Source organism: Thunnus thynnus, chromosome 22, assembly GCF_963924715.1.
Source record: "Thunnus thynnus chromosome 22, fThuThy2.1, whole genome shotgun sequence".
In the NCBI taxonomy this organism is placed as follows: Eukaryota; Metazoa; Chordata; class Actinopteri; order Scombriformes; family Scombridae; genus Thunnus; species Thunnus thynnus.
Genome location: NC_089538.1, coordinates 111,070 through 235,505, shown reverse-complemented (window position 1 = coordinate 235,505; position 124,436 = coordinate 111,070). Strand labels below are relative to the sequence as shown.

The window sequence follows — 124,436 nt, the reverse complement described above, 5'->3', positions numbered from 1 at the left end:
GGGACACCACTATACTGCTCAGAGCTGTTTTATAGTATTCTTCCTCAGTAAGGTAAATGCCCCAATAAGCCCTCAGGAATCTAAAATAAATGGTAAAGATTCTCCTTTTAACAACTGATGACAGTGAAGCTTCATGTTTCATATCAAATATCAAACAAATGTTAATAAATGCATCGATTGGCCCATGATGATTAAATAATTATTATGTACTGAATCCATTGAAAAATGCATATGCACCGTATATATGCAAGTATCCACTTGGGTACAGGGGGTAAATAGAGGTGTTTACACCTTGAGTAAAATTTTAAGGAGTAAGCTATAGGCTTACGCTGCTGATTTTTCATTTGCAATATCAGCAAATTTATTAATTTAAAAAATGCTTTTGCTGTACAGACATTATGACTCTTGTCTCTTATCAGTCTTAAGCTATACTTTTTTTTTTTAGTGTAACCTACTCTTTAAAGTTTTTGCTATTCGATGTTCAGTTCTATGAAGTTTTTTTGATGTTCCATTTTGGTGTTGTTTTTGTTGCCTTTTATCCTTTTCTATTTCCAGAAAAATCTGAGGCACTTCAATCATGAAATGTGTGGGTATCATATGAAGTTGATGTGTTTAAGAAGTTCATCCAGCAACATACGTGTCTCATCATCAGTATGTTAAAATATTCAATTCAATTGAGTTAAAACATTGTAGGTGTTATGAAGAAACTGGGTCAAACTTGCCTAATGATTCCTGTTTTATTTCTACCTTAAGGTACCAAATATGTGACACTCAAATTCAAATTCAAATTCAAATAAGCTTTATTGGCATGGCAGATCAGAAATCTACATTGCCAAAGCAGTGAAGTGCGTCATGACAACTTGTCGTCTCCTCAAAATGACGCTGGAGTGTGCGAGGACGTCCCGTTTGATAAATTCAATTCCTCCGTCCTCGCATCTCTCTGTCTCATCCTTGCTGGGATGAGCTAAGACGCGAGGAAGAGACGCGGGTGAGGGAAACGAGGAGACACGTTAGCGTAATGAAAAGCACCCATGGACTTAGGAAAAGACAACTGTGGTGTTGAGAGAGTCCGAATCCACTTACACTGTGCTACGTAATTATGCGACGGCGGATGTTATTGACGTGGTCTGCTGTGGTGAAACTACAAAGTTCTGAAGATGGACTACAAAAAGCGCATCTTAGATACTTCGCCCCGGTCGTTCTTACCGTGTTGTTTCATGCAGGCTATATAAACGTGCACAACACGGTGAAAAATATTACTTACCAAGGTCAGAATTTAAGTTTAAAAAGGACTATAAGCTACCAGCCTCAAAACAGAAACAAAATTATCACACTGAGAATGCTTGCTCACACTCACCCTCCTGAATCCCAATTATTGTATGAAAATAAAAGTTAAATGTATGAAAGATAGGCAGAACATGTTACTACTGTACATATCATCATTCTTAAGTTTCAAACATGATGAATTAAAAACATCATCTAACAAAAAACGTCTCATATCCCTTTTTCTTGAAAGACAGACTTCTGTGTTATGGTTAATATGCCGATTATGATCTGTTATTAGCCTGTGCATATAACAGCTTAAGAACCACCATACAACTCAGTAAACACCTTCACACGAAAAACGAAATGCATTGAATATTTGTTTATCCTGTATCAAACAAGCTGAACACAGCTTTCGACGGAGGATACACGGACCGCTGTGGATGTGTAATGTGGGTTTAATCGTGAGTTTGTGAATGGTGCGTCGCTTGCTGCCGCAAGGAATTGTGGGACGGAATTATCTTCTTTCCCGTCATAAAGGATGGTCAAGTGTACCCCTATGTTCAGGGAGATTAGAAGGGAAACATTGACGCATCTTTCCTTAGAATTTAGAGAATTCGACCAGCTCTTATCATGGCTGCCACTTAGATACTTCCGGGTCATTTCACGCAATTGGGAACCTTCCTAAGCAAAATGCACTATTCGACTGCAGCCATGGTATAAATGAACAGCCAAATTATGGGACGCCCAATGCCACTCTACCGAAACAAGGAAGCACCCGTTACCATCGCAACGGATAGACGCCGTGCTTGCACGGCTGTTATACTGTTTCACAGTTTATGAGAATGAGATATGAGGTAAATTTGACATTTTTTAATTCATTTTTATGTAGGCGATGCATGCATAGAGGCATTTGTGGGTTTTCTACAAATCAAGCGACCTTCGGGAAAAAGTGATATTCTCATTTTTGTTTTATTTTTTCACACTACATTCTGAGATTTTGTTTGAGACTCTAATGTTAGCGTGAGGGAAACAAAGATACGTGTGCTTGATCTAAATGCGTGACAAAGTAGAAAGATGGAACACTCATATGTGTATATGTTGTTTCCTCCATTCTCCTGTTGCACGTACACTTCCTGTTAGGATTATCGTAAACCTGCACCGATGCAGAGTTGCTATTTAATGGTTTCACAGTCCATTTATACTCCGCGCTAATTTCATTGGGACGGCCCTTAATATGGCAAACCTCCACATGAACGCGCAAATGGAGGGATAGTGGATAGGGCAGGGAGATATTGGCTAGTTTGGGATTGGGCCAAAGTCTGCAGAAATACGGATTTACAGAAACTCTGCATAAAGGGCTCAAAAAGTCTGCGAGGGAACCCTCACGTACTTGACGATTTGACAGTGGGACAACCCTAAGCCCTCGCGGATCTCGCGGGAACGCGCCTCAAAGTCCGTTAGTGTGGACATTTGGATTGGGCCGAAGTGTGAGTTAAGTGTAGTGTGTTGGTATATTTTAGACTCAGGACACACATGCTTACTACCTGGTGCTGCATGAATGTGGACTGAAGTGCTCAAGACTGCAAGTGTGGGTATTTAGACGGATCCATAATTACTCCTTCACCTAGACGATGATACTGTGTGGGATAAGTAAAAATTTGAATTACTACACCTGCGATGGTAGTTGTTCGTCTGTCCACGCCGGCAGTTGGACCAAACTGCAGTGTTGCGGTTTCGGAAGAGCTCTGCCATCTGCAGGAGCCTATCGCCGCTCCCCTTGTAGGTTGTGTAAATCAATTTAATACACAGGATTTGGCCATAAAAACTTTCATGATACTCAACAATGCAGAGGCCAGATTACAGTTAAAGGAGCAACCTTTATTTTTTAAGACCATTAAAATAAATACTATACAGAATCCAATGTAGAAAACTTGATACACGGTTTCTGTCTCAAAAAGGTTAACAATTCCATAAATTCATTTTAAAAAATAGCACTGACCATACACCCCAAAACATGACTGTTCTCCTAAACCAGACACCACACCCCATGATGACAAGCATTTAAAGAGTCAGACAGAGAGATGAAGAGAGATTTGGGGGCAGGTGGTTGGGGAGGGGATATAACCTCTATATACGTAATTATCTGTAGTTTGGTCCTTTTATGTCAGACGCCCCCCTCCCCCAACATTTTGACGAGGTAGGTTACAAAAAGTTACCACCACCTTATCAAAAATCCAATATTTCATTTAAAAATAAAATCTAAAAGAATGTCAGAGATGAAGATCCAACCAGGTCGTCGGGGTCGAGAGGCAAAGTTTCTTTAGAACTCACCGTTGTTTGCCTCCAAACGTCTGCGGCCACCAGTCAGTCTTCAACTGAATGCTAATGAGCAACTGATGGTACAAGTCAAGCAGTATGTACAATAGCATTAAAAAAAAAAAAAGAAACAGAAGGATCAAAATGGTAAACAACTCATTCATGATGGATTTTACTATACAGGTCTTTTTATTGAATATGCCCTGTGTACTCTAACCCCCAAAATCTGTTCTTAACATGATCATGGATGTGTGTTATAGGCTGTGTAAGTACACTGAAAATTGTTTTAACACTGGTTGGTCAAATGCAGCACTTCCTATTTCATTTAGATCATTGTTGACTTGAGTCCAAAACTGCGGTCTTAAGTACTCACATCTATCAGTCACCAGAACTGCAGCAGCTGGTGACATTGCACAGGTGCAAATCACACCCACATTTCACAAAAGCCTCAGTCATCTATGTGTTTGCATCGTTCATGTTACTCATTGAGCCAAGTTATTGATTTAATGTTAAGCATTTGCCAACAGATCAAGCCAGTGCTAGTATCTTTTTTTGCCCCCCCCCCCCTTCCATTATCAACTTTAATGGCTTTTAAATGTGCTTTTGGAAACAAGGTTATGTTTTGCACTCGTGGGAACCAGTTAAAAACTTATTTTATGGTTAAGTCCTTAGTTTGCAAAACATCGATGTGGAAATATCCAAATGAATGCTTCAAATTTTGAAGGCAAGGGATTAGCTGCAGGAGGAATTTAGGTGCCGATATGAAGTAATGAGACTATGGCGAGCAAATAAAGCAGATCAGCAATTCATTCTTCCAATCGAGACGACCAAAAAACTATTTCAGAGGTTAGGAAGGAATGATGGCTGCAGTCTTCCTTTCCTTACAATGTAGAGGGTTAAGTCAGGGTGGAATTTAGCCAAAGGAAGTTCTTAAAATTCAGATCACATAAGAAACAAGGTTTGACTTCTAAAATGTGGGGGGCGGGGGTGGACGAAGGGCGTGTGGATTCTTCTAGATAAGATCGGCCACATTCATGGGCATCTCCTCGATCGTGGTGTTGTAGAACGTCTCAATGTCCCTCAGGGTTCGCTTGTCATCCTCAGTCACCATGTTGATGGCTACTCCCTTTCGGCCAAAACGACCACCCCGACCAATCCTGACAGGACAAAGAATTCAGTTTCACTGGGCAAAGAACATTTAGTGGCTCCAAACAGCAGCAAGAGTAATTGGGAAAACTCGTGTTCAGGTGTCATACAGGATGGGAGATAAAGATGTGAAAGCTTCTTATATTTCCTGTCAAACAACTGAGGACAGGTGTATGTGTACATGTCAACATCAAAATTGTAATAATGACATCAACAATGTTTACAAACTTGCATGAACACTAGCATGAAAAACTATTTGAAATGACAGGAATAGGTATTTGAGTAGTTAAGTGGAAGCAGTGTTGCATCTGACAAACCAAACACTGAATTTCAGTCACTGTATTTGATGGATTAGTTTGTCATCCAAGTGCTACAGTGTTTTCTTTTAAAAATAATTCCATACAACAGTTTTATTGCTCAAAATAATTTGTAACTTGATTCTTGGCACTCCTCAGTTGTGTTTTTACCTGTGGATGTAGTTTTCCCTGTTGGTCGGCAGGTCGTAGTTGATGACTAGGGACACCTGCTGGACATCAATACCTCTGGCCTGAGGAGGGGATCCCAGCAGCCATTAGTTACACAGCATTAAGTAATTTGACTAATCTCAGTCACCATTTCAGTTCAGTGCACTAGAGCTCAGAAGTAAAGCAATTAAAGATGCAACAGTCCATACACTCCGATAGTATTGTTTGTTGGTCAACATGGGCAAAAGTGATTGTGAACTAATAGACTCAGTGTCTATAGAAATGTGTACATCTTCTTTAAACCTTTTTATAGTAGACTACATGTAGGGGATTTCTGCAAAAGATACGTGCAAAAATATCATCCAGTCAACAGTAAGCCCCCTCTAAAATGTTAATAAAATCATAACATGAAAGGACTAGACTAAGTGTAATCTGCCATTTAGTTGTGAGTCAAGACTTACACCCAGCCACAGTGGAGGGCAGATAAATTTCTCTACCAAGGAACTTTCAGTCCTTCACCAACACTACAGATGGGAGGAGAGGGAACCTTGGACACAGCTGAATCTATAGATGTACATATAAATACTGTACATGATGTGCCTGTGACACTGTCAGCAGCTCGTATGTTCCAGCATACTCATTAGTCCGCACTCTGTTGATCATCTTGGATCTAGCCAAAAGTTGGTGTAAAAAGCAGTTCCTGTACATACCAGCAGATCAGTGGTGATGAGAACTCGACTGGAGCCAGAGCGGAACTCCCTCATGATCAAGTCTCTCTCCTTCTGGTCCATGTCACCATGCTGAAATATAAAGCAGGACTTAAGTGAAGATAACAGACTGATTTGACTGTTTAGAAGTCAGCGCTACCATGAATCAAATTTGTGCTCACAAGAACAGAGCTGAGTGAGATACTTTGGTTATCCCTGCCAGATTAGGACCCTGTGCCATGGGAAAAAAACAAAAAAAAAAAACCCCACTAAGAAGACAAAGGATTAATTTACTCACGTTGTACTTGCCACAAGTACAACGCAAGTTAATCCCTGAAATCTTTGCTAAAACAAAACCCATTATTACAGTTTGTAATTGTTATCCTACTAGTCCACATTGTCTGAGCTGACTTTACTGTACATCCTTCCACTAGTGCAACGCCTTAGTCAGGTATGACAGTGAGTAAAGGATCTTACCAGAGCAGAGACAGTGAAGTCTCTGCCTTGCATCTTCTCAGTGAGCCAGTCCACTTTCCTCCTCGTGTTAATGAAGATGACAGCTTGTGTGATAGTCAGGGTTTCATACAGGTCACACAGCGTGTCCAGCTTCCACTCCTAAGGGAAAATCACCAGGTCAGACACAGCCAGCTCAAGAAAGTTATTATCTGTACACTGCATGTCCTTGCCCTCTACTTTTTCCCCACAAGTAGCTAATTTACATTGATCATCCTGTATTCAAACTTGTAAAAATTCATCCTCTTGTCTAGTTTGCTGAATCCACTACACTGGAAAATGTTTCTCCACCTCTTTCTCCACATTGATGTAGAACTGGCGAATGCCCTCAAGGGTCAGTTCCTCCTTCTTCACCAGGATTCGGATAGGTTCACGCATGAACTTCTTCGTGACCTCCAAAACATCAGCTGGCATTGTGGCTGAGAGTAGGACAACCTAAAACAGACAAGGGCTGGTTAAAATCTGATCACTCATTTTCAGTTCTTGCATCCCTACATTCATGAGGCATTTTCAAATCACTTAGTGTTGTTAGCTTGATGTTTGCAGCTCATTTGAAATACAAATAAAGCTGCCCCCCGTATACATCCCGTTACAGACAGCACAAAGTGAACCATCTGAAGCTAATTAAAAGTCAGTTTCAAAATCTGTTGAGGTTCCCGTGCTGTCAGAAGGCCCCAAACTGGTGCAGTGAATCAACTCCTACCTGTGTGCTGCTTAACAGTTTCTGGAAGATCTCGTAGATCTGGTCCTTGAACCCCCGACTAAGCATCTCGTCAGCCTCGTCCAGCACAAACATTTTGATGTACTTAGAAGCTGCAAAAAAACAAAAACAAAAAAAACGTGTTTGTTTTATGTACCCATACTTGTGTTATTTTAAAAAGGCTGGATATGAGAATACAAGGGATGCTAACCAATTAATTGCCATCATCAAAAAAAAAAAATACATTCTGAGTAACAGTGTTCTGCAATTTGTTTTGTGATGTAGTTCCAGTTTGCATCACTGGTGGTGACACTTCAGTTAAGAGGTGAGGGTGTGCTGCCTTGCACTGTTCACCGTGCCAGTCTCCAGAGCTGATTAAAGAAAGATTTAGGTCTTTATGAAAACAATGTAGAAGCCTGCAGCTTGGATATGGTATGAATCAAAGTGCTACACATTAAATCACACTGGAAATTTCAAGCAAGTGGTTGCTGTAGCTCAGGAGGTAGAGCAGGCTGTCCACTAATCGGAAGATCGGCAGTTCGACCATGCATGGTAGCTTGCCGCCATTGGTGTGTGTGTGTGAGAGAATGGGTGAATGTGACTTGCAGTTTAAGAGTGCTTTGAGTGGTGGGAAGATTAGAAAAGGCATCATATAAGTGAAAAGCAAATGGTAAATGGACTGCAAATTAGCTACACAGCTCATGCTAATGTCAAAACTAGCAAATGACACCCTTTCAGAGGTGTGATGGTGCTGTATTCAGAAGTAGTGATGTATGATCATGCCTCTGCATCCCTGCTGTCCTGAGGACTCCAGCCAGCAGAACGCCAACCAGAGCAACAAAAACACCAGGGTTTACAGAGTCAGCTGACACGCATGGGTTTCATCATTATACAGCAGTTCTTTCTGAATGTTTGTAGCTCACAATCTGAAGTGCACCAAGCTGGAAGGCTGGATATCATGTTCAGTTGAGTAAAATTGCAGCAAGCAACTGCCTAAATTTGGACAAAATCCTCTAGAGATATGCAATTCTATATTGCAACTTTAATTTATATTGTGACAGTCAATATTGTGGAAATTCAATTATAGAGAATTGGAATTATAATAACCTAATTTGTATACACTAATCATTTCTGCTCTCAAATATTTGTTTTGCATGACACACCTGCTTTCAGGCTGTCTCTTACTCCCATGCCAGCCAAACAAATCTCACACCAAATAAGACGTGTTCTGTTTGTTGCCCACAACCACCTGTATGTAGGACTCTATTAGGGACAGAATCCAAACAAACAGTTGCAGGCAACAAATAGATCAGTACTGACGTTTTTCCAAAACATCAGAATTAGCCGACATGTGAACACAACATACATGGTGTTGTGTTTTTGCAATTAGAAAAATCTGTATGCCCTGCAACAAAGTAAAACACACCCCACCCAGTGGTATTTACACTGGGTGGGGGGGGCCTGACGTTTGTCGAGTGTGCAGAGGCAAACTATAACCTTGATACAGGTACTGTGCATTTTTCAGTAAGAAGTGACAGTGATTTTAAATCTGAAGCAGGAATTGTTAAAAATTGTGCAAGTTATTATTCCCCTAAACCCTCCATATTCAATTGAGAAACTTTCAGTAACATAAAGCAACTCAGATTTGTCACAATTCTGCAGGATGACTTACAGAGGTTTTTGCGAGTTAACATGTCAAAGACACGGCCGGGGGTTCCCACCACAATGTGAGGGGCTTCAGCCTGCAGCTTCTGGACTTCACTGCGGATGCTGGTCCCTCCAATACAGGCATAGCAACTGGCTCCCATGTAGTCACCCAGGGCCAGTATCACCTTCTGGATCTGGAGAAGAAAAAAAAAAGGCAAAGAAACAATATCACTTGTTGATTCATGTGTTAGGCCATGAAAGCAGTAAACATTCATCAATGCATGTCATAGGTTGTTGGAATGCCGTTTAGCCAACTCACAAATTCAGAAACAACATTTACACAACTTTCTCTACTGTACAGCTGCTAGCTCAGACTGGCTTCCTACCGCAGTTTCTTGTAGCTTCTAGGAACGCTCATTTTGTTTTCCGTTTGAACACTGTATCCCTGTATGAGACACAGACGGCTGTTACTGTTAACAAGGACCAAAAAACCCACCACTGGCTCCTGCTCCCGTTTATGTTTAAAAAAAAACAACAAAAAAAAAACAACCCCTCTGTGCTGAAGCTAGCATGCAGACTGGAGCTGCTTTCATGAGACAGACAAATGAATCAGAGCTCAGAGGATCACATATGGCATTAACTGACATGTGCAGCATCAAACAACAATGGTCAGACTTAAGACAAAGTAAGAAGCTAAAAAAAGCTTTTCAGTGAAGCTTAAGTTTGTTAAACTGACATAATTTTAACTGTCCAGTTTATCTGCTACTGCTGCTTTACCTTATGGTAATGTAGCTTGATAGTTTGGATAGCTTGACTGCTGATATATTCCCACTGTGTGTTTGTCCACAATTACTGTAATTATCATAAAGCTTAAGTTCTGTTTCATGCTCACTCAGACTTTAAAGGACGGCTTTTTTACATCTTCAGAGTGAGTAAAGGAATCGGGAGAGAACAAACAGAAGCAAGGAAGAATCGCAGGATGTAACGTTAATGGTGTTGAAAGAACAACAAGGAGAAAGTAAAGAACTGATTCAAAAAGAAGGTGCAACTGATTCAAGATTTAAATAAACAGTTTAAGGATGAAAGAGAAACACAAAGGCAGCCCAGGTGTCAGGTGATGGAGAGACATGCACAAATTCAAAGCAGGAGGCAGAAAAACTGGCAAGGTCTGACTTACACCTGTATCTAGATGAATTACTGTTCTGTAAATATTTTTAAAAGCACAATCTGTTATCCAAATGTAAACTAAAGGGCATCCTAACAAGTCAAAGTACAAGATTAAACCCTGCTATAAAAGCACAGATCTTTGAACACAAGTACTAAAACTACAAAACAATTCTATTAACATGTTTTCTTCAGCTGTTAAAAACGTTAGCCTCAGTAACCATTGTAAACAGCACTATGAGATAGTTTCAGTTAATAGGAAACAAAATGCTGATTCATCATCCATCTGACTGATTCAATCTCTGATTGCAATCATACCAGGAATGAAAAACTTCACATAATGAGTGAAGCTGCAATAAGTGCGGTAAAACGATCCCTCCATTTGTTAGAAGCTCTGGTTTAAAACCAGAGTGGAAATGGAAGCCTGAAACCAAAGTTATTCTACTGACCAGGGCTGTTGCGGTGAAGGAATTTCCCCTGTAGTGGTTCAGGGTGGTACAACAGCGTGGTATCTGGTCTATGCGATATTAGCGCCTTTTGAGATCAATCAAGGTATGTTCGTCAGGTACTGATGCTCCATTAGGCTGACACATAATCAGACTAACACGGAAAACAACTTTAAATTTGTGGTGTGGCAGATCGTATGCAGGGTTTCCACCAGTGTATTGACCCCCCTGCTGGGCCTAAGCATTGGGGATTTAAAAAAGATAAAATTAAGATGTTTTCTAAAAACATGTTATACAAGTAGTGTAAGGAATGTGTACGCTCAGTGCGTAGGGAGTGTGCAATCGAGAGAGCAAGCGTGCGTACAGTGACAGTGAGGCTGCACCTACCAGAGAAACCCCGCCTACCATCCAAGAGCAGGCTGAGCAGGCAGAGAGCGAGTGAGTTTCTGCCGAAAACAAGCACCGAGACCGAGGAAGACATGAGAGCAGCTGCTCACCAATAGCTAGCATTATGTGTAATTACAACACAAAGCAGGACTCTGCTGCAGCAGACGGCTACAGAGCAGACACTTGCTATGATTGTAGCATCCGTCATCCGACTAAGTATTGATAACATGCTTTATTATTTTACAAATGAGTTTGTTTTTTGATGAACGTGGGAGCTGATATGCGAAATTAAATGGATTTTAGTTCTATAAAAACAAGCAAAACAACGGTGGGGGCATTTAGCGAGTAATCAGTATATGCTCAAACACAGTGTAATACTGGGAACACCTTTACACACGGCAACATGCTTTGCTCAGCACCAACCCCGTTAGCTCACCCCGAGCCTGGCTCTGTTATGGGGGCTGGGCGTCAGGTTAGCTGGCACTCAGTGTGCAGCGGGCAGGATCCTCTGGAGCCACCAGACTGGACGAGCTGCTGAACATTCAATACACACACATTTAAGTGTAAACCATGAAGGCCTAGCCTCAAAAAAAAAAAAAAAAAAAAAAACCCCATGAAAATTGGGTTAGGGCAGTTGCTTGTCACCCACCGTGGATGGCTTGTCTACAGCACAGTATTGCAATGTTGCAATTATTGCGATGGCCCTACTACTGTCCAAAAATTTTTTTTTTTTTTTTTTTTTACTTGTCACTTTATTGAAAAGTCAGGATCCTGTAGGAATGATGACTGAATTCCAGTGATCCAATTGGTCAGTGGTCAGGCTGTTGATAGATTTTGATCCAATCCTCCAAAATTCACTTACTCCAGAGCAGACAGCATGAAGTGGGAGACTTACATACATTGTATTGTGTGTAAAAATTGCTTTGTCTGCTCAAGATTAGCTTATTTCTGTCTGCTGTTCTCTAGCCTCAGCCCCCCCCCCCCCCCCCAGGCAAGTATCAAAACTAGCTAATGATTCCCTTTCAGAGGTGTGATGGGTGCTGTATTCAGAAGTAGTGATGTATGATCATGCCTCTGCATCCCTGCTGTCCTGAGGACTCCAGCCAGCAGAACGCCAACCAGAGCAACAAAAACACCAGGGTTTACAGAATCAGCTGACACGCATGGGTTTCATCATTATACAGCAGTTCTTTCTGATTGTCTGTAGCTGGCACCATAAGTTAGTATTACGTGTTCAGATGTTAGTCTGTTCCTGCTGCTGTGAAACATGCTGACCATCTGAAGTGCACCAAACTGGAAGGCTGGTTTGATTCATGGTGACAAACTTCACATTTTACAAGTTGGTCTTTCCACCTCCACACACACACACACACACACACACGTTTGGTCAAATACATTAAAGCAGTTTTGCCTAAGGCAAAAAAAAAAAGAAGAAAAAAAACGAACATATGCATTGGAATACTGCAGATACTTGATGGACAAAAGTCTGAGGTATACATCTTAATTTTGTAACTGCAGCCTACAGTGTCAAATTACTACATTTGAAATTTGTTGGGCTGAAACAGTGTTTTCGTCTGTACATAGAAGTCCAACAGATTGATCAGATCACTGGTTAAGCCTGAGGTGCAGCAAACACTAAAAACCAACTGGACCAGGGCACTGTTTCCCACAAGCATAATGAGTGAAGACAAGCTTACAAATGATTGTAGATTAGTGAGCAACTCCTACCCAGCCGTAGGAGGCCCAGGGCATCTTAGAAGCTCTGCATATTGCAGAAGGAACCAAAAACAGTTTAACTGTTTTGTTTCTGTTTCTCTTTTCATGAACACTGATATTTAAGTGAGATTTGAAGTAAAATTAGTGACAATGTTTAAATTACAAAGAAAAAAACAAATTAATCTATGGCCTTATCCATCCATCTTGTCTTTCTACTACTACTGTATTTGTATATGCATATCGTTACTGTTTTGTTACCTGCCTTGAGACTACGGATATAAATTAGCCTCCAACTCCGGCATCTTGTATTTTATACTTCTGTTCATTAATGTGCTCTGTACCTATCAAATAAAATAAATTAACTGATCATGTTCTATGAAAAATCCAGTTATGTGATTGGCTGTACCAACATGAGTTAAAGCAGGGAAGAGACTTGGCCTCTTACTTGCCATGTTTGTAACCATGATCTACAGAACTATAGAACTACTGAGAGTGTTACATGATAACCCAGCTCTAAAATTGATTACCAGCTACCTAAAGCATTAACCTGCTAGAACACTGAGTGCAATACTTATGTTTTTAAAATGTGTTTTGATTTAAAAAAAAAAAAAAAAAAAAAGAAAAAGAAAAGAAGAAATATGGTTTCCGTGCAAGAGAGTCTACCTGCTGAGCCAGCTCCCTGGTGGGGGCCAGAACCAGAGCCTGGGTGCCTTTCAACTCCACATCAATCTGCTGGAGGATGGAAATGGCAAAGGTGGCAGTCTTCCCAGTGCCAGACTGGGCCTGAGCAATCACATCATAACCTAAAGAACAAAACACAGAATAACTTACTGGAAATATTTTGTCAGAGAGATCAGTGTCTTGGTCTGATACCCGACTTGATCCAATTGCTAGGGTGGTGATGCTTCAGTGATTTCCTCAGATCAGAATATTTTTAAAACAAGTAGCTGACAGCACCAGTTGGCCCTGATAAGTTTTTTTTTTTTTTTTTTTTTTAAATGGCTAGTAGAATAAATTGTACCAGTAACAAAGTAGACACTGACAAGTATGTGCATACTAACTACAATAATTTTAAGGTATGACAGCAGATCACAATGAGTAAGGAGGTTTGGCAATGGATTTAATTAAAACAGCAGTGTAATTAAATTGTCAAGATTAAGTTACTAAAAGTAACAAGGATAGCTCATTCACTTCAAGTATTTGCTGTAAGTATCCGTGCATCTCAAGTTTTGGTTTGTGTGGATTTATTGTTTGGCCACATACAATAATATGAGCGCCCCATGAAATAAGTTACACCAATTGCAGGTGTGATGTTTTAATTTATCCAGTAGGAGGCAGTAATACACCTTAAAGCTGGTTTGCCAACCACAAACTCCATTTAAAGTCCCATTCAAACAGCTCAAAATTACTTTTTAACAAGTAATTTCCTTGTCAACACTTGCTGCTTATTTTCTCAGCCATAATGAGACTTACAGCTCAGGTGACATATTTCATTGCTACTTGCTTGATTGTTTTGTATGTTTGAAGGGGCCATTTTATAATCATTTGTCAAGATGCAACTGACTGGCACCCCCCCCTTCATTTAAAAAGGGTCAAACCCACTACAAAGTGACATGAAGATGTGATTTGATGGCACGGATTGCAAAATGGAGGGAGTAAATAGCAAGGGGAGAAGAGGCAGGCCAGAGGACACAACACAAAGTGTCCAAGCTGAAACAAAGCAGAAACTCTGTACAGTGTATGTAAAACCGAACTAGCCTACCACAATAGCACCATGTCAAATGCTTAATCATCTCAGCAGAAAGTATCCAGTCCACAGTGTGGACACTACACAAGGCATTAGCATCACAACGACGACTATTGGTAGAATACTTCACATAATATAAAATAATCAATGGCTGCAGCCCTATACACATGTACCCCACTGTTTTCAGTGAGGAAAACAGCTACAATGATTGAGTCTCTAGGCATGTGTAGAGGCATATGCACACACACAAAGAAAGCTGTCAGAGTGCTTTACTGAAGGTGCACCTTACTTACCCTTGATACAAGGGATAATGGCTCTCTGCTGTATAGCGGAAGGCTTCTCAAAACCATAGGCGTAAATTCCCCTGAGCAGAGCCTCGCGCAGGTTCATCTCATCAAAACTGTCCACGATCTGGTTCCAGTTGCTCTGTAGGAGGTGGGCCCAAATGAGGAGCAACATGGCAGAAGAAATTAAGACACTCATGGCATATTGCCTCACCACATTAGACTGGCTAAATGGCCTATTAATTTAAATACATTTTTATTTTTCCCTTAATATCAGTTCCATGGCTAGCACCAGTGTGTCAGCATCAAATTTGAGTCTGAGCTAAGCATTCATTTCTCTAAAGAAAGGTACTCTGCTATGTTTGAAGCGTTTCCACAAGCTTACAATAAACAATAAAGTATTCCATCCTCTACACAATAATAAAGAATTGATTGAAATTCACTATACTGTAAAGGTTTTCTATGTGAATTACTGCAGCAAGTTGGGACTCACCTCAATGATCCCATCTGGCTCCATGCCCTCTGGGCCATTGTCTCTGAGAATGACAAAACAAGGCATTGGTATTATTCCTTGGAGATTTCCTCCGCACCATTTGACACAGTTTAAAATTCATAGCCAAAAAAAATAATTCAAAAGCCATTTTGCGTCAACTTTTGCAGCTTTGCTTGGAGGGATATTCCTTTTCCAGCCCCTTTGTGTCTTCACTCTTCTTGTCAATATCTTTCTTATCAGACGCCTGCATTTTTTAATTAGCAATTTTCGATTTTATGCCACCTCCTAAACACGACGAACAGTAATTGTTGGCCTCCTCTATACACTTTAGAAAAATCAATTCGTCTTTTTACCCTGGTACTTCTAGGCAAACGCCTTTTCGGAAGTCCGCCATTTCTACATCTTAGATTCAAGATGGTCGTTTCTCCAGTCAGGGCTGAAACAATCTAAAGTGAGTCTGTGGAAATAGTGCCCACAACTAATCACATCGATTTAAGTCGAACAGTCTACAAAATGCTACTTATTTTTTTAGTCTAACTTATCAAATTAAGAATGGGGTTTAAGACGTTACTCCGATGCAAATGCGAGATAGTAAGAATAAAGAAAAAGCTTAGCTAGTTGAAGCCGCGGCCCGCTACAGTCACTGCCAACAGGCCTCGGTCGTCTTTATGCGGCCTTTTATCACACTTGTCAAGTCAGCGAAACCTATTAACTCCTTTATACCGACACTAACCAGGCGTTTGTTTCACGAAGGCAGGGTATGCTTTCACCTACGGCAATGTTAGGGGAAAAGCTTCCAGCAACAGCATTTAGCGGCCTACGCTACCGGCATTGTCCAAACCGCTGGTTAGCACCAGCACGACCATGTGCGCCCATCCTACAAATAGAACAAATACTTTTAAATATGCACCGCAAACTCCAAAGTCCACCCCCATCCACCGTAAGACAAGCCGGAAATGTTACATTTAAATATACTCAGATGTAATATTACACTACAAACGACAGAATCACTTGAAACAAATAGAATTTAGGAAGGCCTAGTCCAGGCTCATTCACGTGCTACCCAAGGCGCCGGTTGCCATCTACTTTGTTTCAGCTATGTTCAGGACCTACGGCGATCGGCATCGTTCCTATTTCCTACAAACACGTTTGTGTACTATAATTTCAGGAGGCAAAATACACGTTTATAACTTAAAATAACAAAACCTTACATCTGAGCTCAACGTAATGGTTTACAAAACCGGTAAGGTTTGTGTGAGACCGGGTATCGGTGGGCCTTCACGTTACTCGAGCACAGAAACACCAGGATGCTCCGCTCAATGTCTACATTGCCAGGAGTAATCAATAACCAAGACAAACATACCGACGTTAACTTGTAAATCCATTTTTTAACACAGAAAATGATCATATCAGCATTAATGTTCTCCTTACCTATTATCATATTCAGCCGACATTATTACAAAGAAAGAAACTGCGGCAGAAATGTCTTATATACGTTGACACACACAAAGAGGCTTTCTCATTGCAACAGAACGCCGTCATTTAGCTGTAATCCCGCCCAACGTTACTTGTGATTGGTCAATCTGTACGTCGTATAAAAGTAGGTGGACCGTAGCGTCTGTGGTAGTGCACGATTGCATCACTGTTAGCGTTTCAGAGGGGCGGAGTTTACACTTTAACATTAAGCTGACTGAAAGGTAACTGTGTTCATATCCTCCGGGCCACCCCGGGTATCATTTTAGGGCCCCCAATTTGTCAACGCAGACAAAAGCCTGGACATTAGGGAAAAAATTCCCCATGCCTCATTCTGAACCATATTTCCCTGTTCGTAGCAAATCAAAAAATGGAAAATTACAACAGTGACATATTTTATGTGTAGTAATCTTCACAACATGAGACTGTTTGGATGAGTCATAGTGTAGCAATCTTTACACAGGTCATGGGTTCCGTGCATGAACTATAATTCATTTGCAGTTGTTCACGTTGTATAATGTAAAATCCCATTTTGGGGAGTATTTTTTCATTGTCCTAAGACGTGCAATGCAATTCAGTGCGCTAAAGTGTACGCTTGTTCCATCATCCAAATTAGTACAATGAGAATTGAAACAGGAAGTCGAGAGCCGGAAACAGGGACAACTCGCCTTCAAAGTAAAAGTTGCGCGTTTTGAAGCGTGTCGGCTGCAGCGGTCCATCTAAGTAGAGCTCTACTAAATAAATACATAAATAAATAAATAAGCAAAAAGCTTAAATGGCATAATTCCTAACTTCTTTTATACACTTTGGAGATGAAACTATGTCAAAGGAAAAAAGAGGCGGCGGGACCAACCCAGGAATTTTCAAAGTAAACGCACCGAGACGCACTTGAGCCGCTGCAGTCATTTAACGTTAAGTGCAACTTTATGTGTTTGTGGTCTTGTTGTGTGCATGACTTTAGGGAGTTAACCGTCTCTAAACATGGTTTAAACTATTTACCTGCCCACCAGTGTAGTTAACTGTTAGCTTCAGAAGATAACCAACGCTACCAATGTTAATTGTTTTGTAGGTAAACTAGCTAGTAGCTAGTAATAAGCTAGTAAACTAACTAGCTAGCAAACTGTTGTATGCTAACGTTACTCCTTTATTATTATCAGCTGTTTTGTACTTAATATGGATATTTGCTGTGTGAAATGTTTACATTCATGGTAGAAGTGAGTCAACTGGACCCTCTGCAGTCAGATATGTAAAGATTATGGCTGTTTTGAAATGCATTTTAGATTTATTAAGCTCACAAATGTGTACATTACCAGCGATGTGTTTGTGCATGCAGACTACAAAGTAAAGAAATGTTGTAAATAATATAATACATGCCATGTGCCCCTATTTGACAGCTGTGTGACCTCCACCGGTAGTCTGATGCATAAACTCAACCTATGACTACAACAGGATAACCTGGAAACAGCGCGGGGAAACACGCAGCTGGTAAGTAGAGAGCAGAGTCCACCGTTTAGACAGTGACACATTTAGGTCGTTTTGGCTCTGGCATATTTGATTTGAAATTAAACAATGACTCAAAAGGCATTGTCATTTATCTGACCTCAGTCCAGCTGAGCAGGTGTGTCACTTATCAAAAATCAGACCAAAAGCAAAAGTCCAGGTTGTAGTTCAGATCTGGCATAGAATCACCAGGGGAGATAGAGTCCTCTGGGATCACAGACTTCAGATAATGACTGAAAACAGTTTGACACCAAATATTATATATTATGACTAAAGTTTGTTTTAATTGGTCAAATGATCCCTGGTCCACTAAAGTTGGAGAGCTTTAGTTAAAAGTAAAAATTAAAGCTACAATTCCTACACTGTTCATCTGTGGATGTAAAAACCATCAAAGTAAAGACAAAATATGTCTCATAGTTATTTATTTTCTTAATGCAGTCTTTATTTAAGACATCTATTTTAAACTTAACAAAACATTTTCTTTAGTTACAGAGTTTCCAGAGGACCAGAGTAGAGAGCTTGTGAGACACCAGGGAAGACAGCTGTGGATGGTGTGTCATTCACCTCGGATTTTTGCTGGGGCTTCACGTCTGCTTTCCGAGTCTCTAACTGTACCTACCGAGACTGGCTTTCACAGCAAAACATATACTCACAAAGCACTTTATTAGGAACACCTGTGCAATCTAATGCAATCCTGTAGACCACCTCTGCCATAAATTCTACTTCTACGAAGCACTGTATTTTAAATTACTGGATTATTGCCAGAGATGGTTAGTCATTGTACAGTTTATGTACAAATTAATTCTTCATCTTGTCTGTTCATATGACCTCTGTCTTCTTCAAAATAAATAAAAGGTATACTCTCACTTTGTTGTTGAAATTTTCATAATTTTTGTCCAGCTAACAGGCTTCAGTGGCTCATTTAACAGTCACTACTTTAGTGTTTTGTGACTTCAACATCCTATAGATAGTGAGAAAGGGAATGTGATATAGTTTTATGAAATTTGAGGAATTTAAAAAAGTGAATATAATCTGCACGCTTTGATTGGATGTAAGGCTTAATGTTGTTTCTAAAACTGCTTTGTTTTGCATAATCCTGAATCAGTATGTCACTAAGTGTGAATACTTGCTGCATTCTTGCAGGGTTAATCATTCAGGTGAAAGATGTATTTATTGATAATGTCAGATGGCCTCCACATATGAAGTCAACCTGTTTCCACTAATCTCAGGCATGAAAGCAGATTTTCAATGCTGGAGTAGTTTCACACTATCTCTGACTGGCAGGCTTCAATGTGTGAAAATAAATGTTTTCCCCAAATTTTTTTTACGTTTCACTGTCATTTTTATTCCAAAATCATTTTTCAGAGTATACAGTAGTCAGTATCTTTTATTTGGGTTGGTAAAGTTCCACGTGTAACTACATCTGTGACCAAGATGCGTTGGTGGACTGATTTTACCCAATTTTATATGCTACTATTGGTCCACCAATATTTAAAAAAAAATATTTTGGAATCCTGCTCATGCCACTCCTCACCACACCCTGCTCTGGTGTGTTCCTCCCTTTTTCTGTCTCCCTCTGTACATTCTTCCAATGTGGCCTCAGTTTTGCCGCCACTTTAAGTTTCGTTCAGTTTCTACTCTGGGGGCTTTAAGTAGCAATCATTTGTTCATTCCCTCCTAATTACACTCAATGGTCAATGGGCCAGATCATTAACACATTCAAAGATCTTTATGATGATGACATTTTGTAGCATTACCCAATTATGTTCTAAATACAGCCTACCCAGCTCCAATCTCTTAAATTACTTTCAGATTTGGCATTTTGTACAATATCATTTTGTTTCCTTCCCACATTGTCCTCCTGAATAAGTTTGGGAGGAAGTTCTAAATTTGTCCCATACTAGTTGGTAATGATTGGTCTCCAATATTTATTGTAGTATCATGCCATACAATAACTAATATCCAATAAGGGAGCATGCCGGCCAGTGAAAGACGTCCGTGTAGGCTGGTCTTGTGTTTCCTTGCTCATAGCTCCTCAGAGATCCCTCCTCGCTCCTCACTCCTCTGAGCATGAATAAAAGACTTGGGACAGCCTTCAAAATGGCGAACCAGAACAACTTCTTCAAGCAAGGAGTGAGGAAATATCAAATAAGAGACTTGGGATGTACCCAGAGAGACAGACAGGGGAACACAAGGTAACATTAGGGTAACTAGAGGCACGGCTAAAGCCATGACACACTTGTATGCTTTTGTTTGGGTACTGACTTCTTCTCTCTGTTTTAATACTTGTTTTATTTATTTATTTTGTAGGATTGTCATGCAGGTGGTGTCAGGGGGAGGGGGGTGTTCCTGTTGTATGTGAGTAAGGGAAATTAGGTCCATTAAAGTTGCTTTTAGGGTGATGGTGGGAAGCCAGACTGTTTCTGAGGAGGTTTTACACACAGTGCTAGTTGAGATAGAAGGAATCCTTAATTCCAAACCAATAGGATATGCATCTTCTGACATAACAGGTCCTGACCCTATTACCCAAAGTCTCCATCTTAGTGAACAACCAACTTGCTTGGACAGAGGCAATGGAGGAACAGTCAAGTACTAGCTGATCGGCTTTGGTCCTCCTTCGTGAAAAAATCTTCCCAACATGGAATAAATGGCAAAAGGACAGTCAGAATGTGGAGAAACAGTACTCCTATTAATGGACCCACCTGGAGGACTATGGCCTGTAGGAAAGGTGTCATGTATTGCACCCAGTCACAATAGAGGGACACGCACTGTGGAAGTCACATCTAGAGGGAAAAAGTATATTAGACCTGTGGACCAAGTAGTCATTCTTTTACTAACTCACTGCAAAGACTGCCACTCCTGATTAGACACCGACAAAGTTATAAAATGCATAAGGCCTGTGAGTCCCTTTTCCCTCCAAACCATTGTACTATATGTGCAGAACAAAGACAGAACCTCCATAAGTTTAAACATGACTGTTTCACCCTCATAATATTCTATTTGGTTGATATTTCATGGATTTGTTTGAATGTTCAACTAATTGTTTGTATTGCATTATATTAGATTCCTGTGTTTAATAAGGCCTGTAGATTACTGAAATGCCAGAGATTGTGGATGCATTAATGCAAGTGAAAATGATTTAATAGTTTACTTAATGTATTTAGTTCTTTGTTTACTGCTAATTATCAGATGTGTAATATTTTCTCTGCAATATTTATGTTTTAATCTATCCATCCACTTATCCATTCTTGACTGCAATTATGATGGAATGGCTCTCTTGCATGCTGTGTTTAAATGTGCACCCCACATCAGATGTCCTGTGAGCCAACCTCATCACTACCACTTTAGTTTTTTCAGTCATGCTATAAATAGGCCTACTCTGCACTGTTTGAATTACTGGTACTGTAATTCAAACTATATGTACATTTGTATAGTTGCTAAATTTATTGCAAAATAGAAATTAAGGAGCCTTTACTGCATAATTTGGATTTGTTGACGCATCTCAGGAAAAACCTAATACCCCTGCAAAATCAGCAGCACATAGTGTTTCATCCGTTTGCCTACTCTGGTAAAGAAAAAAACGAAGTAAATGGTTAAAACAATATATGGTTAGAAAGGAAAGATGTTGTACTTAACTTTTACACCGTTAAGTTAATTGCAAAAATTCACAATAATTCTTATTAGTAGTTTGTAATGGCAAAATTGTGTTGTTATAATGAGAAATATTTTTTCTTGTTATAAAGAGATATTGAGCAAATGTTTTTAATCTCATGGTAGCAGCACTATGCTGTTGTATGCTGCTGTATATTGCTTCCACCATGACAAAAAATTGCTCAGTTTCTTGTTACCTCATTAAAACAAGAAAGTTTTCTCAAAAATTGTCTCATTATACTGAGATACTGAGCAATTTTGTTTTTTCTCGTGGCAGTAATTGGCTGATGTAATTTAATAATAATAGGCCAACTTAGTTCATTACTTCCACAGTATAAATATAAAAAGGTCCACAACCTAGACTATTCCTTGAGCTCAATAATGTTTTTATTTGACAATCAAGTTTTTCTTTATTGGTTTATTTCTTCATCTTTACTATTTGTACTCTTAAGAGAAAGGTGTTTCTTTCACAGCTCCAATATGGCCTCCTCTGGTGTTGCAAAGTTCATTTTATCGTCACTCTCTTGAACTTGCAGGACTGCCGTACTACTAAGCTTGGTTTTAATATCCAGTTTGTGAAACTGTTGTCTCAGAGGCCAGAATGCCGTCTCGCTTTTTGGAGCCAAAAGCAAGAACGGACATTTACAATAGGCTACTGTAAGATTTGACGGTAAAATGCTGTATTTTCTTTTTCACCGTCACAGTAATGGAAGGACAGAAGCCACATGTAACAATCAACATTGTATAATCATTGCTCATCCTCCTTTGTGGACTCTAACCATAATGTCAGTAAATAGAATAACATTTGTGCATCTGGTTATCCAAATAGTGACTGCATGTAATTTTTGCTGATATTAAACTGGTAGGCTATAATCCAAGCAAGCTCCTGGCAGGCACAAGAGAGCAGTTTCAGGTAGTGTCTAGTTTTAAGTTTATTTTCGGGTGAATGTTTTCTCTGTACTTAAGTTGGTGAATGCTTACATTAACCGGCCTGATCTATGCCTACACCTTATTTATCCCACTTGCAGTTCATCATTAATAACGAGCCTACTATTTAAAACACGTAACAACTGAAGTTGATTAAAATAAGTAACCAAGTTGGAAGATAAGTTGGCTGCTGAGCCCCAAAAGACCGAGTCGTTATATAGCATCACAAGGTTATTTGGTTATCTTAGCTCAACCCAGGTGCATTTCTAAGCCGTAGCTAGGTTTCTGCAAAGATATTGTAGTTTGTTGCCAAGCTGTACTAAAACCTGGGACATAATAGGTGATTTCTATGCAATATTTTGTACTCGCTCACACAAGTGTTAAGGTACTTCATTGTAATTAACTCCGAGAGGGGAACAGAGGCCAGCCAGGTAAAAGTAGTGTCTAAGTAGTAGTAATGCCTAAGAAGCAAGCTCAAAGTGAATCCTCCTCACCATTCTTTTGAAGAACTTGATGTCACTCCATAAGTGGTATGTGGTACTGGTAAGTTAGGTGTCCTTCTAAAATGTTTCTCTCACCCATCCAATTGATTCATTTCTTTCGCTCTCACTTTGTGCTTGATTTTCATTTTCACTCTTGTTTCTTTCTAACTCAGTGAACTGTCAGCCCTGTCACAGGGCGTGAACCTCAAGAATTAAGTGTTCAAACCAAAAGTATGTCATATTTGAATACTTTTAAATTACTGTTCAGTTCCATAAAGCTGCCACTTCTCCCATCCTCTTTTATGCTATATAGTAAATGTTATGTGTTTTAAAATGTAAAACTGAGCTGATCTAATTACTTATTCTCATTAGATCTCACTACTGGACCATTAACATTGAAGACACATTAAGGTTATTTACAGTATATGTCTGCAATTTACATTTGTTTTTATTATACAAATAAGAAGAAAACTTTTCAGTTTACTGTTACATTCACAGTTAGAAACTAAATGTAGATTACAATAGCAACACTAAAATACACTGTGAAAAAGTAATTAACTGTTGAAGTACATTAGTGACACTGTACAGTATAATACTGGCAACCGCAGCTGCCGGTAATTTACTATAATTTCACAGAGAAATTTGTTAGTGTATAGCTGTGTCAAATGTCTGGGATGATGCTGTTCTTAGGGATTTTGCTCATTTGTCCTTGTTCCTTAAAAGCTTTAAGAATCAATATTTTCTTAAGGTTATGCAGTTTAAATATAATGGTGCAGGGGAAACACAGTCTAATTAAAAGGGTGAAGGCCGTGCTCACTCTCAAAGTGGTATTCCTTCAGATTTACTTTCCACTTTTTATTTTCAAGAATTTAACCAGGAAGGCAACCATCCCCATTTTATCTCCCTGCAAAGATAACAATGCACATGTTATAAGCCCATCATGTTTTTGATGTAAAATGTTAATTTGTATTGTAGTTATTTATCAGGGCAGTGTACAATTTTAACATAAATGATGCACTGTACCAGATTTAGCTTCAAGAAGCTATAGCTGTTAGATAAATGTAGGGGAGTAAAAAATACAATATTTCCCTCTCAATGTAGTGGAGTAGAAGCATAATGTTGCATGAAATGGAAATAGTCATGTTAAGTACAAGTCTGTCAAATGTGAACTTTGTACAGTATTTGAATAAATGTACTTATTTACATTCCACCACCGGACCCAGGATTACATGTGGATTGTGTCATTATACAAAGCTGATATCCATGCAGTAGCATTAATAAAAAGCACAACCACTTGTTTGCCACGTATTTTTATTTTTAGCAACCATAATGCATTGTAGAAGATATATAAAACTGTCAACTCTGTTGCATCAACTCCTGTTTGAAAAAAAAAAAAAAAAAAACTAGAAAAAAAACAACATACACACACACAGCTCTCAACAAAGTTGTCTTTTGTTATAAAAAGAAGAGTAGAGGAGGGTACTGTAACTCTACTGTTGGACACACTGGATCTGTTGTGTAGCTGTCATGGTCCTCACCAAAATGGATCTCAAGCTTTTAAAGAAATACTAACCAGAGGATCTTTTTTGTACTTACTCCAAAAATAACAAATTAGTAGTCCTCCTTTTAAAACAGTTTGTTTAAAGCAATAAGCATAGCAACACATTTACTGACAGAGATAAACACTCAGGAAAAGATAAATGCAATGTAAAGATACCCTCTCTTTGGGCCAATTTGTCATTCTGGCTTGTATTTGGGTGGCGATCCACAGAGGCTGATCCAGTCTCAATTTGAAGATGTTCCATTTCTAAAAGTGGGAAAGTGGAGGCAGAGGACGTTTACAGCCTGGGGGTAAATATGTGGTGTGTTCCACAGATGTTGTGTATAAGCTGATTTCCCTCAAAGAAAAAACTCATTATTATGGCTATTCACATCAGAACCCAAAGCTGGAATGGTCAACATGGCAGCATCATCTGTGCATTGTAAGTTCCATTTTCAGCATCACCTTAAATCTATCTAAACATCTTTGAGGAAATTGTTAAATAGTACATATCTGAAATGTCACGTCGCACTACATGGCAAATACGTGCTGACTAGATAGATAGCATTGTCAACATAAAACTGGATTTAGTGTGGGGGAGTGTATTTTATGTTGGGTGATCAATGTTTTTCCTTGTTTTGATGTCGGCCGAGAGTTTCAAACTTTTGACATATAAAATGGAGCACAACATATTGTGTTGACTGGATGGATGGATGGAAGGCATGAAAATCCACTGGTACTACTTAATTAAAAGCTTACACAGACTGGTTCAAATTATTCTGCCATCCACCGCTGCTACCTCATACACTCACTGTTCAGCCATCTGACAGGAAAGTAGTAGTCAAGGTTGGACTAACTGTGGTCCAACCTTAAATCTGGACTGGATTCTTTAGATATCTACATGATCATCTTCATGCTCCCATTCAGACTGAAAAATGCAAGTGGACTATGAAAGGATGGAAGATTAGTACATTCCCAAAACGGAAGCTATTCTTGGCCTCTGTCAACCACAAAGGAATAACCATGACATGGAAATTAAATCAGAGTTGGCAAAGGGTGAAGAGAGGGAAGCAAAGGGAAACAAAGTGAAACAGTGACATCACCTACAGGGGAACACCAGTAGAAGAAGTAATTTCTCTGGATATTGGCAGAGAAAAATATAAGTTTTTTGGAAAGTTCCTCTTTTCTAGTCAATCATTTGCTCCCCTTGTTCTCTTCTTGTTATATCTTTGTCCCTCCATCTTGATAGAGTCAGGGGTGGGAGCAGGTGTAGATGGTGGGATGGGGTCGGGATGGTGGGTCACAGGGTGAGCTTGCAGTGACACAGTTCTTTGTACATTTGCCTCCTCAGCCGGGGCATATCCTGCTGGCCAAAGTTGAATGGCTGCCCTAATGCCAGACACTTGCAGTACTGCAGGATAGTATGGTGAAAATGAGAAAAGTTATTGACCTGCAGGGACAACAGATTCACGACAAAACTTTTGTAATAGTACATTTACTCTGGATGCAACATAAGTCAGTGGCTGTGTGTTCCTACTGAGATGGGCAACCAGCTTCATAGATGCTCTGGCTGACAATTTTAATGCAAGGCAGCCATTTATCACTGGAGTAGGGTTGGCCAATATAAACGACAAACACTGAGCATAGTTGAAAAATTAGAAACTTTGATATACTGTAGATAAGTTACAACTGCTTGACAACATAGTAATGACCACTCTCAAATAAATTATGCTATTTCTGACTAAACATATGGCAGCCCTTTGCGAACAGCATACTTACCCAAATAGGCACATCAGGGTTCATTAAGTTAGCTAAACACACCATATGCGCTTACAGTCTCAAACATCTGCAATTAAACCAATCCCCTGGTACATATAGCAAGGCACTCAAACACCCAGCGAACAAACTGTAACATTACATTAACACATAACACATACAAGACATGTTGCCAATATACAGTACATACATATACACTGACCGAGCACTTTATTAGGAATACCTGTGCAATCTAATGCAATCCAGTCCAACAGCTCTAAATTCTATTTTTATGACGCTTATACATTTGTTGACATTGTCAGACAATTGATAATTTTACTTTGTTTATTATTGAGGTTGTAGTGGGTGGTGGTGGTGTACTGGAGTGCATTAAACTGAAAAGTGTTCTTAATATTTTGTTCACCCCATTGACATACATGGGGGGACAAAATATTAGGAACACTTTGCAATATAATGACAATCAATAGAAACTGAAAATGTATAATTTTAAAATTTTTGTTTGTGCATTATGTTAAAAAGTGCTCCTAATATCTTTTCAAACCCCCAATCTTCTGATTAGTGGACGACCCACTCTACCTCTGAGCCACAGTGGGTTCATGGATTCATGCTATTGACGCCTAACTCTGACCCTACCATCTGCATGCCACAGCAGAAATGGAGATGCATCAAACCAGGTTACAATTTTTCAGTCTTTAATTGTCCAGTTTTGGTGAGCATGTGCCCACTGCAGCCTCAGATTGCTGTTCTTGGCTGACAGGAGTGGAACCTGTCATGGTCTTCTGCTGGTGTAGCCCATCTGCCTCAAAATTCCAAGCGTTATCTAAGTTACCTTAGCCTTTCTATCAGCTCCAACCAGTCTGGCCATTCTCCTTTGATATCTCTCATCAACAAGGCATTTCCATCTGCAGAACTGCCATTCACTGGATGTTTTTATTGTTTTTTGCACGATTCTGAGTCAACTCTAGAGACTGTGTGTGAAAATCCAAGGAGATCAGCAGTTTCACAAATACCCAGACCAGTCCGTCTGGCACCAACAATCATGCCACGGTCAAAGTCACTAAGAGCCAGAGTAGGGGTTTCTGGCACAACTTAACCTACTTCCAAGGTGCATGGAGAAGGGAAAAAGCCCAAAGAGGTCAAACCTCCAGCAACACTTGTAATATATAGAACAACTTTATTGTGAGACCAACGTGTTTTGACTCGTGGCCGTCATCAGGGATGACCCTGACAAAATCACTAAGATCAAATTTTTTTCCCTATTCTGATGTTTGATGTGAACATTAACTCTAGCTCCTGACTGATATATTCTGTTTTCTGCTAATATAATTCTTTGGATTTTTCTGGTTCTGAATCTAGTAATATGGAGTTTTAATATTAAGGTTCATTAAGCTCAAAAGAAATTGACTTGTATATAATCGATACTTGTCATATGAAAAAAATACTGTGCTACAATGTCTTGCCATGTTACTCAGCCCTACACCAGAGACCAATTCAGGTCCTTAGTATTTAATATGTATATTTTATACATATACAGTACATTGTCAGCTGGAATTCAGGACTAAATTTGGTTGTAGTTGTGTTGTTGGTGTTGTCATTAACTCCAACAAATGTCAATAAATATCAATATTTTAACTGTTTCCCTGCAGTTTCCTAACTTTAATCATTTCTTCTTTGCAATGGATGAAAGCCTTTCTTAAATGAACTACCACTCTTTCTATCATTCTTTTTTTTTGCATTTCTGCCTTGATTGTTGCTCAACAGTTAGTGTGTAACAGTAAAGCATGTTGCACAACATGAACAACAATTGCAGAAGACACTGAGTAGTATTTGTCTAAAAGCATTAATCTCATTTTGCAGTGGTGACAGGATCTTCAGCTTACTTGGGAGGAATGTTTTCCTGGTCTTGATAGCCTATTGATTTTTTTGGCAACATTTCAGAAGTTTGTTCTCCAAATTTGTTTGTTTGTTGTTTGTTCTTTTTAATTTAAAAGCTTGCAGAGTGATGTATATGCTTTTGACAGTCGTCATCTTTTAATCTGGTTCCACAGTTTTTACAGTACAGCAACAGTGTTTTTGTTGAGGTTGATGAATACATATGTTCTTCCTCACATTCACTGGGCTTCCAGTATTCTGACATATTTTTATTGTTTCGATGAAGCTTTTCTCTTCACCATATTGTACTCCAGTGTCTCTCCCTTGTTAGTTATATTTACATTGATGTCCTGCCCCCCTTTTCCTGTGAAAAGTTTATCACCTGGAGTAATTGACACTTGTCATTTGTTAATGCAGCTTAGGGAGAAATTGGGAGTTCTTAGTTTGATGTAAAAGGTGTGATGCAATTCAGAATCATAGTCATATAAAAATTAGCTCATAAAGGCCTGAATCAAGATTGAGATATTAATACTATTAATTGTGTGGCCATATTAATATCAATGTATGGCAAAAATGATAAGACAAGATTTCACATTTGTTTCACATTCTCAACACATGAGAAACTCACCTGTAGCACAAAGGCCCCACAGTCACTGTCGTTGTTTTGACGACCCACATTCTGCAACACACAATCCACAATCTATTAGCAATAGTAGTACAACTGTTGAAATGCACATCATAGACAAAGTTATGCATGTGTGACTTGCAGAATCAACAACCCATTTTCCCCCCAGTGATCGTTAAAGTTTTATTTTAACCTTTAGAAGGCTTTGTGAAATTAGTAACCTGAATCTGTGTCAAAGTTGAAAAAACAAAACAAAAAACAAAGCATCTCACCATTTTGAAAAAGCCTTTCCATCCCGTCAAAAAGTCTTGTTGGTCTTTTTTGATGGCCTCCGCTTGCAGATACTTAAAAATGTGCTGGAAGCAAAAACAACACAAGATTCAATGAAAGAATACAGAGATAAAGCAAAACAACACAAGTCACAGCCTCCTCAGTTTACACCTGGCATTAAAATGTATCCTGGGTGATCTGATCACAAGTTGACAGATAGAGGTGTGAATGCACCCAAGACACATTGAGATCCGATCGCTCAGACCACATTTGAAGGTGGTCTGCGCTGCACGTGGCCAAATTCATTTAGCAGTGTGAATGCAATGTGTCCTGGGCCACATTGAAGGACAGCCTATTCAACTGATGTCCTCTGTTTTCTGGCAGACTACGCACGAAAATTGCATTGCTGCCTCCTGGTCCATGCACCCTCTGTCCAAAGCTGTGTTCAACTAGTTTGATAACAAGATAAAGACATGCATTACTTAGTTTTTCCGTTTTTCATGTGAATTCACCCCCCCTCCCCCAAAAAAAACCCCAAAGCCAATTCACATTTTTTCCTGTTCCCCTAACCTGTTTTCGTCATAATGGAGCTCAGGATTTATCAGGAGGCTGCTTTACTCCAAACAATTTCACTGTATGAACCTCAAATGTGTGTGTACAGCTGACTTTTTGGAACACAAACAAGCGCATTAATTACAATTAGATCCTGACCGATCCTGTCAGCGTTTCAGGAGACTTAAATAATCAATGAAGTTACACTGCTGTGCCTAACGCGTAAATGCGCACAGCATCTCTCTCTCTCTCTCTCTTAATGGGGAGACACAGCTGCAAGGAGATCGCTGCACTTAACTCTATATTTATTATGGTCAGACCCGGCACTAGAGCAAATCAAGGACGGGCATTTGATTTTCATGAGGGGGCACACAATGCATTGTATATTTGTTTATCCTGTTATCAAACAAGTTGAACACAGCTTAGGACGGAGGGTACAAGGACCCCCGGTCCTCCCGCCGAATAAAAACAACAACGCATTTGGTCTTTGCAAATGGAAATGATGTATGTGTTTATTTGTATATAGAGTGGGGATGTGAGATCCAATCACAACTGGTCACTCAAGACTCATGTGGAGACACATGTTAATGCCAGGTGAACAGACATACTTAGAGCTGTCCACTTGTGATCGGATCACCCAAGATGCATGTTAATACCAGGTGTAAACAGGGCCAGTGATTTGTTCTACTACATTATTCTTTGTTTCCACGCACATTAGTTAGTTATATATAAGTTAGATTTATTAAGATTTCACGTTCTCATGGACCCACTTTGAGGAGAAATAATGATTAAATATTTATGAAATATGTGAACATTTTCCCATACCGTTTTTTTTTTTTTTTTTTTTTTTACCACTGACGTGTTTAACGCAAAATCAGAGTACATTATTTGGAATTTAAAGAACAGATTAAGTGAACACCAAGCCTTGAATTATAAATGAAATGACACAAAATAATGACTTAATTTAAAACTGCAGAGCTACCACTCCCATCTTTCATCCAAGGATTAGCCCCACAAAAATCCAAACAACAAATAATACTGTACAACTTCTAGGCTTCATTAAAGGACATACATTAGATAAGATGTGTTGGCCATCTAACAAACCAATGTGACTCTTTTTTCCTTAATCAAAAGTGCTGTAGCCTTCAACAGTAAATAATCCTTTAGCATCTGCATGAGCCTCAGATAGCTAAACTAAACCAGACAGCTGCCAGACGAATTTTCACAATTTTATGCTGCTGTTCATCAGAGAAGGGTCCAACTGCAGACCTCATGTCTAGGGACTCCAGGTCTGCGAGCCAATTGGAAAAGAGCAGGGTCCCCATATGTGAGGTTATTCACTTCCTTGTCTGCCACAAAATGATATAACCAAATAGGCTACAAAATCAGATTGTCGTATGTGGTTATTGTATGTTTGTTACATTTTTCTCCTGAGTGAGAAGGAGTTAGAAAATACAGAAAAATAATGTTTTCTAATTTCTATATTGTGTACAGGTTTTGAAGGCAGTATGAGTTTAGGCACACATAAGTCACTGAAATCAAATACTGTCGCTAACAACATTTGTGTCGATATATTATACTGACAATCTGTTTCACATGATTTTATAGGGCTAATATAAATGTTAGCTTTCCCAACAGACTAACATCACCTGCACAGTCAACCAGGTTATATTTTTAGTATTTTGTTTAAATTTACCATAGTGTTTCTTTCACACCTAACACACTACAAGAACAAATATTTAGCTATTTTTTTACATGACAAAAATATTACAAGAACTCTCAAGCACAGAAATGTGACCATGCAAATCTAGAAAAAAAACAAAACTTTAAAAAACAGAATGCTAACAGAAGTGATGGACCTCAGGTATGGGGACCATGGGGAGGTTAATGGAGGTTTAATGGGCTGACGCTCAGAGCACCGTGCTGTCTCGCCATTACAAAGACATTTCCGGCTTTGTTTATACACAGGTCCATGTACATAAAAACAAATCGCCTGCATGCAAAAAAAACAGAGTTTAAGATGAGAATGTGTGGGACACACAGCTTTCTCCCTCTTTTTGATCATTCACCAACAGTAGTTAAAGGGATTCATTTTTAGGGATTTAAAATGGGACACTGAATATGGTCTATATTTATGACATTGAAACCGGCCATCCCAATTTTGAGTGTTGAACTAAGCGGGCAATAATACCTAATGACCTTAAAATTGCTTAAGTAGTTCCTGTGTTTGAATCTGGAGACCAAAGTTCATTTAACAATCACCACGCTATTTGGATCCAAAATGGATTTAGGGAAAAAAAATATTCTACAGAAATGGCTGTGCTTCAACTGGTTGACAAAATTCATACTGCTTTGAATAACAATGAATATGCTTTAGGAATATTTGACTTATCTGTTTTTGACAGTTAATCATGACATTTTACTCCAAAAACTGTTACACTATGGTTTTACTGGAATCACTTATAAATGGCTTTACAATTATATTCATAACAGTTTGTTATCATTAATGGATAGTCATCAGCCATTTTAACATGTGGGGTCACACAGGGATCTATTCAGGATCACTCTTATTTATTATTTATATTAATGACCTGGCTGCAGCATTGTCCTTCTTGCTCCCAGTACTTTTTGGCAATTTATTTCTCTCACATATTAATTTCTCTGTACTAATGGCTAGAGCTAATTCGGATCTAGGAAATATTTCCAAATGGTTCAAATTAAACAAATTATCTATCAATGTCAAAAAATCAAATTTAATCATATTCAAATCAAAAATTTGTAAATATAACTCATGTCTCTCCATTGGAAATTAAAAAAAAAAAAAAAACCCAATTACCCAGGTCTCATCCACAAGTTTCCTTGGAGTCCTGAATGATGAAACTCGAAGCTGGAAGATTCATATTTGTTTTGTTTGGTGTTTGGTGTTTATTAACTCTTCATTATAACCTAATTTATCTGTACGTCATATATTGCAATATCATTTGGGGATCTACTTATCCCACATACCTTCATAAGCTTTATATTTTGCAAAAAAAGTTTTGCAGAATTGCCACATTTAGCAGAAGTACTGACTACTCAGCCGCTCTCTTCAATCAGCTCAAGATCCTATCAATTTTTAACATAAACAAATACAAGACTTGTTTTTGTTTTCAAGATTTTGCCTGATTCAGCCTGCGTCGCTTCCCTTGCCTTGTAAAGCATTTTTACAGCCCAATGGTGATGTACACAACTATAATATGAGACATGCCAAATGGTTACACCTCTCAATGTTCCATACTGGGCTCTGTCAATTCTCTATTAGATAGGGGGGCAGCTATGGAACAGTTATATTCAAATCGCATTTCAGTCTACTTCATACTACTCTAAAGAATTTCAAATATAAGCTTAGGACCTGTCTGATGAATTAAACTTAACTATTCAAACTGATCATATCTGACTATAATTGGCCTTTCTCTCTCTCTCTTTCATGAGGAGTTGACTCAACATACGTGTGCTTCAGTATGCGTGTGCACACATTCGCATGCATGCTCACACACATGCCAAAACACACACATTAGAAGTCGTTGTTTTATTTATGCTAACTATTTTATGTTTGCTTTTTCATCCTATGGTTGGTTGTTTGCTTATTTTTGTGGATTACATGACTTTTGTATTTGCTTATAATGCGTACTGAGGTAAGATTCCTTCTATAAGCCTCTGGGGGTTTTCTAAATCTCACCTGCACAATTTGCTTCCTCTCATTTGTTGTTGTGTTTCTGCTATTTTGTTTTAAAAACAAAATAAATAAAATAAAAAATAAAAATAAAAAAACAATCTTGATTTTTTGCATGTAGCCTAGACATTTTAACAGCTTGTGGTTTTACTTTTGTGATAAACTGGTGGTCCAACTCATTCTGGAAAAAGACATGGCTGTCTCTCCCTCTCTTCAATCTTGCAGTAGTACAGTATATTTTTTGCTGGACTGCAACAACAGTTATAAACGCAATTGTCTACCACTTACTGACTGACTGAGTGACTCCCTTACTGGGTGATGAAGCTACACCATTGGTTGGCCCAAGCTAAGTATCCCAAAATGCATTTCACACCAACCAACAGCAGTGGCGGAGATTAAGGGACAGCTTGGTTGTAATTCATATTTCAATTGTCCAATCACTGAGAGTCTCTAAGGGCTTTCCAATATTTTTTCAAAAATAATCTACTAGTATAAGGACTTAATGTTACTGTCCAGTCTTACCTTTGGGCAGCGTCTGTTGAGGGTCCGCTGGGAGTCAAAGTATGTAATGGCTCGGCGAGGAATGTCAACACTGACCAGCGACCAGTGGACCTCCAGATGGATGGGGATCAACAACAGATCCTTCTGAAAGATGTCAACCTGATAGAAGTATGACAAGAAGAGAGGAGGGGACAAAGTAGTAAAAGGAAATAATAATATGAGATAATAGAGTGAGTGAAGGCAGCAATGTTCCACCTAGCAGTTTTAATAGATGTAATTCAAGTTCAAGTTACACTTTATTTGTTGTTTGCACAAAATACGCAGTCATCTGTACTATGAAATACTTAGGATAGAGACTCAGGGACAGTACTGCAGGCAAAAGTAATTATACACAACAATAAGTTAAAGAAAGACAGAAAAACTACTATAGACAAGGAATTTACAATAGAACCAGTGTATATATAAAAAGTGGGTGTTTGAGCAGAGTTATTAAATGCTTTGCTATGAGTATGGAGTATATATAAATTAAAGCAGTAATACAAATAATGCAAAGATGAGTGATGGAATGTGTAATAGATGTAAGCAGTTATCACAATAGTGCAGGGCATGAGTGCAAGGGCAAGAGATCTTAGTTTCTCTAGTAGCAGCATGAACATTAAGTAACATGTGCAGTGGGCTGCATATTTCAGGTTTTTACAGTTAAGTAGCCTGATAGCCTGGTGAAAGAAACTGTCATTGAGTCTGCTCCTGTACTGCTTGCCAGAAGGTAGCATGGTGTGTTGGGTGGCTATGGTCCTTGGTGATCTTACGTGTCTTGCCAAGGCAATGAAAATTGTGAATATCCTCTATGGCAAGGAAGTTTGCCACCAGTTATGACATCTGCCAACTTTGCAACTTATTGTAGAGCCTGGTGGTCATGGGCGGAGCAGCTAATTAGTGATCATTCATTGATATTGGCATGAGAAGCAACAACAGAACAGTCGAGCTACAACCCTATGACTATCCCTTTGTCTTGATTATATGAATAGAAAAGGACGTATAGACAACATACGAACAATGACATTGACTATAATGCTTGGACTGCAAAAGGCTAACAACTATCAACTGATACCAGACAAATCTAAGAAAGATTTAGAAAATAAGAGGTCTCCGTTGGTAGGGATGGGGCATTCTTCTTTTGTAGCCCCATTTAATGGTATAAAATGAAAAGATTTACATAAAAACCTTATGTAGGGCAGTCTTGAAAATCCTGCTCAACGTGTTCACTGAAAAACAGTTCAAAGAATGGGACACCCACTTACATTTTTCGTCCACCGTTTGACTCCTTCATAGCCTTTTGTCCTTAGCTTATCATAAAAGAAGCTGTTGAAAAAGTGAACCTGAGGAAGAGAGGGAGAAAATTAAAAATAATGGTAGAAGACATAAGAGTTGTCAAAAAGGCTTATGCTGTGAACGTTCTCTTTATAATGTGATAAAACACCTCATGAACTCTTGCACAGCTGACAAACGTCTAATAGTAGGACTTTCGCAATAAAAAAGTAAAAAGGTGAACAATGTTTGAAGAACTGAAACTTGATGTATTACTTTTACCAGAAGCGTTTAACAAAGTATAAGTCACAAACTGTGTTACCGTTTACTGTCTCTTCAAACCTCTCCCCACTGATAAAACACAGCTTGTAATGGTCAGAAAGAAAAAAACAAACAGCTACTTCATAAATAAACAACTGTCTTCAGAGAAGCAGATGAAAGTACAAACACTCTCCAAAACTTAATCAGTGTTAAATCCATCAATAACAACATTCAGAGAGCAGTCCACTAAGAACATAAAATCTTATAATCTTGACCAGATGGCTGAACAATCAGCAACTGTTGAAGTTTTGTGTTATTTTAACACTGTGGTGACCTGACAGTCTTACCTCCACCAAAATATTGGTAGTAAATTCGCAAGTAGGCTAGCAAAATCTTCGAAACTTCAATCTGCACACTTGTTGACATCAAATTTAATACTTCAAAGAAGAAGTAGTAAAGTGAATAAATGCACATTGTCCCTGGGCGATACATTTGACATCAATCATGACATTAATATGAATATTTTTCCAATATTGGATGCAAAAAATTTCATAAAATTATCAAAATATAATCATCAAAATGTTTTATACAATTAACTGTGTTCCACTGTTATGTATTAAAAGCAGCAAAAACCCTTAAACAATACCTTACATAACTTATTATGGTAGCTTTTTTATTAAAGATCCACTCCAGACATGTGTTCATATATATAGCATATAAAGAAAAACTCCGCTTGGAATAATAATGTCTTTGATAGTGGTTTTCCACAAAAAAGTTTACTTAAGTGCTTAAAAATTCTTTAAATTACATCTCTTCCTTCCTCATTAAAAATCCAGAATCTATGAATATGTAAATATTTTTAATTAAAAAAAATTAACTGCTACAAGATGTCTCCTACTTCACTGAAGAAGTCCATTGTGTATGTACACACCTTAGACTAGACTTTTCGGTGAGCACAAAGAAACTTTCCTCTTTTGGCGGATTGATTTGAAAACACTTATCTCGTGTCTGCAATTATGCACAAACGTACAGTAACAGTCAAAAGTTTGGACACACCATCCCATTCTCTCGAACAAGAAGGTGTGTCCAAACTTTTGACTGGTGCTGTACAGCATTCTGCACAGTGAAGGTCAAACATTACAGTCAGGTAACAATAAAAGGAAAACATTCTTGAGTAGTTGTTTAACAGATATTTGTAAAATGATAAAGCAATGTAATCGGTAATCTGAAAAATTAATCAAACAAAGACAATTTACTGTGGTTTAAGGCCATGTATTTATTTACTTTGGGTAATAAAGTTAAATATATATAAAAGGTAAATACTCTCAAGTTTAACCAGTTGTAATAAGCTTATTAATCTTTCAGCCAATGATGGGATATGAAATGCTATCAGGCCGTATCCCTGGGGGCCTGCATAAACAAAGGAGAGAGCAACAGGGAGAGATATGGTAGCATGTACAGAGTAAGTGGTTAGAGAAAAAAAAATACAAAGTTAGGAGTTTGGTTCATTAATGGAGCATAACTGCAAAATTAGTTTGTTACCAGGTGCCTTGCCCCGAGTAGGTTGTTAGCTTGTTTACCATTAGTTACCCTTAGTAGTCTGACCATCATGTTTGCCTTTAGACCCTTTGGTTATCTCTGGGCATCAAGTGGGATTTTTTTGGCATTGGCCTTTGGAACAAATAAATTAAAAAAACGGAACTTGTGATGCATCGGTTGTGGATTTTTGTTCAGAATAGAACTGTCTGGTACTGTAAGTAACTGAACTACAACTCAAAAAGGCTCTGGTTAATGATTGTTGCATGGATTCACTACTTTGGGCTTAATACACTGAAACTGAAATTTGTATTTGGTTGTTGACTGATTTATGGTGACTAGGAAATGTTATTTTTGCATTTAATGATTTCCACCCCTTTGGGAGAAATCTTCAGCTTTTAGGGTTTAATACTAGCGAAATCATAAGTACCTGAGACCTGTTATCTGTGGTTAATGGCCTTTCCATTGTCATTCACTTAAAAGCACATAAAGATTTATTTTTCGGGTACTTTGCCATGCAAGTATTTAACTCACTTCCACCCGGCAATTATGTGGTTATACTAGTTTTATTTCCCTTTACCTTTTTGGTTGTTAATATCAATTTTTCAACCAGTACATAAACTGAAACGCTTGACTGTTTCCTGTAACCATATGACCACTTCTTGTGAATTGTTGTTCATCTCAACTAAACTAAAGCACAGTCTTCAAAATGGAAATAAAAGAGTAGTCCAGCCCCAAACTGCACAAATCCAAGTCACCCAACTGCATCTCACACACATTAGAACTTCAGCTATCTGCTCTACCAACATTAGATTACTCCAGGCACAAGATCAAAAAATAAGATTGTACTATATATGACAAAATATTAAGCTGATCATCATGACAGCGGACACTCCACATCTCCTGTTCTACTGTCTGTGGAGAACCAGGTCAAACATACAGCAGCAATAAAATAATGTAAAAATGGACTGCTCGAGCAATTTAGTATTGCAATTAAATAAAACAAGGGGAACTTACAGTAGAGAGATTTAAAGAAGAATGATCAAAGTCACTGCTGCAGAGGCTGAGATATCCTGATTTTTAGTTGCTAGTATGGGTCAAGCTCCAGAAATGCTGGATCTGCATTTCCAATAACACAGCTCATTCTTTAGACTTTATAACATCAACTTGCACAAGGACTGCAGATGAAAATTAGCCTTTTGGCTAAATCTGACACATTTACATGTTGTAAATTAATTAATGTGAGTTGTCCCTGATATATATTAATTAATTAATTAATTTATTTATTTATTTATTTAATTTAATTAAGCATCCCCTTAAAATTCAAGCTGAGATAAACTAGATGACATCATTAGGGTTATATTACAGCTTGCCTCAGAGCCTCCAAAGACATTTAACAACTGTTCTCACTGAGTAGTACTACATGATGAGTTACCTGAAACACATGTGTAAAAATCAGTGGAAAGCCCCTTAAGTGCGCCATTGTTATTTTGCTTTTATTGCCTTACCTTTTCTGGTACAGAGTCCATGACTAGGTCACCATACATGTTCATAACCTGAATAAAATAGAAACAAAGGAAGATGCCAAATGTAGAGAAACATCTTGAAAAAGGACACAATAACAGATCTGATCAGTGAGCAGTGATCAAACAAGGTGGTATTTAACCCATTTACTCAATTTGTCAAAAGATCATCTCTGCCATCTTAGATTCTTTCCTGAATTTCTCGGGGCTGAATCCATTTTGATAAATTTTGCTGGAACTTGGTAAGAAGTCTTATAATTGCATTCATCTTAGCATGAAAAAAAAGAAACTGCTGCTGAAGCCCATCACTTGTCACTTGGGGGTTTCTTCGCAATTCGCACACACATTTTGGTTCAAGCATGATCTCTTTCATTTATCCTTCCAACTCGAGCCAATATGCCTTGGTATCGAGAGAGAGAGAGCGCGCACACAAGACAAAGAGCGAGCAAAACACCGTACACGAGAAAGAGCGAGACAGCACGCACAGGAGAGAGACCGAGGTGCATGTTGTGCACTACAATACATCATGGTAATAGAGCATCTCTGTGTGAGTTTAATAGAAAAAGGTATGTTTTTGACTGTATTCAAAATCATACATTTGGGTATATCTCAGGAATGACCAAAACCTGGTCCGTGGGCCACTATGGGGCCTCGGAATATTTACTACTGGGTCGCAAGAAAACTTTATGATTCAGCAAAAATAGCAGAATAATATTTTCACAACTTCATTGATTATTATAGGCTATTTTGGTGGTAAATGAAGCTGGGCTGCACTTTTCCTCATCACTTCCTGTCATGTCATGGCTGGAACACAGCTCTCACACTTGTTATCTTCACCTTTTATTGTGTGAATGCTGGAAGCACAACATATGTTATTCTACATTCTTCTACTGATGTGAATGCTGGAAAGCGTTTTTCCGCTCCATTCAAATGAATGGACGGAATGTTAAAATTTACCAATTTTTCATGCATTTTCAACTCTTACTATTCATTCATACTTTACGCTACAAACTTCACTCAACGTCGAGATGTTCCACATCTTTCATACATTCAAGGTATTATTCAGTTTTCGAATCCCATTGAAACTTTTCAAAATATTCAAATTTGTTTGAACCTTAGTTATAATGGAAGTCTATTTGAAAAACATTCAAACCCACTCATCTTCAACATCTTCCAAATCATTTATACATTCATACATTCATGTAGAAACTTCTTTAAATGGGTAACAAGTCTTGGGACTTAATCACATTGATTCAACATTTTCATATCATTCATATTTTTTTACAAAATCACAGTTTAACTTTCATGAAATTTTCAGCCTTTCTCAGATTATTACATTTGTGTGTATTGTGCAGAATGTTCAGACCCAGAGTGAGTGAGTGAGTCACTCATGACATCATGCACTGTAGGCTCAGGCATAAACATTTTATCAAAGATCTTCAAGACATTATGATTTTACTCCCACAGCTTCCACTCTACAAGCACAATTTCTACATCTGGATGTAGACAAATTTGTCCTCTCTCATTCAATGTTACTTCTATTGAAATAGGACTCAGTTTTTGAATAAATCATTCAAAAAGGCAGAGTGCTGTCTAACGGTCTCATAGAGCCCAATGTTATCTGAGCTCATGATGGTGATAGATAAATTGTGACAGCTCCTTTATTTTAAATCATACAGACTAGTTCAATGTACCATCATTCAATGCGACTCCAGATCCCTTTAATATTATTAGAATGTCAGGGCTGCAAGCCTTATTTCCTATGAAAAGAAAAGTCTAAATATGGAAATCTGATCTTGCTTACTGTTTGCTGTGTGACATGTTAGCTCAGTGCAAAGCGTGGCTGTCTTACAAATATGAGGTCTTAGGTAAGATTCCAGGGGGTAATATTACTTTTGTAATATTAGCTTTTCAATACTATTCAGCTATCCCGGTGGATTACTTTGTAACAGGAATGCAGTGTTTCTACTGATTTGTAAAGGCCTGTCTCTGAGTATTATAAAATTATAAACTGAGAACTATGAAATTACAAACATCTGGTAAGCCTTTAAACACATAAATCTATTACTGGACGTCCTGGATTGTATTTCACCTTCTCATCAGTGCTTTAAACAACACACTCTCAACAACAAAGCCCTCTGCTCTGTTTTAATACAGGGTTTTTTTTAAATCTGAATCCCCACTAAGACACTTTTTCAACAGTAGGTGGCAGTATATACATTCTATGCAAATCATCTGCATTATTTAACAATGCAAAGTTCTGCAACCATGGTGGTAATTAGCAGCATTCTTCATCAAAGTGTTAAGCCCACAATATTGAGATTGTGTACTGATGTACCTGATCGTTGAGCCAGTTCTGTCCATACAGAGTGCCCAGGTCATCCATGGTCAGAACATGGCGTTTGTAGTTGACTCTGAATGTTTTAGCCAGAGCTGATCCTGATGAACGCTGAAAGGACTGTATTAGGTGCTGGACCACTGCTTTCCTAATGAAGAACAAAAACACATGAGCCCTTTTCAGACATGGAATACATACCACTGCAGGCTTCATTTATCTGTTAAATGTGATGGCTTTTTGTCATTCAGACACTGATGACTTCATGACTTAATGTTCCTTAAAGATGATTTCAGAAATGACATTTACAGAAAGAGACACTGCTCACGAGATATTTGGCATGGTTTGACTGGTGCATGAGGGTGAGCAAGGAGTAAGAGAGAGTCTGAGCGAGAGAGAGCAAGAAAGAGAGAATCACATCACTGATGGATTTTAAAACTTATTTTGCTGTTGAAGCCTTGATTAGTGATCACGAGGGATGCTCATCCCCTCTTTTCTCCATGAATCTGCAAATGAAAATTGAAAATAGAGCAAGGGTCTGTTGGTCTCATTATTACCATCGTAAGACGTTTTTTTTGTTTTTTGTTTTATACATCTGTATATAACATATACATGTTTTCATACATTTCAGATTTCTACACAGAGAGTACGTCCTAGAATTAGTTTGGTTTTAAAATCCAAGCACAGCACAGTGTCTCTCCTGCCAGCTGCTGAAAATTCAAGCGCTAAACATCAGCTTTGCTGCACTAAACACCGCAGCTGAGAACTGAGAGCTTGGAACAGGAAACACAGTTGCTCTGCATCACGCTGTCCTACCATCATTCCTCTCTGTTTCCATCACAGTTATGTATTTTGGTCATTTAGAGACAAGAATCTGTAAAAGTTTACCACCTGTCATGCTGTCACCCTTCATTACTCTGTGTATAATGATGTGGCTTAAAAAAAAAAAAAGGGCAGCTATTTGACTGACAAAATGCGAGTGGACCTAGGGGCTTATCGAATGATGCGTCGACTCAGCAACTTTTAGGGTGCAGCCTTAATATAGATAGAGAATGCTTTCAGCTTTTCAAATCTGATTTCTACATTTTGAGGAAAGAGCTGCCTTCATCCATAGGTAGCATGTGAGAGGCTGTTTACTCATATTGAATAGCCCCAAGCTGAGCATATTTTCACTGTACTGTAACACATAATAAGTATATCATGAATCTTACAACACTCATTGAACATATTGTACAGATTGAAACATCCACTACAGAAATATAAAAACTGGAAGACATCAAGACTAAGACTGTTGGTAAATTATTTTGTTACTTTCACACTTATTTACTCGCCATTATTACTCTTATTTAAAAAAGAAAAAAAAGGAAAAGACCCAATCGAGTATATACAGATTCAACCTTAAAGATAGATCACTGTTGGAGATGTAACCATGTTGCAAGGAACCTTACACATAAACTATGGGAATGTCCAATAACTTAGAAGTACTGGCACCAGATACATAACTTCATTCAGGAGATAGTAGATGAAAACTTGGACTTGAGTCCAAAGTTATACTATTATAATGATTTGGAGGCTGTTGATTTACAACGTGTTTTGTTTTGAAGAAGTTGATGGCTCAAGGTTATGATAAGGAGCAGATTGAAATGGTAAATGGACTGTACTTATATAGCGCCTTTCTGGTCTTTCTGGAATTTATGTATTTTTCTTTCTCCTCTATTTATGTATGCTGAACATAACATGCAAGGGTATATATACTGAGTACGAGTTAATGTACTTGGGGAGTTGAGGCCTGAGATGGTTGTCTACACAACATCCTAGATAATGGAAAAATAATACAAGTCAAAAACTATAATAAGGCAAGTACGAGTATGAAAGATATGAGCAATTAATTCATTCATTCATTCAATTACGTTTCCTTCCAAGAGATTGAGTTGTGGATATGTTATGATATGTAGTAATATGTATGTATGCAAATGGGCACATATATACTGTATATGTATTGGCATGTATTGTATACGAATATATGCATGATTTATGTATTCCTTTTTATTTACTTCTATTGTTTCTTTGAATGTGGTTTTTGGTTTGCTTGTTTGTTGTTTTTTTAGTCCGTTATAAAAAGGCAAAATCAATAAAATAATATAGCCATAAGGGGCAATGAGCGGGGTCCAAGCAGATCGTGAGCATTTGGATGCTTGTCTCCTATTTAATTGACAAGAAGCAAAACTTTTGATTTTCTTTAAAATAATTCATCATAGTTATCACTATATGCTGATGCTCTGTTGAGGGATATAAATCTACTTTCAGAAACATTTGATGTGCCTCATAACCTTCAGTGAAGACATGTTTCACATGACTGCACTGCTATTTTGATAAAAATTGATTGGCTTGTATAATTGAAATGGATTGACACATCGAAATTTCTTTCACAACTTAAAATCAGTGAAGTCTGTAGATGATCCTAACCAAGTTTTGGGACAACTGGTCAAGCAGTTTCTGGCGAGATGGTGAGAATATGATTTTGAGAAAATTGAGTTAAAAAAAATTTCAGAGAAGAAGACTAGATGCAGGTGATTTGAGAGATTAAAATGATAAAACAATTTTGTCACTAGGTTTTCAAGATAATTGTGAAAAAATAAACTTGATTACTACAGCGTCACCTTGAGTGTCATTATATGTGCCTGAGTAGTGGGTGGAATTTGCAACCCACCTGTCAATTTTGGTTTTTCTAGGTCTTACGGTTTTTGCTGCACAAACACTTTTAGCAGAGAAAAATAATAAGGTTTATTTTTTAAAAGATCAGACCTAGATCTGTCTTATTTTAGTGGCAGCATCATTTAGGACAGATTTTTTGTATCTTCTGTGTTGAAAATTGTTTTTCATTTCACTCATGTTCCTGTCAAAATCATCAGTTTTCTGGCAAATTTGTTTTAATCTGTAAAACTGACTAAATGGAGGACTTTTTTAACAGTAAGTGATGATCAGGCTCTGCCCTTGGTAAAGTATTTCTAGCATTAGGTTGATGTGTTTGTAGTCATAATCCATGGTAAATGACAGGAATTCAGAGCATGAGTTGAGGTATGTAAAAAATTACTCTAGCTGGGTCTTGGATCCTTTAAACAAACAAAACACATCATCCAAATACCTATTTCATAAGAATATATTCTCCTTGAAGCCATGATTTGAGTAAATAAACTTCTCTTCAAATAAGCCCATATACAAGTTAGACAATGAGGGTGAAAAGGAAGAGTGCAGAGCAGTTAAAGGGAATAATAACAAAACATTGGCATATACTTGAATCTGACTGTCAATTCAATGGTATATATATGTACTGAGGTCAAAGCACAACCTCAGTACATAAAAGAAGTAAAAACCTGGTACACTCATTTACGTCCTCAATCAGCACCAGCCCAAGCTCCTATCCACAGCCCACACCTATCCCTGAGGGCAAACGTTGTTGTGGTTGTTGTCATCAGTGTAATTACACTTACCGTTGTAACAGTTTTAAAAATCCTTACACAGGTAAAGAGATCCCTATAAAAGGGATTATTTCATGTCACACTAAGTCGCTCATTTATCTTATCACTTACCACACATGGTAAGTCATATGTTGACTGTGAAAGACCACGTAAACCTTTTAGGTTTACGTGGCCTCAATCGCTCGGTCATGTCGACAACATCAGGAAGATCAGATCCTAACTGTCTGAGCATGCAGCACAACTCCTGGTACAGGCTCTCGTAATATCACGCATTGACTACTGCAACCCCTTAATGGCAGTCCTCCTTGCATGTACGTTCAAACATCTGCAGATGATCCAGAACGCAGCGGCACGGCTGGTCTTCAACCAGCCCAAAACAGCACATGTCACCCTGTTGTTCATATCCCTTCACTGGCTCCCAGTTGCTGCCCACATCAAATTCAAAATCCTGACACTCGTTTACAAAACAGCAACTGAAACGGTTCCCGCCTACCTGAATTCCCTCATTCAGGTTTACACTCCCTCCCACTCACTACGGTCTGCCAATGAAAGGCGCCTCTTACCACCACCACAACAGAGCCATAAGTCACTAGCTAGACTCTTCTCTTCTGTAGCTTCCTGGTGGTGGAACAAGTTACCAAACTCTGTTCAATCTGCAGTCCCTCTCAATCTTAAAGAAAAGACCAAAGACCCAGCTATTTCACAAACACCTCTGCACTTGATGGACTGAAGGAAGAGAAAAAAACAAAACAAACAAAAAAATTAAATAAATAAATACAAATTTAAAAAATCTGCTTCTATACAATCTATGCAGTCTATGCAATGCCTATCGGACTCAAACTTAGCTTTATGGCACTTATGTTGTATCAGCTCTCAGATGTACGTTGCTTTAGATAAAAGTGTCTGCTAAATGAAACTGTAAATTGTAAAGACAAGTAGAGCCCATTTCCTCTATAAGATATACTGGTATTGAAAAAGTCTCTCCAAGAGGAGGTGGATGTTTTACTTTCCAGGAGGGAACACTATTGGATCCACCGTTTGAGAACTCTGTCACTTCATGGATTAAATATACATTACAGTAGTGGACAATGGAGTGTTGCACTGGGCCTTCAATAGTCAGATTGATGACACCGCCACACATACACACACACACACACACTCTCACACACACATAGCGCACTTATCACCAGCAACTAAAATGGAAACAATATGCAAACTACATCATTAATTCCACATTAAAATAAGTCCATTACAAAATTGTCTTCCAACACCTGTTAACTCGCCTGTGCTCAAACCACCAGCTCAATAAGCTGAAACAATGTGTTGTTTTGTGAGCTCACCAAAACCAAATCACCAAACCAAACTCCTATCAGCTATGTTGAAATGGCAATAAAGTACTGAAACTTTGAAACCCAGAAATTAGGCCATATATCTCACAGCAGCAAATTTGAGCATTGCCAACAACAGTCTTAACCAACTCTATAGATAATTAATATAGCAGGACTCACCAGTCACTTAAAAACAAAATCCATCCTTTCTGCAAAAAGCCTGCCTGCCTGCCTGCCTGCCTGCCTGCCTGCGTGCCTGCGTGCGTGAGCTCTGCAAGCCCCACGGCACACAGAAATACCTACGCTTATTGGTTGATATGATGACATCACCTGGGTTCATGGTTATGATAGTAATTGAAATCGAAACAAAATTATTTTTAAAAATAAAAAAAATCATTTTAATAACATTCTATTTTATTATAACAATAACATTATAATTACTCATTTGTAATATTTTATTAACTAAAAATTACACTTCGTAATGGTTGGGCCTGCAGAGAAGGTCCTGAAGGACCCCCTCTGATAGATTACGTCGTGAAGTGCTTTCTGTAATGTACCACTATTTTATTGATTATTTAGATTAAGTTGTTTATGATATTCATCCAGAGCTGAGGTTTAACTTTTTCTATATATCTATTAGAAATGTATTCAAAATAAATGTATTTTTAACATAATTGAATATACTTAACCAAAAAATTGGAATTTAAAATTGAAATCTCTATATGTGGTATGAAACATATTGGTTTTTGTCACCTTATTTGAAGAGAATTGACTGTGTCCTACTATGACTGTTGATCTCGAAGAAGAAAACGTCATCTGAATAAAAGAGAAATGCATACGGAGCCAGAGTGTGCAACACTTTTTTCCTACTCTCAAGTCTACTTCCAGTGATCAGCACCTCACTACAACCCTTGGCATGCGTTACTTTTCCATTATATATAGACTTCTGAATTGACCATGGGTTACAGTGAGGCTTTTTTTAAGTTTGGAATGCGAAACGTCTAGAAATCAAGATTTTTTTGTAATGAGCCATACCGACTTTGATCAATCATTATCAAATTTTATGCATTAATTTTATGTTGAGTCATCAATCTGGATCATGCAAACCTAATTTTGTATGAACCTGTGCAGCCAATTACGAGATAAACTTTTCGCATTTGTGGTACCCGCTAGTGGCAGAATATCCCAAGACTGTGTAGCTAAGCTCGGATCTAGCATTCAAGCACGTGCACCAAGTCTGGCAACTTAAGCCGATTTTAATTTATGAGCATTTATTAGGGGTCCAAGCAGGGAAGCTGCTGAAACCCTATTTATTTGTTGTTGTTGTTGTTGTTATCATTATTATATGTATTAATAACTTTGCTCATTATTAATTTTTCTACCATACATTTTTCAGTCGCTAACTACTTCTGCATACTTTCAGCTACAGAAACCATTCAAATTTCAAAATATTCAGCTCTTTAAGGACATTAATGCTATCATTCAGATTTTTTTTTAATAACTTTTTTAAAGTATTAAAATTTATAATAGAAAATCTATGGGAGAAATGTTTGAAAGTTGATATCTGAAAAACTAAAATTGCTGAAGTATTCATACTTATATAGGCCACACCCATTTGCCCCTGGAAAAAAATTCATTTTGGATTTTTTGTAAACACATTTATATCTTCTGTTGGCACGTTTCATCTAATCTTCACCAAACTTGGTATACCATATTTAGATGATCCTGAATAAAACTTATGAGTTTGTTTTGGGTTATCACTTACCATTTGTCTGTAATCGGTTACCAATATTTGAAGGCATGGACTGATGCATTTAACGGGCCATATCTCTTCAATACTAAATTCGATTGCAAACAAATTTGGGAATGATGTACATACAGCCACACTGCACAAGTGAGTAACATCTGATACAATTCTGCTCACAGGGGGCACTACTATAATACTATAACATGATATTTCTATAATTCTATTGCCTTTAATAAAATGAAACTTGGTACACAGGTTCTCCATGAAAATGTGCACAGCATATGGCCGCCCACCTACAGCCTGGTCCTGCTTGAGGTTTCTTCCCATTAAAGGGGAGTTTTTCCTTGCTGCTCTCGCCAGGTGCTTGATCATAGGGGAATTGCTGGGTCTCTGTAAATTATGGTCTTGACGTGCTGTATGTGAAAAGTGCCCCGAGATAACTTCTGTTATGATTTGGCACTATACAAATAAAATTGAATTGAACTGAATTGAAGCATGGCACCAAAAGCCCCACCCTGTGGCCATTTGTGAAACACAACCACACAACTTATTAACTGACATATTTCTTAAACGTACTATTCCATGGTTTCATACATTTTCTGTAAAAAAAAACATCTAAAAGCAAAAATCTTATCAGATGGGGGCCGTGGTCTAATTTGTGTTCATTTAGGGGTCCTTGATGTAACAAAGTTTGAGAATCACTGCTATAAACTACAGTGTGTATCTGACCTGTGTGGCTGTGAGAAGCTCTCATTGAAGATCTCCTGAAGCTTCTCCACGAGGTCATCAACATGGATGGGGATCAAACTACCATATTGTTGTAGGGACTCTTCAAGAATACCTGGAGACAAGAGAAAGAAATAAGACACTGAATGTAAACCTCATCTTCACAAGCTGAACAAGCATACAATGGTGCCCATTCAAGAGGGCCACATCATTAAACCTGTAGTGCGGATAAATGAACGTCCATTACATTGAAGCCCTTGCCAAACAAATTCACACAATGACGATTAAGCCTATCACCTAAACCTCTCTGTATTTAGCAGTATACAGAGTTTTTAAATCTCATGTCGGGTGTGACATTCCTGCCCTGGCCGTTTGGCCATTAACTGTGCAGCTCTGTTAGACTTTCCAAATGTAATAGGACCGAATGGATCAATTCTGATAGTGAGATGAGTCATTTTACAGGGGATTGTGTGATGCTCAAAACAATTTATCCAACGTTTTAAAGTCGCAACAGTAGGTTACTGCAGGTGGTGTACTGGCCATCAGGCATACTGGGACAAACCCCGCTGGGCCAGTGGACAAACAAAATATAAATTTTTGGGCTGGTGGCCCATCAAAACATATCCATTTTTACCTGCCCTTACTGTGTGCTCGTCATTCTGGATGCGCATGACAGTGTGCTGCATGCCTGTGTCAAGTAATCACAGCCAAGCGCCCCCCTTTACTCTCACTGCCAGATGGGGGAGACAAAAGTCCCCCACTCTAAGTTTAATTGTAACATTTTTAAAGTTTTGCATGTAACTTCAGCAGCTAGCTAAGACAAAAGGCTTCTATGACAGTGGTTCTCACAGTGGGTCCTGTGGCACCCTGGGTTGCCTTAAGGGCAGGCCAAGGTGCAGCAAAATTAATCATATCACTGTTCATTTATTGTGCATTTTTAATAACATTTCATCACATTTAAAAAAGTGGTGACAGTTACATTAACTATGCTTTATGTTACATTTCCAAACATATAAACAAAATTAGAAAAAGCAATAAATATTAATATCATCGTATCAAAAACTGTTTAATAATATGCAGCTATGCAGCATGACAACTCATAGTTGCCGGTTGTCAGTAACTCAACATTCTTTCTAGCTCAGGAGTTTTCTCGGAGCTCAGCAGTCGGAAAATAAAAGTGACCATGAAAGCAAGCAATGGTAAGATTTGAGAAGATAAACAAAGCTCAAAGAAATGCAAACATTTCTCAGCTCTTGACACAGAATCTAAGCTGGCCAACAACTCAAATTTGACTGAACTCTTCTCGGCTAATGGCTTAACAGACAGGTTTTGGCTGCTTGTGGAAGACGGATATCCATGATTGTCCGCATTCACTGTGGTATTGTGCATTCCCAACATCATATGTGTGTGATGTGGCTCATCATTGGTATACATGAAAACAAGGCAAGAAATGGTCTGTCAGTGCTCTCCCTCCCCACATCAACAGCAGGTTCACATCACATTAAAGTGGCTTGTTTGGGTTTTTTTTTTTCCTTGTTTACTTTTGTAGTCTCAGCATTCTTCTTGAAACTCCACCTGACACTTCAGACAGAGATTCCGGTGTGTTATTCTAATAGTAGCCACTACCAACATAACATCACTTGCAAAAAATTATCACACAGCTATATACAATTTTTTCATTTGTGCAGTTATAGCTGCCCCACATTAGTGATTCAAATAACCAGATCACAAGCCACTGAGTTGACTCACATTTTGTCAGTCTCTGTTTGCCACTTTAGCTGTGTCATTGTACACATTTAATAGCATGTTAACTTTAAAAAACAGTCTCAAAATGACTAACAGGACACACATTTTTTATTTCTCTGACTGCGGAAAGGTGATGTTTTCATATCACAGATGATGAACAATGGCATTTACTATAAGTGAACCGGAACTGTAAATAATGAAGAAAAAACATCAGAAAAAATATTGAGTATTTTAAAAAAAAACGAAAAATATCTATAGATAAGAAAAAGCATGATCCTCATGATCAGATACAAAAACAGCAGTTTTAAATGTATCTGATCTACTGTGAATGTAAGCGAATAGCCTCTATCTCTGATCCATACCTGTCACACAACTCATGTGTTCCTCAGTAAGAGCCAGCTCCACTGGTTTATCCTCCGCTCCCCGTCTCCCTCTTTCCTCTTGCCTGTCTGGAGAGCAGCCATTTGTCTGTTTATCTGCCAGAGAAAAGGAAATAAATTACACACAAACAAATTTTACTCTATGCAGATTCTTAGACTTAGTCATTATTTGTCTATTCATTCCAAGAAAGCAACCTGATGGGGCTAAAATGTTTTGTTATGACATAATTAACTCTTCTTAAAGTACAACTCCATACATTGACAGCCCATCTTAATTTAATATTGATCTTAATCTTAAAATTGCAAATATTTTAAGAAAAAAAAACCTTAGGGGGCTTGAAAGGGGGCTTGTTTTTCAATAACATTGTGTTTCCCACAACGGACATATTTACGATAGCCAGTGAAGAAATAAATCACCAACTCAAAACTACTCCATGTTTATTTTGTCTCAATAAATCCAAGGGTCACTTCAGCTTTTCTCAGGGAGTGAAAAGTGTGGAAAGCTGGTAACCCCACTATGATGACAGGATTTTAAGATGCTGCATTTCGTGCCCTGCTTTTTGAAAAATGAAAAATTAAAGAAAATTATTAAGTGAATTACTCCTTAAATAATCATTTTTTCTTTTCTCTTTCTGCATGTCAGTCAGCTTTGGAGGTTTGAAGGCACTCTGACAGAGCTTGGTTAACTGGTTTCCCTACTTCCACTCCCTTGCTAAGACAAAGTATGCACTTTCCCTACTGCTCTACTGAATGCACAGATTAAATTGATAATAGGCTTCTTGTCTAGCTTTATCTAACACAGCAAACATGTATATAAAAAGTCACAGTGTTCCTTGATAGGACCACTTATTTTTTGATGATATTCTAGTTTTCTTGGAAATCCTACGTGCAGACCCAAACCAACAATTAATGTATCATACTAACAAGTAATGTGAATGTATTGAGTACCACAGACAGAGTAGGAAGTCAAAAGTGTTGAGAGACAGATTTATGCCAAGGTTACACTACACGATTTTAGCCCTGATTTTCCACTTGCTGACACAATAATATAGTCAGTAGAATAATATAGTTTCTATCAGAACACATTGGCATACACACAAGCTTTTCAGTATTTGTAACCTTGTTGTCCTTGCCGAACCACAATACGAGAAGGCAGCTACGTTTTCGCTGCAAAAATATTTATTTACTTTATTTACCTTCATTTACTCACATGGTATCATGTCATTTTGCATATGTTTTAATGACAAAACATAGTTTAGAGACCAGACAAACTGCTTAGGGATTCCTTCTGGTGAAAGATATTGTAATGTGTGATCTCCTATCACCAGTCAGTCATGTAGTGTGCAAACCACAACGACTTCTAGATTCCCAATTACGAGACAGAAAGTAGTGTAAACAGTACAGCCATTTGACGACTTTAAAAGTCATGTAATGTGTAAATGGCATAAAACTACATTCAGACCAAATCCAGCAATCCAGCAGCAAGGTGGGGGCATGTTTTCTGAGGTACCAGTGAGACAATGAAATATGATCCAGGAAGTTAACTTGGAGTTACAGATTAATGCATTTAAGGTGGCTTCTGATAAGAAGCCACAACACCATGCAGCGGTTTGTAAAACTCACAAACAGGATTTTACAACTCTGGAAAGTTATCACGACGGCAAATGTTTTATCTTTTGTCGCAATGATCATGAGGTAAACAGCTGATTACAGCCTTCAGGTTACAAAGTAATCCACCATGAATGTGCACTTACATGTATGTGACTGGCCAATGCAGCGTGACATTGGGTTGTATTTCAGCAAAAGTTGAGTCCAGTTCAACTTTTTGCCAGATGGCTTTTGCGTTTTTTTGCTGAGCCCTGCACGTTCCCCCCTCCTGCAGCATAAAAGCAGTGCCCCCATTCAAATGAATGAGAGTGCTGCCATTTTTCATATATTACCAGATTTGGTCTGAACGGAGCCTTACATGTGGTTGGTTTTAGTCTTTTTATAGGATTTACTGAAAAGAAGAAAAATGTACAATATTGCCAGGCTTATCCTTTCAGCACTAAACCCTACTGTTCCATTTCAATAAATTCTGTCCACATCAACTAGCCTTCAAGGGATAAAAATGTAGTGTATGCCAATACCTCTCTCAGATTCTGTGAATCTCTCATCACTGCTGTCGTCTCCTCCATCAGGGTATGGTGATTGCCGATACCTTCTTATCCTCCTCTGCTTCCCATATAGATTGTACCTTTGCCCTCTCAGGCTCCACCGGTGCCCTAGGGAGCAAACCCACTGGGCCCGCTGGCGCCAGCTCTTCCAGTGCTGGGTGAGCCTAAATCCTTGGCCTCCATGGGAACGCAAACGTTGCCAGCGCCTGAGCCTCCTCAGAGCCCTGTATCTGCTGAGATGGGACCTGAACAAGTCCCCTGTTACAGCCTGAGAGATAGTATCCTCTACAGTGACATCACCACCCTCTTCTGCCTTCTGCAGTGGTCCATAATATTGGTGTTTTTGTGAATGAAGATGCTGGGTGGACTGGGAGGGAAAGTCTGGGATATCCCACTCTACCTCTGCATGGTCTCCTTCCACCTCCTCCTCTTCTTCTTCATCATTGTTATCCCAAACCTCAAACTTGCCCTCTGCATCCAGATTGTTGTCGTCTTCCTCCTCACCTATTGCCTCAATCCTTCCCATCCCATCCTCGTCTGCCTTGTCCACAAACTCACCTCTCCACACCATCTCTTTCTGCCCCAATCTGAGGTGCATGGGGCTGGGTATGCTGTGGCCTGACACCGGAACTATGAGGTGGTCTCCAGGAATCCCACCTAAACACAAACATCAGCAACTGTGTTCAACCATGTGCCATCATGACCCAGAAGCCTTTAGGGTTTCATTTCAGCCTAATACAACTTGAGTTCATTTCACTGAGAATACTTACTGTGCTAAATTACACACCATTAGTCTGTCAGGCCACCCCAGTAACATACATGAAGGAGGCAAAATATTGGGAACACTTTCTAATATAATGCACCCCAGTACACCACTAACACCCACTACAACCTCAATAATAATTATCACTGGAAATGTATAAGCTTTGTAAAAGTACAATTTATGGCAGAGCTGTTGTATTGGATTGCATTAGATTGCAGAGGTGTTCCTAATAAAGTGTTTGGTGAGTATATAAGCAGACTGATGGGCTTTGATATCACAAAGCAGACAAATTCATAGATAGTAAAGCCTGTCCCTCCAGGAATTTAACAAATACTCCTTTATTCATGTCCAATTTTCATATTATTGATAGTATTATCAAATCAAAGGAACACTTGTACGTTTGTAATCCATTTCCATATTACCTTCCTACCTACTGTTTCTGCCTTCTCAGTCAACAAAGGCTTCTTACAGTTCTAAATTATAGTAGAAAATGGCTGTTACAATTTCCTAAAGCCTAAACTGACACTTTCACATGGTTTTTGTCAGTGTATTGCAAACCCGGTGGCCTGCCAGGTCTGAGTTGACCCCTGCTGGGCCCAAGCATTGGGGAATTTTTTAAAAAAAGAGATGTTTTCCAAAACTAAAATGCGGGAACGAGCCAGACAACAACCGCCGCTCAGAACCAGAACGGGAGCACCCCGCCTGCCATCCGGAGAGAGACACAGCGAGAGCAGGCTGAGCAGGCAGAACGCAGGAGAGTTTTTGCTGAACATAAGCACCAAGACCCAGGGAAACATGAGAGCAGCTGCTTGCTAACAGCTACATGTGTTAACAGCATTGAGCAGGAGGGTGGGCAGATGTCTCACTCCGCTACTCTGTGCTGAGACTGCTGCTACTGCGGACAGTCACGGAGCAGACACTTTCAGTTTATATAATTGTAGCATCTGTCGTCCAACTAATTATTGATAACAAACTTAGTATTTTACAAATTAGAGTTTTTTCATTTGATGAATGTGGGCGCTGTTAAGCAAAAATTAACGAAATGAGCTTTATTTCTAGAAAGCAAAATGACAATGGGGGCAGTGGGCAAGTGATGTAATTGGTGCCTGACTGGTAACACGGTAACATGTTTTGCTCAGACCATCCTCCATCCTCTGCACAGCGCCCTATTCCACCGGGAGCGTGTCAAAAGCGGAGAGTCTTCACTGCTGGGAAGCCATCTGCCGTTTAAAGTCAATTGCACTCCTACTACAGTAATTACAGCAGCCTAGTCAAAGCTGATAAAGTGCCTTAAGGCTACTGTAATTACTGAAGTAGCAGGGCAACTAAACTGCCCAATTTTGTCATTTTTGTGCTTCTACTATGGTTAAGTAGGCTACGTAGTTAAATTGTTTCTTTATTCGTCTGTTTTAATTGCGTTTATTGTTGGTATATGACCAGGAGTCTGCACGGGACGTTTTATATTGAAAATTGACCAGATGCTTGATGCTGTTTCTGTGTCTGACTTCCTGCCCAGCTCGATCTGCTCTGTGCTGTTTGACGCGGCCTCCGTAAAAAATAGACGAGGCACCTATCTTTAGCACAGCGGAGCGGAGAGCCACTTCTGGGACGCTTCTGAAACGCGCCGTGGGAATCTGATACATTGACTAGAGTGGCCGCGATCAGCACTGACGGCCGTGTCGGAGCTAGAACACAGCGCACACGCGCCCGGTGGAATTTAGGGGTTAGAATGCAGATAGAAACTTATCGTTCGCGTTTCGGCTGTGGATGTTTTGGCCGCTGCGGCGCCACACCGGACTGTGGGCGGAAAGTTGAGCCAGAGTCAATTTGAAGAAACGCAACCTGACGTCACTGCAGCTGAAGGCCGCGGTGGCCAATCACAGCCAGAGATCAGACTGATTTTATTTGCCAAATTTCTGTGCACTCTAATTTCAGCTCAGTCTCGGCTGCATTTTGCTGTCATTTATGGTTGCACTACTCTCCTCTGCTGTATATGGTTCACCACAGGTGGGGCTGAGCGCTCCATGTGTGTGCTGCACACACAGGAGAGACGAACCAGGTGAAGTATTTGAGTTGATGACAACAACGCTCATTACATTACTGTAAGTGAACAAAAGCAAAGAAGAGTTATTTAATTTAATCTGCACAACGGGGGGCATGGGTGCACAGACCAAACCAACTATTTATTCATTGAATTAAAATGTGCTATATCAGGATAGGTATCATTATCAGGATATGAAATTACCTATATTGGGATATGAGATTTTGGTCATATCACCCAGCCCTATGTTGACTGATTAATGGTTACCTAAAGCCCTGAGACACCACTGTTTTAAAAACAGTGCAAGTCTTTTGCCATTAAGTGGTTCACTGGCGTGTGGCATCATTTATGCTTTCCTCTGTCCTCCTCCCCCTGCTGCTGATATGAATAGTCTCACTGCTGAACAGGTACTGCTGGTGCACTTATGACAGCAAGCAATAAAAGATCAGACCATAAAAAATACCCCAGGTTCTTAACATTTTAGAACTGGTTACCACTCAGAGCTGGGTTTTGAGGGGGCATACCTAGCCAGCTGACTGAGTTACTGTAGCGAGTCCATTTCTCTCATACACAACTTTTGCCTTACCAGCCCACTGAGAGGAATTTATCTCAGTGTTCCTACCCCTTCAGTTGGCACTAGGAACTGTATTATTAAAATCTCCAGAACAGTAGAGAAATCTCAACAGACTTTTTTCATTCAGCTTAGGCACTGCACACAAAAGCCCTGCAAATAATAATACAAGTATAACTAGAATGTAAACTTTTTATTGACCAGAAGTAGAATGCCTACCTCCTCCTGTGTCGTCCTGCCCCACAGCAGTCAGACCCAGGTCTCCCTGCCAGCGGTTCTGGGCCAGGCTACCGCCACTGTCTCGCATTATCCACGGACAACCCACGACCTGCGCCAGCTCGTCACCTACAAACAACAAACACAGTCTACAGCTGGGGTGTAACCACAAACTCAGCTCACAAATCTGTATGAGAAACTGAAGTTCCTTGTAAGTTTGGGTATTAGTCTGATTCTGAGTCTCACACAGTACCTGCTTGCTGTCACAGCAAGGTCAGCCCCATGAACTCAACTAATGTTGACTCTGTCTTAAAGACACAGTGAAAAACCACGTCAGTGGTCAAAGCAAGCTACTTTACTTTCAATCTAAATGCAGCTTGCTAGTTATCTTGGAGTGAGAGAGACCATCCCTATGAACATATCTCCTCCACAGTAGGACCGCAAATAACTAAAAATATGTACATTATTGGTTAATCTGCAAATTATTTCGTCGATTAATCAATTATTAGTTTTGTCTATATAATGTCAGAAAATAGTGAAAAATGCAGGGTAATGCAGGGCCAATGTCATTAAGTGTGTTATTTTACCTGATCAACAGTCTAAACCCCAAAAATGACTGAGAAGCTGAAACCCGCAAATTTCTGGCATATTTGCTTAAAAAAAAAAAAAATCACTGAAATGATTATGCGACTAACAAAATAGTTCATTTTTGTGACAGTAATCAATTAATCAACTAATTGCTGGAGCTCTGCTCCACGATGCTCCACATCAGCCACAGCCCATTTATAGGATTTCTCCTCAAGGATGTATATTGTAATGAAAAGCATGTCTACAGTCAGTCTGGAACAAAAACAGGAGAAATCAACATTTACATTCACTGCCCTGGCCTGCCATAGTTAGGACAGTTGAGTTAACATTATGTCCAGCAAAAAAGAGAGGAGTCAAGTGGCCTGGTATGTGATAGTTATTCATTTTACCTTTGTTTCACTCCAGACAGAATGACAACCAAAGTCCCTTTAAAAATGTAACCTGTTACTGGATATGAGGAAGCAATGCATGATACTTATCTCGCTACTCCCCCTGAGCTACACAGTCTTGCTGGTATACAAAACACACCTCATCAACGCACCACTCATGCCCTCTGATGACAGTGCTACAATTGACACAACTAGCAGAAATGGCTGGTTATGCCAATTATATATTAAAATATTACAAGCTGTAAAAACGACCAATGACCTTCCAACAGAAAAGTGATGTGTTAATTCTCAACAGCATATGATGCAGTAATGGGATTTTTAAAATTATGTTCTCACTAACTAATATTATTTAATAAGTCACAACCATGATTACAATCTCAAGTCTTCTTCCAGAATACATAGAAAAAAAACTACTGTGCATTTGGGACTACACAACATGTGCACCTGGTCGGGGGGGAATATGTAATTTAGCATAATGGCTGAACTAAGAATGATTGAACAGCTGGGAGAATTAGCGTTCTAATAGTGAACAATTCTATGCGGCCTGTGTCGTGTGAAAAACATATTCTATGAGAAAAGCGGTTCTGTGATGACAACATTTTCATTTTTTTCCGGTGCAGGAAATAGTACCTACCACGGCTAGCTTGTGTGCGTTGGGCGCTAGCACCGTCGCAGTCTTTGTATAAACGGTAAATTTGAAATAACGTTCAGGCAAATTAACAACCTTATTTTGTCGACTATGGATGGACTCAACCACTGCAGCACATTTAAGAGCAACCAAAAATAACCAGAATACCTATTAGTATCTGCTGTCTATCCGTCCTAACATATTAGCAGGTTAGCCATGTTGTCGTTAGCTAGCTAAGCGTTAGGTAGGCACACCATGTTAGCAACAAAAAATAAAACGCCTGGCTTATTGTATTCCCAGTCTAGCTAGGCGTTGCAACTGTATGCTTACCGTTAACCTGCAGATTTATAAGAATGTTGCTTCCGACAGAAAGTTTGGCGTGTTCAATTCTGTATGGGTATCGAAACAAAACAAATGCTAATCGGTGCTAAACTTCATTCAATGAAAGGTATGGAGCAGCCAGATGTCACCTCCTTGCTAACTTCGATTTCTTTTAGGTCTTCCGGTTCAGAGGAACACGCAAATACCTAAACAGACGCGGTAGATTACAGTAAAATAATCTATTTCATTTTTTAAAGGTCTGTGAGGAACCGAGAGAAGCGCTAAGCTAGATCACTGCAGAATTTTCGCTCTCATGTCATCTACATCAAGTCCGTCGCACAGCAAAGGCGTCACACCGAGTCTGCACAGTGGACGCATCATGGATGTATAACAAGACCTTACTTCCATGGATGTACCATAATAGACGCATGAATGTATTGGGAGAATATCCTTGGGTGGACTAAACTACGAAATAGCCTAATTTTGGTGAGATTTTTGTTTTCATTCCAAATATTATAAACACTATTTGATTGGTGTTTTTGTAAATGTGATGATTATATTTTTTTCAGATGTCGTTTTTCTAAAGTATTGGTAATACTTTCTCTTTCCGTCAGGATTTTTATATTTTATAAACTTTTCAAATACATGCCCATTTAAATATTAGTTAAACATTTTTGAAAACACTTAGAATTCAAACTGCCTTAATTTTACTTGTTGTTTTTATTGTTGTTTATTTTATTTAATTTTTATTATCCTTTTCCTCTCTATTTTGTATTTCCTTTCATTAGACATGATGTAATTTCTACTTACAACCAGGAGGTTAATCACTCAACAGGGCTTGGGGGTCCATGTACGAAGTAATTATAATTCATCTGAGATCGTTCTTGTATATTGGGTAATACGTCTTTTGCAGTCCGTGCATGAAGTATAATTCATTTGCAGTTCTTCACATTTTACAATGAAAAAATCAAATAATTTGTGATATTTCCCAATTTTATGATCTTACGACGTGAAATTCAATTCAGGGTGCCAAGCGTCAGCTTGTTCCATTTTCCAACTTGTACAATGAAAATTGAAAGAGGATGTCAACAGCCATAAACAGATAGCTTGCCTTCAAAGTAAAAGTCGTGCATTTTGTACAAGAGGCAACCTCCGGGGCTTTAAAATGAAGCCAATGTGGAAATGCCAAAAACTCCAGTTCCCCGAATGGCCACTTGAGGCTGGCTCCAAAAGCGAGTCATTCCCCATAGACCCCCATGTTAAAATGCCCAACTTTACAGCAGAAATAAACATGATACAAACAACCTGATACAAAAAATGGTTTTGGTCCCTATAGCTAATTTCATGACAACTGTACGGGGGGGGGGGGTAAGCCGTAAAGTTATGCATAATGAAGGACATGGCTGCTCTGAGTGACAGGTCTGCCAGCTGCTAGGTGGCTTGTTTCAGCCATTCGGCCCACCTCTTTGCCCATTTTTGATTGGCTGGGAGTTAGGCAGCATCACGCACTGCCAAGACGGCTCACTATGAGCTTCAAAACCACTCTTCAGCAACCAATGGGTGACATCACGGTAACTACATCCATATTTTTATACAGTCTATGGTTTTGAAGCGTGTTGCGTGCAGCAGCCAATTTAAGGGGAGCTCAAGTGATTTTGGACACAGCCAATATGCATGACAAATAAAAGAAAGCATATTGACATTAGCTAGGTAGCTAACTTAAGGCTATGTAAACAGAGGGTTGACTACACTGCTAACAACAAGCTTAGAATGTGTAGGGTGATAGAAGCACAACACTCACCTGCAACATTCAATGTCCGATCGATCTGCTCCCACAAATGGGCTTTTCTGTCTTTGTTATGACAGTTTCTGTTTGACCAGTGGAGGCTGGTGCATAGAGGCAGAGGAGGTTGCTCTTTCTCTATTTTTTGAGAGGCAAGAGGAAGATCAAAATATAAAAAGGAATATTTGGTTGAAATAAACCATTACCATTACATCTCTGTATTATTTATAAAATACATTTTCTCTCTTCTTTGGAAAAAATCCATTATTGAAATTCTATTTAAAATGCTTCAACAGCAACACCTGCAGGGAAGGAGGAGAAAGGGCAGTGTGTGTGAAGTGGTGGTGGGGGGCAGTAGGGGATAGTGGAGGGGGAGTGGGGGACAGCAGCAGGCACCTGTCCTCCACAGGGCGGGATCTCTTACATCCATTTAATGTACTTAATTTTTTTTCATGCTAATCTATGATTGGCCAAGACACGTAAAATGATGCTCCAAGGGAGGACGTCCTCCCTAACCAATCAACAACCAGAATGCAATATTGACATCACGTTGGTCCAATGATAGTTTCCAGATTTCATCTTCAAATCTCTCCACTGTAAGGCAGAGTAGCAACAGTTGCTTGCGTTAGCCAACGCAACAGTTAACTTCTTGTAGCAGCCCTGAAGGACTCCATGGAAAAACTGTTACGGACTGTTGTAAAACTAATGGGAGAGTGGAGTTGGACTGTGCGGAGCAGCAGTAGCAGGAAGCTGCCGGGGAGACTGGCAAGAGAAGCAACCAGAGAAACAACCAGGAGAGTTAGCTTGTTTGTCATTGTTGCTAATGATATCAGACTGGTTAACCAGCAGCCAAAAAGTTCTGTTAACTAACAAACAAGATGACCAACAGTACGTAGACGTCTTGCAGGACTTGGTTCAAAGCTATAATAACAGTTATCATAAAAGTATGAAAATGATGCCTAGACAGGTGACGACAGAGAACACCTTGCAAGTTTTTCAAAACCTGTACAGTTCTCTTCCCATCTGGTACCAAGAAAAGTTAAAGATGAATTGTAAACAAGAAGATCTTGTGAGAATCTCCAAACTGAGAGGAGTGTTTGATAAAAAATATGAACAGGGTTACACCGACGGGATGTTGACGGTGTCGAAATGCATACTGCGATTACCCCCTGTGTACAAACTCAAAGATTATGACAGAGAACCTATCCAAGATATGCTTTACGAAGAAGAGTTGCAAAAAGTAAAGATAGCTTGAGATAAGAGTTATCAAGTGGAAGAAATTTTGGGCAAACAGGTCATGAGGGGGGAAAAACAGGTGTTGGTACGTTGGAAAAACTGGCTTGAGAAATTTAACAGCTGGATCAAGGCTAGCGACCTGAAAAATGTATAAAATACCATAGGTGACTCTCATGACTTCATTACATGATGGATCAAGCCTTGGGTGAGGGGTTTTACGTCACCTTACCCTTCAATGCTAGTCTCAATGTATTTAAAAATAATACAAGTTCCAGTTACCATGTGGCAACATATTGATTTACAAGGTCCAAGGGAAGTGGCCTTGACAGAGATTTCATACCCACACACCTGGTTTAACCTCCCTGTAGAGTTAGGGTATTTTGAATAGAGGAAAAAAACCCCAAGACCCTGACACCGAGAGTGAAATCCAGCGTCAAAAGATTAGAGGGGGCTAAATTTACTAAATTTCAGCCCTATTCAAAGGAGATTTGAATTTCAAGCGGGTGCTAAATATCATTTGCGTTTTTTCCCACCCATGGCTTACATGATGGGGATGAAGTCAGGCGAATGGTTCAAATTTGACGAAAGGACGGCTCCCTATCCCACAGATATAAAGGCGGGGATTTATCAACTTTACTGTTATAGCGATATGGTACGTCATCAGCTGGTAGGGGACGCTTACACTCCTCTCTTGAGAACCGTCAGAATACAAGGGATTTACAGCAACATAGTCCACACAGTCTTTTAATCCTGCCTACTACCTGCCTGTGGCGAAGAAACATATTGAAAACATTCATATTGAGATTAAAACGGATCAAATTGAACCCATAAATTTTACATTTGGAAGTGTATCGTAAAACTCCATTTTAGACCCTTGAAAACCTCCTCCCTAAAAAAATGATGCAACACGATCCTCACCGTTTTGTGAGCTATTATGAAAACCAAACGGGGGGGGGCGCACTCCCCGGTTTTTATGGCTTGCCCGTCATATGTACGGGAGAGGGATAGGCTCTATATTTTCAAAATTATTTAGTTTTGTATCACCTTTGATAAAAAGAGGTTTTGCCATTGCTAAACCTAATCTTAAATAAGCTGCTAAAAACGTAGCCTCAGAGGTGATTAGCCACGCCATTGGTAAAATAACCGGTCTACAGGAACAGGGGTCTAAAGAAGGATCCAGAGGTATTATGATTTTGGCTAGAAGAGCGAGGAAGAGACCTCCGGGGCAGTGCATTTCAGAGAGATCTAAAAACGACGGTGCACTGAAAGGAGAAAATCAGTTGGTAGAAGCAATCCTAAAAGAAGGAAATCTACCCTCGCAGCAAGATCCAGAGATATCTTTTAACACCTCATTTTTAGAAGCAAACAAAGATGGCCCTTTTACATCACAAATCGGCCAAATGCAGTATGGCAGAGCCCCCATGACACAGCTGTCTATCGAAGAAAAGCTTACACAGAAGTTTTACCTTTATTGGCCATTACCGACAATGGACCGAGTTTTTTATTCCCAGAGAAGGGATAAAATATTTGGATTTGTTACACCTCCAAGTAAAAATTACTACCCCTGGGGGGTCTCGTCAATTATCCTCTGAATACAATTTTCAGTCAATGCAACGTTATTCTAGGGGATAGATTGATATCACAATCCAGCACCACTCATCTGTACAGAGCTATGATCGAGACTTGGCTCAACTTTTCAGAAGATTCATTAAAAAGTCAGTTCAGCGCCAGGTTATTTTACAAAGACACGGCCAGCTCTCTAGATTCTGTGGTAACAAATAATGGCCCAAACAGAGGGTTATTTCAGAGAGCTCGGTTCACTGCCAGTTCTAGAGAGGTTCACCTATTGAGTCCTCTTCACGCTGACATATTTTTCAGCGAGAGGCTTCTTTTGAACACTGTGGATTTGAGAATTAAACTGAGCCGGGCTAACGACACTTTCAGTCACATGTGTGCCCCAAACAGTAACTTCCGATTAAAAATACAGGGGGCGTCTCTGTTTGTCAAGAAAGCTACCGTTTCCCCTGCCGTGCATTAAGGTCACGCCACGGCCTTACTGAAGGGTAACGTTTTTGTTTACAGCTGTTACGAATCTATTTTGGAGATCAACTCAAAATGACAAGTGTTGGTGGATTATTACTGAGAAAAGATGAATGAAAAGATGAAAGATGAATAATCACCAAGTGGAAGGTCTCATGCGTCATTTATTGGGTGATGCATTTTGGAGCGTGTGGGCCTCAGACCAGTTACCTTTACTGACGCGCTCGTTCAGACTTCCTGCCTACATGATCGTCAACACACACCCCGTCCACGAACCCAGAGAGCACTCTCTATGGATGAAGATGGAAGTGCCACTGTTTTTGACTCATTTGGATTCCCACCTGATTTTGCCTATTACCCAAAAGCCATCTTGCATTTTTTAGAAAACCGTTCTAAAAAAATATTGTTCCAGAAAAGTCAACTTCAAGACATTGTGTCTACGGCATGCAGTCAGTATTGTGTTTATTATTGATTTCATAGGGCCTGCAGGTTACCTTTTGAGGATGTGCTATCCTCGTATCATGATGATGTGATTAAAAATGATGAGATGGTAACCAGTTTTGTGAAAAAATGTCAACGTTGTATAAGGAATTAAAGAGCCGATTCTTTCCACCACACCATCTGTTCTTTAGAAATGTTCAAAGATTGTTACCACTTGTAATAACGTGTGTGAAAGAGAAATAAAGACAGACTCAAGACAATATTGTTGTACGAACCTTTTATTATTTCATTAAATTCATTCAAATTCAATCCAGCGTGGGGATAAAATGATTTTTTTCCGTTTTCTTTTCATTGTCTTTGCCGGTGTGACTTCATCTTCAACTTCATCTTCTCCTTCATGCAATCTCTCAGTTTTAAGCTGACGATATTCCTCTCGAGCTTGGGGGTTAGTCATCAAGGTTAGAGGGATGTTGAGTTCTGAAAGAGTATTTAAAAAACCTGTACAACCCTCAGGAGGTAGGGTCTGTGATTTTTTTTTTTTATATGAGGCAAATTGATTTTTAAACAAGTCAATCATGTGTGACCCTTTTACTGCTTTTCCCTTATAAATCAACTCTCCCTTTGAAGTCCACCCGTCCTGGCTTTTGGCTAATTTATTAATGATATACTGAGCATTTTTAACGATCGTGTGGAGGAAGGTTTTGTAACACATCATCTGCCGAAATAGCAGGACGAAATGTCCTGGCTTCTTCTTCTTCTTTCCTCTTCTTCTTCATTTTGATTCGAGGTTATCCTTCTGCCGTCAGAGTCTTTAGCAACAGTCAGAACTTCCCTCCCCCCTTGTTTGATCAGGGTTAGGTATCTTTGCAGTAGAGCGTTGTATCTTTTAATTTTTTCATAAGGATTCACCCCCTGTACGTTTAATATATCCTTCATTTTTACATCCAAATCATTTTCGGCTGTATGTCTCAAAGATGGAGTCTGATCGACCAAAACTGACCCATACGGTTAAACTGTTGTCTTTTGACTGGCCCTCTGTGCCAGTTTTTCTTAGTTTTTATTAGTAAGTCCTCCTATAAGTTGTCCAACGATAGGAACAACTGCTGAAAGCAGTGGTAGAAGAAACCCTCCAGAATGTTTCATCAGAGTCCTGTGTTTGCCTTTTAGACTGGTTTTTTTATCCACCAACAATTTTCTTTTGTCTTTTGAGTTTGTTATATTGACTTGCTGACAGAGGTATATTGCCTCTTAAAACATTCAGAGAGAGTTCGCACAGAGATTGAAGAAAATCTGAGGAGCAATGACTAAGTACATCTTTACGTCTCTGAGGTGTAGCATAATAAAAAGCTTGCAGTAAAAAAGCATTTCTTTTTATCCGAGCCGACATGTCGATTTAGGAAGATCTCGATTTGGGTAGATAGATGACCGGCCACTGATCAGGTAACATCCCCAACCTCAGTCTGTTTTGCTCTAGACAAGTAGGGGTGAGGTCAACGATTAAATATCCGTGAGGATCTTTAGTAGCATCTTCAAAACTTTCTAAAAAAAAAACTTTTCTAAGAAGGAAAAATTTGCTGCGTTAACATATTTATCTGTAGCCTGTCTCAAGGGTTTTTAAAGACCAGGTAATTGCTGTTCAAACTGATGGTCCGACTATGTTTACCCCTGTGAAATACATTTAGCATCAACATCATGACACTCATGTTCTTGTGATGCCTGTATTGTGAAAATCCTGACTACTTCAGTATGGTCGGAGGCTTGAAAAATGACATCGTCCAGGATAATCAAATGATTCTGATCAGGCAGAAACAGGTTTTCATCTTTGAAAGAATCAGGTAGTCCTTCAATAAATTTAATATTTTTATTCTTCTTTTGCAGTTCAGCATACATGGGTTGAAAGTAAGTGTATATCCATACAATATTTTCAGGTACCTGAGACAAAACATCTTGACAATTTTCCAACACATTTTTTACAAAAAAAGTTTTTCCACAATCACTTGGACCCACAATCTGGCATGAAAAAGGTAGTTGCAATCTAGGGTCAAAGACAATTTCTTCAGTAACACCCAGGTATGATATTTTCAATATCCAAAAGGCAAGGTTTGACCTGTGGGAAGCAACCGTCTCTTCACGAAACTTTTTCTGAAATTATGAGTTTTTTTTAGAAGAAAACCCTTTTTATCACGTACAATGTTGTGCTGAGGGGTTTCAATGACGCCCTCTGCAGTGTGGTTTTGCACGTACCCCTCCACCAGCTCTTTGACGCTATCAAAGTTGATCCGTTCACAACATTCGTGCATCTGAGTAATGCCCTTCACGCACAGCACTACTCGCTTGTTTTTAGTTTGATAGGCATAACTTTTAGGACCCGCAGCCGCAAAGTCCTGTATGCTATCGCCACCCAATTCATCCATCAAATCCCCCAAATAATTACCCAATTTGTGGCAAATGCTGTGATAAACACATTGTCAACCTTGTTTGGGGGTGCGATATAGTGATCGCCGTGACTCCATTGAATGAGAGCTGTTGTGTTGTGATGTTGTTGTTGTGTTGTTTGAGGAACGAAAAGTATTTGATTTTGTACTTTTCCGAAAACATGTAACCGAAACTGAACTTAAAGCGGTCTGGTTAAGGTTACTTCTCTGTGCAAACTTTCCCCAAAAGCTATTTAAGCAGATCTTAGACACTTGGCTTTTAGCCGGGTTTGGTTTAATTTTGTCGGCATCTAGCAAAATGCCCTGACTGGTCATGTAATCCCTAATGTACTTTTCTCTACCTTCCTGATCAGCAGCTGCCTCAGGGGGGTACCCTGAAGCTTCCTGTTTACCCTTCAGAAAAGTGTGCATGTACTTGACAAAGATGGAATCGCAGTGTCGATCAAAGTGCCAAACCTCTGTGATCTTACCTAATCGATACCCCATCTCCAAAGCCTTAAATTCAGGAGTGACCCAAACCCCCGTCAACGGTCTGGCCCTTGTCGTCATGTGTACATGCACCGTCCTGAAAATTTAGCTCGGCATTACATACGAACACCAGTTTACCTGCAGCTGTTCTGTGAGTTAAAACAAACCCTGAGGTGGATAGACAACAGCCCTGATTATCCCAAAGTAGTTTTGAGGCTCTATAATCTGTGTAGATTATTTTAGGGTGTCCTAGAGAGTAAGGAAATGCGCAGTTGACGCAGGGATACAAGGATGTCACATCTACATACTGTACAGTTTCATTCGGCGCGCCATATACCTCAGCCTCACAGCATTCGTCCTACCACCGTACAGAGCGTTGCAGGGTTAGAGGTTGAGGAGCTTTGTAATGTTCGAGAAACTCCTTCAACCCCTGGTGGGATTTTTTTCATCTCAACCCAACGATGCTCTCTCACGGCAATCAATTTGATGCCATGGACAGACTGTAACATCTGTAATTTCTCTTCGCAGACCGCATGCAACTCTTCAAACAGTCTGCCAGTCAGAGGACAGGTCTCATGAGGCTGGACAACCATGTTAAAAAACAACCCAGAAACTCCCATGCATATTTCACACCTTGGACCTCTGCATAACCATCTATAAAGTAACGTCTTATCTGTTTTTCACCCTCGTTCAAAGCGTGTTGAATGAAGATGTTCTCTGTACGCACTACCCACTCTAACCACTGGATGCTGGCATTTGAAAAGGATTTGAATTGCCTTCGACAATTGTCGAGAGATGGAACAGCCAGGGTATTAGGAGGAGTTGCTTGATCATGTCAGTTCGCCCTGTGCAACATCAGGAAGATCAGACCCTACCTGTCTGAGCATGCAGCACAACTCCTGGTACAGGCTCTCGTTATATCATGGATTGACTACTGCAACTCCTTACTGGCAGGCCTCCCTGCATGTACACTTAAACCTCTGCAGATGATCCAGAACATGGCAGCGCGTCTGGTCTTAAATCAGCCCAAAACAGCACATGTCACCCCACTGTTGATATCCCTCCACTGGCTCCCAGTTGCTGCCCACATCAGATTCAAAACCCTGACACTTGCTTACAATATAGCAACTAAAACAGCTCCTGCCTACCTGAACTCCTTCATTCAGGTCTACACTCCCTCCCGCCCACTACGCTCTGCCAATGAAAGGCGCCTGGTACCACCACCACAACAGAGCCCTAAGCCACTAGCTAGACTCTTCTCCTCTGTAGTTCCCCGGTGGTGGAACGAGTTACCAAACTCGTTCCACCAAAAAGACCAAGCTCTTTCGCAAACACCTCTGCACTTGATGAACTGTAGGGAGAAAAAACAAACAAACATACTTCTATGCACTCTATGCACTCTAATCATTGCCTTGTTGCACTGCCTGTTGGCATCTATGTCCTATCGGGCCCAAACTTAAGCTTTATGGCACTTACTCGTGTTGTTGTCCCCTGACTAGTTCCTTGCTTGTGTTGTATCAGTCTCAGATGTACGTCGCTTTGGATAAAAGCGTCTGCTAAATGAAATGTAATGTAATGTAATTTTACATTTATCGCATTTTTTACGCAACTTGCAGTTACTGATATAGATTTGAGCCCTGACTCTCTCTGTAGGCTCCTTGTGTTTGGTAAAACAAGAAGGTGAACGACATGTTCTGTTACAGTCAGTGTAGACTACGGCTTGGAGCTCTTGTTCAGTACAGGAAGGGTCTAAGCAAACATTACAATGACCTCTGCATCGGTGAGTCAATAAGTTGTTATAACCCGTGTAACAATAATTGCACGTGTACTGGGTGCCTTGAAAGGCTTTCACGTTTATTACACCATAGTAGTGGTTTTCAAACAGAAACATGTACAGCGTTTCTTTGTTCTCGGGGTATCGGTCACAAATTTAGAGAGCACACGTTTAATAACGGTCCTGAAAAGAACTACAATTTTACAGTTCAAAACTCTTTCAAATTTTGGTAAATCATTAAATGTTACCACAGTCTGATCAGTTAATCCGACTGTATTCTGAATGTCTCTGCCGCGCAATAACACTTCGTTATCAATGATATTGGGATAAAGCAGATAAGCCAGATTGATAGCGAAACACAGTTGGTTATCAGGGCCATTGTCTATGACATGCAGAAACCGTTTCTTCTTTTTCAAGATTTCGCTGTCTAATGTTTTTGCTAACATTCTTTTACCACCACCTTGTGGGTTTCTGATGATCTGGGCTACCAATAGCAGATTACTGTCGGCGCTAACAACCGTGTTTGATTGTACAGTGTGGTCTATGAAAGACTGGAGTTGGTTTAGATCATGAGGTTCACCACTCAAGATGACAGATGCGCTATTAGGTAGATGGGGCGGCTGTGGCTCAGGAGGTAGAGCAGGTCATCCACTAATCGGAAGATCGGCGGTTCGATTCCCGGCTCCCCCAGTCCACATGCTGATGTGTCCTTGTCCTTAACCCCAAATTGCTCCTGATGGTGTATGAATGCGTGTGAATGGTAAGTTGGGTTGGGACCTTGCATGGTAGCCCCTGTACCCATTCAGCGTATGAATGGGTGAATGTGATTTGTAGTGTAAAAGCGCTTTGAGTGGTCAGAAGACTAGAAAGGTGCTATACAAATACAGTCCATTTACCATTTACTCGCACCTCAGCTCAAGTTGCACCAGGTCTTGTCACACAGTGTGTTGGAAGGCCCATCGAGCCACATCCTCTGTGATATCCATCACACTGCAGTAATATGCAGCATAATTAGCAATACCTTGATCCCTAAGCATATTGACAGGCTGAGTAATTTCAATGTTGTTAAATCTTTCACGCATCACCACCTTCGGAGGGGTAGAATTTTCTTGTTGTGTTGTATTATGATCATTTTAAGTAATGTTACCTCCGTCTTGTTGATTTTGTTGTGAGGGCTCTGACTCAATGTATTGTGGGGAATCTGCCTGATTTTCTAAAAGCCTTACAGCATTGTTTAAAGCGCTAAAGCAGTTTCTGATTCATTTTGTACTTCAACGGTTTGTGTTTCAATTTGTACATTGTTTAACATTGACGGTTCAGAAAGGTCGGATCTAGGAGGTAACTGATTTATTAGGTCTTGAAATTGGTTTAAGACACTAAGCTCAGCAATAGCATTATCGATAGCAGCAAAGGGGTCAACAATGTTAGAACTGGTGGAGATTTTGTTTATTGGAGACAGTGATTCATTATCTTCGCAAAATAAATTTTGGTTTAACTCTTGAATTACAGTCTGTAGAGAGAGAGAGTTTAAGATTTGTGTGTGTGTGTGTGTGTGTCTGTGTGACGCAGAGAGAAAGGATCAATAAAAGTAAACAGAATATGAAGCTTTACATGTAGGATCATATAACTTATCTACGTATTATATATGTTGATATGTAATCAGAAATAGCCTATAAAGCTTTACATGTAGAACCAATATGACTAAGCTATGTAGTATATATGCTGTTGTTGTATCGTATTTATAATCACCATGTACAGTGTTAAACATAAATGTTTGATGTACTGCACCAAAGTTAGCTTATAGCTCATTTTCATTTGCAGTCCCATACTATTAAAACATATAACGACACAATAACAAGCAGTACAAAGCAAAAAAATACACTGGACACACACTCTCTCTCGCTACAATCAAATAAACACGTCTAACCATTTTCTAGACTAGAGAACCGTATATTTGATCCTAAATACAATGTAACCTTTAAGTTTTTAACATCTTCGTGGCAATATTAAATGTCTATGTTAGTTTGAGCAGTTTACTGGTAAACGTTTGTACATGTTGTTGCACAGAACTTAACATTTGTACGCAGTGCCTCCATGGTGAACACAATAGGCGTTGCACGTGCTCAGTAAGTCAGCATCATGGATGTATAATAAGAGCTGGATAGGGCACCGACGCTCAGCCTTGCAGCCAATTTTTTCCAGTGGCCGCTCATGGCATAGCAGCAAAAAATCCCCCTGCAGCCCAAAAAGTATTTTCCCTATAGACAGCCATTGTAAAAGAGACGTCTGTAAAACTGTTGACAAGACACCTCGAACTACAAACAGTGTCAATTATGACTCTTGCTATTATGAACTTGTTCCATGGAGGTTTTATATTTGTAAAACTTTCCACGAGCCGAGAAAAGCAATTTAAAAATCCGTGACGTCATCACATTGTAAAGTCTATGGGTCGAGCGGAAATTTGCGGGCAGGGCCAGTGGGGGAAACACTACTGCGAATATTCAGTGGGCCGCACAATGCAGAAGCAAACCCGGAAGCTAGAAACTTTTTTTGGTGTATGCGCCAGCCGCGCAATTCCTATAGGACTGAATGGGCGCCATTTTTCGTCTGGTATCCAGCTCTTATAATACATCCATGGTCAGCATCGATGGAGGGTTTTATAACCCACTTCCACTCTCCGCTAGTTGGTTTGGGATGGCACTTAATATGGCGGACCCTCCACATGAACACACAAATGGAGTGGAAGTAGGTAGGGAAAGGGTGTAGGGGCTGCTTTGGAAAAGGCCCACTTTGTTGCCCAATATCAGACAGAACTGTCAACTCGATTCAGTTTAGTGGGTGGATTCAAAGACCCGACCAAGATATTTTCAACTAGAAACGCTGGGAGTGTGTGCTGCCTTCCCATGACGAATGTGCCAGTGAGAGTGCAAAGATAGCATTATGCCAAAAAGAGACAGTTCCCAGGGAGTTAGCAAGAAGCCTGATCTGTGATATAGCATTTTGGTTTTCTGTGTGAAATGATTAAAGATAAGTCACACTTGTATTATCACCAAAGCGTCAAGGTCACTTATGAACCTCAGAAATAATGACCAGATGGTTGAATATAACTAAAAAATGAGGTGGGGACTAGAAACTAAGCTCCACAATAGGAGGAGTTATGAAAATTATATAATATAAGGTTTTATGATTTTGCATCAGGTTTTTTCTTTGTCCCGGGACAAGGAGGCCTCGGTTTGCTCTGTACCTTTTTATATGCACAGTAAAACAATTCACATTGAACTCTACCAGCTGCCAGTGTATTTTTTGAGTTTTTCTCTTATAGGTTTTGAGTTTAATACTAAGTTGTGGGTGACCTGCAGATTTATAAGCCCATTTGAAGATTTTTCCAAGACATATGGCGAGCCAGCCAGGAGAGTGTCAGAGGCTGCTGAGGTCCGGACAGGGCATCTGTTAACCAGAACCAATGGGCCCACTAAGAGAGATAAGCAGAACCTTTTATCACATCTGCTAAATTGTTGTTCCTAGCTTCAGATTATGTCTGCTCGGGCTGCAGGTAACTAACACCTCTCCTCTTAAGAACCTAATATTGTGAAGTTGTGTTTTAAGTATTATTATTATGTTAATATTAGTATGATTATTAATAAAACACTAATAAAAATTTATAGAAGCAATTAATTGAAAGACTGATGAATCAGAATCACATGGTATCTCCATCCTGGACCATTCATCAAGTTGAATCTGGTAGACTGGAATACTGTGGGATTTAATTGATTTAGAGGTCTATAAAAAAAGGAGCAAGTCAATCACATGATGTCTCCATCCTGGACCATTCATTAAGTTGAATCTGGAAGACTGAAACATTGTGTGATTTTTCACATAATAGTTGAAGAGAGTTCAATGTGATGTATGCATGTGTTGGTTGTGCTTTGGTGTGTGTGTGGAGTAAAGTGTTGGGATGTGTGAATGAATAACGCTTTGGTGTGTGTGTGTGTGTGTGTGTGTGGAGTGATGCGCTTTGGTGTGTGTGTGTGTGTGTGTGTGTGAAGTAATGCTTTGTGCAAGTTAGCGACTGCTGTGATGTGAGACCTTGAGATACTATGAACAGTAGATAATAGTGATTTAAGGGATTTTTTGGCGTTTAAATGTGAGATAGTGTTGTCTATGTTGAATTGTGTTGTTTGAAGAAATAATTAAATTATATTATGAGTATAACTGCAACCATGTAATAGTTGCAGAACATATGAGTATAAAAGAGAAAGGCCTAATTGCTAAGGAGCCTAAAAGGACAGCAATTTATGAGAATAATCTGAGATACAGCTATTTTGGGACTGCTATCGGGCCGCGTAAACCACGATTACCGCTACTATAGGGCTGACATCCAGAATTTATATCTGAGGTGACGCTATTTTTGGGGCTGCTCCAGTTAAAAATTATTAACTGAGATACTGCCATCTATAGGGCCAAGAAGCCAGATGTCTAAGATAGCGCTGTTACGGGGCTGCATTCAGAATTGGCTAAAAACTGCGATAATGCCGTAATTAGGGCTGAATCTAGACAAAAAGTTTATGAAGTGCACTATTGTATGATTTTGTAAACAATATGTTGAGCTCAGTTTAAATAATATTTGTTGTTGTAATCGTGTGTAGAATAAAAGTGATTAAATGCCTATTCATTTATTTGGTGATATTGATCGTATGCATTATCAACGGCTTGGTGAAAATGTTTCAGATCAGAGAGTCTATACCATAATTGAGGTGATTGAACGCACTCCACACTTAGTGCGGCGAGGCTGCATTAGACTTTTTCAGTGTAGGAAAGAAAGGAGGCAAGAGACTGCTGAGACTGAAACACAGCGGAGGAGTGCAGCAGCGGGGAGTCGCCACACTCTCGCTCTCTTTTTTTGTTTTCTTTTTGCTGCAGCCTCTGTGTGAGTGTGAAGGCAGGGTGATAATAGAGCTTAGACACGGGATACACAGACACACTTTTCTTTCTTTTTTGCAGGAAAGGATATAAATGGAATAGAGGAGTGGAGTGTCACGAAGGTGCTTTATCTAAATTAAATAAATTTAAAAGTATGATAAATTACTAAATGGACTGCATTGAAACATGTTAAGACTGATTTTCCCAACATTTTATGAGAATAATTTTTGCAATGATTGTGAACAGCTGAGACACTAGAGTTGATATTGAAGTAACTCTGCCATGACCCAGAGAAAATAGCAATTCTACTTCTTAATTTTTTTTTAGGGGTGCTAGATGATACTGCAATAGAGGTTGAAAATAAACTATTAGTTAATCCCAGATTTGCAATTTCTGTAGTTCCCAGGAAAATCAGATGGGAGCTAGATGTGGGGAGATATTATTATATATATATCAGACTTAAACTTTTCAACAACATTGAAGCATTGTGAATGCTGTGTTCTTTTGGCCTGATAATTTGCACAGCTGATACACACTATTTGGGTGTTCTGAGCTAAATTCGACCCATATTATCCAAAGGCACCATTTAAAATTGTTCTTGCTTATTTTTACAGTTAGTGAAATTACTGTGGCTGTTGTAGGTGACAGCAGACCATGGTGATACAGTATGTTCTGAAATAGACAGGAGTGAGAGTTGGTGTGTGTATTGTTGGTGAGAGAGGAAAGAGGAGAAGGAAAGGGCAGGATGGCTTGGATCAACAATTCAGGAGAGCATTCAAAATTTAATGAACATCAATGGATTTGATTTTATTAACACTTCCACTCTTTCTTTTAATAAAAGTGAAGGGGTGCTCATAGCACACTGTTCTCTTGTGTGTGTGTGTGTGTGTGTGTGTGTGTGTGTGTCCGCCCTTTGCGGTGCAAACATGGAGCAGAGTTTTTTTTTTTCTTTTTTCCCTCCTCCTCCCACTCACAGATACAGGCGCTGCTACAAGCAGCAGATTTTTTTTTCTCTCTGTTCTCTGTTCATTCAGCTTGGGTGCTGTAAATGAAAACTTTATTAAGGATTAAATCACCTGGTTATTAATGACTGAAAAGTCATAAGAAGAAGAGTCATTCATGAAAATCTAGTAAAAATTAAAACCACTGCTGCAATAATACAACAAAATAAGATAATTAAATGTGGACTCTTGAACATTAGATCTCTTTCATCTAAAGCAGTTTTAGTAAACGATTTAATTTCAGATCATCGTATTGATTTATTTTGTCTCACTGAAACCTGGCTGTGTCATGAAGAATATGTCAGCCTTAATGAATCCACTCCCCCCAGTCATATTAATACTCATATTCCTCGAGACACTGGCCGAGGAGGAGGAGTTGCAGCCATTTTCAACTCAAGCCTAATCATCAACCCTAGACCTAAATTTAATTATAACTCATTTGAAAGCCTTGTTCTTAGTCTCTCTCAGCCAACCTGGAAAACTTTACAGCCAGTTCTATTTGTTATAGTGTACCGTCCTCCTGGCCCGTACTCTGAATTCCTATCTGAATTCTCAGAGTTTTTGTCGTATTTAGTCCTTAGTACAGATAAAGTAATTATAGTAGGTGATTTTAATATTCATGTGGACGTTGATAGTGACAGTCTCAGCACTGCATTTCTCTCATTATTAGACTCAATTGGCTTCTCTCAGTGTGTAAATAATCCCACTCACCGTCTTAACCACACCCTAGACCTTGTTCTGACTTATGGGATTGAAATTGAACATTTAATAATTTTTCCACAAAATCCTATTTTATCAGATCATTTTTTAATAACTTTTGAATTCCTATTACTGGATTACACAACATTAGATAAAAATGTCCTCACTAGATGTCTATCTGATAGTGTTGTAGATAAATTTAAGGAAGCAATTCCGTCAATACTGAATTCACTGCCATGTCTCAATACTACAGAGGACTCTTATGTTAACTTTAGTCCCTCCCAAATTGATAATCTTATTGATAGTGCTGCAGGCTCACTAAGACAAACACTCGACTCCATCGCCCCCTTAAAAAAGAAGATAATAAAACGTAAGAGGTTAGCTCCATGGTATAACTCCCAAACCCGCAAATTAAAGCAAACATCGCGAAAATTGGAAAGGATTTGGCGTTCCACCAAAGTAGAAGATTCTCGCTTAGTCTGGCAAGATAGTCTTAAAACATATAGGAAGGCCCTCTGTAATGCCAGAGCCGCCTATTACTCAGCATTAATAGAAGAGAATAAAAACTGCCCTAGGTTCCTTTTCAGCACTTTGGCCAGGCTGACAAAGAGTCATAACTCTACTGATCCATGTATTCCTATAGCTCTCAGTAGTAACGACTTTATGAGCTTCTTTAATGATAAAATTCTAACTATTAGAGACAAAATTAACCATCTCCTGCCCTCAACAGGCACCGTTCTCTCCCCAAACACAGGAACCTTGGTAACGGCTGTAAATCCTGACATATATTTGGACTGTTTTTCTCCAGTAGACTTGTCTGAACTAACTTCAATGATTTGTTCAGCTAAACCATCAACCTGTCTCTTAGATCCCATCCCAACTAGGCTGCTTAAGGAAGCCTTACCCTTAGTGAGCACTTCTTTACTAGATATGATCAATCTGTCTTTAGTAACAGGCTATGTACCACAGTCCTTTAAAGTAGCTGTAATTAAACCTCTTCTTAAAAAGCCTACTCTTGATTCAGGTGTTTTAGCCAATTATAGACCTATATCTAACCTTCCATTTCTATCCAAGATCCTTGAGAAAGCAGTCTCTATTCAGTTATGTGACTTTCTACATAACAATAGTTTATTTGAGGATTTTCAGTCAGGATTTAGAGCGCATCATAGCACAGAAACAGCACTGGTGAAAGTCACAAATGACCTCCTAACTGCATCAGACAAAGGATTTGTCTCTATACTTGTCCTGTTAGATCTTAGTGCTGCATTTGACACAATTGACCATCAAATCCTTTTGCAGAGACTGGAACATTTAATTGGCATTAAAGGAACTGCATTAACCTGGTTTAAGTCCTATTTATCAGACCGATTTCAGTTTGTACATGTGAATGATGAATCCTCCGTGAAGGCAAAAGTTAGACACGGAGTTCCACAAGGTTCTGTACTTGGACCAATTCTATTCACCTTATATATGCTTCCTTTAGGTAATATTATTAGGAAACACTCCATAAATTTTCATTGTTACGCAGACGATACCCAATTATATTTATCAATGAAGCCAGATGAACCCAATCAGTTAAACAAACTCCAAACATGCCTTAACGACATAAAGACCTGGATGACCTGCAATTTTCTACTACTAAATTCAGATAAAACTGAAGTTATTGTGCTTGGCCCTAAACACCTTAGAAACACATTATCTAATGATAAAGCTGCTCTGGATGGCATTACCCTGGCCTCCAGCACCACCGTAAGGAATCTGGGAGTTATCTTTGATCAGGATATGTCCTTTAACTCCCACATAAATCAAATTTCAAGGACTGCCTTTTTTCACTTACGTAATATCACAAAAATCAGGCACATCCTGTCCCTAAAAGATGCAGAAAAACTAGTTCACGCATTTGTTACTTCTAGGCTGGATTATTGCAATTCCTTATTATCAGGCTGCCCTAACAAGTCTCTAAAGACTCTCCAGCTGGTCCAGAACGCAGCTGCACGTGTATTGACTAAAACTAGAAAAAGAGACCACATTTCTCCCATTTTAGCTTCACTACATTGGCTTCCTGTACAATCTAGAATAGAATTTAAAATCCTTCTCCTAACTTACAAAGCCCTTAATGGTCAGGCACCATCATATCTTGAAGAGCTCATAATACCGTATTATCCCACTAGAACACTGCGCTCCCAGTATGCAGGCTTACTGGTGGTCCCTACAGTCTTTAAAAGTAGAATGGGAGGCAGAGCCTTCAGCTATCAGGCTCCTCTTCTATGGAACCATCTACCGGATTCAGTCCGGGGTGCAGACACCCTCTCTATGTTTAAGAGTAGGCTTAAAACTTTCCTTTTTGATAAAGCTTATAGTTAGGGCCGACCAGGCTCGCCTTGGATCAGCCCTTAGTTATGCTGCTATAGGCCTAGACTACTGGGGGACTTCCCATGATGCACTGAGCTCCTCTCTCCTCCTCCTCCTCTCCATCTGTATGCATTCATGTAACATCAATGCATGTCACTAACTTTGCTTCTTCCCCGGAGTTTTTTGTGCTTTCTCATCTCACAGAAAAACCTGACTCCCGGGCCGAACCTTCGCGGTCCTTCACAGTCCTGATGGCATCCTTCCCTGGCTGTTGCTGCTTGTGCTTGTTGTTGTTTGTTGTTGTCATTGTTTTTCTTCTGTCCCCCCTCCCCCTTTCCCTCTCTCTTTCTCTCTCTCAACCCAACCGGTCAAAGCAGATGGCCGCCCACCAAGAGCCGGGGTCTGCTTGAGGTTTCTACCCGTTAAAGGGGAGTTTTTCCTTACCGCTGTCGCCAAGTGCTTGCTCATGGGGGAACTGTTGGGTCTCTGTAAATTAAAGAGTACGGTCTTGACCTGCTCTATGTGAAAAGTGCCTTGAGATGACTTCTGTTGTGATATGGCGCTATATATAAATAAAGACTGATTGAGACTGATTGATTGATCTTTCCTGCAGAGATGGACGGTAGTGACTATTAAACATATACTCTTAAAGTAATTTCCATGGCTTAAAAATCATGACCAATCATTTGACCTATGACCCCAATTACCAACAGATATGTGGGTGGTGCAGAGTGCAATCTCAGTGTCTTTTTGCTGAGAAAATCCCAATTTAATTTTATTTCCTATTACCTTATATCTGTATTTAATTGTTTTATTGTTTGTATGTTTAAAAAGTTGAAATAGATGAGAAATTAAGAAAAGTTCAAGCAATCCTTAAATATTTTTTGGTGAGGATTAACCTATAAAGATGGTTTGACATATTTATTTTAATTGTAAAGTTTATGTACACCCATTTTTAGAATTAGATATATGCTCTCATAGAATATAATCAAGTTCCTGTCTAAATAGAAATAAATGATACCAGTCAACTCTAGGTTAATAAATGTTAAAATTGTTGTAATGCTGTATAGGTTACAAGCTGAGGTTATATAAATTACTATTTAGCTACATAGTGTGTGCTTATAGATGGCACATTTAACATTGCCTGTTGTGATGAGGTAGAAACAAGCTTCAAATATCAAAAAGCCACTGATACCAGCAACAAGAGAGTAGGAAAAAGGCGGAAAGAGAAAGAAGTGTTGGGATGGTTTGTGCACAAGTGCACCATATATCAACAGACAGTGAAAAAGAAAGGAAAAGAAAGTCGGATTAAGAACAGGCCAAGCAGAACACAACACACAAACTAACTCAGCTGCAGTTGGAAGAACTGACTAAACAAAAGACAGATAAAGGAAACACACAAGCTCTGGTGCGAGCACCTGTGGTAACAACAGCACCCCCACAGGTGGAAAGACCAGTCTATAGTCAACAAACAGAGTCTACAGTCAAGCCTCACAGCTCCTGCCCATACATGTGTATGTCTACTAACCAGGGGGTAATTACAGACCACAGCAAGTTTGAGGAAGACCAGTGATGAGAGTGGGCCCCGGCCAGAGAGGGGGCTAGAGAGGCCAAATACAATCTGCTTAATATGGTTGACCACCACTCAACCAACCGAGAACACAACAAGGCCCAGGGATGCCTAATAACAACTGGGCCATAGGCAAAGAGACTGTCCTACCAACCCCTGGAAACTGTGGGTATGAACACAACTGAACAAACCCATAGGCCTATCATTACCTCTTCACTGAATTTTGAAATTTTACAGTAACCAATCAGACAAAGACTATGAAGAATGTTGGGATGAACTTCTTTTTGCCAGGCCCTGTGAGGGCAGCCCACTGTGGGCCCTGTTACTAGTGTGAAATGCGGGGCACGTGTGGACCCCACACTATGGGGCCCACAGTGGGCCCGGGTGGGGCTCACACAGCCCACCTGAGCCCACTGGGGCACGTTGTGGGCCCACAGTTGGCCTCAGTGGGGCCCAAACTCAGCCCATACTTTGGGCTGGGTGTGGGCTGTCCCACTGCTGCACCACCCAGGCCCCATAATGCGGGGCCCACACGTGCCCTGCATTTCACACCGGTAATGGGGCCCACAGTGGGCTGCCCCTGTGGGGCTCATTTTATTCCCACAGTGGCCCCACATGGGTCCCAAAGGGGCATGTTTGCTGTTGTGTTGGTAAAAACCCAAAGCCTATACAATTCTCCAATCTTTTCAATAAAGAAACCCCATTCAAATGATTACAGGTTGGTGCATGATCTACGCCGCTGTAGATGTAGAAACCCCAGTGATACCTGATCAACATGCTCTGCTTTCAAACGTTCCATCAGACACTGAATGGTACAGTGTGATTGATTATGTTCAGCATTTTTTTAGTGTGCCTTTACATCCAGATTTTTAATACCTGTTTGCATTCACATACCAAAGTGAGCAGTACACCTACACTAGAATGTCACTGGGTTGCTGTGAGAGTCCATTTTCCGTGTTTAACAGAATGTTGCTTCAAGATTTGCAGCACCTAGACATTGAAAGCACACTGACACGGTGTGTGGATGCTTGCTAATCTGTAGCTCATCAAGAGGACAGTGTGAAAAAGACTCAATAGCAGTGCTAAAAGCATTAGCAGAAGGGGGTCATGAAGTAAACAACAAATTATAGCTTTTGTCAACAAGATGTAGGATATCTTGGCAGAAGACTAATTGGTGAAGATAGATCTATTGCTCCCTCACAAATTGAAGCAATAACTAAAGCACCCAAATCACAAACAGTGACCCAAATGCATTCCTTTTTGGGAATGGCAGGGCATAGTAGACAGTAGATCTGTAGCTATGTGATTAAAACAGCATCCGTCAGGGCAATGATTAAAGCAATAGGGCAAATAAATAGTTCAGTACAGTTGCAGTGGACAGACGAAGCCAATGGCGCATTCAAAGGCATTAAAGGGGAACTACAATTAGTACCAGCATTGGGCACCCCCTATTACAGTAAACCTTTTTACCTGTATGTGGCAGAAAGGTCAGGATATGCAAATGCAGTATTAATGCAAGACATGCCTACTGGCAAACGGCTACTAGTCTACTATAGCAGTGGTGTGGCCCAAAGACTGCACACCCCATGACTGTGAGGCACAAATTTAGTCATTCCTGAATCCACACCCAGACATGCACAAAGAATTAGTTGAAGCTGAGTTTGTTTTGGCAGAAGAACAGAGCCCAACATCTGACTTATCCTCTCTCATCCTTAAGAAGCAGCCAGCATTTTTAAAAAACTGTTTGGTTAAAAAGGGGGGAAAGCAGGGCCCAGATGGGCCCCACACAGGCCTCTGTTGAGGTCCTTCTGGTCATTTTCTGACCTCAACCTCTGTGCGATACACCTTGATTGAGGATGCACATGGTGAAGGCCATTGCGCAAGGGGGGAAGTGATACAGGAAGTGATACGGAAGTGATATGGACGTGATATGGAAGTGATACAGGAAGTGATACGGAAGTGATACAGAAGATCCAGGGAGTTAGGAGACAAGGGAATTAGTGGTCATTATATTTGACAGCTATGGTTGACAGATCTTTGGTTGATTGTCCAACATGTACTGTGCATAATTGAAGAAAAACATATTTGACGCCTATTGCTACCATTTCGGTGCCAGGTGGACTGTTCAGACAATGTGAAGAATTTTGTTGATATGGGAAAAGACAGAAGGGCACAAGGCAAACGCCACGTGCCGGTGATTGTTGATAGATTCAGTAGGTGGATAGAAGCTACACCTACAGCTAGGAATGATGCACAAGCAGTAGTGAAGTTTCTCATTAAGGAGGTTATATCAAGATTTGGCATACCTGATGAGATCAGTTCAGATAATGGTCCACACTTTGTAAATGTGACGGTATAGCTCCTGACTAAGTGTATGGGTATCAAGCACAGGTACGGGTGTGTGTGTATCATCCACAGTCGCAAGGGATGGTGGAGAGAGAGCAAATGGTACGCTGAAACTAAGATGTGTTGGAATTTGTGTGCAAGTGGGAAGCTTCAGTGGCCAGATGTGGTACCTTTGTCACTAATAAAGATGAGAATGTAAACTAACCACATGACACATTTAATCCTGCATGAAATGCTTACGGGTCGACCCATGCCAGTTGCAAACCATAGAGGACCCTATAAGGGACCTCCGCTTGAACAGCTGGAAATGGAATTAGCAAGCTATGTCACACACCTAACTGCTGTCCGCAAAGCTATCTTTCAACAAGTGAAAGGAGCCACTGAAGGGAAAGGAGTAAGATCACAGAGGATCTCCAACAGGTGCAGTAGACGATGATGACTAACGACTAGGACTCACATGGTCCCACGTAGACGCAGAGTACAATAAGTATTTACAACCCATCTTAGATGACTTGCCTTATGGACCCATCTCTATATCTCAGTCACACACAATCCATAGGTTAACAAGGGCTTCAGCTCAGTCAGTTAGGATATCCATTATTTGGGACTTCTTGTGCCCCTTATGAACTTCGCATAGCAAACATACAGTGTAAATCCTGGACAAATAGAATTTATATGCTGCCTGGAGGTATAACCCTTGAAATTAGCACTCTCCAATTACTATACTATTTTGATCAGGTACGTCACAGAGTGCATCACAGGGGGGATTATGACAGTTGGTGTATTCCATTAGAGACAACTGCTGATAGAGAAGTGATCACATTGAGACTAGGGCCTGTAATATTGTTTAGTACATATGACAGTTTAGCATGATACGGCAGGAAAGGTATAGAGCATACAGCTGAAAAGTTAAAGGCTCAGTATACAAGATACAAAGGCAGGTACTATATCTCATTAATAGAGTCGGTTTGTTGATGCCTTATGATGAGGGAGAGATACTAGAAGATGTATATTGTACGTGCAAAGACTGTTTTGCTGATTGTATTTTAGATCCCCAGTGTCCCAAAGCATGGAGACAACGCTTGACCTAGGACACCTATGGACCGATCTGCAGGAGTCCACAGATCAGTGGATGCCGCCAATGGATAATCGAACACATCAGGACCAGAAGAGGATGTGCCACGACGTGCGAAGAGGATGTGCAACAACCAGTAACCCATTACCCTGACTCGGCACTGCAGTTGCCTGGTGTTTTGAGAATCAGTGCATGATGTGGGGGTGTTAATAACATCATAGGGTAATGGAGAAAAGAAGGGACTTTCATACCAAAGATTTTTTCATGTTTATTATGCGTGTTTCCAATGAACTCACTCTGCACTCTATGATTTTTTAAAAGTTTTATTGTCACATTTACATGGAACCGAGGCCTGATCCAATTTAATCATGTGTTTTATCCTTTGTTTTTTTATTTAGGTTATATTAGTGTGAATAAACTAGCTATTATCCAGGTCTTAAGACCAGCAGCATATTCTGCAATATTGAGTAACCATAAGTTACAGTATGTCATATGTTTTCACTTGAATCAATGCTAGCATCACATCATATGCTTACACCAGCTTAGAGCAACAATGTGATTCTTTTATTATGATATTATATTATTGTATGGTTTTACACTGTGAATCATTGAACATATGGGTATATCAAATAACTGAAAGTAGTTGTGATGTTTTGTGATTCCTCCTAGATACTGCAATGTCAACTCACTGGATTAGTTGATCACTTACTTATGAGAAATTTCCCTCATCCCTCATAAGTTAACAGAGGTTTTCTCTTGCAACTCAGATCAGGAAGGTGTAGGCAAGGTGCGACTTTTACTCACTCCCCGCCAAACAGGGAGGAGAGGTTTTCCACGCCATGCCCTGCAATGACTCAGGATGGTATCCACATTTATGGTCATCTCACCACAGGCGTTTTGTTGCTCTACGGTATGACTGACTCCATCATTGCAGGTAGAGAAGTTATTTTGATGTGACTGTAAAGTCACAAAGGGGGAATAGTGGTGGAAAACCGCCTTCTCATGACGAATGTGCCAGTGAGAGTGCAAAGATAGCATTATGCCAATATGAGACAGTTCCAAGGGAGTTAGCAAGAGGGCTAATCTGTGATATTGCATTTTGGTTTTCTGTGTGAAATGATTAAAGGCTTCCATGTCCATTTTTAGTGTGAGAAAAAGGTGGAAGATGCTGAGACAATAATTTTTAAGATAAGTCACACTTGTATTATCACTAGAAACTAAGCTCCATGATAGGAGGAGTTATGAAAAATATATAATATGAGGTTTTATGATTTTGCATCAGGTTTTTTCTTGGTCCCGGGATAAGGAGGCCTCGGTTTGCTCTGTATCTTTTTATAAGCACAGTAAACCTATTCACATTAAACTCTACCAGCTTCCAGTGTATTTTTTGAGTTTTTCTCTTATAAGTTTTGAGTTAAATACAGAAAACAATTGTGGGTGACCTGAAGATTTATTGGCCCATTTGAAGATTTTTCCACAACAAGCGCCTGCACAAAAATGAAATGAAAAATGACAAACGGGTGCTGGGTGCTGCGAGAACAATTGAAATTAAAGCTGTAATCAGCCGGGAACGGGCCCTTGCACCTTGTGCACATTGGAAAGAGTGGCAGCAGTGGTATGGCTACTGGAAGTCGATTGACTTCGGTGTTGTGTCAGATTGCTGAAGGAAAATATACCAGATCAAAAAACTATCTTTTGAAAATAAAAAGGGAGTCAGAGGTCCAAGCAGCAAAGTGTTCTTTAATGTCGGCAAAAAAGGGGAGCAATTAGCATTTTTACAACGAACCAAATCGCTCCGAAGGTTTTTCCTTCGGGGCGTAGTTTTTATTCCCTAGGGTCGGCATAGGTCACACCTATCATCCACCCTCCCTAATTTTTGGCCAATTATTCTGTTATCTTTATCTCCGTCACTCGTTGTTGGTCAAAACTCTTCAAAACAGGTTTTGAGCTGTTTGAGGATATGTACTAGCATATTCAAGTCTACCTGGTTATATCCAATTTTTTTATATAAGTATTGGGAATCATTTTACACCATTATTGCCGAGTTGTCTTCTGGCCTTTTATTTTATTCTAGTCATTTTACACCCTTATTTCTTGATCTCCTCCAGAGAGTATTTTTTTTTAAAAAGGTGAAGACTTTAGTGCAGACCCAAGCAAAGTGACATGTAATACAAACACACTCAAATTTCTCCAGTGTATGATTATGATTCTTCTACCGTGCCTCTATACGTACATTGTGATTAAATATGGTTCATGAGATTATAACTACACCAATACAAATTGTATCACACTAGCCCTTATTGCTTGTAAACTTATAAAATCAATCTGCATAGCTTAATATTGTCTTTAAGCACACCAATGACATTTAATGAAAATACACCACATTTCCCCCCTTTGGGACTAAAAGTCCCATCGATAATGCTTTGGGATGATAAGGTCCCATTGCCAATCGATACATATGTGCATTGTATTCAGGTTCGCATATCATGTCATATCTTAATAACAGGGATCCTGCAATATGGGGAATGGGTGACAAATACATCAAAGTCATAGGGGTTCAAGCACATCCATTTAGTTTCAGTGTCATAAGTATTAGTAGTAGTCTTAAGTAGTAAGGAAAATGAATCAAAAACTATCATTGGACAATACAGTAGTTGGTTGATTGTAGGACTATGTTGATTCATCATTAGCAGCTAAATGTCAGATTTATGACTAATCACCACATGCAATCAAGCACACTTATTTATTGATTAAAATCAGTACATGTTCACATAACACAGGTAACTTAAGGTTACTCAAAATTGCAGAATATGCTGTTTTTTTGGTCAAGCGACCTAAAGTAATAGCAAGCTTAATACACACTACTTTACATTTCATCTGAGCCCACAGGCCCCTTGAAATACATTTTAACTCTGTTAACAATTGCCTTTATGAATGCCGTTGTGTCATCTTATTGTGTCATTTTATTACATAAAAGATTTCTTTGACCAATTCCGTCAAGGGCAGAAGGATGGACAAGCACTGACAATATTCATGGCAGTGGTAGGAGTTCGAATATGTCGTGTTCCGTTGCAGACGACCATCGAGATTGACAGTTAGTACTGAGCTGTCCTATCTGCTGAGGACAAGCAGGTGCCTGGGTGACCATAACACGTTCTGCAAGGTTAGGGATTCAGGGCCAACACAGTTCTGTCAGACCATCTCTCTTGAGGTGATACATCTGCACAATCAGAAAGGAGAGTATGACCACAGTGGTCACCCCTGCCACAATGGACTTGTATGTTGTGGGGGAAGCAACCGTCGTGTTTGGGGCGTATCCTGTTGGTAGAGAAAATAAAATCCTTTGGGTTTTCCGACTTTCCTTTCCCCATATTACTAGACAGTACACATCTCTGTTGTAGTCAACAGAGACTGTCAGGGTGAGATTGCCTTTGTTTGTGAACGTGTGGTCTGTATTCATCAGTGTTGTGACTGCAGTGTCATTACTGGCCTTTACCAGGGGAAAAAAAGAGCCATTGGATTTCCAGGGGAGGCTTTCCTGTAGCTGAGCAACTGAACATAATCCTCACAAGTCCCTTTGCTGGGGTGCTATCAAGCACTTTGGCATCAGTTCTTATTCTGGACAGTCCTTGTACTGAAAGACAAGTCTGCCGTCTTTGAGACCCACTTGGATAGAACAGAAGAACAGACATAACAGCCCTCATCAGTCCATGTAATGTTGCTCAGTGCGATGGATGAGGAGCGGTGAGATGAGTGGGCAAGAGTCAATGTCCTTTGATAGGGATTATTCACGTGAGGTCCATGTTTCTTGCTGTAGGTGGCCAAGTTCTCTAGGGAACCATCTTCAGACAGTTTTTGCCATGTGACCTGGAGCACATCTGTAGAGTTCTGTAGTGTACATCTGTAGTAGGCATCTCCGCCATATTCAGCTGTTGTATCTCCGTGTGTTATAATGTGGTTCCCCCGACCCTCACCAGCAAAGTAGAAAGTAGCAGGAGATGTAGCACAGCCATTTGGGTTCCAATTTTTATCCGTCTTGTACGGCTTCGTTCGGCAGGGTCTGTAGAGGAGCATAAACAGGATAAGAGGGATTTTCCTGTACTGTGGGTTACTTTCACATTAGTACTTCATTTTTACACAATGACAGTCATAGAGGCAGTATTTCACTGGCAGCGTAGGCTGTGTGATGGATGATGCTATGGTCAATTATGGAAAGCGAATTGCGCTGCTATAGTCGGGACTTGGAGTAGAAGGGGCGGAGGACCCATGTGGGGTGGTAGGAGACAGTGAGGGCCCATAATGTGGAGATTGGTGATGGACTCTCAGTTCTCCCAATCCCATAGCACTGCGATACCCCGCCATGGCTAGTTGATCCTTCATATCCTTGTTGCTGTCAGTAAGTTCTCTGTTCTTTCGCCAGAGATCTCCATTGGTGCGCAGAAGGTCTGTCACCTCCATCAGTAGTTGGCACCTTTCCGAGGTCCATTTTTGTCTCGCCTCATCTCTTTCAGCTGTCAAGCGAGTCTTTTCTATGATCCACTGACGTTGTTCTTCCTTCAGTTGTCTGTGTGAGATGCGAGTGCGCTCCTGGAGAAGACGGGCCTTTTCCACTCTCTGTATTTGGCGTAATTGTGCAGCTTCCTCCGGAGTCTGGCTGGAGCCCACAAGGGCCTTGTATTGCCATGCTGGCATAGCACCCACCTCTCTTCAAGTAGGGGCTCTCTACGGTGCATAGCTGACAGGTGGTCGTTGCTGGGTTGTGGGAGGTCGTTGCTGAGTTGTAGGAGGTCGTTGCTGGGTTGTAGGGGTCTCAAGCAACTGTCGTAGAATGGGGGTAGCAGGCATGCCCTTAGCTTTGTTCTGGGGAGGCAGTGGTCTTGGGGATATTGGGGTGGTAAAGGGTGGTGGTGCTAGCTTCAATTCTGTCAATGAGTCAGTTGAAGTTGAAGGACCAGATTTTGGTCCTTCCCGCAAGAAGGGTGGAGCGGGCAGCAGGTCAGTCACCAATGAGTTGTCGTCAATTTCTCGTTTAGTAGTGGAGCTGACACCCTCCCCCCCTTTGATGCCTTCCGATTCAGTGTATGAGTACTGCATGGGTTCCAACGGCGGTTGTGGTTGCTGTTCCTGGCGGGTCCTGCCCCTCAAGAGCCATGGAGTTGATGGTGGCTCCAGGTGGGTCCTGTCGAAGGTGGCTCGTATGATGTGGAGGGTTGAGGTGGCCGGCCCTCGGTCCAGGTGGGTTCTGCTGATGATGGCTGGAATGTCCAGGTATACACACCAGCCCAACCTGGAGCTGCATTTCCCCCTGGTGTTGGTCCTGTTGGCATATGTAGGCCATCCTGGTAATCTGCATTGGATTGCCCATCCATGCCGTAATAGCACAGCCACTGTTCAGCCATGTCTATCTTAAACGGTCCTTCTTGGCTGATCCCACTTTCGTTTGAATACTTTCACGTAGACCCAGTCACCAGGCTCGACTGTCCTCAGTTGTTCTGGGATTTCCACGTCCTTGCTCTCGGCCACAGTTCTTATCTGTTGAAACAACCTTGTGGCCATATGAAGTGGGTGGCCCTTCATATGGCCCCCTACGATAGGGAACCGGCATCGGTCTCCCTGTAAGCGCTTCATGCGGTGTTAGATGCATTAGTCGGTTAGCTTGTGTTCGCATAGACATCAATGCCAACGGCAAAGCATCCACCCAGTTAACCTTGTATTGGCTATCTGCCATAATTTTCCTGAGCTTCGTCTTTAAGGTACCATTTGCCCTTTCCACAGCCCCCTGAGACTGTGAATGGTACACACACCCAAACTTTTGTTTGATCCCTAACATCTTTAAGGCTATTTTAAGTGTCTCTGCTACAAATGACGGCCCATTATCAGAACTGATAGTATCTGGTAATCCAAATCTTGGAAAAACCTCTTTGCACAAGATTTTAGCTACTGACCTACAATCTGGACCTTTCGTCGGGATCGCTTATATCCATCTGTTGAATCTGTCAACTACCACCAGGATGTATCTGAACCCCTTTACTCGTTCTGTCATGTCTATGAAATCTAACATCAAATGGCGAAACGGTCCTTCTGGTGGTGGGATGTGTGCTATTGGTGCTGAAAATGCTTTCCTTACATTATGCTGTGCACACACCTCACATTCATGCAATGTTCTATCCACCATAGCCGCTAAATATGGCCACCACCATACCTTCTGAAGCCTTCTCAATACCTCCCCCCTTGCACAATGGTCCTGACCATGTGCATCACGAATTGCAACTTGTATCAGTGATGTGGGGAGAACAAAGTGGCCCTGTGCACTGTGCCATAGCCCCTGTGATCTGTGATCTGTTATTTTAACCGCCCCCCTTTGAAGCCATGCAGAGTGTGCATATGAACCTGACTGCTGTTGTGCTGCAATAATGGATGCTAAGTTTGTTAGGGGTTCACAATCTTCTGCCACTAGCTGTGGTCCCATACATGTGGACGTAGCTACACGTTTTGCAGCCTCGTCTGCCAAGTTGTTACCCTTCGCGATCAATGAGTTTGTTTTTTGGTGTGCTGCGCATTTGATGATAGCTAGTGCCTTAGGGTGATGTATAGCTTCCAATACAGCTGATATAGCCTCCCCATGGGTTACTGGGGAGCCATCTGCTCTCAAAAAACCTCTTTGTTTCCAAATGACTCCATGAACATGGCATACTGCGTATGCATACTGTGAGTCTGTGTAAACATTCAGCGTTTTGTCTGCAGCCAAATGACATGCCGCAGTCAAAGCCTTAATTTCTGCCAATTGTGCTGAACAAGGCTTAGGCAATTTCAATGTTTGTACTTCCGTAAAGGTATCGTCGGGATGCAACTGTATTATAGCATATCCAGCGTGGTTTCCTGTAGCTCCCTGAAACAAGAACCATCTACAAAAAGTGTAGGTTCTGCAATTATAGGCTGGTTATGTAGGTCTTGACGAGGACGTAGGAACACATCTGTAGACTGGACACAATCATGCGGTGTGCCTTCTATAGGCAGCATCATGCGTGTGGCTGGATGTGGCTAGTGCATCGTTGAACTGTGAGTTCTGGGGCTGAGAGGATTACCTCATAGCCTGTTCATCTTGCTTGTGTTAACACAAATCTGGGGCTCGTGATCAAAGCGTGCAGCTGATGAGATGTGTACCAAATGGTTGGATGGCCCATTGTGATAGCTGATGCCTTCTGAAAGGCAAAGGCAGCTGCTGCTAACCCCTGATAGCAGGGTGGCAGACCTGTTCAATGTTGTCCAATTTGGTACTGTAGTATGCTAGTTGTTGCTTACCTGTTGGAGTATCCTGCATTAGGACCGCACATGCATAGCCTGCTTTTTCTGCAACATATAAACGAAAAACATTAGCATAGTTAGGATTACCTAACACTGGTACTTGTTGCAGGTCGTGTTTTAAAGCCAAAAATGCGCCCTCAGCTTCAGCAGTCCATTGTAACTCAGCTGAGCCATTTGTTTGTCCTGCAGCACGAATTAGGCCACGTAGTGGGGCTGTTTTTATAGCATAGTCACAGATCCACGGTCGACTAAATCCAGTCATTCCCAGGAATGACAGCATGTGGCCCACTGTCTGAGGTTTTGGAGCTTTTGATACTGCCTCGATTTGTGAGGGAGCGATTGCTTGTTTATTGCCACATAGCTGTCTTCCTAAATACTCTACCTGTGGTTGGCAAAACTGCAATTTGTCTTTGCTCACCTTATGTCCCCCTCTTGCTAAAGCCTGTAGAACTGAGAGTGAGTCTTGTACATATTGTTCTTTTGTCAGACTACAAACCAGCAGATCATCTACATACTGTAGCACTGTGCTAGTGACATTTAGATGTTGCAAATCATTGGCTAGAACTGTTAAAAATTGATGGGCTGTCCACATAGCCTTGCACAAGACGTGTATAAGTATACTGCTGGTTTTTATATGTAAAGGCAAACAAGTATTGTAAGTCTAGATGCAATGGTACACTGAAGAATGCTGAACATAGATCAATGACTGTGTACCAGCAGGCATCATGAGGAATATTAGATAACAGAGTGTGAGGTCCTGACACACCATGGAGAATATTTTTCCACCCACCAGCTCTTTCCAACATTCTCTGTAATCCGCGTGTTGTTGGGTTTCATCATACATCATAGTACAGTGCAGTGGCAGTTGTGGTTCAGATGCAGAGGGCAGCTCTCTTTGTACCCATGCTTTCCAGGTGTTCCACTGGTGTATTAGAGTTGGGCGGCCATTGAATCCAATGTACTGCAAGCTGAACATGAGTAGTTGGTTTTTCAAATTCCTTTAGCACTTGGACTGCCATCATGCCTGAAACACTGTCTTTTAAGTCCAATTTGAGACCTGTGTGGGTGCAGGTGATAGTTGCCTTTAGTGGACACAGGATGTCTCGTCCCAATAGGTTGATAGGGGTGCTTTCTGAATAGAGTAGAGGTGCCGTTATTGATTTTCCTGATAGTATCGTATGCACCAGTCATGTTAGGGGAATTATTTGGGTTGTCCCAGAGAAGCCTACAGTTTGGATGGATTGTCCTGAGAGGGGAAGTGAGGAACCTCCGCTACCAATACAGGAGTATGTGGCTCCTGTGTCCACCATGAAGGTGTATTTTCGAATCTGTATTTCAACGGCAACAGTGGGTTCTTCTTGTGGTTGTGTTGAGATGACCGGTGTCATGTGTACCCCCTCTGGCTTCTCTAGGCGCCCCTATTGCCAATCTTTGGCTGGTCCCACCCATGGATTGGTGGGGCAGTCCCTTCGGCGGTGTCCTTTTTGGTTGCACCCCCAATACAACAACGGCTCTGAATTTTCAGGATTAGCAGACACTGTGTGAATGGGTAAAATATTATTTCTTTTGTGCATTACATGAGTCTGGAGATATGTACATTTGATGAACTACATGTCATTTAGGCTTCACTTCCAGTTGCCTGTAGACATACTACATAAGTGAGATATTAATGCAGCAATACATTTACCAGAGGGCAACTGATATTGATATACATTTTCATGAACAATGGACATTGCATATAGGAAATAACTATTACTTCCTGTGTTCACTATGTGACACCAGAGAACACCCACTAATTATATGTGGCTATATATCATGTAGACCACACCATGTACATTTTATGTAAATCGGATGTTTGTCACATAAGGCTGACTTCCTGTTGTCAGTAGGTGGCGCTATGTCTATGACTCAATATTGACATGCAGATGTGTTCAATTCAATTCAATTCAATTTTATTTATATAACACCAAATCACAACAAAATTCATCTCAGGGAACTTTTCACATGGAGCAGGTCTAGACCATACTCTTTAATTTACAGAGAGAGCAACCCAACAATTCCCCCATGAGCAAGTACTTGGCAACAGCAGTAAGGAAAAACAGCAACAACAACAACAACAATAGATACATGACTAGCAGCAACAAACAGCAACAGCTGGAGAAGGACAGAAGAAGGACGCCAACACGTCAGCATGGTCTATGTGGTTTCCTGCGGATGAGAAAGCACAAAGAACTCCAGGGAAGAAGTCAAGTTAGTAACATGCATTAATGGCAAAAGAATACATACAGATGGAGAGGAGGAGAGAGGAGCTCAGTGCATCAATGGAAGTCCCCTGGCAGTCTAGGCCTATAGCAGCATAACTAAGGGCTGGTCCAAGGCAAGTCTGGTCGGCCCTAACTATGAGCTTTATCAAAAAGGAAAGTTTTAAGCCTACTCTTAAACGCAGAGAGGGTGTCTGCCTCCCGGACCGAATCTGGAAGATGGTTCCACAAGAGAGGAGCCTGATAGCTGAAGGTTCTGCCTCCCATTCTACTTTTGGTGACTGTAGGAACCACCAGTAAGCCTGCATTTTGGGAGCGCTGTGCTCTTGTGGGGAAATAGGGTACTATGAGCTCTTTAAGATATAATGGTGCCTGACCGTTAAGGGCTTTGTATGTGAGGAGAAGGATTTTAAATTCTATTCTTGATTTTACTGGAAGCCAATGCAGCAAAGTTAAGATGGGGAAATATGATCCCTTTTTCTAGTTTTAGTCAGCACACATGCAGCTGCACTCTGGACCAGCTGGAGAGTCTTTAGAGACTTGTTAGGGCAGCCTGATAATAATGAGTTGCAATAATCCAGCCTAGAAGTAACAAATGCATGGACTATTTTTTCTGCATCTTGTTGAGACAGGATGTGCCTGATTTTTGCAATATTATGTAAGTGAAAAAAGGCAGTCCTTGAAATTTGTTTTATGTGGGAGTTAATGGACATATCCTGATCAAAAGGGGTCCCAGATTCCTTGCGGTGGAGCTGGAGGCCAGGGTAATGCCATCTAGATTAGCTATATCATTAGATAATGTGTTTCTAAGGTGTTTAGGGCCAAGCACAACAACTTCAGTTTTGTCTGAGTTTAGTAGCAGAAAATTGCAGGTCATCCAGGTCTTAATGTCCTTAAGGCATGTTTGGAGTCTAGTGAGCTGATTGGTTTCATCAGGCTTCATTGATAAATATATTTGGGTATCATCTGCATAGCAATGAAAATTTATGGAGTGTTTCCGGATAATATTACCTAAAGGAAGCATATACAAAGTGAATAGTATTGGTCCAAGAGCAGAATCTTGTGGAACTCTGTGTCTTACTTTTGTTTTCATGGAGGATTCATCATTAACATGTACAAACTGAAATCGATCTGATAGGATAGGATTTAAACCAGCTTAATACAGTTCCTTTAATGCCAATTAAATGTTCTAGTCTGTGTAATAGAATTTAATAGGATTTGATGATCAATTGTGTCAAGTGCGGCACTAAGATCTCACAAGACAAGTACAGAGACAAGTCCTTTGTGTGATGCAGTCAGGAGGTCATTTGTGACCTTCATCAGTGCTGTCTCTGTGCTATGATGCGCTCTAGATCCTGACTGAAAATCTTCAAATAAACTATTGTTATCTAGAAGGTCACACAACTGATTGGCGACTCCTTTCTCAAGGATCTTAGAGAGAAAGGGAAGGTTAGATATTGGTCTATAGTTGGCTAATATACCTGAGTTGAGAGTTGGCTTCTTAACAAGAGGTTTAATTACAGCTGCTTTAAAGGACTGTGGTACATAGCCTGTTATTAAAGACAGATTGATCATATTTAGTAAGGAAGTGCTAATTAAGGGTAAGACTTCCTTAAGCAGCCTAGTTGGGATGGGGTCTAAGAGACAGGTTGAAGGTTTGGATGAAGAAATCGTTGAAGTCAGTTCAGGAAGGTCAACCGGAGAAAAACAGTCCAAATGTATGTTAGGTTTCATGGCTGCCTCTTAGGTTCTTGAGTTTGTGGATAAATCTGTGCCTGTTGAGGGCAGAGACTGTTGAATTTTGTCTCTAATTGTTAGAATTTTATCATTAAAGAAGCTTATGAAGTCATTACTACCGAGAGCCATTGGAATACATGGATCAATAGAATTATGACTCTTTGTCAACTTGGCCAAAGTGCTGAAAAGAAACCTAGGGCTATTTTAATTCTCCTCAATTAATGAAGAGTAATAGGTGGCTCTGGCATTACAGAGGGCCTTCCTATGTGTTTTAAGACTATCTTGCGAGATTCTTCTAGTTTGGTGGAACGCCAAATCCTTTCAAATTTTCGTGATATTTGCTTTAATTTGCGGGTTTAGAAGTTATACCATGGAGCTAACCTCTTATGTTTTATTATTTTCCTTTTTAAGGGGGTGATGGAGTCGAGTGTTATTTGCAATGAGCCTGCAGCACTATCAACAAGATTATCAATTTGGGAGGGAAGTCCTCTGAAGTGTTGAGACATGGAAGTGAATTCAGCACTGCTGGAATTGCTTCCTTAAATTTAGCTACAGTGCTATCAGATAGACATCTAGTGAAGACATTTTTGAATAGTGGTGTGTAATCCAGTAATTGGAATTCAAAAGTTATCAAGTAATGGTCTGATAAAATGGGATTTTGTGGAAAAACTATCAAATGTTCAATTTCGATGCCGTAAGTCAGCACAAGATGAAGGGTGTGATTAAGACAGTGAGTGGGTTTATTTAAACTCTGAGAAAAGCCAATTGAGTCTAACAATGAGATAAAGGCAGTGTTGAGACTATCATTATCGACATCCACATGAATATTAAAGTCACCTACTTTAATGACTTTATCTGTACTAAGGACTAAGTTTGATAAAAACTCTGAGAATCCAGATAAGAATTCAGAGTACGGACCAGGAGGACGGTACACTATAACAAATAGAATTGGCTGTAAGGTTTTCCAGGTTGGGTGAGAGATATTAAGAACAAGGCTTTCAAATGAGTTATGTTGACTTATGGTCTAGGGTTGATAATAAGGCTTGAGTTGAAAATGGCTGCGACTCCACCTCCACCACCCAGTATCTTGAGGAATGTGAGTGTTAATATGACAGGGGGGAGTAGATTCATTAAAGCTGACATATTCCTCATGACACAGCCAGGTTTCAGTAAGACATCATCAATATGATGATCTGAGATTAGATTGTTCACTAATACAGCTTTAGATGATAGTGATCTAATATTTAAGAGTCCGCATTTAATTCCCCTATTTTGTTGAACAGGTGCAGACATGGAGCAGAAATGTATTCAAAAGAATAACATTATACTCTGGTTTCTCAGCTACAACTACTATAAATAGAATAACTACCCATGAGTTGTGAGATCTGTGCACAGGCATCTGTGCACACCTTCATCTCTGTGAGGAGTTGGGTCATGACGTGAGTGGCTGCAGACTCTTTTCACACAGGATGCTGAAGTCAATACAAAATGCTAATGAAATAAAAAAAAATAGCTTATTAAATATTGATGAGTGCATGATATGTATCAACACCATTGCATTATTTCTGATTGCAATAAACATATATTGGCTAAATGCCTTTAATGAGACATCTCCCAAGCTTCATCTTTGCTCCTTTTCCTTCATATGCACAATGAAGGATACTGAACTGATGGGATTGACCAACTAAATATGTATCAGTAAGCAGTGCAGAAAATACTAATCTTCCTTTGACACTTGCCAATCTGGTTCTTTTACTCGTTGAGAATCTGTGTGTTATGTTAATGGAGAAAGCTAGTAATATGGTTAGTTGAATACTCACCATTCTGGTGTTGGGACCACATGTGGACTACAGTTTACCACATGTTTCAAGACTCCAAGAAACCTGAGCCGTGGGGGTTCGCACCCAAAGTGTGAAGCTCCACCCATGGATCCAGGTTATCAAAACTAGAGATTCCCCTCTTATCTTTCTCTTTTCTCCATGAGCTGCAGCAGGAGCAGCTCCTCGCTCTCTTTTCCCCACGAGCTGCAGCAGGAGCAGCTCCTTGCTCTCTTTCACACCTCCAGCAGCTGCTGGAGCAGCTCTCTGCTCTCTTGTGTGGCCTGCTCACAGCAGACACACACAGTCTTCTTTACGGCAGAAGATGCGAGAGCCTGCCTAAGACTCAGAAACTAAGTTTCCTTGTGCCAGCAGCTAACACACAAGTCTGCTGGCCAGTTTAACAAGTACAGGAGCCGCGAAATGGAGTTAGCTTGCCGCTAACTCTACACAAAGGAGTGACCTGGGCCCTCTGCACGACTGGAGTGCTGTCTCCCCAGCAATGCCTGCATCTTTCAGCTTCAGAGCCAAAGCCTTCTCAGCCTGACTCACCCACGGATTCACCGGCTACAAAGCAGGACACCACAAAGCATCTCTTCCTTCATGGACTGGTAACAACTGGGCATAGCCTAGCAACACAGTGAAGCATAGTACGGCTAAGCAAGAATGTTTAACTCAAACAATGTACTGTACGTGTATTGATTTGGTTAAGGTTATACATTGAAATGTTGTTGTGATGTCCTTGTTGCCTTTAGTCAGGTTACCGCATAGCCACACATGTGCTTGACATGCTTAACACATGTTACATCCAGTAACTAGGCCTTGCATGCAACTAACCTCGTTTTAACCTGGCACCTTTAATGACTAGTTTGTGTCCGATAACACTGAAATTGATAGAAACACATGAAAATGCATATTCTCTGTGTGTCTTCACTCTGCTAGCAGAACCAATCATTAGGTGTGAGTCTGGATCGAATATGATGAAAAGTGACTAGTTTGGGCCCAATAACACTGAAATTAATAGAAACACATGAAAATGCATATACTGTGTGTGCCTTCACTCTGCTAGCAGAACCGAGTATTAGGTGTGAGTCTGGATCCAATATGATGAAAAGTGACTGGTTTCTGTCCGATAACAGTGAAATTGATAGAAACACATGAAAATGCATATTCTGTGTGTGCCTTCACTCTGCTAGCAGAACCGAGTATTAGGTGTGAGTCTGGATCGAATATGATGAAAAGTGACTAGTTTCTGTCCGATAACGCTGAAATTGATAGAAACACATGAAAATGCATATTCTCTGTGTGTCTTCATTCTGCTAGCAGAACCAAGCATTAGGTGTGAGTCTGGATCGAATATGATGAAAAGTGACTAGTTTGTGTCCGATAACACTGAAATTGATAGAAACACATGAAAATGCATATACTTTGTGTGTCTTCACTCTGCTAGCAGAACCAAGCATTAGGTGTGAGTCTGGATCGAATATGATGAAAAGTGACTAGTTTGGGCCCAATAACACTGAAATTGATAGAAACACATGAAAATGCATATACTGTGTGTGCCTTCACTCTTCTAGCAGAACCGAGTATTAGGTGTGAGTCTGGATCGAATATGATGAAAAGTGACTGGTTTCTGTCCGATAACAGTGAAATTGATAGAAACACATGAAAATGCATATTCTGTGTGTGCCTTCACTTTGCTAGCAGAACCGAGTATTAGGCGTGAGTCTGAATCGAATATGATGAAAAGTGACTTGTTTCTGTCTGATAACACTGAAATTGATAGAAACACATGAAAATGCATATTCTCTGTGTGTCTTCACTCTGCTAGCAGAACCAAGCATTAGGTGTGAGTCTGGATCGAATATGACGAAAAGTGACTAGTTTGTGTCCGATAACACTGAAATTGATAGAAACACATGAAAATGCATGTTCTCGTGTGTCTTCACTCTGCTAGCAGAACCAAGCATTAGGTGTGAGTCTGGATCGAATATGATGAAAAGTGACTAGTTTGGGCCCAATAACACTGAAATTGACAGAAACACATGAAAATGCATATTCTCTGAGTGTCTTCAGTCTGCTAGCAGAATCAAGCATTAGGTGTGAGTCTGGATCGAATATGATGAAAAGTGACTAGTTTGGGCCCAATAACACTGAAATTGACAGAAACACATGAAAATGCATGTACGGTGTGTGCCTTGACTCTTCCAGTACAGCAGAGCGTTTTGGACGAGTCTGCATCGATTCTGATGAAAAGTGACTAGTTTGGGCCCAATAACACTGAAATTGATAGAAACACATGAAAATGCATATTCTCTGAGTGTCTTCAGTCTGCTAGCAGAACCAAGCATTAGGTGTGAGTCTGGATCGAATATGATGAAAAGTGACTAGTTTGGGCCCAATAACACTGAAATTGATAGAAACACATGAAAATGCATATTCTCTGTGTTTCTTCACTCTGCTAGCAGAACCAAGCATTAGGTGTGAGTCTGGATCGAAAATGATGAAAAGTGACTAGTTTGGGCCCAATAACACTGAAATTGATAGAAACACATGAAAATGCATATACTGTGTGTGCCTTCACTCTGCTAGCAGAACCGAGTATTAGGTGTGAGTCTGGATCGAATATGATGAAAAGTGACTGGTTTCTGTCCGATAACAGTGAAATTGATAGAAACACATGAAAATGCATATTCTGTGTGTGCCTTCACTTTGCTAGCAGAACCGAGTATTAGGCGTGAGTCTGAATCGAATATGATGAAAAGTGACTTGTTTCTGTCTGATAACACTGAAATTGATAGAAACACATGAAAATGCATATTCTCTGTGTGTCTTCACTCTGCTAGCAGAACCAAGCATTAGGTGTGAGTCTGGATCGAATATGACGAAAAGTGACTAGTTTGTGTCCGATAACACTGAAATTGATAGAAACACATGAAAATGCATGTTCTCGTGTGTCTTCACTCTGCTAGCAGAACCAAGCATTAGGTGTGAGTCTGGATCGAATATGATGAAAAGTGACTAGTTTGGGCCCAATAACACTGAAATTGACAGAAACACATGAAAATGCATATTCTCTGAGTGTCTTCAGTCTGCTAGCAGAATCAAGCATTAGGTGTGAGTCTGGATCGAATATGATGAAAAGTGACTAGTTTGGGCCCAATAACACTGAAATTGATAGAAACACATGAAAATGCATATTCTCTGTGTGTCTTCAATCTGCTAGCAGAACCAAGCATTAGGTGTGAGTCTGGATCGAATATGATGAAAAGTGACTAGTTTGAGCCCAATTACACTGAAATTGATAGAAACACATGAAAATGCATATACTGTGTGTGCCGTCACTCTGCTAGCAGAACCGAGTATTAGGTGTGAGTCTGGATCGAATATGATGAAAAGTGACTAGTTTGGGCCCAATAACACTGAAATTGACAGAAACACATGAAAATGCATGTACGGTGTGTGCCTTGACTCTGCCAGTACAGCAGAGCGTTTTGGACGAGTCTGCATCGATTCTGATGAAAAGTGACTAGTTTGGGCCCAATAACACTGAAATTGACAGAAACACATGAAAATGCATGTACGGTGTGTGCCGTGACTCTGCCACTGCAGCAGAGCGTTTTGGACGAGTCTGCATCAATTCTGATGAAAAGTGACTACTTTGGGCCCAATAACACTGAAATTGATAGAAACACATGAAAATGCATATTCTCTGAGTGTCTTCAGTCTGCTAGCAGAACCAAGCATTAGGTGTGAGTCTGGATCGAATATGATGAAAAGTGACTAGTTTGGGCCCAATAACACTGAAATTGATAGAAACACATGAAAATGCATATTCTCTGTGTGTCTTCACTCTGCTAGCAGAACCAAGCATTAGGTGTGAGTCTGGATCAAAAATGATGAAAAGTGACTAGTTTGGGCCCAATAACACTAAAATTGATAGAAACACATGAAAATGCATATACTGTGTGTGCCTTCACTCTGCTAGCAGAACCGAGTATTAGGTGTGAGTCTGGATCGAATATGATGAAAAGTGACTGGTTTCTGTCCGATAACAGTGAAATTGATAGAAACACATGAAAATGCATATTCTGTGTGTGCCTTCACTCTGCTAGCAGAACCGAGTATTAGGTGTGAGTCTGGATCGAATATGATGAAAAGTGACTGGTTTCTGTCCGATAACAGTGAAATTGATAGAAACACATGAAAATGCATATTCTGTGTGTGCCTTCACTCTGCTAGCAGAACCGAGTATTAGGTGTGAGTCTGGATCGAATATGATGAAAAGTGACTAGTTTGTGTCCGATAGCAGTGAAATTGATAGAAACACATGAAAATGCATATTCTCTGTGTGTCTTCACTCTGCTAGCAGAACCAAGTATTAGGTGTGAGTCTGGATCGAATATGATGAATAGTGACTAGTTTGTGTCCGATAACACTGAAATTGATAGAAACACATGAAAATGCATATTCTCTGTGTGTCTTCACTCTGCTAACAGAACCAAGCATTAGGTGTGAGTCTGGATCGAATATGATGAAAAGTGACTAGTTTGGGCCCAATAACACTGAAATTGACAGAAACACATTAAAATGCATGTACGGTGTGTGCCTTGACTCTTCCAGTACAGCAGAGCGTTTTGGACGAGTCTGCATCGATTCTGATGAAAATTGACTAGTTTGGGCCCAATAACACTGAAATTGACAGAAACACATGAAAATGCATGTACGGTGTGTGCCGTGACTCTGCCACTGCAGCAGAGCGTTTTGGACGAGTCTGCATCGATTCTGATGAAAAGTGACTAGTTTGGGCCCAATAACACTGAAATTGATAGAAACACATGAAAATGCATATTCTCTGAGTGTCTTCAGTCTGCTAGCAGAACCAAGCATTAGGTGTGAGTCTGGATCGAATATGATGAAAAGTGACTAGTTTGGGCCCAATAACACTGAAATTGATAGAAACACATGAAAATGCATATTCTCTGTGTTTCTTCACTCTGCTAGCAGAACCAAGCATTAGGTGTGAGTCTGGATCGAAAATGATGAAAAGTGACTAGTTTGGGCCCAATAACACTGAAATTGATAGAAACACATGAAAATGCATATACTGTGTGTGCCTTCACTCTGCTAGCAGAACCGAGTATTAGGTGTGAGTCTGGATCGAATATGATGAAAAGTGACTGGTTTCTGTCCGATAACAGTGAAATTGATAGAAACACATGAAAATGCATATTCTGTGTGTGCCTTCACTCTGCTAGCAGAACCGAGTATTAGGTGTGAGTCTGGATTGAATATGATGAAAAGTGACTAGTTTCTGTCTGATAACACTGAAATTGAAAGAAACACATGAAAATGCATATTCTCTGTGTGTCTTCACTCTGCTAGCAGAACCAAGCATTAGGTGTGAGTCTGGATCAAATATGATGAAAAGTGACTAGTTTGTGTCCGATAACACTGAAATTGATAGAAACACATGAAAATGCATATACTCTGTGTGTCTTCACTCTGCTAGCAGAACCAAGCATTAGGTGTGAGTCTGGATCGAATATGATGAAAAGTGACTAGTTTGGGCCCAATAACACTGAAATTGATAGAAACACATGAAAATGCATATACTGTGTGTGCCTTCACTCTTCTAGCAGAACCGAGTATTAGGTGTGAGTCTGGATCGAATATGATGAAAAGTGACTGGTTTCCGTCCGATAACAATGAAATTGATAGAAACACATGAAAATGCATATTCTGTGTGTGCCTTCACTTTGCTAGCAGAACCGAGTATTAGGTGTGAGTCTGGATCGAATATGATGAAAAGTGACTAGTTTCTGTCTGATAACACTGAAATTGATAGAAACACATGAAAATGCATATTCTCTGTGTGTCTTCACTCTGCTAGCAGAACCAAGCATTAGGTGTGAGTCTGGATCGAATATGATGAAAAGTGACTAGTTTGTGTCCGATAACACTGAAATTGATAGAAACACATGAAAATGCATATTCTCTGTGTGTCTTCACTCTGCTAGCAGAATCAAGCATTAGGTGTGAGTCTGGATCCAATATGATGAAAAGTGACTAGTTTGGGCCCAATAACACTGAAATTGACAGAAACACATGAAAATGCATATTCTCTGAGTGTCTTCAGTCTGCTACCAGAATCAAGCATTAGGTGTGAGTCTGGATCGAATATAATGAAAAGTGACTAGTTTGGGCCCAATAACACTGAAATTGACAGAAACACATGAAAATGCATGTACGGTGTGTGCCTTGACTCTGCCAGTACAGCAGAGCGTTTTGGACGAGTCTGCATCGATTCTGATGAAAAGTGACTAGTTTGGGCCCAATAACACTGAAATTGATAGAAACACATGAAAATGCATATACTGTGTGTGCCTTCACTCTGCTAGCAGAACCAAGCATTAGGTGTGAGTCTTGATCGAATATGATGAAAAGTGACTAGTTTGTGTCCGATAACAGTGAAATTGATAGAAACACATGAAAATGCATATTCTCTGTGTGTCTTCACTCTGCTAACAGAACCAAGCATTAGGTGTGAGTCTGGATCGAATATGATGAAAAGTGACTAGTTTGGGCCCAATAACACTGAAATTGACAGAAACACATGAAAATGCATGTACGGTGTGTGCCTTGACTCTGCCAGTACAGCAGAGCGTTTTGGACGAGTCTGCATCGATTCTGATGAAAAGTGACTAGTTTGGGCCCAATAACACTGAAATTGACAGAAACACATGAAAATGCATGTACGGTGTGTGTCGTGACTCTGCCACTGCAGCAGAGCGTTTTGGACGAGTCTGCATCGAAAATGATGAAAAGTGACTAGTTTGGGCCCAATAACACTGAAATTGATAGAAACACATGAAAATGCATATACTGTGTATGCCTTCACTCTGCTAGCAGAACCGAGTATTAGGTTTGAGTCTGGATCGAATATGATGAAAAGTGACTGGTTTCTGTCCGATAACAGTGAAATTGATAGAAACACATGAAAATGCATATTCTGTGTGTGCCTTCACTCTGCTAGCAGAACTGAGTATCAGGTGTGAGTCTGGATCGAATATGATGAAAAGTGACTAGTTTCTGTCCGATAACACTGAAATTGATAGAAACACATGAAAATGCATATTCTCTGTGTGTCTTCACTCTGCTAGCAGAACCAAGCATTAGGTGTGAGTCTGGATCGAATATGATGAAAAGTGACTAGTTTGTGTCCGATAACACTGAAATTGATAGAAACACATGAAAATGCATATACTCTGTGTGTCTTCACTCTGCTAGCAGAACCAAGCATTAGGTGTGAGTCTGGATCGAATATGATGAAAAGTGACTAGTTTGGGCCCAATAACACTGAAATTGATAGAAACACATGAAAATGCATATACTGTGTGTGCCTTCACTCTTCTAGCAGAACCGAGTATTAGGTGTGAGTCTGGATCGAATATGATGAAAAGTGACTGGCTTCCGTCCGATAACAATGAAATTGATAGAAACACATGAAAATGCATATTCTGTGTGTGCCTTCACTTTGCTAGCAGAACCGAGTATTAGGTGTGAGTCTGGATCGAATATGATGAAAAGTGACTAGTTTGTGTCCGATAACAGTGAAATTGATAGAAACACATGAAAATGCATATTCTCTGTGTGTCTTCACTCTGCTAGCAGAATCAAGCATTAGGTGTGAGTCTGGATCGAATATGATGAAAAGTGACTAGTTTGGGCCCAATAACACTGAAATTGACAGAAACACATGAAAATGCATATTCTCTGAGTGTCTTCAGTCTGCTACCAGAATCAAGCATTAGGTGTGAGTCTGGATTGAATATGATGAAAAGTGACTAGTTTGGGCCCAATAACACTGAAATTGATAGAAACACATGAAAATGCATATTCTCTGTGTGTCTTCACTCTGCTAACAGAACCAAGCATTAGGTGTGAGTCTGGATCGAATATGATGAAAAGTGACTAGTTTGGGCCCAATAACACTGAAATTGATAGAAACACATGAAAATGCATATTCTCTGTGTTTCTTCACTCTGCTAGCAGAACCAAGCATTAGGTGTGAGTCTGGATCGAAAATGATGAAAAGTGACTAGTTTGGGCCCAATAACACTGAAATTGATAGAAACACATGAAAATGCATATACTGTGTGTGCCTTCACTCTGCTAGCAGAACCGAGTATTAGGTGTGAGTCTGGATCGAATATGATGAAAAGTGACTGGTTTCTGTCCGATAACAGTGAAATTGATAGAAACACATGAAAATGCATATTCTGTGTGTGCCTTCACTTTGCTAGCAGAACCGAGTATTAGGCGTGAGTCTGAATCGAATATGATGAAAAGTGACTTGTTTCTGTCTGATAACACTGAAATTGATAGAAACACATGAAAATGCATATTCTCTGTGTGTCTTCACTCTGCTAGCAGAACCAAGCATTAGGTGTGAGTCTGGATCGAATATGACGAAAAGTGACTAGTTTGTGTCCGATAACACTGAAATTGATAGAAACACATGAAAATGCATGTTCTCGTGTGTCTTCACTCTGCTAGCAGAACCAAGCATTAGGTGTGAGTCTGGATCGAATATGATGAAAAGTGACTAGTTTGGGCCCAATAACACTGAAATTGACAGAAACACATGAAAATGCATATTCTCTGAGTGTCTTCAGTCTGCTAGCAGAATCAAGCATTAGGTGTGAGTCTGGATCGAATATGATGAAAAGTGACTAGTTTGGGCCCAATAACACTGAAATTGATAGAAACACATGAAAATGCATATTCTCTGTGTGTCTTCAATCTGCTAGCAGAACCAAGCATTAGGTGTGAGTCTGGATCGAATATGATGAAAAGTGACTAGTTTGAGCCCAATTACACTGAAATTGATAGAAACACATGAAAATGCATATACTGTGTGTGCCGTCACTCTGCTAGCAGAACCGAGTATTAGGTGTGAGTCTGGATCGAATATGATGAAAAGTGACTAGTTTGGGCCCAATAACACTGAAATTGACAGAAACACATGAAAATGCATGTACGGTGTGTGCCTTGACTCTGCCAGTACAGCAGAGCGTTTTGGACGAGTCTGCATCGATTCTGATGAAAAGTGACTAGTTTGGGCCCAATAACACTGAAATTGACAGAAACACATGAAAATGCATGTACGGTGTGTGCCGTGACTCTGCCACTGCAGCAGAGCGTTTTGGACGAGTCTGCATCAATTCTGATGAAAAGTGACTACTTTGGGCCCAATAACACTGAAATTGATAGAAACACATGAAAATGCATATTCTCTGAGTGTCTTCAGTCTGCTAGCAGAACCAAGCATTAGGTGTGAGTCTGGATCGAATATGATGAAAAGTGACTAGTTTGGGCCCAATAACACTGAAATTGATAGAAACACATGAAAATGCATATTCTCTGTGTGTCTTCACTCTGCTAGCAGAACCAAGCATTAGGTGTGAGTCTGGATCGAATATGATGAAAAGTGACTGGTTTCTGTCCGATAACAGTGAAATTGATAGAAACACATGAAAATGCATATTCTGTGTGTGCCTTCACTCTGCTAGCAGAACCGAGTATTAGGTGTGAGTCTGGATCGAATATGATGAAAAGTGACTGGTTTCTGTCCGATAACAGTGAAATTGATAGAAACACATGAAAATGCATATTCTGTGTGTGCCTTCACTCTGCTAGCAGAACCGAGTATTAGGTGTGAGTCTGGATCGAATATGATGAAAAGTGACTAGTTTGTGTCCGATAGCAGTGAAATTGATAGAAACACATGAAAATGCATATTCTCTGTGTGTCTTCACTCTGCTAGCAGAACCAAGCATTAGGTGTGAGTCTGGATCGAATATGATGAATAGTGACTAGTTTGTGTCCGATAACACTGAAATTGATAGAAACACATGAAAATGCATATTCTCTGTGTGTCTTCACTCTGCTAACAGAACCAAGCATTAGGTGTGAGTCTGGATCGAATATGATGAAAAGTGACTAGTTTGGGCCCAATAACACTGAAATTGACAGAAACACATTAAAATGCATGTACGGTGTGTGCCTTGACTCTTCCAGTACAGCAGAGCGTTTTGGACGAGTCTGCATCGATTCTGATGAAAATTGACTAGTTTGGGCCCAATAACACTGAAATTGACAGAAACACATGAAAATGCATGTACGGTGTGTGCCGTGACTCTGCCACTGCAGCAGAGCGTTTTGGACGAGTCTGCATCGATTCTGATGAAAAGTGACTAGTTTGGGCCCAATAACACTGAAATTGATAGAAACACATGAAAATGCATATTCTCTGAGTGTCTTCAGTCTGCTAGCAGAACCAAGCATTAGGTGTGAGTCTGGATCGAATATGATGAAAAGTGACTAGTTTGGGCCCAATAACACTGAAATTGATAGAAACACATGAAAATGCATATTCTCTGTGTTTCTTCACTCTGCTAGCAGAACCAAGCATTAGGTGTGAGTCTGGATCGAAAATGATGAAAAGTGACTAGTTTGGGCCCAATAACACTGAAATTGATAGAAACACATGAAAATGCATATACTGTGTGTGCCTTCACTCTGCTAGCAGAACCGAGTATTAGGTGTGAGTCTGGATCGAATATGATGAAAAGTGACTGGTTTCTGTCCGATAACAGTGAAATTGATAGAAACACATGAAAATGCATATACTGTGTGTGCCTTCACTCTGCTAGCAGAACCGAGTATTAGGTGTGAGTCTGGATTGAATATGATGAAAAGTGACTAGTTTCTGTCTGATAACACTGAAATTGAAAGAAACACATGAAAATGCATATTCTCTGTGTGTCTTCACTCTGCTAGCAGAACCAAGCATTAGGTGTGAGTCTGGATCGAATATGATGAAAAGTGACTAGTTTGTGTCCGATAACACTGAAATTGATAGAAACACATGAAAATGCATATACTCTGTGTGTCTTCACTCTGCTAGCAGAACCAAGCATTAGGTGTGAGTCTGGATCGAATATGATGAAAAGTGACTAGTTTGGGCCCAATAACACTGAAATTGATAGAAACACATGAAAATGCATATACTGTGTGTGCCTTCACTCTTCTAGCAGAACCGAGTATTAGGTGTGAGTCTGGATCGAATATGATGAAAAGTGACTGGTTTCCGTCCGATAACAATGAAATTGATAGAAACACATGAAAATGCATATTCTGTGTGTGCCTTCACTTTGCTAGCAGAACCGAGTATTAGGTGTGAGTCTGGATCGAATATGATGAAAAGTGACTTGTTTCTGTCTGATAACACTGAAATTGATAGAAACACATGAAAATGCATATTCTCTGTGTGTCTTCACTCTGCTAGCAGAACCAAGCATTAGGTGTGAGTCTGGATCGAATATGATGAAAAGTGACTAGTTTGTGTCCGATAACACTGAAATTGATAGAAACACATGAAAATGCATATTCTCTGTGTGTCTTCACTCTGCTAGCAGAATCAAGCATTAGGTGTGAGTCTGGATCCAATATGATGAAAAGTGACTAGTTTGGGCCCAATAACACTGAAATTGACAGAAACACATGAAAATGCATATTCTCTGAGTGTCTTCAGTCTGCTACCAGAATCAAGCATTAGGTGTGAGTCTGGATCGAATATAATGAAAAGTGACTAGTTTGGGCCCAATAACACTGAAATTGATAGAAACACATGAAAATGCATATTCTCTGTGTGTCTTCAATCTGCTAGCAGAACCAAGCATTAGGTGTGAGTCTGGATCGAATATGATGAAAAGTGACTAGTTTGGGCCCAATTACACTGAAATTGATAGAAACACATGAAAATGCATATACTGTGTGTGCCTTCACTCTGCTAGCAGAACCGAGTATTAGGTGTGAGTCTGGATCGAATATGATGAAAAGTGACTAGTTTGGGCCCAATAACACTGAAATTGACAGAAACACATGAAAATGCATGTACGGTGTGTGCCTTGACTCTGCCAGTACAGCAGAGCGTTTTGGACGAGTCTGCATCGATTCTGATGAAAAGTGACTAGTTTGGGCCCAATAACACTGAAATTGATAGAAACACATGAAAATGCATATACTGTGTGTGCCTTCACTCTGCTAGCAGAACCAAGCATTAGGTGTGAGTCTGGATCGAATATGATGAAAAGTGACTAGTTTGTGTCCGATAACAGTGAAATTGATAGAAACACATGAAAATGCATATTCTCTGTGTGTCTTCACTCTGCTAACAGAACCAAGCATTAGGTGTGAGTCTGGATCGAATATGATGAAAAGTGACTAGTTTGGGCCCAATAACACTGAAATTGACAGAAACACATGAAAATGCATGTACGGTGTGTGCCTTGACTCTGCCAGTACAGCAGAGCGTTTTGGACGAGTCTGCATCGATTCTGATGAAAAGTGACTAGTTTGGGCCCAATAACACTGAAATTGACAGAAACACATGAAAATGCATGTACGGTGTGTGTCGTGACTCTGCCACTGCAGCAGAGCGTTTTGGACGAGTCTGCATCGAAAATGATGAAAAGTGACTAGTTTGGGCCCAATAACACTGAAATTGATAGAAACACATGAAAATGCATATACTGTGTATGCCTTCACTCTGCTAGCAGAACCGAGTATTAGGTGTGAGTCTGGATCGAATATGATGAAAAGTGACTGGTTTCTGTCCGATAACAGTGAAATTGATAGAAACACATGAAAATGCATATTCTGTGTGTGCCTTCACTCTGCTAGCAGAACTGAGTATTAGGTGTGAGTCTGGATCGAATATGATGAAAAGTGACTAGTTTCTGTCCGATAACACTGAAATTGATAGAAACACATGAAAATGCATATTCTCTGTGTGTCTTCACTCTGCTAGCAGAACCAAGCATTAGGTGTGAGTCTGGATCGAATATGATGAAAAGTGACTAGTTTGTGTCCGATAACACTGAAATTGATAGAAACACATGAAAATGCATATACTCTGTGTGTCTTCACTCTGCTAGCAGAACCAAGCATTAGGTGTGAGTCTGGATCGAATATGATGAAAAGTGACTAGTTTGGGCCCAATAACACTGAAATTGATAGAAACACATGAAAATGCATATACTGTGTGTGCCTTCACTCTTCTAGCAGAACCGAGTATTAGGTGTGAGTCTGGATCGAATATGATGAAAAGTGACTGGCTTCCGTCCGATAACAATGAAATTGATAGAAACACATGAAAATGCATATTCTGTGTGTGCCTTCACTTTGCTAGCAGAACCGAGTATTAGGTGTGAGTCTGGATCGAATATGATGAAAAGTGACTTGTTTCTGTCTGATAACACTGAAATTGATAGAAACACATGAAAATGCATATTCTCTGTGTGTCTTCACTCTGCTAGCAGAACCAAGCATTAGGTGTGAGTCTGGATCGAATATGATGAAAAGTGACTAGTTTGTGTCCGATAACAGTGAAATTGATAGAAACACATGAAAATGCATATTCTCTGTGTGTCTTCACTCTGCTAGCAGAATCAAGCATTAGGTGTGAGTCTGGATCGAATATGATGAAAAGTGACTAGTTTGGGCCCAATAACACTGAAATTGACAGAAACACATGAAAATGCATATTCTCTGAGTGTCTTCAGTCTGCTACCAGAATCAAGCATTAGGTGTGAGTCTGGATCGAATATGATGAAAAGTGACTAGTTTGGGCCCAATAACACTGAAATTGATAGAAACACATGAAAATGCATATTCTCTGTGTGTCTTCAATCTGCTAGCAGAACCAAGCATTAGGTGTGAGTCTGGATCGAATATGATGAAAAGTGACTAGTTTGGGCCCAATTACACTGAAATTGATAGAAACACATGAAAATGCATATACTGTGTGTGCCTTCACTCTGCTAGCAGAACCGAGTATTAGGTGTGAGTCTGGATCGAATATGATGAAAAGTGACTAGTTTGGGCCCAATAACACTGCAATTGACAGAAACACATGAAAATGCATGTACGGTGTGTGCCTTGACTCTGCCAGTACAGCAGAGCGTTTTGGAAGAGTCTGCATCGATTCTGATGAAAAGTGACTAGTTTGGGCCCAATAACACTGAAATTGATAGAAACACATGAAAATGCATATACTGTGTGTGCCTTCACTCTGCTAGCAGAACCAAGCATTAGGTGTGAGTCTTGATCGAATATGATGAAAAGTGACTAGTTTGTGTCCGATAACAGTGAAATTGATAGAAACACATGAAAATGCATATTCTCTGTGTGTCTTCACTCTGCTAACAGAACCAAGCATTAGGTGTGAGTCTGGATCGAATATGATGAAAAGTGACTAGTTTGGGCCCAATAACACTGAAATTGACAGAAACACATGAAAATGCATGTACGGTGTGTGTCGTGACTCTGCCACTGCAGCAGAGCGTTTTGGACGAGTCTGCATCGATTCTGATGAAAAGTGACTAGTTTGGGCCCAATAACACTGAAATTGATAGAAACACATGAAAATGCATATTCTCTGAGTGTCTTCAGTCTGCTAGCAGAACCAAGCATTAGGTGTGAGTCTGGATCGAATATGATGAAAAGTGACTAGTTTGGGCCCAATAACACTGAAATTGATAGAAACACATGAAAATGCATATTCTCTGTGTTTCTTCACTCTGCTAGCAGAACCAAGCATTAGGTGTGAGTCTGGATCGAAAATGATGAAAAGTGACTAGTTTGGGCCCAATAACACTGAAATTGATAGAAACACATGAAAATGCATATACTGTGTGTGCCTTCACTCTGCTAGCAGAACCGAGTATTAGGTGTGAGTCTGGATCGAATATGATGAAAAGTGACTGGTTTCTGTCCGATAACAGTGAAATTGATAGAAACACATGAAAATGCATATTCTGTGTGTGCCTTCACTCTGCTAGCAGAACCGAGTATTAGGTGTGAGTCTGGATCGAATATGATGAAAAGTGACTGGTTTCTGTCCGATAACAGTGAAATTGATAGAAACACATGAAAATGCATATTCTGTGTGTGCCTTCACTCTGCTAGCAGAATCGAGTATTAGGTGTGAGTCTGGATCGAATATGATGAAAAGTGACTAGTTTGTGTCCGATAACAGTGAAATTGATAGAAACACATGAAAATGCATATTCTCTGTGTGTCTTCACTCTGCTAGCAGAACCAAGCATTAGGTGTGAGTCTGGATCGAATATGATGAAAAGTGACTAGTTTGTGTCCGATAACACTGAAATTGATAGAAACACATGAAAATGCATATTCTCTGTGTGTCTTCACTCTGCTAACAGAACCAAGCATTAGGTGTGAGTCTGGATCGAATATGATGAAAAGTGACTAGTTTGGGCCCAAAAACACTGAAATTGACAGAAACACATGAAAATGCATGTACGGTGTGTGCCTTGACTCTTCCAGTACAGCAGAGCGTTTTGGACGAGTCTGCATCGATTCTGATGAAATGTGACTAGTTTGGGCCCAATAACACTGAAATTGATAGAAACACATGAAAATGCATATTCTCTGAGTGTCTTCAGTCTGCTAGCAGAACCAAGCATTAGGTGTGAGTCTGGATCGAATATGATGAAAAGTGACTAGTTTGGGCCCAATAACACTGAAATTGATAGAAACACATGAAAATGCATATTCTCTGTGTTTCTTCACTCTGCTAGCAGAACCAAGCATTAGGTGTGAGTCTGGATCGAAAATGATGAAAAGTGACTAGTTTGGGCCCAATAACACTGAAATTGATAGAAACACATGAAAATGCATATACTGTGTGTGCCTTCACTCTGCTAGCAGAACCGAGTATTAGGTGTGAGTCTGGATCGAATATGATGAAAAGTGACTGGTTTCTGTCCGATAACAGTGTAATTGATAGAAACACATGAAAATGCATATTCTGTGTGTGCCTTCACTCTGCTAGCAGAACCGAGTATTAGGTGTGAGTCTGGATCGAATATGATGAAAAGTGACTAGTTTCTGTCTGATAACACTGAAATTGAAAGAAACACATGAAAATGCATATTCTCTGTGTGTCTTCACTCTGCTAGCAGAACCAAGCATTAGGTGTGAGTCTGGATTGAATATGATGAAAAGTGACTAGTTTGTGTCCGATAACACTGAAATTGATAGAAACACATGAAAATGCATATACTCTGTGTGTCTTCACTCTGCTAGCAGAACCAAGCATTAGGTGTGAGTCTGGATCGAATATGATGAAAAGTGACTAGTTTGGGCCCAATAACACTGAAATTGACAGAAACACATGAAAATGCATATACTGTGTGTGCCTTCACTCTTCTAGCAGAACCGAGTATTAGGTGTGAGTCTGGATCGAATATGATGAAAAGTGACTGGTTTCCGTCCGATAACAATGAAATTGATAGAAACACATGAAAATGCATATTCTGTGTGTGCCTTCACTTTGCTAGCAGAACCGAGTATTAGGTGTGAGTCTGGATCGAATATGATGAAAAGTGACTTGTTTCTGTCTGATAACACTGAAATTGATAGAAACACATGAAAATGCATATTCTCTGTGTGTCTTCACTCTGCTAGCAGAACCAAGCATTAGGTGTGAATCTGGATCGAATATGATGAAAAGTGACTAGTTTGTGTCCGATAACACTGAAATTGATAGAAACACATGAAAATGCATATTCTCTGTGTGTCTTCACTCTGCTAGCAGAATCAAGCATTAGGTGTGAGTCTGGATCGAATATGATGAAAAGTGACTAGTTTGGGCCCAATAACACTGAAATTGACAGAAACACATGAAAATGCATATTCTCTGAGTGTCTTCAGTCTGCTAGCAGAATCAAGCATTGGGTGTGAGTCTGGATCGAATATGATGAAAAGTGACTAGTTTGGGCCCAATAACACTGAAATTGATAGAAACACATGAAAATGCATATTCTCTGTGTGTCTTCAATCTGCTAGCAGAACCAAGCATTAGGTGTGAGTCTGGATCGAATATGATGAAAAGTGACTAGTTTGGGCCCAATTACACTGAAATTGATAGAAACACATGAAAATGCATATACTGTGTGTGCCTTCACTCTGCTAGCAGAACCGAGTATTAGGTGTGAGTCTTGATCGAATATGATGAAAAGTGACTAGTTTGTGTCCGATAACAGTGAAATTGATAGAAACACATGAAAATGCATATTCTCTGTGTGTCTTCACTCTGCTAACAGAACCAATCATTAGGTGTGAGTCTGGATCGAATATGATGAAAAGTGACTAGTTTGGGCCCAATAACACTGAAATTGACAGAAACAAATGAAAATGCATGTACGGTGTGTGCCTTGACTCTGCCAGTACAGCAGAGCGTTTTGGACGAGTCTGCATCGATTCTGATGAAAAGTGACTAGTTTGGGCCCAATAACACTGAAATTGACAGAAACACATGAAAATGCATGTACGGTGTGTGTCGTGACTCTGCCACTGCAGCAGAGCGTTTTGGAAGAGTCTGCACCGAAAATGATGAAAAGTGACTAGTTTGGGCCCAATAACACTGAAATTGATAGAAACACATGAAAATGCATATACTGTGTAGGCCTTCACTCTGCTAGCAGAACCGAGTATTAGGTGTGAGTCTGGATCGAATATGATGAAAAGTGACTGGTTTCTGTCCGATAACAATGAAATTGATAGAAACACATGAAAATGCATATTCTGTGTGTGCCTTCACTCTGCTAGCAGAACTGAGTATTAGGTGTGAGTCTGGATCGAATATGATGAAAAGTGACTAGTTTCTGTCCGATAACACTGAAATTGATAGAAACACATGAAAATGCATATTCTCTGTGTGTCTTCACTCTGCTAGCAGAACCAAGCATTAGGTGTGAGTCTGGATCGAATATGATGAAAAGTGACTAGTTTGTGTCCGATAACACTGAAATTGATAGAAACACATGAAAATGCTTATACTCTGTGTGTCTTCACTCTGCTAGCAGAACCAAGCATTAGGTGTGAGTCTGGATCGAATATGATGAAAAGTGACTAGTTTGGGCCCAATAACACTGAAATTGATAGAAACACATGAAAATGCATATACTGTGTGTGCCTTCACTCTTCTAGCAGAACCGAGTATTAGGTGTGAGTCTGGATCGAATATGATGAAAAGTGACTGGTTTCCGTCCGATAACACTGAAATTGATAGAAACACATGAAAATGCATATTCTCTGTGTGTCTTCACTCTGCTAGCAGAACCAAGCATTAGGTGTGAGTCTGGATCGAATATGATGAAAAGTGACTAGTTTGGGCCCAATAACAGTGAAATTGATAGAAACACATGAAAATGCATATTCTGTGTGTGCCTTCACTTTGCTAGCAGAACCGAGTATTAGGTGTGAGTCTGGATCGAATATGATGAAAAGTGACTAGTTTGGGCCCAATAACACTGAAATTGATAGAAACACATGAAAATGCATATTCTCTGAGTGTCTTCAGTCTGCTACCAGAATCAAGCATTAGGTGTGAGTCTGGATCGAATATGATGAAAAGTGACTAGTTTGGGCCCAATAACACTGAAATTGATAGAAACACATGAAAATGCATATTCTCTGTGTGTCTTCAATCTGCTAGCAGAACCAAGCATTAGGTGTGAGTCTGGATCGAATATGATGAAAAGTGACTAGTTTGGGCCCAATTACACTGAAATTGATGGAAACACATGAAAATGCATATACTGTGTGTGCCTTCACTCTGCTAGCAGAACCGAGTATTAGGTGTGAGTCTGGATCGAATATGATGAAAAGTGACTAGTTTGGGCCCAATAACGCTGAAATTGACAGAAACACATGAAAATGCATGTACGGTGTGTGCCTTGACTCTGTCAGTACAGCAGAGCGTTTTGGACGAGTCTGCATCGATTCTGATGAAAAGTGACTAGTTTGGGCCCAATAACACTGAAATTGATAGAAACACATGAAAATGCATATACTGTGTGTGCCTTCACTCTGCTAGCAGAACCAAGCATTAGGTGTGAGTCTTGATCGAATATGATGAAAAGTGACTAGTTTGTGTCCGATAATAGTGAAATTGATAGAAACACATGAAAATGCATATTCTCTGTGTGTCTTCACTCTGCTAACAGAACCAAGCATTAGGTGTGAGTCTGGATCGAATATGATGAAAAGTGACTAGTTTGGGCCCAATAACACTGAAATTGACAGAAACACATGAAAATGCATGTACGGTGTTTGCCTTGACTCTGCCAGTACAGCAGAGCGTTTTGGACGAGTCTGCATCGATTCTGATGAAAAGTGACTAGTTTGGGCCCAATAACACTGAAATTGACAGAAACACATGAAAATGCATGTACGGTGTGTGTCGTGACTCTGCCACTGCAGCAGAGCGTTTTGGACGAGTCTGCATCGATTCTGATGAAAAGTGACTAGTTTGGGCCCGATAACACTGAAATTGATAGAAACACATGAAAATGCATATTCTCTGAGTGTCTTCAGTCTGCTAGCAGAACCAAGCATTAGGTGTGAGTCTGGATCGAAAATGATGAAAAGTGACTAGTTTGGGCCCAATAACACTGAAATTGATAGAAACACATGAAAATGCATATACTGTGTGTGCCTTCACTCTGCTAGCAGAACCGAGTATTAGGTGTGAATCTGGATCGAATATGATGAAAAGTGACTGGTTTCTGTCCGATAACAGTGAAATTGATAGAAACACATGAAAATGCATATTCTGTGTGTGCCTTCACTCTGCTAGCAGAACCGAGTATTAGGTGTGAGTCTGGATCGAATATGATGAAAAGTGACTGGTTTCTGTCCGATAACAGTGAAATTGATAGAAACACATGAAAATGCATATTCTGTGTGTGCCTTCACTCTGCTAGCAGAATCGAGTATTAGGTGTGAGTCTGGATCGAATATGATGAAAAGTGACTAGTTTGTGTCCGATAACAGTGAAATTGATAGAAACACATGAAAATGCATATTCTCTGTGTGTCTTCACTCTGCTAGCAGAACCAAGCATTAGGTGTGAGTCTGGATCGAATATGATGAAAAGTGACTAGTTTGTGTCCGATAACACTGAAATTGATAGAAACACATGAAAATGCATATTCTCTGTGTGTCTTCACTCTGCTAACAGAACCAAGCATTAGGTGTGAGTCTGGATCGAATATGATGAAAAGTGACTAGTTTGGGCCCAATAACACTGAAATTGACAGAAACACATGAAAATGCATGTACGGTGTGTGCCTTGACTCTGCCAGTACAGCAGAGCGTTTTGGACGAGTCTGCATCGATTCTGATGAAAAGTGACTAGTTTGGGCCCAATAACACTGAAATTGACAGAAACACATGAAAATGCATGTACGGTGTGTGTCGTGACTCTGCCACTGCAGCAGAGCGTTTTGGACGAGTCTGCATCGATTCTGATGAAAAGTGACTAGTTTGGGCCCAATAACACTGAAATTGATAGAAACACATGAAAATGCATATTCTCTGAGTGTCTTCAGTCTGCTAGCAGAACCAAGCATTAGGTGTGAGTCTGGATCGAATATGATGAAAAGTGACTGGTTTCCGTCCGATAACAATGAAATTGATAGAAACACATGAAAATGTATATTCTGTGTGTGCCTTCACTTTGCTAGCAGAACCGAGTATTAGGTGTGAGTCTGGATCGAATATGATGAAAAGTGACTGGTTTCCGTCCGATAACAATGAAATTGATAGAAACACATGTAAATGCATATTCTGTGTGTGCCTTCACTTTGCTAGCAGAACCGAGTATTAGGTGTGAGTCTGGATCGAATATGATGAAAAGTGAATTGTTTTTGTCTGATAACACTGAAATTGATAGAAACACATGAAAATGCATATTCTTTGTGTGTCTTCACTCTGCTAGCAGAACCAAGCATTAGGTGTGAGTCTGGATCGAATATGATGAAAAGTGACTAGTTTGTGTCCGATAACACTGAAATTGATAGAAACACATGAAAATGCATATTCTCTGTGTGTCTTCACTCTGCTAGCAGAACCAAGCATTAGGTGTGAGTCTGGATCGAATATGATGAAAAGTGACTAGTTTGGGCCCAATAACACTGAAATTGATAGAAACACATGAAAATGCATATACTGTGTGTGCCTTCACTCTTCTAGCAGAACCGAGTATTAGGTGTGAGTCTGGATCGAATATGATGAAAAGTGACTGGTTTCCGTCCGATAACACTGAAATTGATAGAAACACATGAAAATGCATATTCTCTGTGTGTCTTCACTCTGCTAGCAGAACCAAGCATTAGGTGTGAGTCTGGATCGAAAATGATGAAAAGTGACTAGTTTGTGTCCGATAACACTGAAATTGATAGAAACACATGAAAATGCATATTCTCTGTGTGTCTTCACTCTGCTAGCAGAATCAAGCATTAGGTGTGAGTCTGGATCGAATATGATGAAAAGTGACTAGTTTGGGCCCAATAACACTGAAATTGACAGAAACACATGAAAATGCATATTCTCTGAGTGTCTTCAGTCTGCTACCAGAATCAAGCATTAGGTGTGAGTCTGGATCGAATATGATGAAAAGTGACTAGTTTCGGCCCAATAACACTGAAATTGATAGAAACACATGAAAATGCATATTCTCTGTGTGTCTTCAATCTGCTAGCAGAACCAAGCATTAGGTGTGAGTCTGGATCGAATATGATGAAAAGTGACTGGTTTGGGCCCAATAACACTGAAATTGACAGAAACACATGAAAATGCATGTACGGTGTGTGCCGTGACTCTGCCACTGCAGATGAGCGTTTTGGACGAGTCTGCATCGATTCTGATGAAAAGTGACTAGTTTGGGCCCAATAACACTGAAATTGATAGAAACACATGAAAATGCATATTCTCTGTGTTTCTTCACTCTGCTAGCAGAACCAAGCATTAGGTGTGAGTCTGGATCGAAAATGATGAAAAGTGACTAGTTTGGGCCCAATAACACTGAAATTGATAGAAACACATGAAAATACATATACTGTGTGTGCCTTCACTCTGCTAGCAGAACTGAGTATTAGGTGTGAGTCTGGATCGAATATGATGAAAAGTGACTGGTTTCTGTCCGATAACAGTGAAATTGATAGAAACACATGAAAATGCATATTCTGTGTGTGCCTTCACTCTGCTAGCAGAACCGAGTATTAGGTGTGAGTCTGGATCGAATATGATGAAAAGTGACTGGTTTCTGTCCGAAAACAGTGAAATTGATAGAAACACATGAAAATGCATTTTCTGTGTGTGCCTTCACTCTGCTAGCAGAACCGAATATTAGGTGTGAGTCTGGATCGATTCTGATGAAAAGTGATTGGTTTCTGTCCGATAACAGTGAAATTGATAGAAACACATGAAAATGCATATTCTGTGTGTGCCTTCACTCTGCTAGCAGAACCGAGTATTAGGTGTGAGTCTGGATCGAATATGATGAAAAGTGACTTGTTTCTGTCCGATAACACTGAAATTGATAGAAACACATGAAAATGCATATTCTCTGTGTGTCTTCACTCTGCTAACAGAACCAAGCATTAGGTGTGAGTCTGGATCGAATATGATCAAAAGTGACTGGTTTCTGTCCGATAACACTGAAATTGACAGAAACACATGAAAATGCATGTACGGTGTGTGCCTTGACTCTGCCAGTACAGCAGAGCGTTTTGGACGAGTCTGCATCGATTCTGATGAAAAGTGACTAGTTTGGGCCCAATAACACTGAAATTGACAGAAACACATGAAAATGCATATTCTCTGTGTTTCTTCACTCTGCTAGCAGAACCAAGCATTAGGTGTGAGTCTGGATCGAAAATGATGAAAAGTGACTAGTTTGGGCCCAATAACACTGAAATTGATAGAAACACATGAAAATGCATATTCTCTGTTTGTCTTCACTCTGCTAACAGAACCAAGCATTCGGTGTGAGTCTGGATCGAATATGATGAAAAGTGACTAGTTTGGGCCCAATAACACTGAAATTGACAGAAACACATGAAAATGCATGTACGGTGTGTGCCTTGACTCTGCCAGTACAGCAGAGCGTTTTGGACGAGTCTGCATCGATTCTGATGAAAAGTGACTAGTTTGGGCCCAATAACACTGAAATTGACAGAAACACATGAAAATGCATGTACGGTGTGTGCCGTGACTCTGCCACTGCAGCAGAGCGTTTTGGAAGAGTCTGCATCGATTCTGATGAAAAGTGACTAGTTTGGGCCCAATAACACTGAAATTGATAGAAACACATGAAAATGCATATTCTCTGAGTGTCTTCAGTCTGCTAGCAGAACCAAGCATTAGGTGTGAGTCTGGATCGAAAATGATGAAAAGTGATTAGTTTGGGCCCAATAACACTGAAATTGATAGAAACACATGAAAATGCATATACTGTGTGTGCCTTCACTCTGCTAGCAGAACTGAGTATTAGGTGTGAGTCTGGATCGAATATGATGAAAAGTGACTGGTTTCTGTCCGATAACAGTGAAATTGATAGAAACACATGAAAATGCATATTCTGTGTGTGCCTTCACTCTGCTAGCAGAACCGAGTATTAGGTGTGAGTCTGGATCGAATATGATGAAAAGTGACTGGCTTCTGTCCGATAACAGTGAAATTGATAGAAACACATGAAAATGCATATTCTGTGTGTGCCTTCACTCTGCTAGCAGAACCGAGTATTAGGTGTGAGTCTGGATCGAATATGATGAAAAGTGACTAGTTTGGGCCCAATAACACTGAAATTGATAGAAACACATGAAAATGCATATTCTCTGTGTTTCTTCACTCTGCTAGCAGAACCAAGCATTAGGTGTGAGTCTGGATCGAAAATGATGAAAAGTGACTAGTTTGGGCCCAATAACACTGAAATTGATAGAAACACATGAAAATACATATACTGTGTGTGCCTTCACTCTGCTAGCAGAACTGAGTATTAGGTGTGAGTCTGGATCGAATATGATGAAAAGTGACTGGTTTCTGTCCGATAACAGTGAAATTGATAGAAACACATGAAAATGCATATTCTGTGTGTGCCTTCACTCTGCTAGCAGAACCGAGTATTAGGTGTGAGTCTGGATCGAATATGATGAAAAGTGACTGGTTTCTGTCCGAAAACAGTGAAATTGATAGAAACACATGAAAATGCATTTTCTGTGTGTGCCTTCACTCTGCTAGCAGAACCGAATATTAGGTGTGAGTCTGGATCGATTCTGATGAAAAGTGATTGGTTTCTGTCCGATAACAGTGAAATTGATAGAAACACATGAAAATGCATATTCTGTGTGTGCCTTCACTCTGCTAGCAGAACCGAGTATTAGGTGTGAGTCTGGATCGAATATGATGAAAAGTGACTTGTTTCTGTCCGATAACACTGAAATTGATAGAAACACATGAAAATGCATATTCTCTGTGTGTCTTCACTCTGCTAACAGAACCAAGCATTAGGTGTGAGTCTGGATCGAATATGATCAAAAGTGACTGGTTTCTGTCCGATAACACTGAAATTGACAGAAACACATGAAAATGCATGTACGGTGTGTGCCTTGACTCTGCCAATACAGCAGAGCGTTTTGGACGAGTCTGCATCGATTCTGATGAAAAGTGACTAGTTTGGGCCCAATAACACTGAAATTGACAGAAACACATGAAAATGCATATTCTCTGTGTTTCTTCACTCTGCTAGCAGAACCAAGCATTAGGTGTGAGTCTGGATCGAAAATGATGAAAAGTGACTAGTTTGGGCCCAATAACACTGAAATTGATAGAAACACATGAAAATGCATATTCTCTGTTTGTCTTCACTCTGCTAACAGAACCAAGCATTAGGTGTGAGTCTGGATCGAATATGATGAAAAGTGACTAGTTTGGGCCCAATAACACTGAAATTGACAGAAACACATGAAAATGCATGTACGGTGTGTGCCTTGACTCTGCCAGTACAGCAGAGCGTTTTGGACGAGTCTGCATCGATTCTGATGAAAAGTGACTAGTTTGGGCCCAATAACACTGAAATTGACAGAAACACATGAAAATGCATGTACGGTGTGTGCCGTGACTCTGCCACTGCAGCAGAGCGTTTTGGACGAGTCTGCATCGATTCTGATGAAAAGTGACTAGTTTGGGCCCAATAACACTGAAATTGATAGAAACACATGAAAATGCATATTCTCTGAGTGTCTTCAGTCTGCTAGCAGAACCAAGCATTAGGTGTGAGTCTGGATCGAAAATGATGAAAAGTGATTAGTTTGGGCCCAATAACACTGAAATTGATAGAAACACATGAAAATGCATATACTGTGTGTGCCTTCACTCTGCTAGCAGAACTGAGTATTAGGTGTGAGTCTGGATTGAATATGATGAAAAGTGACTGGTTTCTGTCCGATAACAGTGAAATTGATAGAAACACATGAAAATGCATATTCTGTGTGTGCCTTCACTCTGCTAGCAGAACCGAGTATTAGGTGTGAGTCTGGCACGAATATGATGAAAAGTGACTGGCTTCTGTCCGATAACAGTGAAATTGATAGAAACACATGAAAATGCATATTCTGTGTGTGCCTTCACTCTGCTAGCAGAACCGAGTATTAGGTGTGAGTCTGGATCGAATATGATGAAAAGTGACTGGTTTCTGTCCGATAACAGTGAAATTGATAGAAACACATGAAAATGCATATTCTCTGTGTGTCTTCACTCTGCTAGCAGAACCAAGCATTAGGTGTGAGTCTGGATCGAATATGATGAAAAGTGACTAGTTTGTGTCCGATAACACTGAAATTGATAGAAACACATGAAAATGCATATTCTCTGTGTGTCTTCACTCTGCTAGCAGAACCGAGTATTAGGTGTGAGTCTGGATCGAATATGATGAAAAGTGACTGGTTTCTGTCCGATAACAGTGAAATTGATAGAAACACATGAAAATGCATATTCTGTGTGTGCCTTCATTCTGCTAGCAGAACCGAGTATTAGGTGTGAGTCTGGATCGAATATGATGAAAAGTGACTGGTTTCTGTCCGATAACAGTGAAATTGATAGAAACACATGAAAATGCATATTCTGTGTGTGTCTTCACTCTGCTAACAGAACCAAGCATTAGGTGTGAGTCTGGATCGAATATGATGAAAAGTGACTAGTTTGGGCCCAATAACACTGAAATTGATAGAAACACATGAAAATGCATATACTGTGTGTGCCTTCACTCTGCTAGCAGAACAGAGTGTTAGGTGTGAGTCTGGATCGAATATGATCAAAAGTGACTGGTTTCTGTCCGATAACAGTGAAATTGATAGAAACACATGAAAATCCATATTCTGTGTGTGCCTTCACTCTGCTAGCAGAACCGAGTATTAGGTGTGAGTCTGGATCGAATATGATGAAAAGTGACTAGTTTCTGTCTGATAACACTGAAACTGAAAGAAACACATGAAAATGCATATTCTCTGTGTGTCTTCACTCTGCTAGCAGAACCAAGCATTAGGTGTGAGTCTGGATCGAATATGATGAAAAGTGACTAGTTTGTGTCGTATAACACTGAAATTGATAGAAACACATGAAAATGCATATTCTCTGTGTGTCTTCACTCTGCTAGCAGAACCAAGCATTAGGTGTGAGTCTGGATCGAATATGATGAAAAGTGACTAGCTTGGGCCCAATAACACTGAAATTGACAGAAACACATGAAAATGCATGTACGGTGTGTGCCTTGACTCTGCCAGTACAGCAGAGCGTTTTGGACGAGTCTGCATCGATTCTGATGAAAAGTGACTAGTTTGGGCCCAATAACACTGAAATTGATAGAAACACATGAAAATGCATATACTATGTGTGCCTTCACTCTGCTAGCAGAACCAAGCATTAGGTGTGAGTCTTGATCGAATATGATATAAAGTGACTAGTTTGGGCCCAATAACACTGAAATTGACAGAAACACATGAAAATGCATGTACGGTGTGTGCCTTGACTCTGCCAGTACAGCAGAGCGTTTTGGACGAGTCTGCATCGATTCTGATGAAAAGTGAGTAGTTTGGGCCCAATAACACTGAAATTGACAGAAACACATGAAAATGCATGTACGGTGTGTGCCGTGACTCTGCCACTGCAGCAGAGCGTTTTGGACGAGTCTGCATCGATTCTGATGAAAAGTGACTAGTTTGGGCCCAATAACACTGAAATTGATAGAAACACATGAAAATGCATATTCTCTGTGTTTCTTCACTCTGCTAGCAGAACCAAGCATTAGGTGTGAGTCTGGATCGAAAATGATGAAAAGTGACTAGTTTGGGCCCAATAACACTGAAATTGATAGAAACACATGAAAATGCATATACTGTGTGTGCCTTCACTCTGCTAGCAGAACAGAGTATTAGGTGTGAGTCTGGATCGAATATGATCAAAAGTGACTGGTTTCTGTCCGATAACAGTGAAATTGATAGAAACACATGAAAATCCATATTCTGTGTGTGCCTTCACTCTGCTAGCAGAACCGAGTATTAGGTGTGAGTCTGGATCGAATATGATGAAAAGTGACTAGTTTGTGTCCGATAACACTGAAATTGATAGAAACACATGAAAATGCATATTCTCTGTGTGTCTTCACTCTGCTAACAGAACCAAGCATTAGGTGTGAGTCTGGATCGAATATGATGAAAAGTGACTAGTTTGGGCCCAATAACACTGAAATTGACAGAAACACATGAAAATGCATGTACAGTGTGTGCCGTGACTCTGCCACTGCAGCAGAGCGTTTTGGACGAGTCTGCATCGATTCTGATGATAAGTGACTAGTTTGGGCCAAATAACACTGAAATTGATAGAAACACATGAAAATGCATATTCTCTGAGTGTCTTCAGTCTGCTAGCGGAACCAAGCATTAGGTGTGAGTCTGGATCGAATATGATGAAAAGTGACTATTTTTTGCCCAATAACACTGAAATTGACAGAAACACATGAAAATGCATGTACGGGGTGTGCCTTGACTCTGCCAGTACAGCAGAGCGTTTTGGACGAGTCTGCATCGATTCTGATGAAAAGTGACTAGTTTGGGCCCAATACCACTGAAATTGATAGAAACACATGAAAATGCATATTCTCTGTGTGTCTTCACTCTGCTAGCAGAACCAAGCATTAGGTGTTAGTCTGGATCGATTCTGATGAAAAGTGACTAGTTTGGGCCCAATAACAGTGAAATTGATAGAAACACATGAAAATGCATATACTGTGTGTGCCTTCACTCTGCTAGCAGAACCGAGTATTAGGTGTGAGTCTGGATCGAATATGATGAAAAGTGACTGGTTTCTGTCCGATAACAGTGAAATTGATAGAAACACATGAAAATGCATATTCTGTGTGTGCCTTCACTCTGCTAGCAGATCCGAGTATTAGGTGTGAGTCTGGATCGAATATGATGAAAAGTGACTGGTTTCTGTCCGATAACAGTGAAATTGATAGAAACACATGAAAATGCATATTCTGTGTGTGCCTTCACTCTGCTAGCAGAACCGAGTATTAGGTGTGAGTCTGGATCGAATATGATGAAAAGTGACTAGTTTGTGTCCGATAACACTGAAATTGATAGAAACAAATGAAAATGCATATTCTCTGTGTGTCTTCACTCTGCTAGCAGAACCAAGCATTAGGTGTGAGTCTGGATCGAATATGATGAAAAGTGACTAGTTTGTGTCCGATAACACTGAAATTGATAGAAACAAATGAAAATGCATATTCTCTGTGTGTCTTCACTCTGCTAGCAGAACCAAGCATTAGGTGTGAGTCTGGATCGAATATGATGAAAAATGACTAGTTTGGGCCCAATAACACTGAAATTGACAGAAACACATGAAAATGCATGTACGGTGTGTTCCTTGACTCTGCCAGTACAGCAGAGCGTTTTTGATGAGTCTGCATCGATTCTGATGAAAAGTGACTAGTTTGGGCCCAATAACACTGAAATTGACAGAAACACATGAAAATGCATGTACGGTGTGTGCCGTGACTCTGCCACTGCAGCAGAGCGTTTTGGACGAGTCTGCATCGATTCTGATGAAAAGTGACTAGTTTGGGCCCAATAACACTGAAATTGATAGAAACACATGAAAATGCATATTCTCTGAGTGTCTTCAGTCTGCTAGCAGAACGAAGCATTAGGTGTGAGTCTGGATCGAATATGATGAAAAGTGACTAGTTTGGGCCCAATAACAGTGAAATTGACAGAAACACATGAAAATGCATGTACGGTGTGTGCCTTGACTCTGC

At 40.0% G+C, this 124,436-nt stretch overlaps 2 protein-coding genes, 1 long non-coding RNA gene and 2 other non-coding genes across 9 annotated transcripts; 1 reads left to right on the top strand and 4 right to left on the bottom strand.

The window, feature by feature from the left end:
* Positions 1–3,748: 3,748 nt before the first annotated feature.
* eif4a1a (eukaryotic translation initiation factor 4A1A) lies at positions 3,749–16,541 on the bottom strand. 2 transcript variants are annotated; one of them, XM_067580973.1, is made up of 11 exons: positions 16,428–16,541; positions 14,997–15,039; positions 14,513–14,645; positions 13,136–13,275; positions 8,785–8,953; positions 7,116–7,225; positions 6,704–6,847; positions 6,377–6,514; positions 5,903–5,992; positions 5,196–5,275; positions 3,749–4,739 (listed from the first exon to the last, which is right to left on the bottom strand). In XM_067580973.1, the coding sequence occupies exons 1-11, from the start codon at positions 16,448–16,450 to the stop codon at positions 4,595–4,597; spliced, it is 1,215 nt and encodes a 404-aa protein (XP_067437074.1). In that variant the 5' UTR covers positions 16,451–16,541; the 3' UTR covers positions 3,749–4,594. The 2 variants fall into 2 exon arrangements, with proteins under 2 accessions (XP_067437074.1, XP_067437073.1); XM_067580972.1 differs by lacking the exon at positions 16,428–16,541 and adding an exon at positions 15,350–15,405.
* Positions 7,866–8,005, bottom strand: LOC137175286 (small nucleolar RNA SNORD10). Its single transcript, XR_010925614.1, has one exon. It is a non-coding gene; the product is annotated as a small nucleolar RNA SNORD10 (small nucleolar RNA).
* On the bottom strand, positions 11,799–11,938 carry LOC137175285 (small nucleolar RNA SNORD10). Its single transcript, XR_010925613.1, has one exon. It is a non-coding gene; the product is annotated as a small nucleolar RNA SNORD10 (small nucleolar RNA).
* An 808-nt stretch (positions 16,542–17,349) lies between the features above and the next one.
* LOC137175233 (uncharacterized) lies at positions 17,350–19,292 on the top strand. Its single transcript, XR_010925587.1, has 2 exons — positions 17,350–17,954; positions 18,456–19,292. It is a non-coding gene; the product is annotated as an uncharacterized lncRNA (long non-coding RNA).
* A 5,031-nt stretch (positions 19,293–24,323) lies between these two features.
* On the bottom strand, positions 24,324–58,286 carry senp3b (SUMO specific peptidase 3b). 4 transcript variants are annotated; one of them, XM_067579120.1, is made up of 13 exons: positions 57,929–58,286; positions 57,605–57,646; positions 55,997–56,122; positions 52,376–53,059; positions 50,229–50,342; positions 48,124–48,235; positions 40,844–40,991; positions 38,491–38,538; positions 35,179–35,256; positions 33,899–34,036; positions 29,115–29,198; positions 28,846–28,896; positions 24,324–25,980 (listed from the first exon to the last, which is right to left on the bottom strand). In XM_067579120.1, the coding sequence occupies exons 3-13, from the start codon at positions 56,082–56,084 to the stop codon at positions 25,870–25,872; spliced, it is 1,656 nt and encodes a 551-aa protein (XP_067435221.1). In that variant the 5' UTR covers positions 56,085–56,122; positions 57,605–57,646; positions 57,929–58,286; the 3' UTR covers positions 24,324–25,869. The 4 variants fall into 4 exon arrangements, with proteins under 4 accessions (XP_067435221.1, XP_067435222.1, XP_067435219.1 ...); XM_067579121.1 differs by lacking the exon at positions 57,605–57,646 and adding an exon at positions 56,247–56,297; XM_067579118.1 differs by lacking the exon at positions 57,605–57,646.
* Positions 58,287–124,436: the final 66,150 nt, after the last annotated feature.

What these genes read in the sequence shown, in the direction of transcription:
- eif4a1a (XM_067580972.1), bottom strand. Translation starts at nt 15,390, where the DNA reads ATGGCGGACTTCCGAAAAGGCGTTTGCCTAGAAGTACCAGG. An exon ending in ACTTCACTGTCTCTGCTCTG is followed by an intron (nt 5,993 to 6,376) that starts GTAAGATCCTTT and finishes TTTATATTTCAG; the next exon opens with CATGGTGACATGGACCAGAA. An exon ending in AGGGAAAACTACATCCACAG is followed by an intron (nt 4,740 to 5,195) that starts GTAAAAACACAA and finishes TTGTCCTGTCAG; the next exon opens with GATTGGTCGGGGTGGTCGTT.
- senp3b (XM_067579120.1), bottom strand. Translation starts at nt 56,084, where the DNA reads ATGCGAGACAGTGGCGGTAGCCTGGCCCAGAACCGCTGGCAGGGAGAC. An exon ending in AGCTTCTCACAGCCACACAG is followed by an intron (nt 40,992 to 48,123) that starts GTCAGATACACA and finishes GTTCTTCATTAG; the next exon opens with GAAAGCAGTGGTCCAGCACC. An exon ending in GGAAAGGCTTTTTCAAAATG is followed by an intron (nt 28,897 to 29,114) that starts GTGAGATGCTTT and finishes TGTGTGTTGCAG; the next exon opens with AATGTGGGTCGTCAAAACAA.